Below are 144,179 nucleotides of genomic sequence, written 5' to 3' on the forward strand. Positions count from 1 at the left end.
TCAACGAGTGTCCACAATCAAGCGTACATACCACCATTGTACTTGTACATTAAATCTCTGTATACTGCACTTTGGAGACCTGTTCAGAAACTTGTGCGAACGAAGCGATTGCGAACGAAGGGATTGTGATGCTCTTGCTCTCTTAGCCTCTCTTGCCTGCACCAGGCTCTGATACCATGTAAAGAATGAGGATGCAAGAGAGCTACACAAGACAAGCACAAAGCACACAGAGATGGAAAGCTTCTTCTTCTTCTTCACAGAAAAGAGAGTACAAAATGACTAAGTGTTAAAGTTGAAAAGTAGCACATATGTACATGCGGTCACTAAGTGTGAACTCGCTAGAAGCGTACTAGGCTGGCACTATAAGTGTAGTCCAGCTGTAGAATCACTGGCAGAGATCCTCCGTGTCGGTCACCTAACGCGCCAGTGAGTAAATGCCGTAAGCGGCCAAGACCCGTAGTGGATGCCAGCTCAAGGTGTAGAGCTCGACATCTCAACAAACATAGCTCTAACAGGTTCATCAAACTTGACACCTTGAGCTGGCAACTGACTGTAGATTGTGTTGAATTCATTCAGATGATTGGACATAGGTGTCCCTTCTTTCATCTTCAAGTCAACAAGCTTCTTAAGCCAGTATACCTGTGAAGTTGCACTCTGCTTCTCATAAAGATCACTCAGCTTTAACCATGCTTGATAAGCCGACAGCTCGTCTGCTACATTGAAGTAAACGCTTTCTGCCAAAGTCAGCATAATGGTAGAAAGTGCCAATTCATCCATTTCGCTCCATTCATCTTCGTCCATATCTTCTGGTTTTATCCCCTTGAGCTTTATAGGTTTTATCTGCTTCTTTTGTACCAACACGTGCCAAATCTGCTTCTTCCACAATGGGAAATTGGTTCCATCCAGCTTCTTGATATTGTAAAGAGCAGTGTCCTGTGATCCAGCCATAGCTACGCTTCACAGTAGTTTACTTTTCTGGGAAAAATTCGACAGAGTTTCCCCTGTAAACTGACCTCTGAACCAATATCAACCTGTCAAATGAACCAAGAAAGCTTCAGATTCTGCAGAAATTTTGGCAGAGTCTCCTTTGTAAAATGGCTCTGGTGTACTAAAAACAGACCAAAAAACAGCTCAAAAAACACTGTCTCTCTGACACTGGAAGCTGCGGGTAAACCTGTCCTGTACCTATACTCTCTCTCACTGTCCTGTCACTGTCCTATAAGCATAGACTGCGACAATGCCTCAACGGCAGTAAAGCAAAGATGCAATCCCAACTGTCTAACTCACAGTCAATACATCCTAGCTGCCTATCTAAGGGTGCTCGAGGGATCGCTCCAAGACCTGTATCACCGAAAGGATCTCAACATTCGAGAATCCCCCAGCTCAATAAAACCTCACTCAACCCTCAACAAAGGCTGTAGTAAATCTGACAGTACATAGACTTCCCACAAAGTCATACATCCACAAATTTCCCACTGTATGTTGTAACCGCTGCGGCGGTTGTTTACTGCGTGACTCACAGCCAGCAAACCCTCAACAGACATACATCATCTCTGACAATACATCCCATGTGGAAGTACCTGCAATGTCAGGATGAAATCTGGAATATCAAGCAGCAAACACAAGCTACCTGATGAACTAGTGGATGTCGCCTACAGTCTGTGTGTAGATGCGCGCGTGTCGTATGTGACACGCCTCCAAGAACTGTGAGCCGTCCTTCGATGTGTAGACAGCCACAAATCAACACTCTGGGAGTGTCGATATCCTCAGCACCTGCAGTCGTAGGCCGAAAACCCCAAATTTGCAGAGTCGGATCTGCACCCGTCGAGACCATGTAGTCGAAAATGGCCTGCGCAGACCTTTGTCGAAGCCGAACGGTGGCCGAGATGACCTCAGAATGAAATTCTGACAACACGAGATTTGGGGCCGTGTCTTCGCCTGTCGAATTTCACTCCAATCTGAGCTGGTGACTCTAGCCTCCTGCAGTGCTGCCCCGAGCCTCGATCTGAGCTCTGATACCAGTTGAAGGAGTAGGAGCGGAAGTGCGACGAGGAGAGAGTGCGAGAAGAAGAGCACGACGATATGGTGAACTCGCTCTACTGTAATGTGTAGAGCATAGTGAGTTCTTATTAGGTTTTAACAAAAGAATATGTGTACATACCTGGCGGCCCGCCCACTTACCTGGGCGACCACATTGGGCTTTATACCCCAACACCTACGACGTTAAAAATCCTCTTCTTCTTCCTCTCTCTCTCTCTAAAGTTGCAAACAGTAAATTGTAATTAGCATCTAACAGTAAGCAAAACTGCATGAACGGTCCCATCCCCAAGAGTAGTAGGTTCTCTATACTCTATACACTATGTATTACCCAAAAGAAAAAAGAGAGCAAGGGTGGGCATGCTATGACATTTCATATCCATACTTGGAACAAAAGCCATTTTCTTGACCATAAAAATCAATAGAGATTATGCTAAAATTAATGGTATTTACATAAATCTAATTAAAAAAATCATTTTTTACCTTGAAAATTGAGGTTAATGAAATTTTAGCTCATAAAATGATAATGGGTAGAAGAATCTCTCTCTCTCTCTCTCTCTCTCTCTCTCTCTCTCTCTCTCTCTCTCTCTCTCTCTCTCTCTCTCTCTCTCTCTCTCTCTCTCTCTCTCTCTCTCTCTCTCTCTCTCTCTCTCTCTCTCTCTCAGCTACCTCTTTGCAGGCTATTTCTTTAGTCTCCCTATGACATATTACTCGCTACCTCACCAAGTAGGGAGGAGACACTCACCCGCTAATGAGATGTGAGGGGACAATGGACACTCAAAATGAATACAGGGGAAAGGAATCCCTGGTTAACACTCTGCCGAGAGAGAGAGAGAGAGAGAGAGAGAGAGAGAGAGAGAGAGAGAGAGAGAGAGAGAGAGAGAGAGAAGTTGGGCTCTATTTCTTATTAATTATATCAATGGTCACAAGTGAGGTAGGAAAAACATTGGACGTCAAAGAGTTGAGTGTATCCACCTCTTTGCTTACCAACCCATAGTTAACCCACATACTACAACTACTTGTCGTATATGACGGTGCTAGTCTATTTGCGCGTACATTGATTTTGGATATTTGCACCACTTACATCTTAAAATTTATAAAATCTCACCTTCCAAATGTAAATTTTAGAGAGGTTAATTAAAAACTTCAATGGTGGGCTTACACACTAAACCTTTTTTTCGAATCCTGCATGCAAATTTCAAAGACACAATTTATCTCTATCTTTTTCGGTCCAAACTTATGCAATTTTGCCTCATGTGGAGAGAGAGAGAGAGAGAGAGAGAGAGAGAGAGAGAGAGAGAGAGAGAGAGAGAGAGAGAGAGAGAGAGAGAGAGAGAGAGAGAGAGAGTTGAACCACGTTTTCATTTCCGTTTTAGTTCTACCTTGGTTCTTAATTGGTCCGTGTCACACATTGTCACTAGTTTGCAAGTTGGATCTTCATCAATTAGCCAAGGTATTCTTTAATGGCCCCTACTAATGTTCAATATGTAGCTCCTTTATTGTTATTTTAGAAAAGTTAGTGATATTTTTCCGTTTTTCTACTTCTAAGAGAGAGGTTGTTCCCTGAAGTTGAGATAGGCCAACATCATGCATGTTTGTGTATGCACATTGATTGTACCTCATTACTATTCACTTTCCTTGCAGTTGTCGCTGCATTGGTTTAACGGAGCTCTTTAACAGTTTGACTTGGGTGTTCGTCCATATAACAAAGGTTTCCTTTCGTGTAGGTAGAAGTTGAATTAGGTAGCCGATCTTCATATATCTCTAATGGCTATTTTACTAAGCAGCCATGTATATGCATTTCACATTATTTGTAGGTGACCTTTGTATAGTGCATAGCATTGGACCTTGGATAGTGCAGACACCAATTGATGCTTCTAGGAGCTTATATCATTGATGGTGATTTTCATTTATGTAAATTGACATACATTGAGTGTTGGAATGTATATAGTTGACGTACATCTTAGAATGTACACTTCTCTCCTTCTCCATCTCCTCTGTACAAAAATATTCCTTGATTGATATTAATCAAGTAGATGTTGTAGTGCAAGATGCTAAGTACATGAATTAGTTCAAATTGACTCCATTGAGTTCTATTTTTTGCAAGTGAATTTTGGTATACTCTTGATTTACCATGTCCACATTAGAGAGAGAGAAAGGGGGGTTGTGGAGTGGCTCAAATGTAACTCTCCCTCATACTCACCACCAAAGAGCTTATGTTATTTTGATCTTCCATAGTCTCTCTCTCTCTCTCTCTCTCTCTCTCTCTCTCTCTCTCTCTCTCTCTCTCTCTCTCTTCGAAGCCACCCCGCCCCACACACACACACACACACATACATATGTATATACATAGACACTTAGGCACAGACACACATACTCAAATGAGTGAGCTTGAGAAACTATACATAATTGGCCCATTGGTAAGAGCGAGCGAGACCCGCTGTGGGCAGGTCGCGCAAGCTCGTGATTGCAAAATGGGGCACTATTTTTACAACGCTCATGATCAGTCTGATGTGCCCAAGTTTACTTTATATGTCCAAGCTGACTTTGTCATGGGCAGTATATTTTATAACCAAGCAAAGTGGTTAGGGGAGCAACAAAATACACATGCCCACGTGGTTAGGGTGTTAAGGTGCTAACGGGGAGGTCATGGGTTACCTAAAAGGGAGGGAATTGTTCAATGTCGTCAAGTTTTTGACAATCGTTGGATCGCCTTAAGATTCCCACCCACTATCAATCCCACCTCTTGGGGTCCATTAAGGACCTTATGCTATGTAAACTAGTACTTGGAGACTTATGACCCAAGGAAACTCTCAAGCTATCATGTTTGATGGATTATGCACATCGCTACTACAGAAGTCACTTTCAAGAAAGAACATGGCTAAACAACTTGCAGTTGAATAGGCTTTTGTTGTTGTTCAAAGAAGAGGTGGTAATAGCAACGCATCCACTTCTTGTGGTTCTTCTGTTGTTGGGTTAAAGGCCTAAATAACTAATAAAAGTGGAAAAACCCAAATCCACTTATTGAGTTTTCCCCAAAAACGTGATCTCTCTCTCTCTCCCTCTTCGTTCTGCTAGCGCTTCCCTTCTGCAGCACAATGCCTCCGCTTCAAGCCTCAAGGCCTGCACATCTTCACGTGCTCTATCACTTGCACACACCGCCGCGCACTCAACAACTAGTAAACAGAGCCAGATTAGGGTTTCAGAAGCTTTGCGCAGGTGGCTGGTCAGTAGGCGATAGGCTTCTCTCGCGTCAAATTTCCGCTTTCATCGCGAAGCCCCTTGCTTCTGGTGTCACCTAGGGTGATTAGGGTTTCCAAAACAGCCTAAAACAGGCTGAAATTATGTCAAAATAGGTAAAAACCAGAAAATTACACGTCAAAACAGCAAAACGTAGGTGTTCTAAATCGATTCCCGTGAATGCCCCTTGCTTTTCCCACTCAAAACAGGTCCATTTGATGCAAATTGATGCGCCAAAACAGTAAATTTGCAGAAAATTCAGAATTGGATTGTTTTTATGTACACAAGTTGAGGTTTATGTACGCCTTTTGTGGGTTTATGCAAGTACGCATTGGGGATACTTGTTAATTGCTGAAATTTTCAGCACATTGTATGCAACGTGCGGTACATTGTGATCACTGGAAATTTTCAAATTTTGTGTAGACACTTTCTGCTGCATTTTTATCCGTGCAAATGACTCTACTTCCTCGTCGTCTGATGCCAAGAGCTTGATGGAAATCAAGCGATTTGACGGTACAGGTTTCGACCTATGGCAGGACAGGATGCAGGGGATTTTGTTCCTCAAGGATTGTGAGGACGCCCTTTTGGCTGTAAAGCCTGAGGATATGTTGGATGAGGATTGGGCCAAGCTCAACAAGAGGGCAAAGGCCTATATCAAAATGGATGTGAGACCAATGACATTCTGGTGGACATAAAGGGCTTGGACATTGCACATGCAATTTGGCATAAGTTGAAGGCCACTTATGAGAATGCCACCCCTGTGAATCGGGTGCATTTGATGCGCAAACTGGTGAACATGATGCTTAACGAAGCCAAGTCGGCTTCTGAGCACTTAAGTGCTTTCACCAGTGTTATGAGTCAGCTACAGGATACTGGGCTTTAACCTTTTGATGACAAGTTGAAAGCCATATTTTTGTTGATGACTTTGCCAGACTCTTGGGAAACGCTTGTGGTTTCTTTGAGTAATAGACCCAACCTCACATATGATGGAGTGCGAGGCTCCATCTTAAATGAGGAAATTAGACACAATTCTAGTGGTGGGGAAGGTGGCAGTTCCGCTTACAATGCGGGAGGCAGAGTCAGAAGCAAAATATAGGTACCAAGACTCAAAACAGGAGCAAAAGCAAGTCTAGGGATAAGGATGTGCCTTGTTACCAGTGTGGCAGAAAAGGCCATAAGAAGCCAGATTGCAGGTATTTGAAGAAAGAGCAGGAAAGAAAGAAGGAATCACAGGAGAAGAAGAAGACAGAGGATAAGAAAGGGGAAAAATCAGCAGGTACCTCCTCCAAGGATTTGGAGATTGTCAATGTATCCTCTAGTGTGGTTATCACAGAGTTATCCGACAGTGAGGAGATCCTGGTTGCAGCTTCATGCCCCTCAGATTTTGTTGTAGCAAATGCATAAGACATGCTTATCTCACGTAGAGATGTCATTGATGCATTGCTAAGTGCAAATGATGGCCTTACACAGTCTTGGATAGTAGACTCGGGTGCCTCATTTCATGTGACTCCATATGTGGAGTGTTTTGTTTCTTATCATGCAGGCAAGTATGGCAAGGTTTACCTTGGGGATAACCATGCTTGTGACATTGAAGGAATGGGCACTGTGCACTTGGCATTAAACAATGGCCAAGAGTTTATGCTTAAAGATGTAAGGTATGTACGAGGCATCAAGAAGAGTCTATTGTCTATTGGCCAGATGGATACACAGGGTTATACAACAATTTTTGTTGGGGGTTCATGGAAGTTGCTTAAGGGATCAATGCTCATTGTCAAGGGATGCAAGAGTGGTACATTGTACTATTTACATGGCAAAGCTTTGCCTGGCAAGTTTCTTGCAGTGGCCGAAGTTGCTTCTCATTTGGAGTTGTGGCACAAAAGACTTGGCCATATGAGCCAGAAGGGACTTGATGTGCTCTCCTCTTTGAAGAGGGTTGATGTAAAGGGCACCAAGTTAGATTTTTTTAATGACTGTTTGTATGGTAAACAAAAGAAGTCTTCATATTATTTTGGTGTCTCGCGCAAAGCTAATGCTCTTGATTTAATTCACTCCGATGTATGTTCAATGCCTGTTAAGTCTTTTGGTGGTGCATTATACTTTGTTACATTCATTGATGATTGCACTAGGAAAGGCTGGGCATATTTGTTAAAGAATAAGAGTGAGACATTTAATGCATTTAAGAGGTTTCATGCTTTTGTGAGCACGCAAAAGGGTAGTAAGCTTAAATGTCTGAGATCTGACAATGGGGGGAGTACACGTCTGCTGAATTTCAGCGTTATTGCGAAGAATATGGGATTAAAAGGGATTTGATAGCCCCTTATAATCCATCTTTTAACGGTGTGGCTGAGAGGTATAACCGTACTTTATGTGAGAGAGTGCGTTGCATGTTGTCCATGGCTAATCTCCCTCATGGGTTTTGGGGAGAGGCTTTGAAAACTGCAGTTCATGTATGCAATCGCTCTCCTAACAGTACGCTAAAAAATGACATTCCAGAGGAGGTTTGGTTTGGCAAACCTTCCTCTTATGCTCATTTGAGAGTGTTTGGCTGCGAGGCTTTTGTCCATGTTCGTAATGACTTGAGGAAAAAGCTAGATGCCAAGTCCATCCAAGGACTCTTCCTAGGTTATGGGGAAGAGGGTGAAATGGGCTACAGGATATGGTTGCCTCAATTTAAGAGGGTTGTACGCAGCTGAGATGCAGTGTTCAATGAGGCTAAATTGCTAAAAAATGCTACATCTTATGAAATTGACAAGAAATCGGTCAAATTTCAGCCTCTCTTGCCACCTATTGATGTTGAAAAAGAGCCTCAGGATGCATTACCGCAAGCTGAAATTGATAATCAACCGGTTAACCTTGAGCCAGAAGAAGTAGGACATGATTTAGATGTTCCAAAGGAGGATGGACAGCCACCTATCATGGCTGAAAATGATTTTCAGCAGCATGAGCATGCTGAAAATGAGTTGCCTCCTGATATAGAACCTGTGCCTGAGAATGTAGATCATTGGGTACGCAGGTCTACTCGTGTCAGAAGGTTGATACAGCGCTTTGACCCTTTGTTCATATTATGTTGACAAATGAGGGAGAGCCTCTTACATATAAAGAGGCAAAATCATGTGAGTTAAGCAGTAAGTGGGAGCTTGCGATGCAAGAGGAAATCAAATCTTTGCATGCAAACAATACTTGGGATCTTGTGCCATTTCCTAAAGGAAGAAAGGCTCTTCCTAACAAATGGGTTAACAAGGTCAAATGTGTTGATGGAAAGCCCAAGTATAAAGCAAGGTTAGTTGCCAAAGGGTATGCACACAAAGAGGGGATTGACTTTCAAGAGATCTTTTCTCCTGTTGTAAAGCTTACGACATTGCGTGTCCTTTTTGCTCTCGCTGCAGTGCTTGACTTAGAATTGAATCAAATGGATGTAAAAACAGCTTTTCTTCATGGTGACATTGATGAAGATATCTACATGAAGCAACCTGAGGGTTTTGTAGTTCCTGATAGCAAGGAACTTGTATGCAAACTAAGAAGGGCACTGTATGGTTTGAGGCACTCATCACGTCAGTGGTACAAAAAGTTTGATACTTTTATGCTGTCTCAAGGCTTTAAACGCAGCCATTCAAACCATTGTTTGTATACAAAGAAGGATAATGATGGAAGTCCTATAATCCTTGTGCTATATGTAGATGATATGTTGATTGCTGGGAAGCATAAGTCTACCATTGATGCTCTTAAACGTTAGCTGAATTCAGCTTTTGCAATGAAGGATTTAGGTGATGTTGAGCACATCTTGGGCATGAGAATCAAGAGAGATAGAAAGCTGAAATTGCTCTTCTTATCTCAAGAAAAGTACATTGCTAAATTACTTGACAGGTTTAACATGGCTGAAGCTAAGTCACTTGGAGTACCTTTACCTCCACACACAAAACTTAGCAAAGCCGATTGCCAAAAGGATGACGTGGCAGTGAATGGTATGAAGGGAATCCCTTATGCATCAGCTTGTGGTTCTCTTATGTATGCTATGGTTGCCACTCGTCCTGACATTGCCCATGCGGTGGGAGTTGTTAGTAGATACATGTCCAATCCCGGCAAAGCACATTGGGAAGCTATGAAATGCATTCTGAGATACTTGTCAGGTACACAATCTAGGTGTATATGCTATGGCAAATGTGACCTGAAGTTGTAGGGCTATTGTGATGCAGATATGGCAGGTGACTTGGATACCAGGAAGTCCACTAGTGGCTATGTGTTTGCTATTGCTGGTGGTGATGTCTCTTGGTGTTCACGATTGCAGAAAATTGTGGCATTGAGTACTATTGAGGCTGAATATATTTCAGCCACTGAGGCTTCTAAAGAGGCCATATGGTTGGGCAGACTTGTCAAACAGCTTGGTATGCCTGGTAGTACTCCTGTCTTGGGATGTGATAGCCAGAGTGCTGTCTATTTGGCCAAGAATGCCATGTTTCATGCACGGACCAGGCACATTGATGTGTGATACCACTTCATACGACAGGTATTGGAGGATGGTCTAGTCACCTTAACTAAGATTCACTCACAGGATAACCCTGCAAATGTTCTCACCAAGAGTCTTGATAAGGCTCAACATGAGCATTGCATACAGCTGGTGGGAGTTGGTTAACTTAAAGGCGTCATTTATGCCTCTAAGTGGGAGGTTGTTGGGTTAAAGGCCTAAATAACCCCTTTTTGTACATTTTTATACTTTGTCCAGGTTCATATTGAACCTGGACACATTTTTTAAAGGTCACTTATAATAAAAGTGGGAAAACCCAAAACTCACTTATTGAGTTTTCCCCAAAAATGTGAGCTCTCTCTCTCTCTCTCTCCCTCTTCGTTCTGCTAGCACTTCCCTTCTGTAGCACAGCGCCTCCGCTTCAAGCCTCAAGGCCTGCACATCTCCGCGTGCTCTATCACTTGCACACACCGCCGCGTGCTCAACATCTGTGAGTAGCAGATCACCTATTACTAATGCTTCTATGAGGTATATTATCACTATGTCAGAGAGAGGATCTCAGCAAGAGAGATCAGGTTGGCTTATGTCCCAATAACACAAGACAACCTTGCAAATTGCTCGGTTTAATGGCCATGTGGCTGATCTCCCATCACTAACTGCTACTAACCCTAAGTGTACAGCTATATACTTGTGTGAGCCACTAACACTAAGTACAATGTGTATTGTGCCTTAGTGCATAAGATAGAGAGGAAAAAAAGGGGGCACACAGTGTGTGTCGACTCTCCCCCTCCAACCTGTGTGTGTGGCTATGGTGGTGTGTGTGTGAGTGTGCGTATTTATTCCTCTTCCTCTTTCGCTATGCTCCCGGCTCCTCTCCTTCATCTGGTATCAGAGTGGTTTCATTCCCGAAATCGCTTCCACGCACGCGCACTTTCAAGAGTGAAAACAGGGTTTCGACTTCGGCATCGGCAAATTCAACATTCCGAGAGCCTTTCTAGTAGGTGTCCTGGAGTTTTACCCTTCTTTTGGAGCCATTCGTGCCATCAAAAACCTCATTCGAGCTACGGTTCAAAAGCTGCATTTTTCAGCCCTCTTTTGGTAGTTTGTGCTGCAGAGCTTCCATAGCCATTACAGGTACCATTGTGGTAGTCTATTCCATCTACAAGAGCCCACGGCTCATTCGGGAGTTTGTAGCCTCTTTTGGAGTGGCCTCATACATAGACATAGAGTGGGAGTTTGATGGCATTGTCTTCTTCTACTACTACAGGTATAGGTACATAGAGAGGCTTGGTTAGCTTTCTCTGTGCTTGTCGCCCTCAATCTCGGCTTCGGCATCGGCATCAACTCACAGGCTACATGTTTCAGTGATTGCGATATTCTGGTTCCAGTGGGAGCAATTTCTTATGCATACATGCATATGTTGGTACTTTTGATAGTGTTTGAGCTCTTTTGAGAGCAGTTTGACTCCCCGCAAGGATATTTCTTTGCATGCACATGCTTTTGCCTCATGTTTGAGCATCATGATAGACTTGTACGTCTTTGTGGATACTACCATTTTACGCTTTTGTGGAGCCATCTTTTGGCTAGTACGACAGTCCCGGCCATTCCTGAGACTTGGTCTAGATGATAGCCATTTCCGAGACTTGGCTATACATTTTGTTGCATAACCTACGTTGTTGAGGGTCGATAGCATGAGGTTTTCATTGAGCTGGGATGTTCTCAAATGTAGAGATACCTTCGGTGATATAGGTAGCTGGAGCATCCCTTACGAGGCCTCGCCATAGGACATGTATAGAGTGGTATAGGTGTTTTTGATGCCAAGTTGGCAGTCTATGGTCAGTTTGATCATTTATATGCCTCAGTTGGTCTCTATAAAGTGTTCTTTTGAGAGACATTGCCCTCTTTTATGCTTTGTGAGTGACATACTTGGTCATTTTGTCTCGTATTTTGGTTGACATAGTCCCAAATACAAAGGAGACACTACTGAAATTTTTCTAGAATCTTTTGGTAGTTTTGTCACCGTGTCTACTAGCAAAGACCGTGACATTTATGACATAAAGAAGTTTGATGGCACTAATTGCCTATTGTCTTTGTGGCTAGAGCTAAAGATATGCACAACTCAATTTCAATGGGAGGAGCTTGATGAGCTATGCAAGTCTACGATTAGACTTCACCTTGGTGAGTCGGTGTGCTTTTTCAGTGCTAGAATGCAAGACTTCTCATGCTTTATGGCAAAAATTATGCGATACTTACAAAAAGCACACGGCTAGCAATAAGGTTATCCTGATGCGAAAACTTTTCAACCTTCACATGAAGGAGTCAGCTAGTGTTGCTAGCCATATCAATGATTTTGATTCTCTTTTTGCTCAGATTTATGCACAATGCATGACCATTGATGATGAGATGAAAACAATCTTTTTTCTTTGTTCGTTGCCACCTCTTGAGATATCTTTTGCACATCTATTAGTAACTCTGCTCCTAATGGTACGCTAAAGTACGAGATGTTACTAGTGCACTTTTGTCAAAGGAGATGGGTCGGAAGACCATGACTAGCTCGCATCATGGCAAAGCTCATTATGTGCAAAGGGATGATAAGCATAGTAAGGGTCGTTCTTCGCAACGTGAGTCCAACAAAGAGGGCAATAGAGATGCATCAAAGGGTAGAACAAAGTCTCGTGGTCACCGCAATGTTCAATGCCATTATTGTGATAAGTTTGGTCACATAAAGAAGGATTGTTATGCTTGGAAGCGTAACAAAGAGAAGGAAAAAGGTAAAGGCAAAGATCATGATGATAATGAGGAGAAACCAAAGAGTTCGATTAAGATTGAAAAATTGAACATAGTCAGTGATGCGCAAGACATTAATATGTTGATTGAAAGTAATGATGTCTTTTATGATGCACAGAAAACTCTATCTTTGCAAATTGCAGAGTTCTATGCCAGTTGAACTCCTTGTTAGTGGTGAAGTATCCCATGCATGGATTCTTGATTCGGGTTCTTCGTTGCATGTCACACCGCATAGGCATTGGTTTACTACATACGAGAAAACCATTGGCTCTGTTACACTTGGTGACAATTACTCTTGTGACATTGTTGGCGTAGGTGATATTGTCATGGTTATGGCAAATGGAGTGAAATTTATCATCCATAATGTGCGGCATGTTCCAGCCTTGACATGCAATCTGATTTCGATTGGACATCTTGGTGACTTGGGTTACAAAGTCACTCTTCATCAGCAGTCCTGGCGTGTTGCGAAGGGTCATTTTATTATATCCCATGGTTCTAAAGTTGGTTTACTTTATCCTCTTTATGTATCTGATAAAACCAGTGTTCTTTCTGTAACCGAACTGCCAATCGTTGCTTTGTAGCATAGTCGGTTTGGACATATGTCAAAGAAGGGAATGGAGACACTCTCTCGTTTGGGCTACTTACCGTCTTTGTCATTTTTTTATTTTCCCTTTTGTGAGCCTTGTCAATATGGAAAGCAAACACGGACACATTGTACACATTCTTTTGACAAAGAAAGAAAACCCTTAGATCTTGTGCACAGTGATCTATGTGGGCCTATGCCTTTTAAATCCCATGCTGGTGTGTCCTACCATGTTACATTCATTGATGATGCAACACGGCATGTTTGGGTCTACGCCATGAAGTCTAAAGATGAGACCTTTTCTTGCTTCAAAAAGTTATTATCTAGTGTTAAAACTCAGTCTGAACATAAGTTGAAAGCTTTGTGCTCAGACAATGGTGGAGAATATGTCTCCAAAGAGTTTACAGACTTCTGTTCAAGTAGGGGAATTAAGCGTGAGTTTACAGCTCCTTATATCTGTGCACAAAATGGTGTTACAAACCAAATGAATAGGACCGTCCAAAGCGGATTATGTCTATGCTATCACACGCTAATTTATCGCAAGCGTTTTGGACTGAAGCATTATACATAGTTGTGTACTTGATCAATAGATCACCACATGCTTCATTACAGTTTTGTGTACCTTTGGAGTTATGGTCAGGACATAAATTGTCGTATGGAAAACTCTGCACATTTGGTTGTGAAGCTTATGCACATGTACCCAAGGAGTTGCGTGCTAAGCTAGATCCTAAGTCCAGAAAATGCATCTTCATTGGCTATGGTGTAGATGGTCAATTTGGCAATCGTTTATGGGATCCAAAAAGTCGATCAGTGATCCGTAGCAATGATGTTGTCTTTAATGAGACTAAGATGCATAGACAGCCAGTGAAAGGGATTGAATTCCGGAAAGTGACATGTATCACCTCCTGTCCAAACAGCTCCCAAGTCACTTACTACATAGGCTAGTACGAGTTTTGATCAACCGCGGAGATCTCAAAGAGTCTCACATCCGCCAGAACGTTTTGTTCCAAGTGTGGATTTCGTTTTGCTGAGAGATAGTCATGAGCTTTCTTCCTAGAAAGAGGCTATGCTAGCCAGTGATAAGGTTCAGTGAGAACATGCTATGAAGAGGGAGTTGTCCAGTATTGCAAAGAACAAAACATGGGAACTTGTTCCATTGCCAAAAGGTAGGAAAGCATTGCCTTGTAAATGGGTTTACAAGAAGAAGATTGACAATTACAAAGCTCGTTTAGTGGCTAAAGGTTTCAAGCAAGAATATGGTCGATTTTCAGGAAATATTTTCTCGACTTGTCAAGATGACCACACTGAGAATGTTGCTTGCTTTGGTTGCCATTGAAGATATGGAGCTTGATCAAATGGATGTCATTACAACTTTCTTACATGGTGATCTCGAGGAAGATATTTATAAGCAGCAACCTAAAGGGTTTGTGCTAAAGGGCAAGGAACATTTGGTATGTAAGCTTCTAAAAAGTCTCTATGGCTTGAAGCAATCATTCAGACAATAGTATCAAAAGTTTGATGCATTTATGTGTTCCCTAGGCTATAAGTGCAATAATGAGGATCCATGTCTTTACGTGATAAGACAACCCAATAGACAACTTATTATGCTTATCCTTTATGTAGATGACATGCTTATTGATGGTCATTCCAAGAAGGACATTGTTGACTTGAAAAACAAGCTGAAAAGTCAATTTGACATGAAAGATTTGGATGAATCCAATCACATTTTGGATATACGCATTAGTCGGTGATCGTAAGAAGAGGTTGTTGTACCTTTCTCAAAAAGATTATGTGCACAAGGTTCTTGATCGTTTCAACATGCAGAAGGGAAAGGCTTTGAGTACTCCATTGCCTGCATATTTCAAACTTAGCAAGAACGACTGTCCCAAACCTGCTGAGTAAAAAGTTGTGATGGCTAAGGTTCCTTATGCTTCAGCTTGTGGTAGTCTCATGTATGCCATGGTGGCTACAAGACCTGACATTGCACATGCAATGGGAGTTGTCAGCAGATTTATGGCTAACCTTGGTAAAAAGCATTGGGATGTTGTCAAGTCAATTCTCAGATACTTGAGTGGCGCTACAAATAGACAGTTATGCTATGTTCGTGGAGAGTCATCCATTCAGGGATTTGTAGACAATGATTATGCATGTTGTGTTGACATTCGTAAATCAACAACAGGCTGGATTTACACATTTGTTGGTTCTGCTATTTCTTGGAGATCCGTTCTTCAAGACTGTACATCCATTTCTACCACAGAGGGAGAGTATGTTGCATTGAGGGAAGCAGGCAAAGAAGCTATTTGACTTGGTCCCCTAGTGAAAGATCTTGGATTGGAGCAGTATACACCAGTTCTTCATTGTGAGAGTCAAAGTGCTATTGCCTTGGCTAACAATCCAGTGTTTCATTCCAAAACGAAACACATTGACGTGCGTTATTACTTCAGTCGTAAATGCCTGACAAACAAGAGCCTTGATTTAGTGAAGATTCCTACATCAGAGAGCACAGCGGATGCACTCACTAAAAGTCTCTCCAGCCACCATCACTTTCAGCACTGTCGGTGAGTTTATGAGCATTGGGTGAAGAGTGGTTCTCTTCCATTCTTATGGTCTCCCACATCGACCATCAAGTGGGAGAATGTTAGGTTTAATGGCCATGTAGCTGACCGCCCATCACTAACTGCTACTAACCCTAAGTGTATAGCTACACACTTGTGTGAGCCACTAACACTAAGTACAATGTGTATTGTGCCTTAAGATAGAGAGAAGGGGGCACAAAGTGTGTATCGGTTCTCCCCCTCCAACCTGTGTGTGTGGCTATGGTGGTGTGTGTGTGTGTGTGCATGCGTATTCCTCTTCCTCTTCCGCTGTGCTCCCGACTCCTCTCCTTCACAGATATGTTCACAAAGGCAATGCCTCGTGAGAAGTCCAAAGCTTTCCACAAAGGTTTGGGCTTGCTTCCCTTTGTGGATTGATCATTTCCTCAAGGCATGGCTATATATGTGCCAACTCTCATTCACTGTATCTCTCTCATGGGGGATTTGTTGCAACATATGTGGTAGTGATGTGTATGAACACACTTAGAACAGAAAGGGCGCCTTTTCCCTCACTAGAGGTTAATGCCCATGTGCATTGTATATACGCCCATCATTCTGGAGCTAACTTATCTTTCTATTTGCACATTAAGAAATACACTCTATTGTCTACCTTGAGCTTCTTCGTCCTTTCCAACTTGTGTGTGCATCCTTGCAACCCTAATTCCAACAAGATTCGTACATTATTTTAAGGACTTTTCACTTTTCTAGATATTTGTCCTGTATTAAAATTGTAGACGTATAAGTTGCATCATAGACAAACATTACAAGATTTTAAACCAAGATGTGTGTCCCTTGTGACATAGATTTCATTCTTGCCATTATGTTTCCATCATTGAAAAAACCTAAGTATTGTTCATGTAGAAACTGACGCACTTCTAGAGACGATGCCACTTGACAAAGAAGGATCCGATCTCAAGGGTGCACCTTCAACAATGTAGGTATAGCACATGAGTTAAAAATAAGGAGTTTTATTTTTGAAAATGTTTCATAATTCAAGACGCAGAACCCGAAAGTTTCCCAAGAAAAAGGCATCATTTTATTACCTCGTAGGATGTAAGTATATAATTTTGTTAGAATTTCTTTGAATGCACTTGTTATAAATTATTTTTTTATAAATGAATCCCCCAAGATGTGATTCTTACTTCTAAAGTTGTCATTAACTCGTTGCAAGAAGAAGAAAGGAGGTTTAAGAAAGACAACAAGAGCATTAAATCATCAAAGATTTCTAATACCAAAAATATTTATCTCTTTGTCTCTTGTGGAAACTTAGGATATTACCTAGTAAAGACTGCTTCAAGACCCAAAAAAAAGTGTCTCTTGTAGAAAATTAGGATATTACCTAGTAAAATTGCTTCAAGATCCATATACCACGTATCAAAGCAAAGTAGACAACCAAGGAAAAGCTAAATTACATCTTGCTGCTAAAGATAAAGAAGAAGAAGACAAAGAAGATAGAAATAACTCATTTTTCCGACTTTATTGATCGTGATAGTGATATTCATTGAGCCATCAGATGTCTTTATTTATGAACTCACTTCTTTGGGAGAATTGTTGCTCTTGATATGTATCCCTTCAAAGGGAAGCTTTGTGTATGGACATCATTCTTGCTCTTGATATGTATTCCTTCAAGGGGAAGCTTTGTCTATGAGCATCATCTCTAATAGATCGCCTTTTTTAGGGTTCTTTATAGTCTCTTTCTTTTATATCTATGGTTTGTTCCTGTAGGATGTTCTAAGCCAACCTAGGAGAGAGTTGTTGGGTACGGTGACTTATTCCACCCATGGACACCCTCTCTTGTAAAGGCTTAAAGCCACTATGGTCATTACTTTGTTAATATGGTCTAAAGCCAAGAGTCATGCGGAAAAGTGAAAAAGAAAAGGGACGATCCACTTGTAGGAAAAGAGTCCTATTTGCACTCATGACACCCTCTTTCTCTCTAGGTGCATCTTCTTATCTTTATCAGTAAATGCTTGCACATCTCTACCAAAGATGCTTATCTCTACTAAAAGCCCCACCTCTTCTTGATTTGTGATCCTTATCTAGCTCTATCATCAACCCATAAGTTTATGCTCGAACTATTAGGATGTGTTAATTGCTAGAATCTCCAAATAGCGAATGTCAAAGCTATACACTCATGTTTTCTGCATGTTTTGATGGTGTGTTGTCAATTAGTAGTCCTATCAGAGAATTGTCCAAATGGACGTCTTTTTATGTGTTTAATCTTATGCTTTATTGCATTTTGATTTTTCTCATGACAAGAGAAATAAATTAGGTGAATGTGCGTTCATAGTGTGAGTATACTTGCAAAGCACTATTACGCCCTTGATGTCAATATGATATTTACTTGGAAATTTTCTTGCATATGGTGCTAAATGTGTATTGTCATCCAATGGATTAATAATGTTTGCATCACTGGTATCTCCTTAGAGTCTTGTGGTATGTCATTATACAAGGTCATAGCTCTTCTAATCAGAGAACATTGTTGGCCACATCCAGAGTGGTCAATATTTGGGTCGTCTCGAAAGGTTTGGACAAGTGTTTTGGAAATAGTTCAAGATCATTTACCTCCTCTTCAGTCTCACATTGTAAGATCCTTCTATTCTAAACATTCGCCCTTTGAGACGACCCAAATTGATTAAGCATCTATACAAGATAGTGGATCTACCTCATTGGTCAAAATAGAGACAACCTAATCAATAGGGGTTTTGGGTACATCTCTAAAAGCTTGGGTAAACCACCCTAGAGGTCCCCAATTCCCAGGGTTAGACCACCTCAAATTCCAAAGTAGTCTTCATACTATACTAGTCAATCACCACCCGCCAAAGTAGTCTTCATACTATACTAGTCAATCATCACCCGATTGGAAACACCGGTAATGCAAGCACCTAGGAGTAAAGTTGGCAATGTAGGTCCCTCATAAGGGGAAGACAACAAGCTGTAGAAATTAAGAGTATAAAATTCACAAGTCAAAGCTATATAGAGGATTTGTGCAACAAGATGTGTCTCCCTCTAGCCTAATGCATTCCAAGACCACCTCAAATTCCAAAGTAATCTTCATACTATACTAGTCAATCATCACCCGATTGGGAACACTGGCAATGGAAGCACCTAGGAGTAAAGTTGGCAATAAATGCCCATCAGTCTAAGGGGAAGACAACGAGTTGTAGAAACTAGAGTATGAAATTCATTAGTCAAAGCTTAAGGGGAGATCTTGTTGGTAAGCTTTCACTTATGCAACAATGTGTCCCCTCTAGCCACGTCTGCATTCCAGCACCAAGAGTGAAATTGCAATCCACCTACACATGTGATACCGCACGTGATGTAACACATCGGATCGACCTGTATAGAAGAGGCACCTCATTCCAAAGTCAGAGAAGAATGTTCTTAGTTGATTTCAATAATTGAGCTCTCTCTCTCTCTCTCTCTCTCTCTCTCTCTCTCTCTCTCTCCAAAATAAATGTCGCTCTCCAAAAGCTCAAAAGCCATTCAGCTGGAGTACACAAAACATCCAATGTTCACATGGAGTCACTCAAAGTTTCCAACAAAACCTCAAAAGGCTGCCATTCCAAAAAGGTCGGGATAGATGACTAAACAAAAGACCAAGAGAATGTTACGCATAAAAACACCTAGTAACTCCATCACTGCACAGATTTGTAGAGATGCTTCGCTTCAGGGTACCTTTTTGGAATAGGGCCTATTTTAAAAATTAACCCCACTGACTACATGTTGACATAAAAAAATGGGTGGGAAATTAAATGCGTGGATACTTTTACATTTTTTAGCCATTTTTTTTATGTTTGCTTTAAGCTCAAATACAAGATTTCAGCTATTGCAAAATTTCCAGATTTTAATCAAGTTAGGGCAACTTCGAGAGCTCAAAATAAAAACTCCATCGAGTCCCCAAGTCCTGGGCCATGTAACAATCAAATGAAATCCTTTGGATGAGAAGTTTTTCTTATGCGAAAAGTGCCTAAGCAGTATATGCATACAGAGTATGCATAGAAAGTCTAGGAGCATGTGCATGGACCATGAGACCAAAACCAGTTGTACCTAAGATTTAGCCATGATATTCTACAAGTTCAACATGAGAAGCTCGAGGAAGGAGAGGCATCACGATGTGACAGTAATATGTTTTTGTCGAGAGCACTTCTCTGCTGATCTCAGACAGTCTTCAAAGAGATTAACCTCACCCCAACGCAGAAAAACCACATGCACGCACGCAATTTCGGTGAAGACATTGACAGAAACCAGACAACGATGTGATTAGCACAAAAGGTACCTAGAAACAACAGAATATATGCAGGCACTATTGCAAGTCACAGAACGACAATCAGCTTTATCAGCTATCTTGCAATTTTAGTAAACATGCGGCTTCTGCCTTGACAAATAAAAAATGTAGTAGGTTCTACAATCATATATGTTTGAAGGCTCTTTCCCAAACGAATGTAGCACAAGGACTATAGAAATTACTGGTTCAAAAAATTACTTTTACCTCATCACATTCATAAAGCTAAGCAGCAAATAATAGCACCTTTACAAGGGAGCTCCTGTATTAACTGTCCTATACCTTCAGGACCTTTTACCTTACAAACGTAGGAATAGATGTAAAGAAAATCAGCCCTGGTCCCATATACAATGATGGTAAAGCACACGGTGAGAATGATCCAACCCTATCAAATCAAGAGGGGATCATGAGAAAACAGAGAGAGCATACATGGATTGGCATATCATTTCTTGCTGTCTCCAGTAACAGCCCCTGATGTCTGCCCCTGCGGTCTCGAAGTCGCCATTGCCCGCAATTCTGCAGAGATCTCAAGAAAGGTAGGTCGATCTCCTGGGTCCGCTGCCCAGCACTTCTCCATCAAAGATTTCCAGGCAGGATCACACCAGCTTGGCACAGGTGGTCTCAATGTGTTATTCACAATGCCCCCTTATAATTGAAAAGCAAAAGCCAAACATGCCGTTTAAATACTGGTAAGGCCTCTCTGCATTGTGAACTTAAAGGAATATGTTTTACCTATGATAGCACCATAATGCATATTTGCATATGGTTCCTCATTAGTAAGCAGCTCCCACATGACAATTCCAAACGAAAATACATCAACCTGCAATTCCACCACCACAAAATCAAAGTTCTTGTAAACCGGTGCGCCTTTGTACACTCCAACATGAGCAATCAGCAAAGAAAAGATTACCTTGTCAGAAACAAGGCTGCTGCTCCCATTCAGCAATTCAGGTGCCATCCATGGCAATGTACCTCTCACACCACCAGACACCATAGTTTGATGCTTGACTTTTGATAGCCCTAAATCCCCTACCTGAAAAGAGAGAGAGAGAGAGAGAGAGAGAGAGAGAGAGAGAGGTACATCCACTTGGTTAGAAATAAGTTTTTTTAGTGATGTCTGTGTCTAAGCCCATGCCAAATCTACCTCTCATGTAAAAATGCTGGAAATAATTAAGGTTGAGAGAGAGAGAGAGAGAGAGAGAGAGAGAGAGGGGTGTCTTCATCAAACTAGAAAATGTACTATGAGCTGTCAGATGCTCTAGAAGAGATATTTACTTTCATGGGAGAGTTGTACGTAGTATCATAGACAATCCAATGCCAAACTTCCATACAGATGCAAGTGTTAAAATCAGCATCACAAACAAGTGAATGTCAAAGATGATTCTCCAAGCCCTTCATCCTTCCCTTACTCTCAAGCACCCACATTCTCCTCCATCTGCTCACAATTGTGTTCCGAACACACAAGCGACAGTCTTTGCAAGCACATAGAACATGAGAATGCGACACAAGAGTAGTTTGAACAAAGTCCTTGTGATGAAACCTCTTGGATGGTAGAAATCTTCAATTCCAATGGAAATCTTCCGTAGCGGACATAGGTTGATGAGAGAGCTTCCCCATGATATAGACCCAAGAATGGCTTGATATTGAGAGAAAAATGTTGGTAGCTAATGGACTGTTTTGATGAGAACAGTTTACATATAGTTAGAAAAGTGGCTTAATATGATGAAAAGAGACCCCCCAAGCTCAATTTGGCTATGGAGGGATCTCTTTTTTGGAAAAGATTCTGGTGCGGGCAAAGGCTTACCATAAAGAATCTCAAAGGATGCCTTTCCCGTGAACGAATGTACGGTATTGTTATACACGTACTCGACAAGGGGCAAGTACTTTTCCCAGTCAGACTGTCTGTCCACCGACAGATAGAGTTTCAACATGTCCAATACTATGGAATTAGCGATCCCACTCTACCCATCCGTTTGGGGATGGTATACAAAAGAAAAATTCAACTGCGTGCCAAGGTTGTCAAACAAGGCACGCCAAAAATTTCTTATCATGCGAGGAACTCAATCACTCACAATAGACTTTGACAACCCATGATGCTTGAAGATATGTACTAGAAAAACCCTAGCCATATGATCTGCCTTGATTGTTTTCCTGACTAGAATGAAGTGAGCTTGATTGCTAAATCTATCCACAATGGTCCACATCACATCATTTCCAACCTAAGTCTTTAATAGATCCATAATAAAATCCCAGCGATACTCCCCCAAGGTTGATCAAGCACAGGCAAAGGTTGGAGTAACCCAGGCATCTTATGCCGATTGTACTCGACTTTTTGGCAAACCAAGAATTCCCTGACATATTGATTGATGTCTGCTTAAAGGCTTAGCCAAAAGAAATATCTTTCCAATGCTAAGGTCGTAGGGAGAATACTTTGGTGATCTGCATAAGGCGAAGCATCCATGATTTACTTCCTCAATGGCACTGCCACACAAATTACTTGGTGGTAGTAGAGGTAACCATCCGAAATGGAATAGGGATATTCATTCTCTCCATTCCGTAACTTGCTCCAAATGGAGGAGAAATCTGGGTCGTTCGGATATAAATCTGGAAGTGATTCCAGTTCCTGGTGATATACAAAAGCAATTGCATTCACCCTTGGCAATACATCCACAACCACGTTCGTACTCCCAACTGTATGAAGGACCTAGCAGTGAAACATGGACAATAAGTTGGCCGTCTTATCTGCTTCTCAGAAAACCTCCATTGTGTGAGGAAATACCGTAGACTTTGGTGATCCGTTATGACCACAAAGATTGCTCCTAGAAGATAATGCTTCTATCACAAGACGGGCACCACGTGCCAATAGAAAAGAACAGACTGAACACGCTTTAAGCACTTCAATAACAGCTGAACTGAAAGAGACAGAGAGACGACATGGAGTGGCGGAATTCCACCCCAGAGAGTATTGGCCCCAAACCTTGGCGCCCCTTTCGGTATTTCGTTATATTGCATCAACATAGTACAAGCCGGTACTCAAGACTCTGCACCTTCTCCAAGAAGCATGCCAGAGAATGAGCCCTAACCTCATAGCTAAAGGCCCTTGGCCTAAAAAGCAATTACAGTGAAAAGCCTTCAAACTCAAAAGCATATGGTCCAAAAGCAAAGCCAAAAAGCTGCCAGCGTAAATCATGGAAATCTGTACAACCTACCACGTCATCAGCCAACGCAAAACATGGAAATCCGTATAGCCTGCCACGTCATCATGCCATTGCAATTTTTGAAAATCTGTCACGTCATCAGTTTTTGCGTGTGTGCGGGTCCTACTTTATTTTAATCCTTTATGTCACTTGGGGCCCCATCGAACAGAGTCCCCATAAGTTGGTAGGACTTCTTCTTCTTAGGGTCTAGGCCCCTCGGCCCGCATCTGCAAGTTGGCTCCATTCTTTAGGCTTTGACAGTAGCAGTTTGTTACATCTTCTCTTCTTGAAAGAGAGTAATCATCCACGATTACAATATATCTGCAAAACAACTCAAGTTAGCCCAAAAATTTCCGAGGGACATTCCGAGGGACAATCAGTTTGCTCTTTTTATTAAGGAGTTAGCTTCTCCTTTCTGCTCTTTTGATCAAGGAGTTAGCTTCTCTTTTCGGCTATTTTGATCAAGGAGGTAGCTTCTCCTTTCTTCCAAATCGGAACTCTTGATATTCCGGGGTAGTAAAATTAGCCATCACACCCAGACCGTACTGATCTTCTACGGGTGTCTTGATGCACTAAAAAATTACATACCCTGGCAATCTCATCCAATTAGGAATATTCAGTAGTTGGCACATCACAATGCAACACAAATGCTCACATATGCATGTTACAAGACATAGAAACATAAAGCCGCCGATGAACACTCCTCCCGCATAACCTAACAAGGCCCAAGCCGGGAGATATTCAACGACTCCCTCATCACTCCTCCCGCATAACCTAAAAAGGTCCGGGCCGGGAGATATAGAGGCCTTTTACAACCAAACGTCCCCCAGACTGTAGCCTGCGTCGTTTGGAGGTGTTGCTCAGACTTCTTGATACTCCTCTCGCATAACCATCCAGGTCCGGGCCGGGAGTCACAACAATAATACTCCCCCATAAATAACCACAAGGGTCGAGGCCATGAGTTTTTTTTTTTTTAAAGCAGCACTTGTCAATCATTCAATACTCCCCCCGCAAATAACCACAAGGGTCCAGGCCATGAGTATGAACAAGCATTCTCAAACATAATTTCTCACTTCTCCACCCGGGAGTAAAAGCACCAATCATTGAAACCAGTATCAAATAAGAGTCAAACAATTCAAATCGGCACCAAAACAGGTTCAAAACAGATACCATCCATTTCAAACAAATTCCAAACAGGATCATCAAACAAGAGCAAACAGAACTCAAACTTAAAAAGCAATCTCGACATCAGTCGCGCTCGAAAAGTCGACTAACTTTCCATCCTGAAACCTGCATCAAAAATTAGGGTTAGATTTCTTCCATAGGGTCGTGGCCGAGCACAGCATGGTCCATCAGCTCTTGGACAAACAGTGTTTACAATGGTGGCGATGGTAGTCCCAAGATATATCAGTCACATCGGACCTCCAAGGTCATCAGCTCGTGAAGAGACATCTACTGAGAGATGTCGAGAAATTTCAAGTTATAAACTGTTAGGGTTTCTATGGCAAGCATTTCAGGATACCCCACTCTGCCAGAAGTTAGCACTCTGAAGGAAGATGTCAGAAACCATACAACTTCGGACAAAATTCTTCTTGAAAGCTTGCCAAGTCCTTGGAGTGTGCTGCTTGGTAGTTGTAGACATCAACATCTGCATGGCACTGCTTCTGAGAAATACAGTGACTTGAAACAAATCGGGGATTCTTCTTTTGCAAGTGACCTTAATGGCTTATGCCCTATAAACATGAGCGGTGAAGACGGGAGCGCACCCGATGTGTGATGAAGTAAGGGTGGGAGTGGCTAATAAGTCCGGGTTGGAGGGCGAAGATACCTCAAATAAAATTCCATCAATAGCTCAGTCTGCTCTTTTGCAGGACCGGTATGCTTTCAGAAAAGCACATGCCGATGCTCTAATACCACTATCACAAGACGGGCACCACGTGCCAATAGAAAAGAACAGACTGAACACGCTTTTAGCACTTCAATAACAACTGAATTGAAAGAGAGAGAGACAACACGCGACATGGAGTGGCGGAATTTCACCCCAGAGAGTAATGGCCCCAAATCTTGGCGCCCCTTTCGGTATTTCTTTATATTGCATCAACATAGTACAAGCCGGTACTCCAGACTCTACACCTTCTCCACGAAGCATGCCAGAGAATGAGCCCTAACCTCATATTTAAAGGCCCTTGGCCTAAAAAGCAATTATAGTGAAAAGCCTTCAAACTCAAAAGCTTCGGTGCAAAAGCAAAGCCAAAAAGCTGTCAACGTAAATCATGGAAATCTGTACAGCCTGCCACGTCATCAACCAACGCAAAATGCAGAAATCTGCCATGTCATCAGTTTTTGCGTGTGCGGGTCCTGCTTTATTTTAATCCTTTACGTCACTTGGGGCCCCATCGGACGGGGTCCCCATAAGTTGGTAGGACTTCTTCTTCTTAGGGTTTAGGCCCTCGGCCAGCATCTGCAAGTTGGCTCCGTTCTTTAGGCTTTGACACGTCAGTAGTTCGTTACAACTTCCAGGTAGGCAAGGCATGAATCACAGCCATAAGTTCCTCCGCGTAGATCAAGGCATGAAGCCACATTCTTGCTCCTAGCTTTATGAATATTCTGGAAGTGAAACATGGGCAGAAGTTGACCCATCTCATTCGCTTCTCAGATAATTTCCGTTGTGTAAGAAAATACCGCACACTCTGATCGGTTTTGATCACAAAGTCTGTTCATAGAAGATAATGCTTCAAGGTAGACAAGGCATGAAACACAGCTATAAGTTCCTTCTCGTAGCTCGAGGCATGAAATTTGCAATCCTTAAGTTGTCTACCTTTATAAGCCACTGCATGGGCTTCTTGGTTAAGCAGTTCACCAATGCAATCACCTAAAGAATCGCAGTGAACCTCGAATCATTTCCAAGCTGTCCAAGCCTGTCAAGGGCTGAAATTGCAGGTTTTCAACACAATTTCGGTAGCATAACGATGCCAAAACTCTTACAGGTCAAAAGCACACATCTAGGACGGATTCTGTTGCATTTTAGAAGCTTTCCAGTGAGTTGTAGGTCAATTCCAGCATGCTGTAATTTCCTGTTTTGGTCACTATCACCTACCCAAACCCCTGTAAAACCACCCCAAGGCTTCCGCGAGGCTCCCTTTGTCACAGACTTGGGCACCCCAAGTAGAGGATTTGACACGACACACGAGAGAATTCCTTAAAAACACTTCACAACTTAAAATCACAGTTAAATTTACTCAACACGGCCCGGCGTAGTTCCGTGCGCAAAGGTATTGGCCCCAAAAGCTGGCGCCCCTTTAGGTTTTTATTTTTATATTAATGCTTGAGCAAAGTACAACTCCCAAGGGGTCCTCTGCTCTCATACTCTGCATCCAGATGCTCTATAGAGTGAGGCCCCTTGGGGCTTATTTATTCTTACAAGGGATGCCCCAAAAGCTTCTAAACTCGAAAGCAAGAAGTCCCAAAAGCAACTAGTTCCCAAAAGCTGCCAAAAGCCATCAGCGTAATTTGCAAAAATCCGTACAAGCTACCACGTCACCACCTGTCAACGCAAATCAGGAAAGTCCGTACTGTCTACCACGTCAGCCTGTAGTACATGCTATCCGTATTTTATGCCACGTTGGTGGGCGGGATGAAAACACACACAACGCCTCTATAATGACGCGACACACACTCTTGGAATGATACATACACACATTATGGGGCACCACTCGGCTTACACAACCATCCTGGCCGAGACAGGAAACACACAGACGGAGTGAGAAGAGAGAGATTTCCCACTTGCCCACTCAACACACACATACACACTCACACACACACTCTCAATTCAGCTCAAAGGAGGCAAATTGCTGTTGTTTAGACTCAATGAAGCTCAGCCTAGCACCAATGGGGCAAATAGTTTACACAGTATTGAGGAAATACACCAGATACAACCACAAAGTTAAGCAGAGGCTTCACTCACCGGAGACGATTACACAGAAAAACAGCAGAAAATTTGTGAGGAATTTGGCAAAATAGACAGTGCCATTGCGTCCGGAACGCCCAAAAACCCGAGTCTACAATGTCAAAGTGCTCAAATCCGACCTCGGATGAGCAGTTTAGGGCCAAAAAATGCTCCAAAAACAACAAATACACACTTGCGGCTGTTCCTCCTCTCTTCTCCACGTTTTTTCTGGTCTTCTCTCAGTTTTTTCAGTTCCTACACTTAGCTTTATTACTTGGGAACCCTTGGCCTTTTAGATGACCTCAAACGGACCCCGAACAGGCCAAAAATTGACCTCGCAGTACATAGTTGTCACCTTTTTGCATCATCCGCACACCTGGCACTCATTTCTTTTCAATAATGCGTCTCGCAACCACGTGAAGTGGCCCCAAAAAGTGGTCCTAATGATGACCTTTCTGCATAACGCTCATAAGAAAACACCCACATCGTGTCCGTACTTCTCCGCGTGCAAGTACTGACCCCATTCGCCCTCCTGACGCCACTAGATGCCATCTGACACACCAGCTTACCTGATGTCGTCGGGCCGCGGATAGCTTCCTCGAGAAGTTTTACGCGCTACTGACTCCTCATTATTATAGAAAAAACGCACTGGTACTCGTAACAGTGAAAATGGATGCACTATGTACACGCTGTCCTACCTGTACACATGTGGGCCCCACGTAACCACCTGGCTCTAGAAAATGGGCAATCCTTTATTCGATGCACCATGCATGTATATGTACATATGCGCAATCCCTTGCTCCAAAAAACTCCTAACATAATTTGCCCATCCCCTAGCCTGCTAGATCATTCATGATCAACAGCAGCAAAGAGAGATATGAGACTCGCCGCATCACAGGTCTCCTCATCCCTCACCAACACTGCTTGATCCACAGACAGCTCATCTTGCTCCACCATCATCAGTCTAGCATGATACAATTTAAGACGCAATCCATTTACCCTTGACTTATGTAGAACACCATCCAGGTTAACCAGCTGATATGTGCCATTTGGAAAACACTCCACTACCTTGAAAGGGCCTTCCCACTTAATTTGAAACTTCTTTTGGAAGGTGTTGTCCAGCTTACTGTTGTAGCGCAAAACCAAGTCATGTTTCTTGATACCCTTACTTTTGACCTTTTCATTTATCTTTGCCAAAGCCTTATCATGCATCTGCCCATAATGCTCCAATGCGCTCATCCTATCCAACTGCACCTCTTGTAACTGCAAGAGCCTCTCTTTGAATGCATCACTAGGCGGCCCAAGCAACTTCTCTGACATCTTGACCGCAGGCAACTCTACCTCTACAGGCAATAGTGCTTCCTTTCCATACACGAAATGAAATGGAGTAAACCCTGTACCTGTCTTCACCGAAGTACGGTAAGCCCATAATGCACTAGGCAATTCCAAATCCCAATTCTTTCCTTGGTGCTCTGTCACTTTAGAAAGAATTTGTACCAACTCACCATTGAATCTTTCATTTAAGCCTTACACTGCGGGTAATAAGGAGTGGTATGCTGGTGCCTAATCTTCATCTTTGTGCATAAGAAGTCTAGCAGTTTAGCTCTAAATCCTGGCCCCTTATATGAAAGTAGCTCTAATGGCACCCCAAACTTGCAACATATTTCATCATACACAAATTTTGCCACATCCTTTGCAGTGATCTGTTTTACTGCTATAGCCTCTGCCCATCTAGAGAGTTAGTCCACTGCCGTCAAGATATAGATTTTGCCCCTGCTTGTGATAGGTAACGGGCCTATTGCATCAATCCCCCACTTTTCAAACACATCAAACGCCATAATGGTTTTTCGTAGCTCTGGCTTCAACACTCTCTTCCCAAATGCTTGACACCTATTGCAAGACCTACACCAATGGTGAACATCCTTGTGCAAACTAGGCCATATATACCCCTATTGCAAAATCTTATGCAAGGTGATCTTTAGAGCAAAATGGCGACCACATGCGCCTTCATGATTCTCTTCCAACACTCTATAAAGCTCCTCTCGGCAAGGTACACGTCTCAACACGAGATCAGCCCCTTTCATGTATAAGACATCACCAATCAATTTGTACCTGTATGGCTCTACGCACAAAGCCATACTTCTTAGACTTCTGAATCTCCTTTGGAATGATTCCTGTTAGCAAAAACTCCTCTTCTTGAGCCAAACTTTCCCGACCATGGTAAAGAGGTAAGTTGGTCCTCAACACAAATAGCTCCCCAACCATGCTTTGAGCCGCTTCATGTGCCTCTCCATTTAGAGCACGTTCAATGTGTCTGATGCTCCATGCTTCGAACTTTTTGAACAGGCCTTTAATTCTGAAACACATTTCCTTCAATGAGTTGTTCTTGCTCTTCCACACACCCAGCACTTGCTTCACCAATAACAAGGCATCACCTTTTATGCTCAACCTTCGAACCCCATGCTTTAAACAAATGTGTAATCCGGCTTCCAGAGTAGCATATGTAGCCTCATTGTTACTATGAGAATCCAATTTGAACCCTCTCTTGCATACTAGCTTCCCCTTTGGATCATAAAGTGCTATACCCCCTGAAGCTGCATCATGGCTCTTTTTGTATGAACCATCAAAGAACAACACATGTGCATTGCTGATGTGTGGCACTTCTTCAACTACCTTTCTCACCACCTCTTCCTTAACAATAAGGGGATTCTCCTTGTAGGTCAACAAATCAGCTAGGGTAGCCCTTGTACTATCTTCCACTAGAAAAGAGAACTCAAACTCTTGTAGCTCAATTACCCATTTCTTCACCACATTTGACATGTTAGTGCCATTAATTAACTGTGGCAAAAAGGCATAACTCGTCAAGAAAACAAAAGGTCGTGGTAGCAAGTAATGACGAAATCGTCGACAAGCAAATATTACACTAGCCATCACTAGCTCTACTTCCGAGAACTATCTCTCCGCTACCAACTTCACTCGGCTTGCACAATACACTTGCCTCATATAATGGTTGCCCTTCCCCTTTTGCAATAACATGGCTCCAATGGCATCATCCCCTACTGAGGGATTTACATAAAAAACTTTCTCCCAATCAGGAGCCTGCATGGCTGACAACCCCCCTAACACCTCTTTCACCTCTTGAAACACTTCTTCACACTTGTCATCCCATTGCAATGGATCATGCTTTGCCACTTGTTGTAATGGATAAAGAATCTGAGAAGACAATGGAATAAACCTTGCCATGTCCTTCACTTTGTGTATAAAGGTTGCCAATTGCTTCGTACTCTTAGGTGATGGAAGAAGAATAATAGACTTAACCTTGTCTGGATCAGCCTCAATGCCATTTTCTGACACCATGTCGCCCAATAACTTCACCCTTGGCTATGCTAGATGACATTTCTTTGGATTTAGTTGTCCTCCACATTCATCATATCGAGCCAATACCATCTGCAGCTTCTCATGGTGTTCAGCCCTACTGCTATAAACACAGAAGTCATCCATAAAAGCTTTAACACAACTACTAATAAATGGTTCCAACACCCAATTTTCTCTCTCTTGATAGAAGGAAGGTCCATTTGACAACCCAAATGGCAATACTGTGTAGCAATAGCAGCCCCATGGCGTAATAAAAGTGGTCTTTGTGCGCTCTTTAAGAGCAATCTTCAATTGAAAATAGCCTGAAAAACCATCACACACACTGTACCTCTCATAACCTGCCACTGAATCCAAGATCTGATCGATGAATGGAAGAGGATATGGGTTCTTCTTAGTGGCTGCGTTTAAGGGTTTAAAATCTACACAAATTCTCCACTTCCCATCCTTCTTTGGACTGACTACAACTGGACTCACCCATTCTGTGGTCTCCACAGGGACTATGAACCCTGCCTTCAATAACTCGTCCACCTCTTCTCGCAAGGCTTCCATTTGCTCTTTACCCATCCTTCTTAGCCTTTGCCGCACTGGCTTAGCACCTTCTTTCAGCTCTATATGCATCTCTTCGCCCTTAACCCTCTGATCTCTTCATATGAAGTAATGAACAAATCAGGAAAACTAGCCAGCATGTGCAAATAAATATCCTTCTCCATAGCTGAGAGGTCTCCACTGATCATTTGTGTCATCAATTCCTGCTTCTTTGACAACTCAACTTTGGTTTGCATCAGCCCTTCAATCACTTCATAAGGCCCTTCACTTTCATCTTCAACCTCATTCGCAAATGCAACTAAACCAAACTCCTGGATTTCTTTGTCCATCAAAAGAAATGCAACATCAGCATCCTCATCACTGCTGGCAGTGCTATCACTGTCCTCATCTGTCACCGTGGAAGAGTCTTCATCACTAGACTCATCCTCATCTTCATAAAGCTCCTCTAATCGTTTCCTTGTGTCCATATTATAAAGCTTCTTGGTACCTGTCTTTCCATAGAGGCTAATCGTACCATGTCGCCAATCTTGAAAAACTCCCACTGCACGTAACCATGGTCTGCCCAGTATAATAGATTATGCTCCCAACCCTGCTGGCATCACATGAAAATCAACCACTGCCTTTGCATCATATGCCTCCACTTCTAAGCTCTTTACAACACCCAAGCATTTTACTTTTTGATGGTTTGCCAATCTGATCCGGAAACCTGACACCCCAGCCACTGTGAGACCCATCTTCTCAACGCATGAGTGTGTTATGACGCATATTTGGGCTCCGCCATCCACATAACCTTGTTCCAAATTTTTCCTTTTATGCCACACATCTACTATTGGACAAATGTCTGGTAGCTCATCCATTGCCAACACCTTTACTGAACCTCTCTCTGGCTCTTTCTCCATTGGGTTAACCATCCTCTTCCACTATCGCTTTAGCTTAAGCACCATCTCTATAAGCTGCCCAATAGTAACATCTGCCTTCCTGCTTGTCAGATCCTCCTTTAAGTCATAGCTTAATTGCCCATCTCCTATTGGAAAATCTGAAACATGAAACTTGCAACGAGCCCTCCTTTTCCTCTTGGCCTTGACATCCTCGCCTTCATGGCTCTTTCCCTTCTTCTTGCTAGGACTTGGGGCACTTCTTCCTTCCTTGTCTTCTGTAGTCCTCTTCCCAATAGGTATCACTAATGTATCTTCTAGCTTTGATGCCTTCTCCAAGGTGACTACACTTAGCACTTTTGTCTTTCCCTTTTCCTCCTGGGTTAATCCACTGGTTCCTTCCTCTCCCTTAATTTCGATGCCATAATCATTTGACCTAGTTAGCACCTGTCTTGGCAATGGATACATGTCTCCCCCCATCCTTGGTGGCTTATCACATTGCGGCTGATGTGACCCAACTCTCCACAATTGTAACATGTGGGCGTCTGCCTCCAAAACCTACCATTGCTTTGTCCAACACCATTCCTAGGCCTTTCTTCACCTCCTGGCTGATTTGCAAACCTCCCTCGACCTCGATTATTTCCGACTTGACCTAGCATGTTTAGGCTGAGATTCTTCAGCAAATCTACCACTTGCCTCATGTCTTGCCTTAGCCCATCATCTTGCACCGATGTAGTGACCACTGCTGGCATAACCTGAGTAGTAACAGGAACCACTCGTTCATAATGAACCCCTGACATGCGACCTTGTAAAGACTCTATAGGCTGAAATTCAGACCTCATGGGCAAAGACTCCACCCCTAACTGGCTCATTTTCCTCAACTTCCACTCTTTGTTCCTTGCTACCTCTAGTGCATCTTCATATGTCCTAGGCTTCTTTAGCTCCACTCTCCAACGTATATTCTCCCAAAGACCAGCCAAGAACCTGTCCTTCTTCATCATGTCAGGCGGGGATACCTATGGTGCTAAGGCCTTGCACATCCGCTCCCATGGCAATGAGAACTTACGTATGTACACATCTACTCGCTCACCTTCCTTTCGCACCAAACCTTGTACTTCTTGCCACACTTTGTCAGGATCTTCTATCTTCACAAACTCCACTTCCAACCCATGCCTTAGATTGTCCCAACTCAATCTTACAGGTGGATCCGCTGCACGCAACTCCTCTTCAAATGTTTTGGACCAGACTCGTGCATCACTCTTCAAACAAATTTGGAGAAGACGTAACATCTGCGCAGGGTCATGAATCTGGTTGCTAATGCAGGCAACCTCCATCTTTTCCAAAAAATCTTCCACATCTTCATCACTTCTTCCATGAAACTCCGGATAAGAGAAAGCCATGGCTACCCAAGTTACAATGCTTTGAGAACCCCTTTGAACACACGTGCAAGAACCCAAAACTTTTGACTACCCAATCCCCACAAACTTCAATGGAGCTCAACTTTAGATAAGGACAAACACATGCACATCAAATGAGTTTTCATAGTTGATCATCCGAATTACAACAAGCAAAGGACATTCCAAGATCTCTCGTAATCTTCTTGGCCCGAACATAAAGACTATGCGCTGTTGGAAAAAAATATTCCTGGACACATGAACATTAATCTGGATTCTTTGAGTTAAATGAAAAGGAGTGAATTGAGGGCCATTTTGATCATCCATTAAAGCCAACCATACAGCTCCCAAGAAAGCACACCTGTCTTATCCTCTAATTTTGCCAAAATTTCAGTAGCATAACAACATAAATGGCTCACAAGACCAAAAAACCAGCCATCATGACGTGGAAAAATTTTGGCAGAGTTTCCCCAGAAGTAGAGCAGTGAGAACTCAAAATATAGACTGTATATGTATGCATAAACTGTCAACAATAGAACCCGAGCCTCAAGTAGGAATCACTAGTACATAGCCTATGGCGAGGTCACGAAAAGGGTACTCCAGCTACCTGTATCACCGAAAGGATCTCCACATTTGAGAATCCCCCAGCTCAATAAAACCTCACGCTATCGACCCTCACACGAAGGCTTATGCAAATCGCGTATAGTCAAGTCTCAGAAATGACTATCTTCCAGACCAAGTCTAAGAAATGGCTGGGATTGCCAAATAAAACCATATATGGCTCCACAAAGGCGTACCATGGAAGTTTCCACAAGTAACGTACAATCCAACAGAAAATGCGCTCAAACAGGCGCCAAGTGATGCATACCCACAACAACTGCAAGTGACATCACTGCTAGTATATCATTTTACTCCAGCTACCTGTACCTGTGTGAATCACCTGTACCTATCCCTATAACCTGTAACCTGTAGTCTGCAACCTGCAGCCGGTAATCCCGAATATCGAAGCTTGAAGCTTGAAGCAAAAGGTACTCGAAGAAGATCCTCAGTGGGGGCACCAAAAGAATGGTGGGCGGGATGAAAACACACACAACGCCTCTATAATGACGCGACACACACTCTTGGAATGATACATACACACATTATGGGGCACCACTCGGCTTACACAACCAGCCTGGCCGAGACAGGAAACACACAGACGGAGTGAGAAGAGAGAGATTTCCCACTTGCCCACTCAACACACACATACACACTCACACACACACTCTCAATTCAGCTCAAAGGAGGCAAATTGCTGTTGTTTAGACTCAATGAAGCTCAGCCTAGCACCAATGGGGCAAATAGTTTACACAGTATTGAGGAAATACACCAGATACAACCACAAAGTTAAGCAGAGGCTTCACTCACCGGAGACGATTACACAGAAAAACAGCAGAAAATTTGTGAGAAATTTGGCAAAATAGACAGTGCCATTGCGTCCGGAACGCCCAAAAACCCCAGTCTACAATGTCAAAGTGCTCAAATCCGACCTCGGATGAGCAGTTTAGGACCAAAAAATGCTCCAAAAACAGCAAATACACACTTGCGGTTGTTCCTCCTCTCTTCTCCACGTTTTTTCTGGTCTTCTCTCAGTTTTTTCAGTTCCTACACTTAGCTTTATTACTTGGGAACCCTTGGCCTTTTAGATGACCTCAAACGGACCCCGAACAGGCCAAAAATTGACCTCGCAGTACATAGTTGTCACCTTTTTGCATCATCCGCACACCTGACACTCATTTCTTTTCAATAATGCGTCTCGCAACCACGTGAAGTGGCCCCAAAAAGTGGTCCTAATGATGACCTTTCTGCATAACGCTCATAAGAAAACACCCACATCGTGTCCGTACTTCTCCGCGTGCAAGTACTGACCCCATTCGCCCTCCTGACGCCACTAGATGCCATCTGACGCACTAGCTTACCTGATGTCGTCGGGCCGCGGATAGCTTCCTCGAGAAGTTTTACGCGCTACCGACTCCTCATTATTATAGAAAAAACACACTGGTACTGGTAATAGTGAAAATGGATGCACTATGTACACGCTGTCCTACCTGTACACATGTGGGCCCCACGTAACCACCTAGCTCTGGAAAATGGGCAATCCTTTATTCGATGCACCATGCATGTATATGTACATATGCGCAATCCCTTGCTCCAAAAAACTCCTAACAACGTCAGCATGCCATATCGTCCTGCCATGTCATCTGCTGTGTGTGTCCGGACAATATTGCCACGTCTATCATTTTGTGGCAGATCCCCCTCTCGAAAGAATTGTAATCGCCCTCAATTGCGCTTGTAAAATCAGACATAAGGCATAAACTAGTTCGGTAGACATTGACTCTTAAGTATCGACGCCCTAAAGAGTGAGGCCCCTTCGGCTTATTTATTCTTACAAGGGATGCCCTAAAAGCTTCTAAACTCAAAAGCAAGGAGTCCCAAAAGGAATTGGTTTCCAAAAGCTTCCAAAAGCCATCAGCACAATTTGGGGAAATCTGTACAGCTGCCACGTCACCACATGTACTATCTACCACGTCAGCTTGTAGTATAGTCTGTCCGTACTTTCTGCCAAGTCAGCATGCCGTACCGTCCTACCACATCATCTGCTCTGTGTATGTGTGTGTGTGTCTCCGGACAGTACTGCCACATCATCATTTTGTGACATACCCCCCTCTTGAAAGAAGTGTAATCACCCTCGACTACGCTTGCAAAATCAGACATAAGCCATAAACCAGTTTGGTAGACACTGAATCTATGTATCGACGCACTACACGATATAACTCCAGCACTTGTACAAAGACAACAATCACATCACATCACATCAGATTTAGATGACATTAAGATCATATCACATAGAATCTAGGACCGTGATTCCTAGTAACGTATTTAGCAATCGCATCAAAATCCGCAATATCACATAGAATCTAGGACCATGATTCCCGGTAACGTATTTAGCAATCGCATCTAAATCCGCACCGGACCTCACTGACGTCGATTCAACTAATCCCATATTGCGATCATATCCATAGATTTTGTTCTGATCGAGGACCATGATTCCAGGCAACGTATTTAGCAATCACATCTACATCTATCCAAATCTCACTGATGTCGGATTGACTAATCCCATATTGCGATCATGTCCATAGATTTCTCGAGACCGAAATGTTGCAGTCATTTGTTCAATCATCCATCCGCACTCGAGCACTGTCGTGTGCGAGCAATCATTTCCGGGGATCCCAATCCATCAATCACACACTGAGTTCATACTGAACAGAGTGGTTCAATCGTTTAGTTCTAGCTGTGTAGCAATCTCATCCGTAGGAACTCTTGATACGCTCACGACAGTTCCGTTGAATAATTCGTGATTCATTATCACGTTCATTCGAGAGCTATCATTGCTCCAAAATCTTCCATGTATCATTAGTTCCATACTTAAATCACAATCATCTTCAAAAAGTCATATTTCATTCATCGATTCATAAAGCAAAATAATGCTAGTTCATCCATAATTTTCTATCTAATATCTCTTTTGGAATGAGTATCTCCTCGCCCCATTCTATCTGTCGATCGTTCTCATTCTTGTGCCTTTTTCCTCACCCCGTTCTATATGTCGGAGATTCTTATTCTTGTGCATTTTTGGGGCACCGTGCAGAGATGTATCCCTCTTCTCCACATTCAAAACACTTTCCGGCTTTGAAATATTTCTCTCTCTGTTCTTCAATCGAGGTCGTGTATCTCTCTGTGGTCTGTTTCTGTTCTGGACTTGTTGAAGGTTGATTTGGTGGGTAAGTCAAGTTACCCGAATTATAGTAAATCCCCGCTTAGCATGTCCCATTAATTGTTGTATGGACTTGGACTTCTGCTCAAGACAGTAGTCTCCGATCTCTTTGGAAAGTCCACAGCAAAACCGCTTGATGTAATCACATCCCATTCGTATTCTTGAGTGAGCCATGAAGAAAAGAAGAGTTTCTTAAACTTCAACCACTTTGTCTGTGCTTCTTTTCTTAACAAAAGAGTGGACCTCCATGTCCATGCATTGCCTTTTAAAAAGGATGTTGCACGTCTAATCTTGGAGTCTTAAGAGTGCTCTTTATACCGGCCTCCAAAAATGCTATATCAAACTTGTCACGTGCACATCTAACCGTATTTGTACGTGGACAAGCTACTTCATGACATGGGTTCAGTTCAGTTCAGTTAGCTTAGAAAGTGTACTGGCACTATTGTGAGTCTATTCACAGCCGTGAATGTCCAGGCACTTAGAGTAGATGCATATCGTCTGGTCTGGTTGCACACAACATGACCATCAGATTTCAGTCAGAACCCATCAAGAGCATTTTTACAGTGCATAGACCTTTTTTTCCTATTTTAGCCAATTTTCACTTATTATTTTTAAGTGACTTTTGTTGGGAAACTGGGTAGGGCAATTTTGATAAGCAAGTCAATAAGAAACCTAGCACTAGCACTTTCTGGCAGAAGAGACAGTAGGGACCTAACATCCAGCAGTGCACCTTCTCAGCAAGACCCCCCCTCAGGAGACATAGCATTTTCAACCAAGAAACAAGCCAACGTTTTCAGCTTTGCAAGATCTCCTAGCATTTTGCAACTTGCAGCAGCCTGGCGACAGTAGAACAGCAGATAATCCCTAGCATTAGCAGAACAGCACTATCACGTGCACATCGAACCCTATGTGTACGTGGACAAGCTACTTCATGACATGGGTTCAGTTCAGTTTAGTCAGCCTAGTTTAGGAAGTGTACTGACACTTTTGTGAGTCTGTTCGCAGACCGTGCATGTCCAGACACTTAGAGTAGATGCATATCCTCTGGTTGCACACAGCATGACCATCAGATTTCAATCAGAACCCATCAGGAGCATTTTGACAATGCATAGACCTATTTTCCCTATTTTAGCCATTTTTCACTTATTATTATTAAGTGACTTTTGTTGGGAAACTGGGTAGGGCAATTTGACAAGCAAGTATATAAGAAAACCCAGCGCTAGCACTTTCTGGCAGAAGAGGCAACACGAACCACATGTTCGACAGTGCACCTTCTCAAGCAAGACACCCCCCCTCCCCCCCCCTCCCCACAGCGACAAAACCTAGCGTTTTCAGACAAGACGAAAGGCTAGCGTTTTCAGCATTTCAGGACAGCTAGCGTTTTTCACTTGCAGAGCCTTTGGCGACAACAGGACAGTAGTAGCCTAGGGTTTTGCATTTGCAAGCCAATCTGGCGACAGCGGGACAACATTCAGCCCTAGCATTTTTGCATCAGCATCACCTCCTAGCGTTTTGCAGATTCATCGCGACAAGACCCACAATAGCATCAACTTTTCAGCATCAAGATTCCGCAGTAGAACCCCCAAACCTCGTAGATCTCACCTTCCCTCAGCAGATCCTCACCGCACGCTCAGATGAATGAGCATTTACAGTTTCATCCCGGAAAACAAGATTTCAGCATCTGCGTTTTCAGCACGTCGTCGTTGCATCGTTGTCATCCCCGTCGTCACCGACATAGAGTCGGAATTCAGCAAATAAATGCAGATTTCAGCCCGTCCCGTCGTCGTCCTCATCGTCGTCGACATCGTCGGCAAGTCCATCGCATTGTAGAGATTTGTGCAATCAATAGTAGACCGCTCTCGCCATAGAGAGCGGGGCCTTCGGAGGAGGGTTTGACAACATTTTGGTGTCGTATTCTTCTCTCTCTATCTCCCAGTCTCAGCACCTTCATTCACAATGTTTATCCACTTTGTTTCTAATCATTTGCACTCTCTCACTAAAAGAACAGAAGGCTCTCCCTTCCGTAAGTGAAAGGAACCTTGAGCACAGTTCGGAGCACTCATCTTGAGCAAAGTTCAACATTCAATTCCGTTGCACCTTACATTGGTATCAAAGCTTTGGCAGTGTTCTGTATCTCTCAAGGAAAGAACCACAAGAACCACAGAATTGTTTTTTGCTTGTTGCGGTCGCACATAACCCAAGTTCTCTTGGGTGTGTCAATTCCTAATCGTGTTTTTGAAGAGTGATAGGAAACCCAAGAAAGAAGGGCTTGTCCAACCTCCCCTTGTTTCTCTTTTCACTCATTGAGAGCGGACCATGCACTTAGCAACCGGCCAACCGATGTGAGGTGGGAAAAAGCAATCTTGGTGTGAGCGCAAGGCCGCCAAGGGGTGCGCCTGCGGGAATGAGAAGAGCTCGGGTAAGAGAAGATCCTTCTCTAACACAGATTGCAAGCTAAAGAAGAACCTCAAGCCTCAGAACCTCAAGAACCCAAGTTCCTCGTGAACTTAAGAACCCAAGACTTCAGTGGATGGTTATCACCCGAAGCGGAATGGACACTTCGCATGGAGGTGATGAGCATGAAGAAGGTGAAGAAGAAGTTTCCCCACCAAGAGGTTTTTCTAACCCTCCCCCTTCCCCATCTACGCCACAGTTTGCACCAAATCTTATGGAGGCTTTGGTCAAGACGATGATGGACATGATGGCACAACAAGAAGCGACTGGCGTTGCCTTGGAACGCGAGCACGATGAACGAAAAGAAAGAAAAGCTGAAAGAAAGGCAGCTATTGAGCGTGAGCGTGAGCAAGCGCGCTTGGCGACCGAAGACAGACGAGCGGCTTTGGAGGCAGAGAAGAGGCAGCAAGGAGTCCCAGGGCTAGCAAAATACATTTTTCCTAACCGATCAAAATAAGGGGAAACTTGAAATTCTCCCCGTTTTCAAGTCAAAATTTGAAGCTTTTGCTGGTAATTACACTAAAACTTTTGTAAATTTGCCGGTTTTCTTAAAGGCAAGCTCAAAATCTAACCGGGATTTTATAATTTCAGCCGGTTAAAATACACTAGACCTTGGGTTTTTTTCTAACACTGGCATGGACCAGACATCCAACAGGCACCTTCTCAGCAAGACCCCCTCAGAATATCAACCTAGCGTTTTTGCAACAGCATGGCCTAGCGTTTTTCAGTCATCATCCCTTGCATTTTTGCATTGCAGATCAGCCCCGACATTAGCAGACACAGCAGATCCTTACGGTTTTGCATCGTGACGAAATTCAGCCCTAGCGTTTTTGGATCAGCAGGGAAAATCAGCGTTTTGCAAATTCACCGAGTCCGAATCTCGGCTTGCGCCGCTTGATGAACCACCAACCTCAGTACTAAAAAGTTGACTTTCAGTAAGTATGACGGTAAGATGGATGCTAGTGTTATTCATTCTTGGTTGCATCAATTTAATGCTTATTTTGCGACAACTAAGAAGACAAGAAATAGCAAGGTTTGGACGACAACCATGTATCTTGCCGGTGATGCCATTAATTGGTACCACACATGGCAAGAGGCACAGTTGGTTGCACACCTAGAAGAAGCCGACGAAGATGCGCCCCTTCCCTTCAATTGGGCCGACTTCCAAGACAAGCTCAAGGCGCGGCTTATTGCACCACAGTACCTGACGCTAGCACGGTTGAAAGAGGATTGGCGCAATCTCAAGCAAAATGGTATGCCAGTCATGTCTTTATCTAACCGTGTTTGGCACCTCGGCACCCAATTACGAAATCGGATGATGAGCACAAAGAGGCTTTCCTTTTTGGGTTGGACGAATATATCAAGTTTGATGTTGAAGTCTTCGACCCTACGGATCTCAACAAGGCGATAGCGATTGCTCTCTCCCAAGAGATGAAGCACAACATGGGAAAGCCGAAGGAGAATAAGTCGTCTCAAAGTACCTCTCAGAACCCTCAGAACGGTAAGAACGGTAAGAATGGTAACTCTTCTAGCCAATCTTCCTCTAATCCTTCGGAAAAGAACTCTCAAAATGAATCTAAGGATAAAGCTAAAACACCTCCAAAACCTAAAGCTAGCCCCGGATAAAAAAGCCGCACAAGGAATTATAGGAGGATACATAACGGCTGAAGAACAAGTGATTTATGCTAAGGAAGGTAGATGTTATCAATGTCACCACAAGGGTCACATTAACAAGGCTTGTCCTAAGACAGCCTCACCTAAAGAACCTAAGGCACCCACAGCAACCACAAGCACTTTAATGAACCAAACTGAATCTTCTCATGTCTCTGACACACACATTGATGAGTCTCTCATGAAGTGTTATGGTCATGTAAAGGGTCAGTGCTTTGTCATATTGTTTGATCCAAGCAGTATGCATGATGTGATTAGTGCCTCTCTTGTAGAGAGAGCCCGCCTATAGGTTAGTCCAACATCTCCTCTGGAGGTGTCTAGCTTTGCTCTTAGTATGGACTCCCTCACCACACAAGAGTGCCTTGATGTGTTGTTTACAGTTCAACAAGCTGCTTTCCGTAGAAAATTTGTCGTGTCTTCTCTCTCAGGATGTGATATGCTTTTGGGCATTAGATGGTTTCATAAGCATAACCCTCTCATTGATTGGGAGGACAACACTCTCACATTAAATGCCAAGAGTGACTCTCCCATGGTCATTCGACTCTGGATGGTCTGCATTCTTTGCCTCTCATTTCTCCTGTGCAGGTAAAGCATGAATTACGACAAGGAGCACAAGCGGCATTCATCTATGCTGCTCCAGTTACCCAGAGCATTCACGCTCTGGATAGGTATTCAGCTTTGTTTACCAAGTTTAAGCATCTCTTTTTGCACGATGGTCTTCCACCCCGTCTCCCACCCGAGCGGCCGGAGGACCCTCGCATCGAGCTTACGGAGGGGGCACAGCCTGTCAGTAAGGCTCCCTATCGTTTGAACAAGACACAGGAGGAAGAGTTAGAACGGCAACGCACGGAGTTGGTGATTAGAGGATTCATACGTCCTAGTGTAAGTCCTTTTGCTGCTCTTATTTTGTTTGTCAGCAAGAGGGATGGTTCGTCTCGTTTGTGCGTTGATTACAGGGCATTGAACAAGGTGACCGTCAAGAACAAGTTTCCGATACCTCGCATTGAGTATATCCTTGATAGGCTCAATGGAGCAAAGGTTTTCAGTAAAATCGATCTCAAAAGTGGATACCATCAAGTAAGGGTATTCAAAGGCGACATCTTCAAGACCACTTTTCGCACAGAGCGAGGGCAATGGAGTATGTGGTTATGCCTTTTGGATTGACAGGTGCCGTGGGTACATTTAACCATCTCATGGCAGGCCATTTCGGCCATATGGTTGGTGTATGTGTGTTCATCTTTCTTTATGATATTCTCATTTTTTCTGCATCGTGGGAACAACATGAAAGGGATGTGGAAAGGGTATTGACCCGTTTGGATGAATGTCAGTTGTACATTGCAACTAAGAAATCTGAGTTTTTTTTTCACTGAAGGGTTATATCATTTCTGCAGAAGGCGTCAAGCTAGACCCCGCGAAGGTGGAACAGGTACGTAATTGGGTTTTGCCCAAGACTGCATATGATGTGCGTTCTTTTCTTGGTTTATGTCAAGCATATAGTTCGCACATAGAGAATTTTGCACGCATTGCCGCACCTATGCCTGATGTTTTGAAAGGAGTAAAGACTCGCCGTCAGCACGTAGACTTGTCCGTAGCAGCCATTGAGGCTTTCGCAGCTCTCAGGTTGCGGTGACAGAGGCACCGTGTCTTATCCTTGCCTCTTGGGATGACCCCTTTGAGGTATGGACGGATGCGAGCAATGTCGCCATAGGTGCTGTACTTCAGCAGCATGGTCGTCCCGTAGCTTTCCTTAGTTGGAAGCTCAATAGTGTAGAAAAGAACTATTCAATTTATGATAACTTTTGTCTGTCATTCACTCTCTTAAGCATTGGAAGCATTTTCTGTACGGTAGAGAGTTTACAGTTCGCACAAATCACCAAGCCCTTAAGTGGCTCCAGTCTATGCCCAGTGCACATTGGAGTGATCGCCAAGCACAGTGGTCACAATTTTTTGAGCAATTTGGCGGTTTGATTGAGTATGTGCCTGGAAAAGCTAACCCTGTTGGCAGATGCGTTGAGTCGCAAAGGACAGATTTTGGCTCTTGAGTCACGATCCACAGTTTCTATTCAGGGTGTGTCTTTCAACAGCATAAAGAAACAGTGCTTCCGCATAAAACTTGTAGTCTCTCCTCTCTCAGGATGTGGTATGCTTTTAGGCATTTGATAGTTTCATGAGCATAACCCTCTCATTGATTAGGCAGCTAATATGCTAAAAGTGAGACTCCCATTGCCATTCGTGGGGAGCAAGTTGTTCATTCTTCATCTCTCATTTCTAATGTGTACCCAAAGATGGAAAGGATTCAGGAGAAAGAGACTCTTCAGTTTCAATTCTCCAAAGCATAACACACATGATTTGGATGATAAGGATAAGCATGATGATTTGCATGATCAAGATGTGATTATTCACGAGAATGATGATTTGCATGACAAAGATGTGATTGTTCACAAGGATGCTGGTTTAGTTGATACTTTTTCTAGTGAAGCTAACCTCATTGCAGATTCGATCAATCACACACAACAAATCTCAACTCTCGAGTCAAGGTCTAAAGAACCCTCACAGGAAGTATTATGTGTACGAATGATTAGTCCGCACGCATTATTCGAGTGTTTCATTCGTGATGCTTTCTTGTATTTTAATCACCGTCCTTATGTGATCCCTTTTCATAGGCATGACATATTGTACGTTGTATTGCTTTCTTGTATTTTAATCATCGTCCTTATGTGATCCCTTTTCATAGGCATGACATATTGTACGTTGAGCATGTTTCACTCATGAATGAGCACGGATGTATGCGGATTTCTCATGATTTACACCCAAGGAATTCACATCACATGTCTCTTCCTTGGCATGACACGGTATCCGAAAGAGCACAAGAAGAATTCAGAATCAAGCATCGGCATTTCCATTGTGATTTGCCACACTTGATTGATTTCGATCAAAAAGTCAAGATTCGGCCCCATTGTTTGCGTGTGTTTGATGAACGGTTTGGTAGTCCGTCACTTTGTTCATCTGCATTGCATGCAGAGTTTTTCCACAGGAATAGTATTTTTCGAGTCACTTTACATGGAATGGGTATGTTCATCTTTTTGTGTTGGAAGTGGTTTCAAGAATTTTTATCCTCGGAGATTCTTGAAGAAGGTAGACACATGACTATAGACGAAGTTGAAGCATTGAAGGAGCCACAGATGACTTTGTGCCGCTTTCAGCGCAGCCCAAAGAAGCAAGCATTGCAGACCTTTACGAAGTTCAAGTACCGCATGACCCACGCATCAGAGTGGATCGATGCACAGGATTCCAGACGTTGGCAGTCTCTCTCGACGCCATACAGTTCGGTACCAATACCTCACTTTGAAAAAAAGGGGATGTCACGTGCACATCTAACCCTATGTGTACGTGGACAAGCTACTTTATGACATGAGTTCAACTCAGTTCAGTCAGCCTAGTTTAGGAAGTGCACTGGCACTTTCGTGAGTCTGTTCGCAGACTATGCATGCCCAGAGTAGATGCATATCCTCTACTTGCACAAGGCATGACCATCAGATTTCAGTCAGAACCCATCAGGAGTATTTTTACAGTGCATAAGACCTATTTTCCCTATTTTAGCCATTTTTCACTTATTATCATTAAGTGACTTTTGTCGGGAAACTGGGTAGGGCAATTTGACAAGCAAGTATATAAGACAAGCACTTTCTGGCAGAAGAGGCAGTAGGAACCGCGTGTTTGACATTGCACCTAGCATTTTTGCATCAGCATGACCTCCTAGAGTTTTGCAGATTTGTAACAAACTGCTAATGTGTCAAAGCCTAGAGAATGGAGCCAACTTACAGATGTGGCCGAGGGGCCTAAACTGTCACAAAGCGATGACGTGGCTGCCCAAGAGCAAAAACCCTAACCCTAATTTCTGCCAAAAACCCTTACTGTTGAAACCCTAATTCTGGAAAGCCTAACCCTAAAACCTGCAAACCCTAATTCTGAAAACCCTAACCCTAAAACCTGCAAATCCTAATTCTAGGAACCCTAACCCTAAAACTGCAAAAACCCTAACCCTAACCCTAAGGGCAACAGGAAGATTTCTGAAAATTGCGCTAGCTAATGACGTGGCAGGTTGTACGGATTTCCGTGATTTACGCTGGCAGCTTTTTGGCTTTGCTTTTGGACCAGATGCTTTTAAGTTTGAAGGCTTTTTATTGTAAACTGCTTTTGGGGCCTAGGGCCTTTAAATATGAGGCTAGGGCTCATTCTCTGGCATGCTTCCTTGAGAAGGTCCAGAGTCTGGAGTACCGGCTTGTACTGTGTTGATGCAATATAAAGAAATACCGAAAGGGGTGCCAAGGTTTGGGGCCAATACTCTCTCGGGTGGAATTCCGCCACTCCATGTCGCGTGTCGTCTCTCTCTTTCAATTCAGTTGTTATTGAAGCGTTAAAAGTCAGTTCAGTCTGTTCTTTTCTATTGGCACGTGGTGCCTGTCTTGTGACAGTGGTATCAGAGCATCGGACGTGTGCTTTTCTGAAAGCATACCGGTCCTACAAAAGAGGAGACAAAGCAACCCTAAACCCTAAACCCTAAACCCGGACTTATTAGCCACTCCCACCCTTACTTCATCCCGATCGCGCATCGGGCGCGCTCCCGTCTTCACCGCTCATGTCTTATAGGGCATAAGCCAATTAAGATCACTTGCAAGAGAAGGATCCAGATTTGTTTCAAGTCACTGTTTTTCTCAAAAGCAGTGCCGTGCAGATGTTGATGTCTACAGCTACCAAGCAGCATACTCCAAGTACTTGGCAAGCTTTCAAGAAAAAAATTTGCCCGAAGTTATATGGTTTCTGACATCTTCCTTCGGAGTGCAACTTCTGGCAAAGTGGGGTAACTGAAATGCTTACCATGGAAACCCTAGCAGATTATAAGTTGAAGTTTCTCGACATCTCTCAGTAGATGTCTCTTCACGAGCAGATGACCTTGGCGGTCCAGTGCGATTGCTATCTTGGGACTACCATCGTCGCCAAAGAAACACTGTTTGTCCAAGAGCTGATGGACCATGCTATGATCGGCTACGACCCTATGGAATGAACCTAACCCGCATTTTTTTTGGTGCAGGTTACAGGATGGAAAGTCAGTTGACTTTTCGAGCTCGACTAATGTCGAGATTGCTTTTTAAGTTTGAGTTCTGTTTAATCTTGTTTGATGATCCTGTTTTGAATTTGTTTGAAATGGATGGTATCTGTTTTGAACCTTGTTTGGTGCCGATTTGAATTGTTTGACTCTGGTTTGATACTGGTTTCAATGTTTAGTGATTTTACTCTCGGGTGGAGAAGTGAGAAATATTATTTTGGTATTGTTTGAACCTCGGAACGACGCAAGCCGATGCTAGGGAGCGTTTCGTTGTATGTTTGAAAACCTCGGAACGACGCAGGCCACTGCCTAGGGAGCGTTCCGTTGTATGCTAGAAAACCTCCGAACGATGCAGGCCGATGCCTGGGGAACGTTTGGTTGTATGCTTGTAAAGTAAGTGTTGTTGTGACTCCCGGCCCGGACCTGGATGGTTATGTGAGAGGAGTATTAAGAAGTCTGAGCAATGGTTACTCTCAGCACCTCCAAACGACGCAGGCTGCGGTCAAGGGGACGTTTGGTTATAAAAGGCCTCTATATCTCCCGGCCCGGACCTTTTTAGGTTATCTGGGAGGAGTGATGAGGGAGTCGTTGAATATCTCCCGGCCCGGACCTTATTAGGTTATGCGGGAGGAGAGTTCATCGGCGGCTTTATGTTTCTATGTCTTGTAACATGCATATGTGAGCATTTGTGTTGCATTGTGATGTGCCAACCACTCAATATTCCTAATTGGATGAGATTGCCTGGGTATGTAATTTTAGTGCATCAAGACACCCGTGGAAGATCAGTACGGTCTGGGTGTGATGGCTAATTTTACTACGCCAGAATATCAAGAGTTCCGATCTGGACGAAAGGAGAAGCTAACTCCTTGGTCAAAAGAGCAAATAGGAGAAGCTAACTTCTTGATCAAAACAACCGAAAGGAGAAGCTAGCTCCTTGATCAAAAGAGCAGAAAGGAGCTAACTCCTTAATAAAAAGAGCAAATTGATTGTCCCTCGGAATGTCCCTCAGAATGACCCTCGGAAATTTTTTGAGCTAACTTGAGTTGTTTTGCAGATATGTTGTAATCGAGGACGATTACTCTCTTTCAAGAAGGGCAACAGAAAACCCTAACCCTAAAACCTGCAAACCCTAATTCTAGAAACCCTAACCCTAAAACTGTTGAAAACCTAACCCTAACCCTAAGGGCAACAGGAAGATTTCTGAAAATTGCGTTGGCTGATGACGTGGCAGGTTGTACGGATTTCCGTGATTTACGCGGCAGCTTTTTGGCTTTGCTTTTGGACCAGATGCTTTTAAGTTTGAAGGCTTTTTATTGTAAACTGCTTTTGGGGCCTAGGGCCTTTAAATATGAGGCTAGGGCTCATTCTCTGGCATGCTTCCTGGAGAAGGTGCAGAGTCTAGAGTACCGGCTTGTACTGTGTTGATGCAATATAAAGAAATACCGAAAGGGGTGCCAAGGTTAGGGGCCAATACTCTCTTGGGTGGAATTCCGCCACTCCGTGTCGTGTGTCGTCTCTCTCTTTCAGTTCAATTGTTATTGAAGTGTTAAAAGTCAGTTCAGTCTGTTCTTTTCTATTGGCACGTGGTGCCCATCTTGTGACAAGATTCATCGCGACAAGACCCAGAATAGCATCAGCATTTTCACCAACGAGATTTCGCAATAGAACCCCCGAACCTCGCAGATCTCACCTTCCCGCAACAGATCCTCGCCACACAGTCAGATCAACAAGCGTTTACAATTTCAGCATCTGCGTTTTCAGCGCGCCGTCATTGCATCGTCGTCTTCCCCGTCGTCTCCGACATAGAGTCAGAATTCAGCAGATAAATATTCTTAGATTTCAACCATTAGCGTTTTTAGATTTCAGCCCGTCTCATCCTCGTCGACATCGTCGGTGAGTCCATTGCATTGTAGAGATTTGTGCAATCAATAGTAGACCGCTCTCGCCATAGAGAGTGGGGCCCTCAAAGGACGGTTTGACAACATTCTAATGTCGTATTCTTCTCACTCTATCTCCCAGTCTCAGCACCTTCATTCACAGTGTTTATCCACTTTGTTTGTGATCATTTGCACTCTCTCACTATAGGAACGGAAGGCTCTCCCTTTCGTAAGTAAAAGGAACCTGAGCACTATTCGGAGCATTCATCTTGAGCAAAGTTCACCATTCACTACCGCTACACCTTACAAGCATAGATTCAGCCCTAGCATTTTTGGTTTGCAGATGAGCCTCGGCATTTTGCAGATTCATCGGGACAAAACCGGCATATGCATTAGCGTTTTCAGTATTCAGCATCAAGACACCGCAGTAAAAGTCCCAAACCTCGCAGATCTCGCCTTCCCGCAGTAGATCCTCATCGCACGGTCAGATGCCACGTAGTTTGCAGATTCAGCCCGGAAAACGCAGATTTCAACATCTACGTTGTGAACGCGTCGTCGTTGCATCGTCGTCATCGCCATAAATTCAGCAAATACAGATTTGAAGATTTCAGCCATTAGCGTTTTCAGATTTCAGTAGTCTCGTCATCGACATCATCGGCAAGTCCAAAGCATTGTAGAGGTTTGTGCAATCAATAGTAAACCGCTCTCGCCATACAGAGTGGGGCCTTCGGAAGAGGGTTTGACAACATTCTGGTGTCGTATTCTTCTCTCTCTATCTCTCAGACTCAGCACTTTCATGTACAGTGTTTACCCACTTGTTTGAGATCATTTACACTCTCTCACTAAAGGAACGGAAGGCTCTCCCTTCCATAAGTAAAAGGAACCCTTGAGCACAGTTCGGAGCACTCATCTTGAGCAAAGTTCAACATTCACTTCCATTGCACCTTACATTGGTATCAAAGCTTTGGAAGTGTTTTGTATCACTCAAGGAAAGAACCACATAATTTATTTTATTTTTTGCTTGTTGCGATCGCACGTAACCCAAGTCCTCTTGGGCGTGTCTATTCCTAATCGTGTTTTGGAGAGTGACAAGAATCCCAAGAAAGAAGGGCTTGTCCAGCCTCCCCTTGTTTCTCTTTTCACTCATTGAGAGCGGACCGTGCGCTTAGCGGCCGGGCAATCGACGTGAGGTGGGAAAAAGCAACCTTGGTGTGAGCGCAAGGCCGCCAAGGGGTGCACCCGCAGGAAAGAGTAGAGCTCGGGTAAGAGAAGATCCTTCTCTAACACAGATTGCAAGCGAAAGAAGAACCTCAAGACTCCAGATCCTCAAGAAACCAAGACCCACAAGAACCCAAGTCTTAACACTTAAGTGCACACACGGCTCGGAAGCTAGAATGCTCGGAACAGACGACGACACCCTGTAGGCCCCAAAATTGGCGCCCCTTTTGGTATTTCTTTATTCTTTAACAGAGGGAATATAACCTGTGATTTCCTACGAGCTGTCCCGCATAATCCGGGTTGAAATACACCTGTTCTGGCTCGATTTCGGTAGCATAACAATACTAGGACGCTTCACAATCAATATCCCCATGCAATAGATGACTTTCCCGACGCATACGGACACTCTGCAAAACCTGAGCGAGTATCTGCAGCACACTGAATTCTCTGTTTTCTGCCCCGAAAATGCGCCAGATCACCTCTACAACGGTCCCCTCGTGTCTGCGAACCTCCTGGGGGTATTAGGGAACGTTTAGGGCCCAAACCCTAAACCTGCAAAAATACACAGCAGGCTGTAATTCCCTGTTTTGGCCTCCGTTTCGCGTGCCAGTCACATCTGTAGCAAGTCCTCGAGCTCCCGCACCTGTAGGGCTACTTGCCCTTTGAATCAGACGAGTTTTCTCACGTGAAACCTCTCCGAATTCACCTGTACCTATGGGGGATTACCACTAGCTAATCCAGTACCTATGCAAGAGGCTCTTGCCTCGGCAATCGCGCATGAACCCACACAACTGTACATCAGTCAAATGGAAAGCCCTCTTGTGGGGCATCACATAACTGCACGTAGGGGAGAGAGAAAGAGAGCAGTGTGTAGCGTGCAGGGCATCAGTCCTGGCACCACACTGTACATAGAGGGAAAGGAAGCAGTCCATAGCTCTTACACCTGTGAGTGACAGGAAACTCAAAAATGAGCCTCCAAGTTATAAATTCAGCGCCACTTCTTGATGCATGAGGCAAGTGCACAGAAATGTGCCACTTGGCGCATTTACAAGCATTTTCCCGTTTCGGGTTTGTCGCCTAAAAATCTCCCGACTGGTTGCTCAATTGACTTCGCGGCAGAGTTGTAAAATGTTCCCCTAGTCATACCCGAGGTAATGACGCGAACACATTTCACGACCCAAAATAGCAGTTCCCTAAATTTTAGGAAATAATTCCGTTGGGCTCCCACTGGTCATCTGACCATCTATCCTCATTGGGACCGCATCCAAAAGTGCAATGTGGCCCAACTGTCGGATACTTTCTCTTGGTAGTCCCACCTTGACTTTATGCCTTTATTGAGTTCACTTCCTAGTATCCACCAACTTGGTAAGTGCGACGGGGGGACCTACATGATCTTGCTCTGAGCTTAGACATCCTCTTACTATACAAATTCCAGTGCCGACCACTTCCCGTCTGCGAGTGAACTACCATTCACATTGGCCATACAATGTCCGACCGTTTGCTACTTCAAAAGGAGGGTCACAAAATAAAACAAAAATCATTGGAAAGAAACCAACAACTAAGGTTAGCAGTTGCCACGTCCTCATGACATAGTTAACAGCTGCCACGTCCCCGTGACAAACCCCCCTCCAGGTGATAACAGTAATTCACGATGGAGACGATCAGCAACCTTTTTTTGTTTTGCCTAAGTCTTCTCCAAGGCAACTTTAATTTTCTTGTACATTTCATCCATGTTCTCAATATATCGATCTGCCTCAAAGATCTTGTCCTTTGTATGCAAAATGGGAGGAACCTTTTTGCCGCCTTCAACAATCCCGAAAGGTGCTTAGTTGACGAATGCACCGTATTATTGTACGCATACTCAAGCATAAGCAAATACTGTTCCCACTTGCCCTTATTATCTGACACATAACATTTCAGCAAGTCTAAGACAGTAGAATTATCCTCTTCTGATTGTCCATCAGTTTGTGGATGAAATGAAAACGAGAACTTGAGCGTAGTGCCCATGTTCTCAAACAATCCTCTCTAGAACAAACTGGTCATACGAGGATCACGATCACTGACAATCGATCGTGGCATACCATGGTACTAAAACACATTGTACATGCACAAGCGTGCCATCTGATCAGATTTTATCTTCTTCCTAACAGGGATAAAACAGGCCTGCTTGTTGAACCTGCAGATAATGATCCATATACCATCATTCCCTGTTGGCATTCTTGGAAGATCAAAGATAAAGTCCATAGCAATGCTTTCCCATGGCTTATCCGGAATCGGTAGTGGTTGTAACAACCCTAGTGCCTTTTGCCTGTCAAACTTGACCTTTTGGCAAATTATGCATGCTCGCACAAAGGCATCCACATCTCTCCTCAAGGTAGGCCACTAGGAGAATGTCTCTACCACTTTAACTAGCGCATCAATACCACAATGCCCTGCATACGGTTGGACATGACTCTCTTACATGACCTTATGTCGCAATGGCCTAGTGACACAAAGTCTGCCATGCATCATCATAAAACCATCTCTGAGGAGGTAGTGCTCATGATGTTGCCCCTCTTGCAACTGTTTAAAGATCTTCATCAGTAGCATATTGTTCCTTCATGTCATCTAACTCATGACGATAAGGAATTGACACAACTGAAATTTGTGGCTTCCTTGATAACGCATCAGCCACAACATTCTTCTTGCCTTCCACACGCATAATCTGAAAGTGGATGGAAAGAATGTTTGCCCATGGCATATGCTTTTCACATAACTTTGATTGTGTCAAGAAGTATCGCAAGGTCTGATGATCTGTTTGGAAAACAAAATCAGCACCTAAGAGGTAGTGCTTCCAGCTAGAAAGCGCATGAATCACGGCCAAGAGCTCTTTCTCATAGACTTGCATAGTCCTCTCTGGCCCTTGTAAAATTTGGCTTTCATAAGCTACTACCCGTCCATCTTGCATTAGCACTGCTCCGATGTTGCTGCCACACGCGTCACACTGGACCACAAATGACTTCCTGCAATCTGGCAAAACAATTACTAGATCTGAAGTCAACTTTTCCTTTAAGAGACTAAAAGCTGAAATCTCTTTTTGGGTCCATCTGAAAGTGACCTCTTTCTTTTGCAAAGCGTGAAGAGGCGATGCTATCTCTGCAAAATTTTTGATAAACCTTCTATAGTAGGAACACAATCCCAAGAAGCTTCTGACATCGTGCACAGTCTTCAAGTCTGGCCATGTCTTAATAGCTTCGACCTTGGCAAGATCCATTCTGACACCATCCTTTGAGACTATGTGGCAAAGAAAGTGGATCTCTTCCAAGAAGAATTCACTTTTCTTAGGATTGACAAGTAGCCTGTGGCTACGCAACTCTTCGAACACAATGGTCAAGTGACGCCTATGCTCCTCTTCATTCTTCGAATAGACTATCATGTAATCAAAGAATGTCCCAACAAACTGTTGATGCAAGCGGAAAATCCGGTCCATCATTCTGTTGAACGTGGCAGGAGCATTTGTTAGACCAAACGGCATCACTAGAAACTCATAAAGACCAAATGTCGTTCTAAATGCAGTCTTGTGCACATCCTCTAGCCTTATACGAATCTGATGGTACCCACTCTTAAGGTCTATCCTGCTGAAAATTGCAGCACCCTCTAAACGGTCAAAAATATCATCAATTCGAGGAAAAGGAAACCTTTTCTTGATGGTATTCTTATTCAACGCAAGGTAATCAATACACATGCGCCATGAGCCATCCTTCTTCTGCACTAGGAGCACTGGGGAGCAAAAGGGTGAAGAACTAGGCTGAATCAATCCCTTCTCTAATAACTCCTCAACCTGGCCCATAATCTCTTTCTGCTGCGCCGCACTAACCCTGTAGGAAGGTCTATTTGGTGGGCTACACCCTGGCACCAAATCTATATGATGGTCCTTAGGTCTCTCTGACAGCAATTGCGACGGTAATGAATCAGAAAAACAGTCCTAAACTTTTGCAAAAATGCTAAACTTTCTTTATCTAAAACGGATAAATTTGACTGATCACTATCTAAGACATCACGTGCAAAAATCAAGTGCACAGAAAGATAATTCTTTATTACAAAAGTGATAGCACAAGCGGATACAATAGGGATTGGCTCTCCTTTTAGCTTTACATCCAAGATGTGAGTTTTGCCCCTATGTTGTACAATGATCTTTTTGTTGTAGGCATCCAAGACTCCATGCACTCGGAACATCCACGGGATTCCCAACAAGGCATCACACCCTTCCAGCGGCATGATGTAGAACTCTTCTGTGTCCACATACAACTGATATGCAGATGCAGCTTTCCAATAATGGGAGTGTGGAAAGGTACGGAGTGTACGGTACGTAATCAGTACGTAAGGTACGTACTTCTGTACGGATCGGCCTTTAAGGTACGTGACCAATACGTAACATTTGTAACAAAAAGAATAGTGACTTTAGCCTTTTTCAGCCTATACATACTAGGAACTACATAGAGTCTAGACATAGATACTACTTCAAACATCCATTAGATACTGCTTCAAATGTTATCCGTACTTAACTCTAGAAAAAGACAAAAATGTTATCCGTCTTTTTGCTTCAAATGCTATCCGCAAAAAGATTTATCTGCTTCAAATGTTATCCGTACTTAACTCTACCATCAAAAAGACAGAAAAATGGGAATACACTATATGATACAATAAACTTTAGTCCATTGCCCAATGGCAAGGTGCCCCTAAAAAAACAAAAAAAAATGTGAAAGGGGAAAAAAAAAACACGTACACTACCTATCCGTACGTACGGAACCGTACCGTACGGCTGTACCGTACTATAAGGATCAGTACGTACGTACGGATGCAACCTTGACACACTCTGAGTGGCCAGGACATGCCAACCCTGCCTGTGTTGTGTACCCCATCTCTTCAGCTCTAATGCCCAGCTTCATAGCTAACTCTGGTGAGATAAAGTTGGCTTTGGCACCTAGATCAAAGAAGATAAGTGCCATCTTATCCCTAACTTTACCCCATGTCCTGCATAACTCGCTGGCATCTGTATTGGGCCTGTCACCCACCATGTCTGGCACCAAACCTACCGTGGGTTTAGACTTCTTGCCTTTCTAGTCTTCTTTATCATCTGAGTCACCTAGTCTTTCCCTTTGTGGACAATTGGTAGCAAAGTGACCGGGCTGCTCGCATATAAAGCATTTGTTTTCAGCCATTAGGACCTTCTTTTCCTCGAGCGACTTGCGCACAAAAGGCTTCCTTTTTTGTTTCTTTGCCTGCGCTCCAAAAGTCCCAGTTGAATCCTTGTCTTTGGTGGCCTTTCCCGACCCCGGTGACGCATCAGGAGCCGTTTTCACAAAGGGCTTCTTCGTTGAATTTTTCTTTTGCTGCCCTCCTTTCTCATTGCTCGGAAACCCACTATCCTCTCCTTTCAACAAGGCAAGACCAATGTTCGCAACTTCCATAAGCTGAGTGAGGGTAGCCGCTCTATTCTTGGCACAGTAATCACGAAGCCTTTTAGGCAGCCCACAACAGTACTTCTCTATCTGCTCTGTCAATGGCACAAATCTGTAGGAGGTCACTGAGAGTAACGCTTTACAAAACCTCCTATTGTACTCCACCAAGCTCTTGCATGTCAGCGAAGTAAGCTCATGCCAATCTGTCATGACGTCGGCTTCAAATTCATTTCACAGCCAAGAAGATGCAAACATTTGCTTAAAGTAAACCCAAGTGGCGGGTGCCTATCCTTGCATTAACAATGTCGTCCATCAAGTAAGCGAATTATCCTTTAAGAAAGTGGCAGCTTTCGTGACCTTCGAGCCCTATGTAAAATTCCCTCCTGCAGAAGCTGTATCAAACTGCTGGAGGAAGGTAAGAGCCTTTGCTTTATCCTCCAAGCCACTGAAAGTACTGAACTTTACAGCTGCATGTTAGGTGCAGCGGAATGAATGTTGTATTTTCTCAAGATTAGTGATCTTTACTGCTCAAGGTTCCTTTTAGTTCCTAGGGAAAGAGAGAGCCTTCCGTCTTATGATGAGTGCTATGATCACGAACAAAGTGAGTGGATATTGTGCGTGCAAGTGAATGAGACTGAGAGAACGAGAGAGAAGAGATACAACACCGAGAGGTTGTAAAACCCTCCTCCGAAGGCCCAACTCTCGTCGGCGAGAGTGGTCTATTCTTTGATTGCACAAAGGTGTTGTCACCAGGAGGTGTATTTTTCCTGTTGCCTTCCGTAAATAAGTATTAGATATATTTATTTTATTTTTACTTGTTTGTCCCAAAACCCTTGAAAAGGTGCAAGTGGACATTGCATGGCCAGTCTGAAACGGCTGCAACCAAATGGGTTTCTCACATCGGGGATCTAGGTCGGTCAGACAGGGACTGCCCGGGCCAGTTAGCACTGAATTCTGATGAGTATGGAAGCTTGTGTGCGCCAAACTGGAATTTGGGCCACTCGTCAAGTCACTGCAACTTTATAAGTTGAAAGGGGCCAGTAAATTAACCCACATTGTAGATGTTGGTCAAATGGTAGTCTTCAATGATGGTCAGGAGACCGATAGGGACGCCATGGCGGCATCTCCTAAAATTTAGGGAACTGCTATTTTTGACCGAAAAATGTGTTCGCGTCATTAGCTCTGGAATGACAAGGGCAACATTTTATTGCTCTGCTGCCAAGTCAACTGACGCACCAGTTGAGATATTTTTAGCAGGGAAAGCCCAAACTCGGAAACTGGGCGACGTGTCAGCCTGTGAGCGATTCTGCCACTCTGGGAGGCAAAAACGAGCTGCATATCAACAAAGGGGGCGCCATTTTCAGCCTCAGGTGGATTGTAGCAGGTACAGAAGCTATGGAATGCTTACCTTGCCCTCTATGCACAGTATGGTGACAAGAGTGATGCCCCGCACGCTACATACTGCTCTCTTTCTTCCCTACGTACAGTATGTTATGCCCCACTAGTGGGCTTCTCATTTGACCTATGTACAGCTGTGGGGAAATATGCTTTCATGCCGAGGCAAGAGCCTCTTTACACAGGAACCGGTGTAGCTAGCTACTGCACCAAAGCAGGTACACGAGAGGGTGATAACCTCTCGGTTGCGCAATAAATTCAGCACTGTTTGCTTGCTGTTTTGAGACTGTTTTGAGACTGTTTTGTGCCCGGAATGTTTCCAGAATCAAGGGGCACCAAGCCCAAGGTGCAGGGAACAGTGTAGAGACAGTCGTGTGCCCAAATCAGGTCAAAAACAGGGCTGAACCAGAAATTACAGCGACCTGCAATTTACTGTTTTGTGCTCCCGACTGAGGGAATATGTCCGTGGAACAGAGGGCCAACCTTAGAAACTGATTCGGATTGATTTCGGTACCGTTATGCTGCCGAAATTTTGCCGAATCTGGAGCGTACTAGTTGGATGCAGGTGTTGTCTTCCAGGGGCTCTTTTTGTAATTCTCTCTCTTTCTCTAAATTAAAGAAATACCGAAAGGGGCGCCAATCTTTGGGGCCTACATGGTGTCGGTCTCGTGTGCGTAGTGACATTCTAGTCGCTAGACGCAACTGTGTTCTCTTCCCTTCTCAGTGCTTTGTGTAAAGTTAACAGGTAATTGAAATAGTACCGCCCTCTACGTTGTATAGGCCGGTTATAGGTGTACAATGCGTATGCAATGGACTATGCAACTTGGTCTATGCCGATGACGACGACGATGACGATGACGATGACGATGACAACGATGGCTGAAAACTCAGATCTTCTAATTGCTGAATTTCGGGACTGTTTCGGTGGCTGAAAATGACTGTTTTGGCTGCATTTTCTTGGCTGAAAAATGAGGTTTCTTAGGGCTGAAAACTGATGGTCTTAACGGGCTGAATCTACTACACTTTAGGTGAATAATGCCGGTCTTAATTTTCTGCTGAAATCCAAAAACGCCAGCGGCTGAAATTGGTCCTTCTGTCGCCGGGGTTCTGCAAATGCAAAAACGCTAGGCTGATCTGCTGTGTCGTGATCACGCCGGGGCTGATCTGCTGTGCACAAATCGCCAAGGCTGATCTGATGCAAAAACGCTAGGTCTTCTGTGGAGAAAACGCAAGAGTAGTCGCGGGGGTTGGTCTTGCTGAGAAGTTGCCTGTTGAGCAAGGTGCTCCTGCTGCCTCTTCTGCCAGAAAGTGTGAACTTTGGTTTGCTTATATAGAAACTTAGCAAAATTGCCCTACCTACTTTTGTTGGAAAGTCGCTTAAAAATAATAAGTGAAAATCCCAATAAATAGGAAAATAGGCTAAATGCACTGGAAAATTTCCCTAACTGATACTAATGGATTCTGATGGGAATTCCGATAATCATGCTATGTGTAACCGGAGGATATGCATCTATGCTAAGTGACTGGGCATGCACGGTCTACGAATAGACTCACAAAAGTGCCAGATCACTACTATTCTAAACTGATTGGACTGACTGAACCCTGCTGTGGTGTAGCTTGTCCACAGACACATAGGGTTGGGATGTGTCACATGACACTGCACCACCTTCTTTGTAAGCTTTTGGCTTCTCCAACGCCCCCAAGTTGTCATACGGAATGATCTGCAACATGGGCATTGTAGCAGGCATAATCAGCACATCTTGGCCATTCACATTTTGCGTCAGAGGAGGTGCGATATCTAGCTGCTGTCCAAAAAAACCAGCCATGCCAAAATGACCCTGTGGCACCCCAAACTGGCCCTGGTTGCACTGAAAACCTTGTTGCATGCCGATACTACCATACATGAGGTTTGGCATCATGCCTTGCATACCCCCAAACATTGTTTCTAGCATGTATGGCTGACTTCCAGGCGCATAACGAGCCATACTTTGGAACACTGATCCACCCACGAAATACCAAGGATTTACCGTGGGTGGTGGAAAACTGGGTGCATAGCTTGGTATCGAGTTCCCTGTCCATTCAAGACAGCATGCGGGCTCTGAAGGTGGCGGGCTGAACTGGCATAACCTGTGGAATAGGCATTCTAGCCACCTGTTCAAGCACAGGAGGAACCTGTTTTGGAGCCCCTGACTCCGCAACATGCGAGTGTTCCCTTTCCTGTTGAGTCGCATGAAGTACTTGGGCTTGAGCCTCAACAAGCTCCGTATGCAGTGTAGGTTGCCTGCACTAGTGGCGCTTGCAAGAACTCCATAAACCGTGGATTTTGCACCAGTTGCGAAAAGACATTCACCACAACAACTAACTGAGTCCTAAACACATCATCCTCAAGTTGCCCAGTCATAAAGCCCTGTACTACTGGAGGGACATTCACATTAGCAGAAGGTACAGTCTGACGTGGCCGTGAGCTCTCGCCAATCTCGAAGACCATAGGAATTTCCTGCCTGTCCTTTCAAGAGGAACCCTCTTCCATAATGCCCTTCCCTTTGTCGGTCATAGTGTAATCCCGCATACCTATACTCTTTGTCTTTACCCAAAACAATGAGGCTCACTCTTTGAGGAAAAAGTGATTGATGTCCCGGCAACGGAACCTTGAAACCAACCCGTGGGGCGATAGGCATTGCCTTCGCCCGAAATTCTTTACTTTAGACACACACAGAGAGAACGTGCAAAGGAACCTGTGACGGGAATTAACACTTAAGTACACGCACGGCTCGGAAGCTAGAATGCTCAGAACAGACGCGGACACCCTGTAGGCCCCAGAATTGGCGCCCCTTTCGGTATTTCTTTATTCTTTAACAGAGGGAATATGACCTGTGATTTCTATGGGCTGTCCTGCATAATCGGGGCTGAAATACACTGTTCTGGCCCGATTTCGGTAACATAACTGTACTAGGATGCTTCAAAGTCAATATCCCCATGCAATAGATGACTTTCCCGACGCATACGGACACTTTGCAAAACCTGGCGAGAATCTGCAGCACGCTGAATTCTCTGTTTTCTGCCCCGAAAATGCGCCAGATCACCTCTACAGCAGTCCCCTCGCGTCCCTGGACCTCCTGGGGGTATTAGGGACCGTTTAGGGCCGAAACCCTAAACCTGCAAAAATACACAGCAGGCTGTAATTCCCTGTTTTGGGCTCCGTTTCGCATGCCAATCGCATTTGTAGCAAGTCCTCGAGCTCCTGCACATGTAGGGCTACTTGCCCTTTGAATCGGACGAGATTTCTCACGTGAAACCTCTCCGAATTCACCTGTACCTACGGGGGATAGCCACTAGCTAATCCAGTACCTGTGCAAGAGGCTCTTGCCTCGGCAATCGCGCATGACCCCACACAACTGTACATCAGTCAAATGAAAAGCCCTCTTGTGGGGCATCACATTGCTGCACGTAGGGGAGAGAGAGTGCAGTGTGTAGCGTGCAGGGCATCACTCTTGGCACCACACTGTACATAGAGGGAAAGGAAGCACTCCATAGCTCTTAACCTGTGATGACAGCAAACTCAAAAATGAGCCTCCCAGCTATAAATTCAGCGCCACTTCTTGATGCATGAGGCAAGTGCACAAAAATGTGCCACGTGGCGCATTTACAAGCATTTTCCCGTCGTTTCGGGTTTGCCGCCTAAAAATATCCCGACTGGTTGCTCAGTTGACTTCGCGGCAGAGTTGTAAATGTTTCCCCTAGTCATACCGGAGGGAATGACGCAAACACATTTCACGGCCCAAAATAGCAGTTCCCTAAATTTTAGGAAATGATTCTATTGGGCTCCCACTGGTCCTCTGACCATCTATCCTCATTGGGACCGCATCCAAAAGTGCAATGTGGCCCAACTATCGAATACTTTCTGTTGGTAGTCCCACCTTGACTTTATGTCTTTATTGAGTTCACTTCTAGTATCCACCAACTTGCTAAGTGCGACGGGGGGACCTACATGATCTTGCTCTGAGCCTAAACATCCTCTTACTATACCAATTCCAGTGCCAACCACTTCCCGTCTACGGGTGAAACTATCGTTCACATTGGCCATACAATGTCTGACCGTTTGCTACTTCAAAAAGAGGGTCTCAAAAATAAAACAAAAATCATTGGAAAGAAACCAACAACTAAGGTTAGCAGTTGCCACGTCCACATGACATAGTTAACAACTGCCACATCCCCGTGACAACTGGGTAGGGCAATTTTGATAAGCAAACATAGTACATAAGAAACCTAGCCCTAGCCCTTTCTGGCAGAAGAGGCAGCAGGGACTTGACATCCAACAGCGCACCTTCTCAGCAAGACACCCCCCCCCCCGGGACAGGAGACCTAGCGTCTTCAGCCAAGGAACAAGCCAGCGTTTTCAACTTTGCAAGATCTCCTAGCGTTTTGCAACTTGCAGCAGCCTGGCGATAGTAGAACAGCAGATCGGCACCAGCGTTAGCAGAACAACACAAATTCAGCCCTGGCATTTTTGGTTTGCAGATCAACCTCGGCATTTTGCAGATTCATCGCGACAGAACCGGCATATGCATTAGCGTTTTCAGTACTCAGCATCAAGACACCGCAGTAAAAGTCCCAAACGTCACAGATCTCGCCTTCTAGCAACAAATCCTCGCCGCACGGTCAGATCCAACGTAGTTTGCAGATTCAGCCCGGAAAAGGAAGATTTCAGCATCTGCATTTTCAGCGCGTCGTCGTTATATCGTCATCATTTCCGTCGTCATCGACATAGAGTCAGAATTCAGCAGATAAAGATTTGCAGATTTCAGCCATTAGCGTTTTCAGATTTCAGCCCGTCTCATCGTCGTCCTCATCGTCGTCGACATCATCGGCAAGTCCAAAGCATTGTAGAAATTTGTGCAATCAATAGTAGACCGCTCTCGCTATAAAGAGTGGGGCCTTCGGAGGAGGGTTTGACAACATTCTGGTGTCGTATTCTTCTCTCTCGATCTCTCAGTCTCAGCACTTTCATGCACAATGTTTACCCACTTGTTTGAGATCATTTTGCACTCTCTCACTAAAGGGACGGAAGGCTCTCCCTTTTGTAAGTAAAAGGAACCCTTGAGCACAATTCGGAGCACTCATCTTGAGCAAAGTTCAACATTCACTTCCTTTGCACCTTACAAAACTGTTTAATAGAGGCTAATGCCTTGGGAGCATCTCGAAACCCTGAAAAGTACTCAAACTTTACATTCCTTGGCCTTTTTGCCCTTGTCGTCAAGAAAATCATACTAATTAGCTCTATAAAAGTGCTTCCTTTTTTAAAAAAACTTATGGTCCTTTCGTCGTTTCTTGCCCTATCTATCCTCATCAACTCTTAGAAGAAGATGAGGACGAACTGGACAATCCTTCAAAACGTAAATGCTTCTTTTGTTTTCTTGCATTCTCAAAAGAGGATTTTTGACCCAAGTAACAAGGGAAGTCAGTTCCCTTGTTGCGTTTCTTCAATTGCTTTGCCTTTGTCCCCAATAGTTGGTTGATTCGTTTTTCCACAACGTCCTTGAGTTCATCTTCAGTAAGTTTGACTCTAGCTTTAATACTAGTTTCAATGATTGGTGATTTGCTCCGAAGAGGAGCACTCAAGAGAAACGATGTTTGAGAATGCTTGCACATACACATGGCCCGGACCTTTGTGGTTATTTGTGGGGAGAGTAGTGAATATTTGAAAAGTGTGGTTTTTACTCATGGCCCGAACCCTTCTGATTATTTACGTGGAGGTTATTGTTGTTGTTACTCATGGCCTGGACCCTTGTGGTTATTTACGGGGAAAGTATTGTTGTTGTTACTTATGGCCTGGACCTGGATGGTTATTTACAGGGGGAGTATTGAGAAGTCTGAGTAGTGGTTATTCTCAGTGTAACAAACTTGGACACTCCAAGTCAAGAATCAACCGCGACAGCACCAAATAACCACTTCAAAACAATTCACAGATCACAAGAGATTTGCACTGGCCCGGCGGAGTTCAGTGCCTAGAGATATTGGCCCCAAAGACTGGCGCCCCTTTCGGTATTTCTTTTTGTATTAATCAATCATCAAAGTACAAGAGAGCGGTTAGGATTTCACTCTCAAACTCTGCGTCCAGATCCTCTGAGAAGTGAGGCCCTCACCACTAATTTAAAGGTTACAAGGGATGCCCAAAAGCAGAGCCCCAAAAGCTTTTAAAATCAAAAGCATCAGTTCTCTCTCTCTCTTAGAGAGTCTTTTCTTTTTTTTTATAAAAAAAAAGCAAAAGCAAAATTCGTGTCGCTCATCATTTTCCAAAACAAAATAATAATAATAATCCGCCTCCGCGATTTCCGGAATTTAGGTATTTTTGGCAAAAATTAGGGTTTGCAGGAATTTTAGGGTTTCTGGCAGAAATTAGGGTTTCTGGCAGTCCGCCACGTCATCACTTTGTGACATACCCCCCTCTTGAAAGCATTGTAATCAACCGTGATTACGCCAGCAAAACCGACAAAAGCCATAAACCGTCTTAGCAGACACTTACTGTTAGTAACTACGTACTAGGAACACACATCTAGCACATGTACAAAATCGACAGTCACATCACACGACATCACAGGACATCACCAGACATCACAGGACATCACATGACATTCAACATTCATTCGGATCTTAGACCATGATTTATCGGCAATGTAGCTAGCAATCACATCTAGGTCCAATCGGGACCTCATCGATGTCCGATTGACTAACCCCTATTGCAACCATGTCTATTCGAGATCAAGTAGACCAAAATGCTGCAGTCATTTCGTCTATCAGTTCCTGCACTCACAAGAAGTCAAGAACAAATCAGTATCATAATCAGGAATTCCATTTCATAAAGTCATCCAGCAGAATACTGTCAGCTCTCAGTATCCCTGAAGCTCAAAGAGACATCAGTGACTTCAGTATCAAAATCGAGGCATCTGTTGACAAAGGAGTGGAGTAACTCCCCTCTTGTGCATCCCACTGCACCAGATCTTAGGCCAAGCTGAATTCTGGGTTCCATTTGGAGTAGACTATGCTAAACCAAAAGCATCGAGGTAAAGTTTCACAATCTGAGGAGTATCTGCTAGGTCCTCCTCCTCCATCCACTTCGCATCAAGTGCAGGATAATTCTTGAACTTAACCAAGAACCGCCTTCGGACTTTACCCTTATTCTTCGTATCCTTATGTGCCAAAATCTGTTCAGGAACAAGGATCTCCTCGTTTTCTTCCACTTCGGGTTGCTCATCAGGCTCCCAATCATCAGGCACATCACCTTTAAAAGGTTTCAAGAGATTCACATGAAATGCATTGTGAATCCTCCAAGTATCTAGCAGTTTCAGTCGGAAGGAGACTTCATTTATCTTTTCAGTAATCTGGAAAGGGCCGTAGTATCGCATACTAAGCTTTGGAAAAAGCCTCTCCTTTCCCTTGTTCTTTCGTAGGCGTGCCTTCTCAAAACGTAAGAGCACCCAATCATCCTCCTTCAATTTCATGTCGCGACGATGGCGATCCGCTGCCTTTTTCTGTCGTTCTTGAGACTTCTGCAAAGTCTCGCGAACCTTGGCAAAAGCCGTATCCAGATCTCGCGTATATTCATCCGCTTCAAAGATCTTATCTTTCGTGCTCAGGAAGGGTGGAACCTTTGCAGCACCTTCAACAATCTCAAATGGCGCCTTCCCTGTCGACGAGTGTATCGTGTTATTGTAGGCAAATTCCACCAAAGGTAAATATCTTTCCCATTGAGTCTTCTGATCTAAGATATAAGACTTCAATAAATCTAGAACCACTGAATTGGCAATCTCGGATTGCCCATGAGTCTGCGGGTGGAACGATGACGAGAACTGCAACCGCGTGCCAATGTTCTCCCAAATTGCCTTCCAAAACAAACTCGTAAATCTGGGGTCTCTGTCGGAGACAATTGTCTCAGGCATGCCATGTAATCTGAAAATCTGGGCCACAAACAGTCTCGCTAAGTGATCCGGCTTGACTGTTTTCTTCACTGGAATGAAATGAGCCTGTTTGCTAAATCTGTCAATAACAGTCCAGATACCATCGTGACCACTCTGTGTTCTCGAGAGATCAAAAATGAAATCCATCGCTATACTTTCCCAAGGGCGGGTGAGTATGGGTAAAGGCTGTAACAATCCCTGTGCTTTATGCCTGTCAAACTTGACCTTCTGGCATACCAAGCAACTGCGCACAAACTCTTCCACATCTTTCTTGAGTCTCGGCCAAAAGAAATCTCTCTCTACCCCTTTCATGGTGGTAGCAATGCCGCGGTGACCCGTAAAAGGTGGACAGTGGCATTCAGTCATAACCTTTTCCCTCAACGGCTGTGTAACGCACAACATAGTCTTTTTCATCAAGTAGCCTTCCCGAAGGGAGTATCCCGCTACTGTCTCCCCATCCCGTATCCGTGTAAAAATATCTGCAAAATCTATATCTGTGGCATACTGATCGACCATATCCTCGAAGCTCCTATGATGTATCGCGGAAATAGCCAGAACCAACGGTTTCCAAGACAAAGCATCTGCCACCACATTCTTTTGTCCCTGCACATGGACAATCTGGAAGTGAAACTGTGACAAGATGTTCGCCCACCGCATCTGCTTTTCCGAAAGCTGCTTCTATGACAAGAAGTAGCGCAAACTCTGATGGTCTGTAAAGACAGTAAAATCCGCTCCGAGTAGGTAATGCCGCCACTGAGTAAGAGCATGGATAACCGCCAAAAGCTCTTTCTCATAAATCTGTGCTGTCATCTCCGGCCTAGAGAACAAACGGCTCTCGTAAGCTATGACATGGCCTTCTTGCATCAAGACCGCACCCAGACTACGACCACAAGCATCACAATATACTTCGAAGGACTTCTGCAAGTCCGGCAAAGTCAAAATAGGTCCCGTAGTCAATTTCTCTTTCAATGTCTGAAAGGCAGTCACCTCTGTGGGTCCCCACGAAAAAGGTACTCCTTTCTGTGTCAAGATATGCAAAGGGGAAGCAACCTCTGCAAACTTTCGTATGAACCGCCTGTAGTACGAACATAGTCCTAAGAAGCTTCTAACTTCATGGACATTCCTCAAGTCGGGCCAATCACGGATAGTCTCTATCTTGGCCGGATCCATTTGCACTCCTGCTGCTGACACAATGTGTCCCAAAAAGTGTATCTCTGGTAGGAAAAATTCACTTTTCTTTGCATTAATTACTAACTTGTGATCTCGTAATGCCTGAAAGACTTGGAGCAGATGATCTCTGTGTTCTGCCTCATTCTTGGAGAAAACAATGATGTCGTCAAAGAAAGTGCCAACAAATAGCCTGTACTCTCGAAAAATCCTATCCATCGTCCGGTTAAATGTCGCAGGAGCATTGGTTAAACCAAAAGGCATCACCAAAAACTCAAATAACCCAAAAGTCGTCGGAAAAGCTGTCTTGTAGACGTCTCCCGGCGCTATTCTGATCTGATGATATCCACTCTTGAAGTCAATCCTGCTAAAGCACGAGGACCACAGTAACCTGTCGAGTATATCATCGATCCTAGGAATCGGAAATCTGTTCTTGATGGTGATTTTGTTGAGAGCTCTATAATCGATGCACATTCTCCAAGATCCGTCTTTCTTCAAAACCAACAACACTGGAGAGCAATACGGTGAAGTACTAGGCTGGACAAGACCCTTTTCCAAGAGGTCTTTCACTTGGTTCATAATCTCTTCATTCTGTGCTCGGCTGACACGGTAGGGTGGCCGGTTCGGTGGTGTACTACCAGGTATCAGATCAATGGTATGATCTTCAGGACGAGCAGGTGGTAACTCTCCTAGCAGGCCTTCTGAGAAGCAATCGGCGTGAGAGTGTAGAAAATCTTGGCGTTCTTTATAAAGTTTAGACATATTTGTCCTATCATCACCACTCAATTCTTTCATATAGATCGAGTAAACAAACAGACTGGATTTCATTAATTTTGAAATGGCCGAAGCCGATACAATAGGGACAGACTCGCCCTTCAGTTTAATATCAAGTACAATTGTTCTGCCCTTTTCTGTAGTCAAAGTCGCTTTTCTCGCCCAATAATCGACCACGGCGTTGTTCTTGTGGTACCAGGGAATCCCTAAGAGAACATCACAACCCTCCAAAGGCATTATGAAGAAGTCCTCGTGCCCCAAATACCCCTGACAATGCAACCAAAGTTTGCCAATGACAGGTGTAACGGCTACGTCCCTGCCGGGTGCCGCTAGAACTGCCTCTGCAAGTGGTCCCATCCGATCGGGAGTAATCTCGAGCCGCGCCGCCAATTCCGGTGAAATGAAGTTGGCCTTGGCTCCTCCATCAAAGAAAATCAGGGCCTCTTGATCTTTCACTTTGCCCCAAGCTCGGCAAAGTTCTGTACTCTCATCCATGGTGTCGGGATCAGTACCCACACAATCTGGAACCAGTCCTGTTTTCATCTTGCCTTTTCGTACACGGTCCTCAGCTGCTCTCGAACTCTCAGGCCTTTCGTCGTCCTTGTCATTCTGTTCTTTCTGTGCCTTTTTAGGGCACTTCGCGGAGATATGCCCAGTTTCCCCGCATCCAAAGCACTTCCCCTCCCTGATGTAGCGAGTCCGCTCCTGAGGAGTAAGTCTGGGTCGTGCATCCTTTTTCTCTGGGTTGCTCTTTCTTTTTCTACTTTCATTCTCAGAAGTCTGTCCGGTTTGTTGTGTTGTGACCTCATCTGTGGGGTAAGTCAGACTGCCAGAGTGAATTGCAAAGCCCCGCTTCGCATGACTCATCAACTCCTGAATAGAAGCTGACTTCTGTTCCAAGCAGTGGTCTCGGATCTCTGTAGGTAGACCCAATGTAAACCGCTCAATCTGTTCTCTGAACGAGATCTTCTTGAATGAAGAGGCAGGTAGAAAAGAGTTCCAGAATCTTTCACAGTAAGAATTCACTGTATCGCTCTTGGTCATCCGGAGATGGTTCCAAGCAGCTCGTATATCTCGCTCAAACTCTTGAGTCAACCAAGAAGAAATAAAAAGCCTCTTGAATTTCAGCCATGTAACTGGCACAGTCTTGCTTAATAGAAGCGTGGACCACCAAGTGCGAGCATTGCCCTTAAAATAAGAGGCAGCTCTCCGAATCTTGGAGTGCTCTGAATAGCGTCCTCCCGCGAAAGCGATGTCAAACTGCTGTATAAAAGACAAAGCCTTCGAAGCATCGGAGTATCCCGAAAAAGTATCAAACTTAAGTGCTTGGCCACCTTCCTTAAACTCTCGAACTTTCTTGCTTTTATCTTCGAGAAAGTCATACTGGTTGGCTTTGTAAAAATTCCTCTTGTTCGCATAAAAGTTTCTGTTGTCAGAGTCTGAACTGTCCGTAGACGAGTCCTCTGTAGAAGTGTCAGTCTCTGGGCGAGATTTAGCCTTCTTTGCCTTTATCTTGCCCTTTCCAAAGGGTTGCTTCTTGCTTCGCTTTTTACCTTTTCTGTCTTCTTCGCTCGAATCTGAGCTGCTAGAAGAACTGTCAGAAGAAGAAGAAGAAGAAGAAGAAGAAGAACTGGGTAGGTCTTTAAACTTGACGCGCTTCTTCAATTTCTTTGCCTTGTCGAATGTTGACTGACGACCCAAATATCCCGGGAAGTCAGTACCTTTGTTCTGCTTTTTGCCGTGCTTTTTGCCTTTCTTTTGCACGTCGAAAAGCTTAGCAATCCGTGTATCAACCACGTTCTCCAGTTCCTTCTCCGTATATTTCTTGGAGGCAGAAGGTTTCTTGAGAGCGGGTTTCGGGAGTGGTGTGGTGGTTCTCTGCAACTCCATCTGTACCTCTTTCAAAGAGGTCTAGTTCATATATTTTGCCATCTTCGGGTCCTTGGCAAAATTGAGCATCATCTTTATTGCATCGCCAATCAATTGACAACGCTCCATCTCTGTTTGCTCCGCCCGAGTAGGCCGAGGCGGGCCATACTCTCTGTCTGAATCTTGGTTGTGATCCCAGCCCGCATCTCCAGATGCAGAGGGAGTCGACTGATCATTGCCGGAAGCCATAGGTGCCGCGGAAAAAAAATTCGGGGATCGGATTTCCCGTAGAAGAGAAATCGGCTGTGCTCTGATACCACTATAACAAACTTGGACACTCCAAGTCAAGAATCAACCACGACAGCACCAAATAACCACTTCAAAACAATTCACAGATCACAAGAGATTTGCACTGGCCCGGCGGAGTTCCGTGCCTAGAGATATTGGCCCCAAAGACTGGCGCCCCTTTCGGTATTTCTTTTTGTATTAATCAATCATCAAAGTACAAGAGAGCGGTTAGGGTTTCACTCTCAGACTCTGCGTCCAGATCCTCTGAGAAGTGAGGCCCTCACCACTAATTTAAAGGTTACAAGGGATGCCCAAAAGCAGAGCCCCAAAAGCTTTTAAAATCAAAAGCATCAGTTCTCTCTCTCTCTTAGAGAGTCTTTTCTTTTTTTTTATAAAAAAAAGCAAAAGCAAAATTCGCATCGCTCATCATTTTCCAAAAAAAAAAAAAATTAATAATCCGCCTCTGCGATTTCCGGAATTTAGGGTTTTTGGCAAAAATTAGGGTTTGCATGAATTTTAGGGTTTCTGGCAGAAATTAGGGTTTCTGTTGTCCGCCACGTCATCACTTTGTGACACTCAGCACCTCCAAATGACGGAGGATAGATTATTTGCGGGAGGAGTGATGAGGAAGTCGTTGAATAACGAACCAAGATGGTTATTTGCAAGGGAAGTGTTCATCGACAGCTATATGTTTCTATGTGAGCATCTGTGTTGCATTGTGATGTGCCAACCACAGAATATTCCTCATTGGGTGAGATTGCCTGGGAATGTAATTTTGGTACATCAAGACACCTGTTATTACAGATCAGCGCGGTCTAGGTGTGATGGCTAATTTTGCTACACCAAAATATAAAGACCTCTAATCTGGAATGAGAATATACTTTTTATTGGATGAGATTTTCTAAGAAGTCAACAACCCAAGATATCAAGAGCTCCGATTTGAATGAGAAAACTAAGTGTCCCTCGGAAAGACCCTCGAAAACCTTTGACCTAACTGAGTTATTTTGCAGATATACGGTAATTGCGGAAGATACTCTTCTTTCAAGAAGGGGGGGCTGTCACAAACTGCTGACGTGTCAAGCCACTGAAGAACAGAACCAATCTGCAGATCCTGGCCGAGGGGCCTAAACCCTAAGAGAAGAGGCAGAAGCAGCAGAAGAAGTCTAACCAACCTATTGAACCTCGCCGAGTGAGGTAGTTTTTAAAAGAACTTCCCACCAACTTACGGAACCTCGTCCAATGGGGCCCAAGAAACCTGAAGACCATAAATAAAGCAACACCCACTTACTCTCACACACATGCGTAAATTGTTGATGACATGGCAGCTATATGGACTTCCGCAAATTGCGTTGGCCGGTGATGATGTGACAGGTTGTACAAACAGCCTTCTGCGCAAGCTTTTGAGCACCAGATGCTTTTAGAACCGGTAGCTTCTCATGTAGCTGCTTTTGAAAGGCCAAGGGCCTTTAAATATGAGGCATGGGCTCTTACTTTGCCATTCTACCCGGTGGGAGAAGCAGAGTAGAGCAGAGCCGCAAAAAGGGGTGGTAGGGTTTGGGGCCAGTGCTCTCTCTTGGAGTGGAACTCAACCACTCCCTATCTCCTGTGTCGTGCATATCTTTCAGTTCAGTTGTTTTGAAGCGTCTAAAGTCCGGTCAGTCTGTTCTTTTCCGTTGACATGTGGTGCCCATCCCGCTCCACAAATGGAAGAGAGAGATGCACGAGAGAAAATCATCACACTACATGAGACAAGGGAAGAAGACCAGTTTTCACTTAAAGCTTCAAACCTGAAAATTCACTCACAAAACTGAAAATCAGCCGCCACTCTCATATTTCGGCGCCCCAAGCTGGAAAGAGACGTTCTGGAGGTGTGCGTTGACCAGCAGGTAGCTCTCCTACTAACCAATGTCTAGTTTGCCCCATTTGGTTTAATTCCTAACCCCCTACAACTTATAAAGTCTTGCCACAGGACCTTAAAGACTTTAACTTAGCCTTGCCACTTTTCTACTAGTAAGATTTCAATGCCGATCGGCCGTGGTTGCCTGGCCTTGACTCCTACAAGTGAAACTCTCGGCCAACGGCTGTTTCACATTGGCCATGCAATGTCCGAGCATTTGTCATTAGAAAAGAGAGTCATGCAATGTCCGGGCATTTGTGATTAGAAAAGCACGTCCCAAAAAATTAAATAAAAATCAAGAGAAGGAAACAAACAAATAAAGTTAGTGTTTGTCATAATCTCGTGACACTTGGAGAGGTTTGGATCCCAAGGACTAGGCATTGATGATGTACCCTCCTTCCAATATGACCCGCGCAACGAGGGGAATAGGGTACTCTGGTAGCTATACATCTGAGAGACATGGTTTGCACCTCCACAGCTTATTCCCACGAAGAGGAAAGACTACCAAGACCAGTTCCTCCCCATTCTAGAGGACAGCTTGCCACGTGCACATCTAACCTATGTGCATGTGGACAAGCTAGGGTTTAGGACAACCTACAAAGTATTTTGGCACCCTTGTGAGTTTGTACGTAGAACAATTATGTCCATGCGCTTTAGAGTAATTGCACATGAGCACAACGAGTGACTGCTAGGGTAGGCACTGGGGAGTGTTTCCATACAAAACCATTAGTAGCAAGCCTTGGTAATAACTACATATGAAGCACCTCTTATAAATAAACCTTGACTTATATTAAGTGACATCTACATTAATTTTAAAGCAAGTCGTACGGTTCTTCAGGCATCTTGCTCGAACCAGCTTTAATTGTCTATTTAGGGTCATCTCTTTAACATAAGTCAGTACCCTCAGAACACCATGGGCAGGCAGCCCATCGGTACCCTCCACCTTTGGCGTTTTCCAATCATCAGCCCTAGCGTTTCCAGAACCACAAATCAGCCCAGCAATTTTGCACCTCTCAATAGCCCATCAGCAGTACCAGCCTAGCGACAACATCCCCAGCCCTCAAGAACAGCAGATGGGGCCCCCAGATCCATCAGCAGCACCAACATTTTCAGATTTCAGCCCTTCCTCTTCTTCATCATAAGCACCCTCGTCGTCGGTATTAGCTGATCAGCCCATAGCCTCGTCATTACTTGTCAGTTCCACTAGTGTTTTCTATTTCAGCCCTTAGCCTCACAGATCCAAGCACCTACAGCAAGATCCCATCAGCATCTAGGACCATTGTAACAACCTTTGTGCAATCTAGAGCAAATACCTCTCTAGCGATAGAGAGGGGGGCTTTTGGGGGGGGGGGGGGGGGGGGGGGGGGGGTTGGGACCCCATCCGGTATTATTTTCTCTCTATTACTCACAGAACCTTCACTCACAATGTCTCTCTCTCTAGTATATTGCACATCTCTCCCATGAAGTAAAAGGAACCTTGAGTACGCACTGAGCACTCATCCTGAGTTATCATCATAAATCACTTCCGCTGCACATTACACAACTTCATCCAGCAACCGAAATACATGGGTATCTACATGTCACATAGAGCAGGGGCAGCCATTGCCCAACTCAGGGCTCTTCCCATCAGCTAGAGATCGAAACGACGAGAGCCACACATGTAGAAGCACCAGGAGGCACTATCACCCTCCCCCCCCCCCCCCGCCCCTCCCCCCCACAATGCATCACCCACCACATCCCCTAACGCCCTGGCAGTATTTTGTTTATTTTGTACCTTTGTCCTTTTATGGATACATGGAGGACATCCTCACCATGTAATTTGATTGGTCTCAAACGTCAAATTTGGCCTCTGGCTACTTACGGATGGAGGTCCACCTCGGAGACTTCGCTATGTAAACAAACCCTGAAAGTGTATCCAGCAAAAGTTGTAAATGTATATGTGGAGCGAACCATCATTGTATTTTACAGTGTAACAACTAGATCTTATTGTTCTCTTATCGCTGACTCCACACAGTTTGCTGTTTAGTTTGTCTATTGCAACATGTATACACATTATATATACCTAACCATATCTTTAAAAATCCCATATGTTGCCTATAAAAGAATTTATGGTCATTCACAAGACAACATAAACATTGGTGGGAAACTCGCACAGCCTCCTGATATCACTAAGCAACCTTCAACTGTAGGGTTAAACCACAAAAGTTGTATTTACAGAGCAGCCTTTATCTCAAAACTGTGCTTAAGATGCACAGCTATATTAGTTATTTAAAAGAAGCAAAGCCGGCTGCATAAACAATGGTGTGGCATAGGGACTGCAAGGAAAATAGAGAAAGAAATGGGGATAGCCATGCAAGCTCAATCTCATATGTCAAAACCTAAAGCATGAGGTTTGAGAGCTAGCAGGCAGCCTAAGTGTTTACATAGAGTAGGGAAACAAATAGGACCGTCTTATTAAAGTGCAAATATGAGCACATAGAGTAGGGAAACACTCTCATTAAGTGCAAGTATTAACAGCTAAAACACACCACCACATCCAGACAGGTTAAGTCAAGCAACCTTGCAGATTGGCCGTTGAGGATCTTTCATGTTGACAAGCAGATTCTCGCACTTTAAATCAAAATGTACAATATTCTTCCCATGTAGATACTCCATGCCGAAAGCAGCATCCATTATAATCAGGAGCCGCTTCCGGCGGTCGATTGTTCTGAGATACCAAAATTCAAATGTAAGAGAAACATTAACACTTTTAGTCTATCCAATGACAAGAAAAACAAGCTTTCACAAATCTCACCTATCTTTCCTCTGCAAAACCTGCTTAAGAGATCCATTGACCATGTACTCAGTCACGGTTGCCAAAGTCCCACCAGGACCATCTGGAACAACTCCATAGAAAGCCACCACATTTGGGTGATGCAGCTGCCCAAGAATGTATGCTTCTTTCCAAAAATCTGCTATCTACATAAGCATGCTGAGTCACTATCGATCTGCAAAAGTCACTACTTTGTTCTAAAAAAAAGAAGGCATGCCAGAAGTGCACCAGACGATCTCTTTCCGAAGGTCGCCCTGAGAAGCAGCTTGACTTGATGCGCTTAATTGCTACGTCTGTCCCCCGCCACTTTCCATGGAAAACTGTGCCAAAAGTTCCAGTACCCACTTCACGAAGCTCCTCTAAATCTGCATTTTTAATTGTCTGCAATATAGCAAACCTCAACATAACAATGTTTTGACAATGACATTAACACACAGTAAAGAATATAACCTTAAATAGCTTACTGAAACCTCAACAAAGTTCCAGCTGACAAAGACAAAGCATGCAAATTGCATCAAACAACTTTGGAGGCTTCAGTTTACATAGACGAATGAGTAACAGGAAATTCACAAATGAAATATGGCTCCTAAACCACATCTTTGTCACTAGATAGTTATTTACTTCATAATTTCTTGTTGTTCAATCGAAGCTGTTGGATCACCCTATGGTGGTTCCTTCTTTCAACCTTCAATATTACTGACACGGGTTTGCAAGCCCCCCAAATTTAATTTTTTTCCAGGAAAGAGAAAGAGATCCTTCTATTAGTTACTGAAACTGCCCATAGGGCTACAACCACCTCTACTAGAGAGGGCTACAACAATCATACAGGGAGACTCTCCCAATGAAGAAACAGCATATGTACAATGAGGGCTAAATCAGGAGATGGGAGGAGGGAAAAGCCACACAGGTAGACCGTAGTGCCACCTGAGCACACCATGGGCCATGGGCGAAGAAAGGCCCAGGGCGCCAAAGTCGAAGGAACGCCTCTCTACGCTCCCGCATGCAGTCGGAGCTGCCTTGAAGTCTCTCGAACTGTCCCCTGAGAGTATGGATCAGCTCTAGCCAAAAATCTCGAACAGTCTCCACTGGTGGCACAAGGCAAGCCTCAAAGATGCGGAGGCAGCAAGCCTGCCAGGCCACATACTAGCTCCCAACACACCTCTCTCTCACTGCACCACTCCTGTGGAGTAAGCTCTGCAGCACGCTGGAGTGTAGGTAGACTCCTCTGTAGCACTATCATCTTGTTAGTGGAGGATAGCTCAAACTGTAGTGCAGGGTCCGTGAGAGTGGACCAAGCAGCTACCCCTAGGTGTATTGTCGTGCTGTGGAAAGAGCTGGTATCAGCCGAAGGACCCGAAGCCACACCTGCTGTGCCAGAGGGCAATCCCAAAGACAGTGACGCTGACTCTCCAAAGGATGGGCACAAGCTGCACATGCTACCGAGAGGCCACTATGTACAAGCTAGCTCCCCACTGCTGTAGCTCTATGTGCAACCATCCACTGGAACAACAGGACTTACCGCGGTTGTCTGGCGGCCCACCACCTCGCCCAAAAAGTTGACAAGAACTCAGCTGTGAGACCCTCCTCCTGCCAATGAGGTGCTACAGCACTACGAGCCTCTCTCCGTGCTGCCAGTATGTGACATCCCAGTCGAACAGTGTACTGAAAGAAAGGGACCCCTGGGTGGTCGGCTAAGGAGAAAGGGTCCCACCAAAACCACTCTCCAAGATCCTACTGCACTCGTGCCAGTGGACAGCTCTCCCAAGCCCACAGCCTTGAATGGCCTGTCTCAAGAGCTGCTCGGTCAAGATCTATGACACAAGTCCTCTCATAGATGCCCACAACTCGGATCCTTTGAAAACAATACTCTGCAACCTGTGGACCTCTACTGAGACACTGTGTAATCGACCCTCGCCATGTAGCTCGAAAAACATGGAGAGTGCAATCTCTGAGCAAGCCCGAACTGCGATGAGGACCTCCAATCATGTGAAGGCCCCCATCCATATGGGCGCTACTGACTCAAGAGGTGTAAGCCACTCAACTGGTACTGCCTCTGTGATGTCCTAACACATGCTCTGCACCCCTCTCATGCCCTGTAACTGGATACTCTGAAGCTCCTCTGACAAACCAGAGAATTGTAGTCAGTCACCTAGAGTGCATGTTGGACCCTCAGCCATGGGACCGCAAGAAACATGAGGCCTACTATCAACCAAGTGGCCTCTCTGAGTGCTGACCATGGGGTTCCAAACAAGGGGCTGTCTCAGGCGCTCCTTCGTGCAAGAGGGTTGGTGCTGCTCCAGGCCTCTCCGCAGCTGCTCCCAGGAGCGAAGCAGACTCGCAGCAAAACGATCTTTCAATCTCCTGCTCAAGCCAACTCTACCCCTACTGTGCTGCCCCAGCCCACGCGAAAGCCACTGCTTTGTTGTTCCAGCCCTAGCATGCCATTGTTGTGCTGCTCTAAATTTCACTAGCCAAGCTGAGGGTGCCAAGTTGTTTATCAGTTCATCTGCGTGCCTGTTGCCGCTGCATAGGCGGCCGCTAGTTGTTCTTGCCAATTTTTCCTACCATGGAAACCATCTTCCCTGCTCCACCTTCACAGGACACGAAAGCAATGAATGTTTCACCTACTTGCAAGCCGCAAGTAAAGGCCACCTTCATGCTCATGAACAAGCGGATGACGCAAATGGAAAGGGAAATGAATAAATGGAAAACAGAGATGGAAGGATGGTGGAAAGAGAAGGCCAACCTCCTTCAGATGGTCTTTAACGAAGGCGCACAATGGAAAAAGGAGAAAGAGAACCTAAACCTAGAGATACAAGCACTTGAGGCGGACTCACAGACACTCAAAGAAGAAGTCCAAGCCCTCAAACGGAATCTTGTTGACAGAGCAAGAAGTGGACTAGAGGAAGGTGAATTTCAGCCCTCTGTGATAGAGGAAATCAAGGTAATCAAGGAACAGGTAAAAATGATGAAAGAGGAAGAGAAACTGAATGTGGAGAAGACGTCCTCATGGGCGGATATGATAACAAAGACATTGAAGAAGGCAGACGAGGCCAAAAAATGAATTGAGGTCGCCAAGAAAGGGAAAGGTAAGGAAGCTCCTTGTACACCGAGGCTTATCGACATGACCCTCGAAGAGGAACAAAGAAGGCGGATGTGGACTCTACATGTGAGAGTGACCGACTGTCATGTGCGCACTTCACTTGCGTCACGTGGACACGCTTCTGCCATAGTCTAGCATGAGTCTTAGCTTAGGACTGAGCCTGGCACCTTTGTGAGCCTCTGGCAGGACGTGCATGTCCAAGCCAGTCACACTTGCATACCCTCTCTTGCACAAGAACAGTCATTTCATCATGCAGACATTTTACCGCCCGAACCACCTCTTACAGTTCATTTTATTAAAAGTGACTTTTGGAATTCTTTTTGTAAGTTTGTTGGTAAAGTAGGTAGGGCAAATTGCTAAAGATCTATAAAAGAAACCCATTGGGCACTCGGTAGAAGTAGAAGAAGCAAGGACACAAGGAGGCAGGCACCCAACAGCCAGGCAGCCCAGATCAGCCTGGCGTTTTCAGTTTTCAGCAGACAGCCCAGCATTTTAGTTTTCAGCCTTGACACCGTCATCGTCGACACCATCGTGGTCATCGACATCGTTATTGTCATCGCAGTCCCTATCTTGACGACGACACCTTCTACATCGTCATCGCAGATCCCTATCTTGACGATGACACCTTCGTCATCGTCATCACAGTCCCGGACTTGACAACACCATCGTCGTCATTGTCAGTCACCGTCGTCGTCGTCGTCGTCATCGACATAGACCAGCAGTGCCCGTCGTCGACATCATCGTCTTCGACATAGACCCCGTCGTTGACTTCACCGTCTTCGACACAGAACCGTCGTCCACTTCATCGTCATCGACAAAGACCCTTAGTACCTCGTCGTCGACTTCATCATCTTCGACATAGACCTCGTCGTCGACCTCCCCCTCTTCAACATAGAACCCGCAGTACCCGTCGTCGATATCATCGTCTTCGACATAGAACCTCAGTACCTTCGTACCCAGTACCGAGCATGAGTAGTGTCAGTACCCATTAGCATCAACATCTCAGCATTTAGTCATTGTAGCAGCATTGTGCAAGAATAAAGAAAGTACTTTCTCTGGCAACAGAGCAAGCAGACCCTTGAGGGTTGGGATCCGACATCCCCATGTCGTCTCTTTTCTCTCTCTCGTCGTCTCTCTTTCTTTCAGTTCAGTTCAATTCTTTCAAGTGAAGTAAAGTGTCCCTTGTGTTTGTGTACGGAGTACAAGATCCGAGCAAAATCCTTATTCTCTTCCGCTACACCAGACATTGGTATTAGAGCTCTGTGCGTGCTTCAGCTTCGCGAACTCAAGGGAAGAACCATCAAGAACCTCAAGAACCAAGAACCCCAAGGAACCCAAGAAGAACCATCGAGCCCAAGAACCCAAGGAACCTCTCCCAAATTCTTTTCCCTGAAGAATCTGAGTCCTGACCATGGATTTACCAGATTCCATCTTCATTGCCATGTCTTTGAAAGACGATCGACATCGAATACACGACAACCCAAATCTTGAGTAACAAGATCTGCTAGCTTTGTTGGAAGATATGGAAGGAGTTGGAGACAAGGTTCCTAACCTCTTCTGCATTCGCATTCGCATTCGCATGTAGCGTGCATCTATTTCCCTCGTCATTGAACCTTTGGAAAGGACTCCAAAACCACACTTCAGTCCATCAGCACCGGTAATGTTTTCACCACAGTCAGTGTTCGGGGAAACAGCTCTTGCTACAGCAGGCAGAGTCAGCACTATCTGGTATAGAGCCCAGGCTGATATTCGGCAATCGTAGTAAGGATGGACATTGACTGTCACCAGCGTGTGACTACTATCTATCCTTTTTGTTGATTTCTTTCTTATTATCTATTTACTTTCACTTTTTGGAAACACCCCTCGGGAAATCTAACTGCCCTGCATTGCATAGCTAGTGTGGAACTGTCCAGAGGGAGTCCGGGCCTGAGGGCAAGAGAGAAGGGATGTGGATGCCTTTGTGCGAGAATGCCTAATATGCCAAAAGGTCAAGTTTGACAGGCAAAAGGCACCAGGGTTATTGCAACCACTACCTATTCCAGATAAACCATGGGAAAGTATTGCTATGGATTTTATCTTTGATCTTCCGAGAACGCAGACAGGAAATGATGGTATTTGGACCATTATTTGCAGATTCAGCAAACAGGCTCATTTTATTCCTGTCAGGAAGAAGATAAAGCCAGATCAGATGGCACGCTTGTTTATGAGCAATATTTTCAAGTATCATGGCATGCCACAGTCGATTATTAGCGACCGTGATCCACGCATGACTAGTTTGTTCTGGACAGGCTTGTTTGAGAATATGGGTACCACGCTCAAATTCTCTTCGTCATTTCATCCTCAAACAGATGGGCAGTCAGAAGAGGCAAATTCTACTGTCCTAGATCTGCTGAAGTGTTATGTGTCAGAGCATAAAGGAAAGTGGGAGCAGTATTTGCCATTGGTGGAGTATGCATACAATAATACAGTGCATTCATCAACTGGCAAGGCACCTTTTGAGATAGTTGAAGGTGGCAAGAAAGTTCCTCCCATACTGCATACAAAGGACAAGATATTTGAAGCAGATAAGTATGTTCAGGACATGGATGAAATGTACAAGAAGGTCAAAGTGGCCTTAGAAAGGACTCAGGCAAAGCAAAAGAAAGCAGCTGATCGTCACCGTCGTGAAGTGGTATATTCACTTGGTGATTGGGTGCTTCTACGGTTTGAAAAGGCAAGGTTAAAGAAGATGAAGGGCAAGGAAAGACTGTTTCCAAAGCTCAGCATGCGTTACTATGGGCCTTTTCAAGTATGCGACATAATCAGTGATGTTGCATATAGGCTGAAATTGCCTGACAGTTGGAAGATTCACAATGCGTTTCATGTGAGTCTTCTCAGACCCTATGTGGGTGATGTGCCAGAAGATATGCCAGCTGAAGATCAGCCGGAAGTCGAGGAACTTGACGAAATCTTGGTCCCTGAACAGATTTTGGCACACAAAGAAAGGAAAGTGAAAGGCAAGGTTGCTAGGCGTTACTTGGTAAAGTTCAGAAACTATCCACCAATGGATGCTAAGTGGATGGAAGAAGGTGAACTTGCAGAGTCACCAACTGTGTTATCACTTTACCTGGAAGCCTTCGATTTGCAACCTACCTTGACCCCTTGAGTTTCAAAGCTACATGGATTGTCAGTGTGACAATGGCTTCTGAAACAAATGATGTACATGGTATTTAAAGTGAGCTCAAATGAAATACCTGTTACATGAATGTTAGAGCTGTACAGATTGTCAGTTTGGCAATTGCTCTTATGGAATGTCCAAAAGTTTGGTTAGTGCTATAGAAGTGAGTATTTCTTGTCAGTTTGTCAAGGATACAATGGTTGCTTCTATTCAGGAGTACATGTGTAACTGCATTCTTAAACTGTCGGTTTGGGTATGCTCGAAAGTGTTACGGGATCCAACGTGTACTATAAGACAGTGGCAAAATGTGCAGCTACCATTTTGTCATTGGAAAGTTCGTGACTCAAAGCAATGGCAGAGTGCGAAGCTACCACTATGTCATTGGGACAGGGTTCACACGCAGGCAATACATGAGTCGACGAGGTGTTGAATACACCAGGGTTGACAATGAGCATGTATGTGTCGTATATGTGTCGACAGGTGTTGAATACATCAGTGTTGACAGTAAGCATGTACGACATAGATGCAAACGAGGACGTTTGAGATTTCAAGAGGGGGGTATGTCACCAGCGTGTGACTACTATCTATCCTTTTTGTTGATTTCTTTCTTATTATCTATTTACTTTCACTTTTTGGAAACACCCCTCGGGAAATCTAACTGCCCTGCATTGCATAGCTAGTGTGGAACTGTCCAGAGGGAGTCCAGGCCTGAGGGCAAGAGAGCACTAAGGTTGGACAAGGACTATGGTTAGCCAAGTGGGGTCATTGACTAGCCAAAGTGGAATCCTTTGCTACAGAGGCTACATTTCAGTTTTGGATGTGGCCACAGTGTACAAAGAGGGTCGGATGACCTAGAAAGATATAATGGCAGCATCTCCTAAAATTTAGGGAACTGCTATTTTGGGACCTGAAAATGTCTTCGCGTCATTACGTGCAGTTTGACATGGGGATCATTTTGTTACTCTGTGGCCAAGTCAACAGAGGCTGCAGGTGAGATATTTTTAGACCCGAGGGTCTAAAGCGGGAAAATGCACAAATGAGTGACACTTGGCACTCTGAGGCCAGTTTACTACTTATAGAGAAGGCAAAAACGTGATTTATAGTTTGGAGGCTCATTTTGCAAGTCTCTGTCACAGGTTAAGAGCTATGGAGTGCTTGCTTTCCCTCTTATGCACAGTGCGGTGCCAGGAGTGATGCCCTGCACGCTACGCACTGCCCTCTCTCTCCCCTTTGGCAGTATGTTATGCCCCTCTAGTGGGCTTTTCATTTGACCAATGTACAGTTGTGTGGGTTCATGCGCGATTGCCGAGGCAAGAGCCTCTTGCACAGGTACTGGATTAGCTAGCGGCTAATCCCCCCGCAGGTACAGGTGAATTCGGAGAGGTTTCACGCCAGAAATCTCGTCCGATTCAAAGGGCAAGTAGCCCTACAGGTGCGGGAGCTCGAGGACTTGCTAGGGATGCGACCGGCACGCGAAACGGAGCCCGAAACAGTGAATTACAGCCTGCTGTGTATTTTTGCAGGTTTAGGGTTTTGGCCCTAAACGGACCCTAATACCCCCAGGAGGTTCGGGGACGCAAGGGGACCGCTGTACAGGCGATCTGGCGCATTTTCAGGGCTGAAAACAGAGAATTCAGCGTGCTGCAGATTCTCGCCAGGTTTTGCAAAGTGCCCGTATGCGTCGGGAAAGTCAGTCAATGCGTGGGAATACTGACCGTGAAGGGTTCTAGTACAGTTATGCTGCCGAAATCAGGCTGGAACAGTGGAAATTCAGCCGAGTTTGTGCGGGGCAGCTTGTAGGGAACCACAGCGTTTATTCCCTCTTTTGAACAATAAAGAAATACCGAAAGGGGCGCCTAAGTTAGGGGCCAATCTGGTGTCTGTCTACTCATACAGGTGCAATCTAGCAGCCTGTATCCCTCTCCCCTTTGTTGTGTCTTGAAAGTACAGGTAAAATAGACGACTAATAATGGGTGAAAGCTAAATCAAGGTTTAAAGTAAAGTCTACCGCCCTTTTTGGATTGAACAGGCCGGTTTCATTGACCCTCACACGGTGTTTGCATCGCCAGCAGTACCCACAACACCCATCACACCCGCAGTACCATCACACCCTGGTTTCGGAGGAATCTGCATTGGTTTGTGCATCCACGGCATCAAAAGCATTCATCAGTCAGCATCAGAAGTACAGAAAGAAGTTCGGCAGCTATGCCTCACTTTTAACAGGGGGGATGTCACGTGCGCGCTTCACTTGCGTCACGTGGACACGCTTCTGCCTTAGTCTAGCATGAGTCTTAGCTTAGGACTGAGCCTGGCACCTTTGTGAGCCTCTAGCAAGACATGCATGTCCAGGCCAGTCACACTTGCATACCCTCTCTTGCACAAGAACAGTCATTTCATCATGCAAGCATTTTACCGCGCGAACCGCCTCTTATAAGTCATTTTATTAAAAGTGACTTTTGGAAAAAAAATTGTAAGTTTGTTGGAAAAGTAGGCAGGGCAAATTGCTAAAGATCTATAAGGAAACCCATTGGGCACTCAGTAGAAGCAGAAGAAGCAGGGACACAAGGAGGCACGCACCCAACAGTCAGGCAGCACCTCAGCAGGAGCCCTAGCGTTTTCTCAAGAAGAAGAAGAAGGCCCAAATCAGCCTGGCGTTTTCAGTTTTCAGCCTTGACGCCGTCATCATCGACACCATCATGGTCATCGCCATCGTCATTGTCATCGCAGTCCCTATCTTAACGACGACACCTTCGTCATCGTCATCGCAGATCCCTATCTTGACGACGACACCTTCGTCATCGTCATCGTCATCGCAATCCCAGACTTGACGACCACACCATCGTCGTCATGGTCACAGTCACCATCGTCGTCGTCGACATAGACGAGCAGTACCCGTCGTCGACATCATCGTCTTCGACATAGACCCCGTTGTCGACATCACCGTCTTCGACACAAAACCGTCGTTGACTTCACCGTCTTCGACAGAAAACCGTCATCGACTTCATCGTCATCAACAAAGACCCTTAGTACCTCGTCATCGACTTCATCATCTTCGACATAGACCTCGTCGTCTACCTCCCCATCTTCGACATAGAACCCGCAGTACCCGTCGTCGACATCATCGTCTTCGACATAGAACCTCAGTACCCCTTCAGTACCTTCGCACCCAGTACCCAGCATCAGTAGTGTCAGTACCCATTAGCATCAGCATTTAGTCATTGTAGCAGCATTGTGCAAGAATAAAGAAAGTACTTGATCTGGCAACAGAGCAAGGGGGCCCTTGAGGGTTGGGACCCGACATCCCCGTGTCGTCTCTTTTCTCTCTCTCGTCGTCTCTCTTTCTTTCAGTTTAGTTCAGTTCTTTCAAGTGAAGTAAAGTGTCCCTTGTGTTCGTGTGCGGAGTACTAGATCCGAGCAAAATCCTTACTCTTCCGTTGCACCTGACACTAGCCTCAAGGGCATAAACAATGTGGAGAAAGAGGTCACAAGCCTCACATCCATGATGGGGGTGGAGAAGCCTTTACACACAAAGGCATGGAGAGTAGGCAAGAAAAGTGATGGTTCCGGAGAGTCTTCAAAGGAGAGAGCTCTCATACTGCACTTGGAAGACAAGAAGGAATTCTTGAGGAAGAGGCCTCCTCTCAAGAAGACACGTAATTTTCTCGACGATGACCTTACTCTCTCACATCTCGCACGTATGAGAGAGGTAATGCCAGAGATTACAACGGCAAGGGACTTTTATAGAGATGGTCGGGTGGTAATTGTAGAGCGACGCATTGCACGACGGTACGAGACCTATGGGACCACACTGAAGATTGCTACTTGGAATTGTAATGGGTCTATGAGGTTGGACGTTGGTGCATTTGAGGACAGTTTTAGAGACAGGGACATTGTATTCTTCTCAGAGACTCACCAGGCCCCTGGAAAGGTGATGCCACATGTGGTGGGATATAGATGGGAGACAGCCCACAAGACAGCTACGAGATCTAAGCATGGGAGTAAAGGTTCAAGAGGAGTAGCAGTGCTATTTAGAGAGGAGGTACAGCCACTACTACATATTGTACGGAGAGATGAGCATGCTAGATACATGTGGATGAGACTGAGAGCTCTCACAGGTCGATTTCTATACATTGCCATATGTTACTTTCCTCCCAGTACGTCAGTATATGCTGCATCCAAAGGGAAATCGCCTTTCTCTATACTAGACGATGACATATGGGAGTTTTCTAGGGATGGTGATATCATTCTCCTAGGGGACTTCAATTCCCGAACGGGCAACTCTCAAACAGTCTTCTACGACACTTAGATGAGATGCTTAGAGAGCTGGATGTGGATGACTTGGGGCCTGACAGACGCTCACATGACAGAGAGCGGACGGAGTATGGGAGACACCTCATGGAGATGAGGACCACACATGGTTTAGCCATACTTAATGGCTTACAGTGATTTCCTGGAGCAACCAGTTTCACATGCTTTCCACACAGACATGGGGCCAGTACAATGGACTATGTTATGGCACAGTCGAGAGCTGTCCCTCGCATTCAAGATTTCACAATGCGAGCCACGCCAGTGGACGTAGCAGTGGATCATGCTTTCTTGACACTGTCCGTTTCATTTCAGTATAGTACAACCCAGACATCAGGAGGCAGGTCACACACCCGTTATACATTTACACCAGAGACTGATTCCGTTTATACAGAGGAGATCTGGGATCGTCTATGGGAAGGCACAACTGGCACAACTGATACAGGCCTCTCAATGGAGAAGTGCACCACTCTACTGACTGAGACACTGCATGGTGCTGTATCAGTGGCATACCCACACACTTAGCCGAGCAGGAGACGACATTTGTGTTGTTATCAGACTCACCAGAGGGTATGCACTGACATTTGGATGCAATACACAGTTTTGCAGAGGAAGTGGATTGTGTGTAGACCTTGGTAAAACCAAGATTATGGTGTTAACACCATACCACAGTTGATCAGGAGATCAGCGCCTACTTTCACATATGGTCAGAAGATTGTGGAGTGTACAGATGCATACACTTACTATGGGGTAGTCTTTAGTGGGCCGAGATTTTCTTTGAGAAGAGCAGCAGAGACTAGACTGACTAGAGTTTATGCGGCTTTGGGAGAATTGGAGAGGATGTGTTCGCAAGTTCAGTTCCATGAACCTAGGATAAAGTTATGGCTCTTTGATACTTTGGTTGCCTCTACTATGCTATATGGGGCGCAGGTTTGGGGACCTTCTGTAGGCCAGGATGGTTTGAGACGTATGGAGAGGCCCTTGGTATCTATGATCTCTCCGCTGATTAGAGCCAAGGCCTCCGTATCGCATGATATCATTCGAGCGGAGTTAGCTGCCCCTCCTATGGAGATTGAGGCGCTTACCAGGTCAGTCTCCTTTGTACACAGCCTATGGGATACTACCAGAGATACATATGGCAGGTTGGCCCTAGAGTCCTCTAGACAATTAGCTCTACAGGGGGATACATCATGCTGGTATGCACATATGACATCATGGTTTCAGACACATGGTTTCACATGGACAGGCTGCCTCCTTTTCAATACTCTCTCCTTTTCAGTACTCTACAGGCACCCTTGATGTCTCTGACACGAGAAGAGATTACTAGACTCATTCGTCAGGGTCTCATCCAGCTGGACACGAGGAGGACATGAATAGAGCTGGTACAGGAATTGGGCAGGAAGATGGCTTTCTATAGAGAGCATCTTCTCCACCTCACAAGGGATGGGTTTGTGATTCGACCTAACTATACGGACACACATCTTTCTCATGGTTTGCGTTGTGCCATTGGCCAGATATGCACATCCTCACATCAGCTTGAGATACGAGGCCGTATTCATTGTCTATTCAGAGAGGGTTTGGGGCCTCTATCTAGGGTCAAGAGTTATGAGGATCAGAGATATCTTAGACTGTATCTACTTGAGTTACACAGGCATAGAGATACTTTACTGAGGAGAGCTGGAGAGAGACAGTCCCAAAGACAGATTACAGATTTCTTACACTAGATATTGGACACCCAAAGGAGTAGCCACCATTGCAGACTCTGCCCGCACTCATACTACCACTACTAGCATTCTCATAGACCGAGCATTGGAGCTAGGGCGATCTAGACGACCGCGATTGAGGAGAAGAGCTACACAGTATCGACGGAGACTACAGCAGAGGATTCGAGCCATACTTTCTCGAAGTCCAGAGTGCAGATGAGGATGGATCTCTACCAGATCTCCCCCCCCCCCCCCCCCCCCCCACCCCCACCCACCCCTTCTCTCATTGTATTACACATTGTACTGGGCACCTTTTGTATTAGCTGGCACATCCATACAGTCCAACTTGTGGTAGTTGTATTTTTTGTTTCAGTTCTCTTTTTGATTCCGGACATGGCATCAGATTCACTATGTTGTAACAACTTGGTCTCATAGGTCATTTTGGCCTTTTGAAGACGTTAATATAACATTTCGTTTCATTTCCTCTCTCTCTCTCTCTCTCTCTCTCTCTCTCTCTCTCTCTCTCTCTCTCTCTCTCTCTCTCTCTCTCTCTCTCTCTCTCTCTCTCTCTCTCTCTCTCACACACACACACAGAGCATGATAGACGAATTCAGATTTCATAGGAGATCCACCATCGATCGCTGGCGGATCTCACCAATCTCCTCACATGGTCAGTAGTCTGACTGGGCGTCATGCATGTCGGGTCAAAGTGATCCGAATCCTCTAATGCAGCCTCCGTCAATGCTCTATAGTCCTCCACAAGTTGTGAGCGTTTGGATCTCCCCAGCTCGGTCGTTCGGTCGATCAGTGTGCCTCTCGTGCGAGTGTGGGCTTTGCTGCTATAGTAGCTCCTCAGTGTGTCCAGCTACTCTAAAGAAGGATGTGAACCGTCTCTGAGACTCGCTAGCCTCTCCTCTCATCAGGCTCTCTCTGTGTCTCTGCAGCTCGAGCAAAAACAAGCCCATGCATCTCTGGTCCTTATACCCCAAAGCCCTCTCTGACAAACAATGGAAGCGGCCTGGTATCTCATAGTAGATTGGGCAGTGGCATGTGTAGTGCAACTCTGTTCACATCTAGCAACTTAGGATTCCATAGTATTTTTATTTTGTTATTCAGCCCATAGTTACCGGAACGGGAAATTGGAACGGGGAACAGGGAACGGCAACATGCATGAAATGCCATTCCCTGTTTCGGATACTCGCGTTTGAAACACAGAACGGGAAATTGGGATTCAAAACGGGAAATTGGGATGGGAACGGCGAAAGGGGACTTGAAAATGGACATTCCCTGTTACTATAATTCAGACTTTGTATCAGATCCTCCACATTGTAACTTTCTAGTCTCATAGACACTATGGCCTTTTGAAGACGCAGCTAGTTGTTTAGCTGCTTAGTTCACACCTAGCAGTTTAGGATTCCATAGTATTATATTTTGTCATTCTGTCATTTTTTGTCATCTTGTTACTCTGACTTTGTATCAGATCCACCACATTGTAACTTTCTGGTCTCTGAGGTCACTTTGGCCTGTTGAAGACGTTGATATAACATTTCATTTTCATCTCTCTCTCTCTCTCTCTCTCTCTCTCTCTCTCTCTCTCTCTCTCTCTCTCTCTCTCTCTCTCTCTCTCTCTCTCTCTCTCTCTCACATCACAAACTTCTTTGGAGAAGACACTGGACACCCGGAGGAGCTACTACCATAGCAGATCTTGTCGCCTCACACCAGAGACACACCGATTGACCGAACGACTGAGCTGGGAAGATCCAGACGGAGGACTACACAGCATCGACGGAGGCTACACCAGAGGATTCGGACCACTTTGGCCCAACATGCACGACGCCCGTCAAACTACTGAACATGGAGGAGGTTGATGAGATCCGCCAACAACCGATGCTGGATCTCTTGTGACGTGATTTAGCTATCCCAGCTAGCTGCTTAGTTCACACCTACCAGTGTAGGATTCCACAGTATTTTTGTTTTATCATTTTGTCATTTCATTTTGTTACTCTAACTTTGTATCAGATCCACCACATTGTAACGCTCTGGGTCATAGGTCATTTTGGCCTTTTGAAGACGTTAATATAACATTTCATTTCATTTCAACTCTCTCTCTCTCTCTCTCTCTCTCTCTCTCTCTCTCTCTCTCTCTCTCTCTCTCTCTCTCTCTCTCTCTCTCTCTCTCTCTCTCTCTCTCTCTCTCAAAGGGATTTCCAAAGAGCTGGACTATGCATACTATTGTGCCTTTACATAAGGCTGGAGACCGCATGGATCCAGCCAACTACAGGACTATCATGATTGGTCATATGATGGCCAAGATTTATGGAGCAATTTTAGAGTCAGAGTTGAGAAGATATGCAGAGACCGAGGGGCTATGCGCCTCCGGACAGGCAGGCTTCAGACGCACATTCTCTACTGTGGACCACATCTTCACTCTCAGATGCTTGATAGAGCAGTCACGGAGCCGAGGGAGACGCCTCTACTGTTGCCTTGTGGACTTCCGCAAAGCCTTTGACACAGTCCTCAGAGAGAGACTACTACAGCGACTCATATCTCTTGGGATACCCCCGGACATGATATGGGCCATATATCCTTTGTATGAGAGAGTGTCAAGCAGGGTCAGATGCCCAGGAGGACTATCAGATAGCATCACTAGCACCATCGGGGTGACATGGGTGTCCACTCTCCCCTACTCTATGTGGTATGTACATAGATGAGATGGAGGCCTACATCCGCCAGAGAGGAGGAGCAAGCACCGACCTATCAGGCACTCACGTACATATTATGCTATATGCTGATGACATTATTTTACTCGCAAAGTCACAGGAGGATCTCCAGCTCCACATACAGGCTCTAGACTTATTTTGTACACAAAGGAGTGACAGTGAACCTTGGCAAGACCAAGGTTTTGATATTCCACACATTAGGCATTGTTCGAAGGAAATCAGTTTTTCCTTTTGAGGGCAGCCAGATTGAGGTAGTAGAGTCATATGTATACTTGGGCATCACCTTTACAGCCAGGACTGGCCGCTTCTCTATGGCACAGGCAGCCCCAGATCGCACCACACGAGCGTATGCAACTCTAGCCATACTTGAGAGGGGATGCCATAAGACACATTTCAAGGAGCCCCGCACGAAGAGCTGGCTATTTGACACTTTGGTGACACTAGCTCTTCTATACGCTGCCCCAGTGTGGACCCCAGGATTATTAGAGAAGGCTTGGAGCAGACTCGAGAGGCCACGGACATTGTTGCTTGCTCCGGATCACTCCCACATGATATTGTGAGAGCAGAGTTTGGTGCCCCACCCATGGTAGTGGAGGCGCTATTTCAGACAGTGGGATACCTCCACAGGCTATGAGACATGAGGGCAGATAGACTACCTCGCCTTGCTCTTGAGGCCTCCCGCAGGCTAGCAGACTCTTAAGGATGAGAGATCATGGTACGCGAGTGTGACTAGATGGCTTCAGACATACGGCTACTCTATGGACAGATTGCCTCCCTCACAGTATGATCCAGATGCACCACGCCAAGCCCTCTCACACACTGAGAGGAACACAGTTGTCAGATATGAGCTCATACAGAGGCATGTATAGCAGACTTGGCTCACACCTTCGCGGCCATTGGCCACGAAGATGGCATATTACAGAGATCATTTCCTTATGCTCACAGAGGACAGGTTCATACAGAGGCCCCACTACATGGATATATATCTACCACATGGCATGAGGGTAGCCACCGGACAGCTTAGAGTATCATCCCACCAGCTTGAGATTGAGAGTAGTAGAGCAGCACGGGTCCCACGCGAGGCCAGGATATGCAAATTATGCAGGCAGGAGGTAGTGTGGGAGCCACTTCTTATGCAGATGCCCTCACTATGCGGAGATCAAATCACGGTACCCCACTCTATTTGACAGGCTAGAGGTCTCATTACAGACAATGATGACATCATTAGATCAGAGACTACTTGGGAGACTCTCAGTGGAGATGCACCAGCATATAGAGAGAGCCCTCCAGACGGGGGAAGGTGGAGGATCGAACATGCAGACACACCTTACAGACTACCTCCAGGCTAGAGTACCCATGCAGCCAACCACAGCCATCCAGACATCAAGGGATGACTTTGATACGAGCTGAGGAGGCCAGAGCTAGGCGGCGACCACAACTACCACGATATCGCTCCTGGGCCTCTCAGAGACACAGACGAGAGGTCCAGGCCATCAGGGATCAACATACAAAATATATTCAGAGGAGGGCAGAGCAGACACTAGACATGACGGGCATAGCCAAGAGTCCTCACATCAGGCTCACGGATGTACCAAATACTACACCCTGCCATCACTACTGGATGGAGCTGATGTACCACACCACCCCCCTCCCTCCTCCCCTCACTCTTAACTACACACATACATGCCTCTTTATGTACACCGGGTCACCCCCACATCTGCACACCGGATGCTTTGTTCTTACCGGGTCACTTACCACACTACACTTTGTACACCGGCTGCTATTATTGCTATTATTACCCGATCATTTTGCACATACCAGATATCCAGAGGATATTCACATTTTTGTACATGGATCTGTCTCATAGGCCAGTTTTCTTTGGCCTTTTGAAGACGTAAATAAAATCTTTCTTTCTTTCTTTCTCTCCCCCCTCCCCCCCCCCCCGGTTGGCTCTTCACCTCACGTGCACAATCGCGCAGCATCTCCTAACGCACTTCTTCACTTGGAGCATCCGCCAATTAGTGAGTCTAAAAAGAGCTCACCATTATAGAGTAGAATAGATGCCCAAATTTTATAGCTAATGTCTCTCCAAATAAGAAGGGAAATTTCTCCTATGCAAAGCTTCTTAAAATGAAGCTTGTTAAGAAATTAGTTTGCATAGACAGCAATATAACATGATGCAGCTCGAAAGTACGAGTTGCATCATGTAATACTTGTGTAGTAGGATAATATGCATCAAACTTGAGTAACAAAACCCACCCAACTTGACATAATTTAACATATATAGATAGATGAATCCAGGATAAGCCCATATTCAACTTTCAAAGGAAACTGCATGGGTATAGACTCATGGTAGTCATCCACAAGACAATATAACCATCAGCTCCATCATGCAAAAAAAAAAACAAAAAAAAAAAATCTCTGCCACATACTCTATCAAATGAAATTTATCCAAAGAGTACAGCCCCAGTAAAAACTAGTAATCCATATTTTTATATAAACAAAAAAATAAATCTGCGACACATTCTCTATCAAATGAATTTATTTAAAGAGTATAGTCCAGTAAAAAAGAAAAACCTATAGTTTTCTCCTAGGAATCACTAATTTTTCCTAAGCTTATGGTACTTCTTTATTAAAAAACGGGGATGCAATTTTATGAGAGGGTACTTTATGGGTCCAATTCTTTACCATTGGAAGCTCAAAAGCCTCAAAAGGCATTGTTTAAAGACACTTTGATCTATCTGTAAAAGGTTCTCAAAGCAGTTATGTGGGTTATTTTTCAATGTACACAACATTTTCAAAACCTTCGGAAAGAAGATATTTAAGACTCTTTGGGTACAAAACAAGTTTAAATAGTTGTGGGATGGAGCTAGACACAATTCCCAGTTGGCTGTGCCAAAATTCTCTCTGAACTGCTCAAAAAAGTAAAACGTTCTACAGGGCTTCTTAACACCATTGTTAACTGTCACGGGGATTAAGGTACCCTTCACATTGCAGCTCACACTCATAGAACCAACCAACTGACCTGCCTTTTTTCTGGCAATGTATACAAGAACATAAAGAGAACTGAGAGGTGCTATGAAAAGGTCAAGCCATCACACACCTGTAGCCCCCGAGATACAGCCTCCGCTTCAGCAACCACTGCGGGATTTAGGCTCACATTCATGCCCTCTAGATTATTTAAAACGCCCTCAACCTTAACTTCCTGAAAGAATAGCTCACTATTAAATAGTTGTTACCCATGTTTCTCTATATAAGAGAAACCTTGCATTAATGAAAATCTTACCAAAGTCTCCCTTTTTACGACAGACTCAACATTGTCTGGTGTTTCGATACTTAATGACCGCTTCTCTGTGACAAGATCCTCTAATTTTACAGTCGACAGGTTCTCTTCCCAATTTTGCATAGATAGGGTTGGAACACTGTAAAGAGAGGTTGGCAGTAACGAAATATCTGCATTAGCTGAAGCCTTACTGCTTTGAGTATGTCTAATTTCATCCTCCTCCACCGAACCTGAATCAAATATAGGGAGGTCAGCCTTTGCTTCCACAGCCTTTGAGAAGCGAGGGGAGGATACTAAACTCGCATCTTGCGCATACGTAAGCCTGTCATGATCAGATCGCAAAAATTCCTGTTCCTCCACTTGAATGCATGAGGCAAAATTTCCACACTCATAGTCTTTAATCACCTCTGCTAAACAGCTAGAATGTGTTAATGGTTCCACCTTAATAGAGAGGGAGGGACTATCAAGTGCTGAACTGTCCACCGAGTTACGAGGTGACAATGGTGAGGCATGTGAATTTATTGCAGCACCAGAATTATGGTTGCCATGTGATGGTCGCAACTGCAAATTGGAATGGAGAGAATCATTTGAATTACTTTGAATGTTGGCAATAAATGCATCATTCGACCTGTTCCTGTTGCCTTTCAGGTATCCACTTTCAATGACAGACAATCTATTTTGCTGATCTTGGGAGCACATATCTTTGTCACTTGTTTGCCTACTCAGTCCACCACCAAAATACAAACTGTCATTAGAGCTATTCTCAAGCCTTCGGGAATCTTCTGAAAGTTTTGCATTATCTCGGATTCCTTTGACCCACTGACCTTCCTCCAAATCAGCAACAAATAAAGAATTTGGATTTGCTCTCTTTGGTGACATACACGGAGCAGGTATCGGAGCTGCCCTCAATAAATGATTTTCTGAAACTGCACCCAACAGATCAGGATCTTTGTCTGGTGTTTCATTGAAAGTTGGAAAGAGTGTTGATGAGCTGGATACTCTGACCCTATCAAAGATCGGTTGAGGGCCGGCAACAGCAGATGGTGTAAAACTCGTCGTTGAAAAACCGCAAGACTCGAAAGTTGCAGCATCAATAGACAACGGATTGGCAAAGGACGAACCCAACATATTATAAGCAGGACCACTCTCAGGAACTTCGAAATTAGCAAAGCTCGAGCTTGCTTCACCCCTCAAATTTTCTTGCCCCAGCCCAGTCCATCTCATTGTTGCCTTTTCACTTTCAGGTCTCCCCATAGTCCAATCAATCCCTTCTTGATTGTGTGTGTATGCCGCAAAGCCACCACCATAATGTACCTGCTCTTGCACCTGCTCATTTTTTCTTGAAAGCCTGTGGTCTCCAAGTTGTGACAAATGCTCACGGTGGTAAGGGCTGCCTCCAGGATAAGGAGGTGTCTTCGGCTCTATCAACCCTTCTGAATAGAAACTATGTACATTGTCCCCTTCTAGCTGCCTGAATCCACTCCTAATGTCTTGAGGCTTTGATAAAGGTGATGAAAGCTGCTGCCTTCCAGCCTGCTCATCGCCAACCTCTCGTGGGTCAACACGTACATTAAGTGGTTTCAAACCTCGAAGAACTGGCTCAATCTGAGGCTGCTGCTCAACACCTCCAGCAAGGCCCCAACGGCCTACCAGACCTGGATGGATTCCTGTTGGATTAAAGTTCATGTCTTGAAACTTCACACGAGGTGAAGATGGAGCTGATCCTGGGTGTAATGCTGAAGCAGTTGCGTAACCTGCCCCAGGATGGAGAACATTAGGCGGAGAATGGACGCTTGTTTGGACAGTGAGTGGCTTTTGTTGTGGTATGGTACTCACAGTACCACTATATTGATTAAGCTGGTTGTAAGTTGCCACTTCAACGCTTGAAACGACAACAGGAGATAAAATCTGAGGAGCATGCAGCTGATGGGACAACATAGGCAAGGGCTGCATGCTGTCCGATGCTGCTAATCGAACTTGATCCAGCCTTTGTGAATCCTCTCTTCTTGTTTCTCTATTATAATGCCAGGCTGCTTGAGGAAGATAACCCGGGTCCTGCAGAGCAGGGTTTTGAATATCCAAGGGCGTTGGCACCTGATCAGACAAATGACAGTCTGTTAATTTATCTACTATCGGCCCCAAAATTTCTGGTTGCTGCTGTTGAAGAGCCAATAAACTTCTATTAGAGCCCACTCGAGACAATCTTCCGTATGAGTCAACCTGAGGCACGACACTGGCGGATGACATCTTGGGCAACATAGAATCTGCTACAAGCATTTGATCTCGACAGTGAGGATGACCCACGATCACCTCATGCTGAGACTTTGGTGGGGAATCGGTTGATCTCATTGCATCAAATTGCCTATAAGCTCCATCATGCTGAGAATTGAAAGATGAGGTTCCTGACCCCACACCTTCAACATCCTGATATAATGCATCCGCCCGCTGTAATTCATGAAAATGAGCAACAGGTCCTTTCAACAATTGATCACTGTACAAATGGGAAACATCTGGGAGCCCTGCCTGCCTTAATGCAGAAAGTTGTGCTGCAGTTGTAGGAGAAGGGGGAGTAGAAGTAGATGCTGAAAGAACTCTTGACATCAGCTGCTTACTGGACTGAATCAAAACAGGTTGCATGAAAGATGGTGCTAGCTGAGGGTTTGGAACAACTGGCACTACATATGTCATATTGTTAGGAACTCGACTAGCACCCAAGGTATCAGGTACTTGTCCTGTCAAAATGCTCGAGTTGCTGAGAGGCACCATACTCATTGGTCGTGAATCAGGCATACCATTAATTGCATCCATGTAAATCTGATCTGTATTTCTTATGTCCACTGGGCTGGTTGCATGAACTAATTCAAAATCTGCTGGAGAGAACAGAAAGATTCGTAACCTGTTGGATCCCTCGATTGCTTGCAACCTGTCATACTCGTCCATCATGTTCTCCACATCCTCATCACATGAGATTGAAATAAGCGCATCCAGATCCTCATTAGGAAGCTGATACTTCAGCACAACAGGCTGTCCATAGAGCCTTGCCATCTTCTGCATAAGATCACTGTACTTGGTATGACCGTAAACTGAAATTATCCGTGTATCACCACCAGCATACCGGAGCGTTCCATCACCAGGTCTTGGCAAGATTTTACCCCCAAAACTGCACATTAATTTAACCCTTGTTCCATGATGTTCTCCTGATGAGCTATACCCAGAATATACCTAAAAAATGGGCATAAGATAAAATTGACATCAAAATATAAAAAAGAGTGAATGAGCTATACCCAGAATATACCTAAAAGATGGGCATAAAATAAAATTGACATTGTGACAACATGTCGTGTATCTAACCTTTTCTGAAGTTGACGCTGAGACATCTGACATACTTCCTGACGCTATCCTTTCGCCTAAAATACCTGCAAAATCTTCATATTGATAGCAACCTGATGGATCAACAGTACCAACACCACCATAGGCCTGCTGAGTTGGTTGTGCAATGTTCTGACAAAGAAACCTTGGAGAGTTCTCATTCGTGAGGACCCCATCTCTCAATGAAGAGTCTCCTAGCCGATGTCGAAGAGGACGCAGATTGTGATGTTGTTCCATAAATGGTTGAGAAGCAGGCACATCCAACACGAGGTTTTGAGGCGAAGGAACCACACTTGTAGTAACTTCAGGCACTAGCCCAAAGTTCTGCTGCCGAGCTGCCATTAGCAGGCAGTACCTCACCTTTCAAATTCAGCCTTCAAGCACTGCAGCTGGAAGATTAAAAACTAATTTTCAGCCATTAGGATCTTGCTCTAATAACAACTACGACCTTTCAATCTACAAGAATGACAACTCTTCTGGTCATGAATGGTCATGAAAAGTAGGTGCTACTGTCCATTCGCCGCACAAATACAACAATGCACGATGGTGAAGTAAAACCGGATTGATCTCATCATACCCTTATGCACAAAAAGCCCTTACCTGATCTGCATGAGCCTCCATCCCATTCTTCCTTCTAAGAGAGGACTGGGCATCTACAAAATGAAGAAAGTACATTGTTTTGCGATCCAAAAACAATAGGTAAATTCTGTCCATGCTCTAGTTTCAGTATCGCAAGCTCTGGCGCAAAGAATATGATGATGCTCGATAGAAAAGCAATAAGTTGCTGCAGCCAGAAAAAATCAAAGCTCCATCCGCTGGGAAAGAAGCTTCACGGGAATGACGGAAACTCTGCAAAGCAGCCTTCTTCTTGGTCGACAAATCGGGACGATGAGTTCGCTTCGCTCTAAATTGTAATGGTGGTATTCCTGCATATGTGCTATGCCTATGCGAAAGACTCAAACCGCCACTACAAACACACGTCCATTCTCCAGCTATTTGTCCTCGTACTTCCATGTGTCAAAACCCTTGCCTATAGAGGTCCCATTTCACACCCAGTCTTGTCTGGCTATATACTCCTCTCGTTGTGTGCTCCCAAAAGATAATTTCATGCATGGATGTGAAGATTCTTTTAAAGAGCACTTAAAACAAAACAACTATATATGATTCTCTTTTCTCTTAGTCACACATAATGACAATATAAACATTGTATTGTATAGAAGTGCCTCATAAAGGAACCAAGCCAACAAAATAAATCACACCCATAGACACTCACATGGAAGGCACTCCCATCTATCTATCTATACTCTTTATACTATCTATCTATCTACTCTCTATACTCTTTATACTAGAGCTTGAGAAGATGGTAAGAGCTTAGGCTTCCACCTGTCACACACACCGATTCACTTCACAAAAGTAGAAAAGCCGTTATGACACCGAAAAGTCAAAAGATTTTATCCTCTATTTGTGGTATTAAAAAAATGAGTCCTTGCTTTCAGAGCCCTGTCCTAGGCTTATTTCTCTTCTTTCTATTTTATTGTTTTTAATTGCCACTTGGTCCTTCTTGCTTTTGGATGCAACAATAAGCATACATGATGTTTCAAAGAAAAATTTGTTCACACTACACTCCATTTTCAATACGAACCTTACTTCAATTTAATTTCTTTTACAACAACAATGTGCAATGATTGATATCAAAAGAAAAAATTACATCGGGTTGAGTCATACAAGAGAACCTATTAAAAAGTAGAAAATCCATTCAGCAATATACGTAGGGGCAAAAATAAATGATATTAGAATGCAAAAATCATTAGAGATGAGTTATAGTGGGGAGCCTCTTTATATGAAGTATATGCTCTCTATTAAAGAGACTGAAAAAAAATGAATGCTCAAGCATGCATCAGTCCATGGCTCTCCCTCTCGATCATGCACGGTGTCACCAAAAGATTTTTAAAAATTTCTCAAAAGGTAGACTCATCCACATGTTGGCAAGTGGAGTGCTTTTTAGATGTTTGCACGTCCTTGACATGGATGGGCTATAGATACGTGCAAGCTATGTATGGGTAGCATTCTCATAAGAGAGCCATTGCAGAGGCCCATCTCGCTGAGAGAGAGAGAGAGAGAGAGAGAGAGAGAGAGAGAGAGAGCTTAAAGAAGATCGTTGTGCTCTACCCTTAGTGTTGTGAAGGCTTGGCATTGCCCCTCTTGCCTACCTTGGTGTAGCAGCTTCTTAAACCTACATTCCCTAGAGAGCCCCTACTCTTGATCATGGCTACCCCTATGTGGAGCTACCAAGTTACCACCTACAACCCTTGTGTGTGCCAATAGCGGCCTTTGCACATCACCTATCCATGAGGCGCCCCCTCGTGCTTCTCTTCCATGGTGCCTTCAATGGGATAAGGCCAACACCTGAAGCAACCACAATTCCTATACATTTTTGTTAGCATATTTATTTCCTTCCTATGAAAAAACCATAAATTTGAGCTATTTTTCACAATTTTACAATTTCAATTGAATTTCCAAGTGGCAGAAAAGCCTCACTGAGAGAAAGAGAGAGAGAGAGAGAGAGAGAGAGAGAGAGAGAGAGAGAGGGGGGGGGGGGGGGGGGGGGGGGGGGGGGGGGGGGGGGGGGGGGGGGGGGGGGGGGGGGAAGAAGAAGAAAAGTTTTAATCGACGTAGGAAAAATCTCAAAAGAGTCTCTAAAAGATTTATCCAACAAGTGTTAAACTCAAGAACTTTCAAAAAAAAAGTTTCAATGGCGTACGAACAATCCTAGAAGGGTCCCTCAAAGATTTATGAGGAGTGTCTAACTCAACATCAAAGGAGGCATTAAAATAGTAGTATGCAAAGGTTGCACCAAGAGAACCCTACATGCTTTTGATTCCAAAGTAGCTATCCTCTCTGTTAAGGTTTTTTAGAGAGTAAAGGTTTGGCCAAGATAATGGAGGCACTGTTGAAGCTAGATGGTGGGAGGCTTCATTTGAGGTACCAACCTCTGTACATCCCTTGCACTCAACCCTACAACTCTCATTTGGGAAGACTATTGTGATCAACGAAGGGATTATTACAACATCTATCAATGTTGTCAAGCTCTCTTTTGTGTATCAATGCCATTAGTGGATACACTCCTTGTTTCTCCTATCTCTATGTCTTTCTCTATAGAACCAGCGCTATCCTCCATGCAACAAGATGTGCTTAACGATACACACAGCTTGTGACAGTATAGAAGATTAATTCGAGTGACTGCAACATAACACTTCTTCATAAATGAGAATAAATGAGAGAGAGAGAGAGAGAGAGAGAGAAGACAGGTGATAGCATCATAACAAAAATTCCAAGAGAACTCAACAATCTATAAGATAAATTTATATATACATATATATATATATATATATATATATAAACACAATGACAATATAAACATTGTATTGTGTAGAAGTGCCTTATAAAGGAACCAAGCCAACAAAATAAATAGTACCCATAGACACTCAGTTGCAAGGCACTCCCCATCTATCTATCTATCTATACTCTATACTCTTTATACTAGAGCTTCAGAAGATGGTGAGAGCTTAGGCTTCCACTTGTCTCACACACCGGTTCACTTCGAAAAAGTAGATAAGCCTTGTGACAACAAAAAGTCAAAATATTTTCTCCTATATTTGTGGTAAAAAATAATGAGTCCTTGCTTTAAGAGCCTTGCTCTAGGCTTATTTCACTTCTTTCCATTTTATTGTTTTTAAATGCCACTTGATCCTTCTTGCTTTTGGATAGAACAATATACATATATGATGTTTCAAAGAAAAATTGTTCACACTACACTCCATTTTCAATAAGAACCTTACTTCAATTAAATTTATTTTATAACAACAATGTGCAATGATTGTTGGAATTAGGGTTGCAAAGAGACACACACAGCTTGGAGAAGACGAAGGAAGCTCAAGGCACACAATAGAGAGTGTATTACTTAGTGTGCAATGGAAAGATAGATAGCCCTAGAGTGATGGGCGTATATACAATGCACGGGGGAAAGAACCTCCTAAAGAGGGAAAAAATGTCTGGGCGGTCCTAGTGTGTTCACACACATCACTACCACATGTATATGGTAACAAACCCCCCCTGGAGTGATGCGGTGAACGAGAGCTGGCACATGAGTAAAGGGAAGTGCCATGCCCTAAGGACATGATCAGTCCACAAAGGGGAGTAAGCCCAAAGCTTTGCGGAAAGCTTCAAGCTTCTCGTGAGACAATGCCTTTGTGAAAAGATCTGCAAGGTTGTCCTGTGTTGGCACATAAGCCAAGCTAATCTCTCCTGCTGAGAGCCTCTCCCTGACATAGTGGTAATGCACCTCAATGTGCTTTGTGTGAGCATGAAAAACTGGGTTCCTCGCAACTACCAATGTGCTCTGACTGTCAGTGTAGATAGTGTTGGCAGTGTCCTGTCCAACACCCAAATCATCCATAAGGCGTATGATCCATACACACTCAATCGTAGCTGTGAAGACTGCCCTGTACTCAGCCTCACAACTCGAAGTGGCCACAGTAGGCTGCTTCTTGCTCGACCATGATATACATGAACTGCCAAGCATGAAACAAAAACCACTTGTGGACACTCGCGTGTCAAAACAACCAGCCCAATCTGAGTCCAAAAAAGCATGTAAGTCTAGCGGCAATGATCCCTCCTTGGGATAAAACAAGCCAAGATGTAAAGTGCCACTAAGGTAGCGGAAAATCCTCTTGACAGCCTGCCAATGCATAGACCCTAGGCTATGCATAAATCTGCTAACTTGTGAGACTGCAAACTGAATATCCGGCCTCGTGTTGCATACATAAATGAGGTAGCCAACAGCAGTTTGGTAAAGAGTGACATCAACAGGATCGCCAGCATCATGTAGACTCAACTTCAAACCTGTTTCCATGGGAGTGGCAATAGGTTTGCAATCCTCAAGTCCAAACTTACATAGCAATGTCTCTATGTAACTTTTCTGACACAAGGCAATACCACCATCACATTGCTTAAACTGTATACCCAAGTAATGATGCAACAGCCCCAAATCTTTCATCTTGAAAGTAGCATTCAAATCAGCCTTAAATTCAGCAATATGTCTCTCATTTGGTCCAGTGATCAGCAAATCATCAACATAAAGAACCACAATGAGAAGTACATCATCCTCACGCTTTACATACAATGTGCTTTCTGTTGGACTGTTACGAAAGCCTTGTTTAACCAAATGAGTGTCAGCTTTCTCATACCAAGCACAAGGAGATTGCTTCAACCCATACAAAGCCTTCTTACATCTACACACTTTGTCCTCTTATCCTTTTATGACAAAACCGCGAGGCTGCGTTACATAAACTTCCTCAAATATGTCACCATTCAAGAAAGCAGTAACAATGTTTGATTGATGTACATCCCAACCAAAATGAGCTGCCAATGCACATAGAAAACGCACAGTAGTCATACAACAAGTGGGAGCAAAAGTCTCTTCATAATCAATGCCTTTTTGCTGTGCATAACCCTTTGCAACAAGTCGAGCCTTATGGCGATCGATCTCACTATCCGGCTTGCGTTTCAACTTGTAAACTCACTTCGTACCAATGGCCTTTTTGCAAGGAGGCAAATCACATAAAGTCCATGTGTCATTTTCTATAAGTGCATCATATTCTGATTGCATGGCAGCCATCCAATTTTTTGAATTTTGTGCTTCATCAAAAGACAGAGGCTCCTCAACATCATGTAAACTAGACACAGCCAAAGCATAACAATCTGATGCATAAGATGCATGGCGAGAGCCTGAACGAGTACGACTAGACAAAGGTGCATCCAATTTACTGTCACGCAAAGTATGCACCAGCCATTTTGGCATACCTCTAGCATGCTCATTTTCAACCCTTTCCTCATCAAGTACATCATGTACATGTGCATCAGTAATAAGCTGATCTAAAACATTTTCAGAAACCCCCATAGGCTGTACATTTTCCTCATTGGAACTTACATTCGTATTTCCACCACTGAAAAGAGGCAACAGAGTGTCATAAATGTCATGTGAGCTTACATTACTGTCTCTAGTACATGATAGCAAGGGTTGAACAGAATCTTCCACAAACACTACATCCCGTGAAACCAGAATCCGTTTTGTTTGCGAATGATACAACCTGTAACATTTGCTTTCAGCACTATAACCAACAAAAATACATTTGACAGCCTTCTCATCCAATTTTATGCGCTGCACTTGTGGCATCAAAGCATATGCCAAACATCCAAAAACACGCATGTGCTCAATAGAAGGCTTTCTATCATGCCATGCTTCATATGGAGTAATAGACTGCAAAGCTTTCGTAGGACACCTGTTAAGTACATAAGTGGCACACATGATGGCCTCAAGCCAAAAAGAATGCGGCAAAGCTGAATTTTGACCATACATCGTGCCATTTCCGTAAGTGACCTGTTTTTCCTCTCAGCAACACCATTTTGTTGAGGTGTATAAGGCACTGTACATTGGTGTTTTATCCCACGACTAGCCAGAAATGCATTAAATTCATGAGACATATACTCCCCCCCTCGATCGGAATGGAGGGTGCCCATAGTACATTTCGAGACATTTTCAGCCATAGCCAGAAATTGTTTGAAGCACATAAAAACTTTGGACTTCGCTTTAAGCGGGAATAACCATGCATTCCTGGAGTAATCATCAATGAAAGTCACGAAGTACAGGTAATTGCCCAAGGACGGAGTTTGCATGGGCCCACAAACATCACTATGCACAAGCTGCAACCTGCATGTGGCCCGAACTGAACCATCCTTTGGAAACTTAGAACGCTGCATCTTACCCAAAATAGAGCCTTCACAAACATGTTTGACAGGTGCTTCAAGAGGCGGCAAAGAAGCAACCATATCAGATTTCTGCAAACGCAGCAAACTGGCAAAATTCAGATGACCAAAACGTGCATGCCAAAGTTTTGCATCTGAAATAGCCCTTGAATCTGCAACAAAATTTGCAAAATTTTATCCACACTTGTCATACAAAGTGAGCTTATACAGCCCACGGCACAAAAGGCCAGATGCAACAATTTCATCACCAAAATTGAGATCATGAACTGTACATCTGTCATCCACAAATTTGACTACAAGTCCAAGTCTAGCAAGTGCGGATATAGACAAGAGATTCTTCTTGATCCCAGGTACATAAAGTGCATCAACAAGTGTGAAGGAATCTCCATTTGCACTAGTAAGCACAATCTTACCAACTCCCTGAACTGGATAAGAGGCATTGTTGGCACAAGTGACATAATTCCCATGAGGGACAGACTCGAGAGAGGTAAACAATTCACGATGTGAGGTAATGTGCTTTGTAGCACCACTGTCAAAATACCACACATGTGAATCTGCAGCAAACTGACAAGCATGCATCATGGACAGCAGGATTGTAAGTGCACTCTGCACTAAAAGCCCATTCTGCATCAACATCAGCATCACAGTCTCCTTTCACAGAAGACTCAACAATGGTTGCATTTGTAGTGGAACCACGCTCTTTTTTCTTAGCCTCTCTGGCCTTCAACTTAGGACACGACTTGATCAAGTGATCATTAGCTTTACAATAATGGCAACGCATCTTCTTTTTACCCTTATCACCAGAATTACCAGACGAAGTGCTGCCAGCGGAAGCATTAGGAACATAATTTTTGCCACTTGCAGCAGAACCATAAGAAGTGGCTGCATTATTGTTACCACCCTTTCTTTGAGAAGCAATAAAATCCTGTTCAACTGCACCTTGCCTAGTCCTGCTTTTTCTAGAAAGTGACTCTTGCAACAGCAATGTGCATAATGCATCAAACTTGACAACTTCAGGATTTCCTTTGGGTCATTAGTCTCCAAGTACTAGCAAACGTCTGGTAGGAATTTGGTAAGGCATCAAGAATAGTCTGCACAAGGGAACTGTCTGAAATGACTTCACCTGCAGAAATAAGTTGCTCATTGATATCCTTGACACTAGCAAGGAAAGTGTCCATATCATCTTCCTCATGCATAATCTTCGACTCCAACTCTTTACGCAGCAAAGCAATTTTAGCCTCATTGCGACTTGCATAAAGACCAGCCAAAATATCTCAAGCCTGCTTTGCATATTTTGCTGAACGAATGTGAGGAACAATGGTGCGCTTCACAGACAACGCAATCAATGCGTGAGCCTGCGCATCCTTTACATCCCAATGAGCTTGTTCTGCCGTAGGCAAAACAACTCTAACAACATCAATCCTTGCAGCAAGACCTGCAACATCCTCAACATCACCTACATCTTCAGAACCAGGACGTACATCAATGCCCTGCACAATGTTCCAAACGCCTTTTGACACAAGAACATGTTGCATCATATAAGCCCACATAGGGTAGTTGTCCCCATCCAACCTATCCTCAGCCGCAAACATCTTGAACACATCTGTGTTGTTGTTGTCAGCCATGGTAAATGCTGCACCTGATGTGAAAATTGTCGGAAAATAGGAGAAACGGAGCGGGAACAACACGTGCTATATAGCACAAACCATAGAAGACTGTAAGGCACCTATTATGCAGAAAATGGCACTGACAGAAATTCTGCACAAAATGACAAAATAGCCTGTGCAGTATTGCCTGTAGTGGAAACGGAGGCTGAAATGAGCCCAAATCAAAAATCTGAGCGAACGCTCGCCAAACATTTGTCGACATGCGAACGCTCGCCAAAGCTCACTGAAATCGGAGAAAGTGAGCAGGCGTGTACTGGAGCAGCTGGCGACTAAGCGGGGAGGACGCAACCTGCTCTGATACCAATTGTTGGAATTAGGGTTGCAGAGAGACACACACAACTTGGAGAAGACGAAGGAAGCTCAAGGCACACAATAGAGAGTGTATTACTTAGCGTGCAATGGAAAGATAGATAGCCTTAGAGTGATGGGCGTATATACAATGCACGGGGGAAAAAACCTCCTAAAGAGGGAAAAAAAGCCCCAACGGTCCTAGTGTGTTCACACACATCACTACCACATGTATATGGTAACAATGATTGATATCAAAAAGAAAAATTACATCAGGTTGAGTCATAGAGGAGAACCTATTAAAAAGAAAGAAAATCCATTCAACAATTTACATAGGGACAAAAATAAATGATATTAGAATGTAAAAATAATTAGAGGATGAGGTATAGTGGGGAGCCTCTTTATATGAAGTCTATCAATCTATGCTCTTTATTAAAGAGACTAGAGAAAAACACAAATGCTCAAGCATGCATCAATCATTGGCTCTCTCTCTCTCTCTCTCTCGATCATGCAAGGTGTTGTCAATATCTTTTTAAGAAATTCTCGAAAGGTACACTTATCCACATGTCAGCAAGTGGAGTGCTTTTTCAATGTTGGCACTCCCTTCACATGGATGGCCTATAGATATGTGCAAGCTATGTATGGGTAGCATTCTCAAAGAGAGCCATTGCAGAGGCCCATTGTACACACACACACACACACAGAGAGAGAGAGAGAGAGAGAGAGAGAGAGAGAGAGAGAGAGAGAGAGAGAGAGAGAGAGCTTAAAGATATTGGTGTGCTCTACCCTTAGTGTTGTGAAGGCTTTGCCTTGCCCCTCTTGCCTACCTTGGTGCAGTAGCTTCTTAAACCTACAGTCCCTAGAGCTCCTCTACTCTTAATCATGGCTACCCCTACGTGGAGCTACCAAGCCACCACCTACAAGCCCTATGTGTGCCAATAGTGGCCTTTGCACATCACCTATCCATGAAGTGCCCCCTCGTGCTTCTCTTCCATGGTGCCTTCACTGGGATAAGGCCACCACCTATAGCAGCCACAATTCTTGATCATTTTCATTAGCATACTTATTTGCTTCCTTTGCAACAACCATAGACTTGAGCTACTGTCCACAGTTTTACAAAAATTTTCCGGAATTTTATCATAATATTTTGTTTTTCAATTGAATTTCCAAGCGGCATAAAGCCTGAGAGAGAGAGAGAGAGAGAGAGAGAGAGAGAGAGAGAGAGAGAGAGAGAGAGAGAGAGAGAGAGAGAGAGAGAGAGAGAGAGAGAGAGAGAGAGAGAGAGAGGAAAATAAGAAGAAGAAAAGTTTTAATTGACATAGGAACAATCTCAAAAGAGTCTCTCAAAGATCTATCGCGGACAAGTGTTGAACTCAAGAGCTTTGAAAAAAAAGTTTCAATGCGTATGGACAATCCTAGAAGGGTCCCTCAAAGCTATAACGAGGAGTGTTCAGCTCAAGACCTTCTACTCAAGAGGAAATTGGGACAACTAGCCTACCCTTATTGGGTGATAAAGATAGTGCAAACCGCTCTATGAACAAAGTGATGATGATGACCATCAAATGAGGCATTAACATAGTAGTATGCAAGGATGCACCAAGAGAACCCTACATGCTTTTGATTCCAAAGTAGATATCCTCTCTGTTGAGGTTTTGTAGAGAGTAATGGTTTGGCCAAGATAATTGAGGCACGGTTGAAGTTAAATGGTGGGGGGCTGCCTTTGAGGTACCAACCTTCGTACGTCCCTTGCACTCAACTCTACAACTCTCATTTGGGAGACTATTGTGATCAACAAAGGGATTATCACAACATCTAACAAATGTTGTCAAGCTCTCTTTTTTGTATCAATACCATTAGCAAATACACTCCTTGTTTCTCCCATCTCTATTTCTTTCTCTACAGAACCAACGTTATCCTTCATGCAACAAGATGTGCTTAACGATACACACAACTTGTGATACTATAGAAGATTAATTCGAGTGACTGCTACATAACACGTCTTCATAAATGTGAGAGGTGGAGAGAGAGAGAGAGAGAGAGAGAGAGAGAGAGAGAGAGAGAGAGGGGGAGAGAGAGAGAGAGAGAGAGAGAGAGAGAGAGAGAGAGAGAGAGAGAGAGAGAAGACAAGTGATAGCATCATATTAACGATCCCAAGAGACCTCAACAATCTATAAGATATATATAGGAGAATTTTAAAAAACCGCCAAGATAAGGGTATAGAGGCCATGTAGCTCTTGAAGAGGAGGATGGCCAAGCAGTGGAGGCTTTACATAATGTAGAATGTGGTGCTAGTGGATACTACCCGGGTCCCATCACAGTATCTGCATAAATTGCATCATTAGGACTACTCATCACGTATAGATGTGTCATTGCCGACACTTGATGGCTACCTCCCTCTCATCCATAGGTGGAACTATGTGTCTTGGCATCAATGCATTAGCCATGGATGAGCATATCAAAGAAATCCGTGCTCATCATCTCTACCGGTGTCTTTAGAAGGGAGTAGACCTACTCTAGCTCTGTTTGCGACGAAGACACATGTTGTGCCTCACTAGAGCATTGTTGCTCTACCTTCGTCTCTATAAATTTTTTTAACATGTCCTCCATTGATACAAGCTTTGTCTTGTGAGCACGTCCATTTTCCAGCTATTTCTCAAGGTACTTCCATGTGTCAAAACCCTTGTATCTAGAGGTCCCATTTTACACCCAGTCTTGTCTGGCTATTACTCCTCTCGTTGTGTGCCTACCAACAAATAATTTCATGCATGGGTGTGAAGATTCATTTAAAAAGCACTTTTTAGACAAAACAACTATATATGATTTTCTTTTCTTCGCCACACACAATTACAATACGATCATTGTATTGTGTAGAAGTGCCTCATAAAGGAACCAAGCCAACAAAATAAATCACAATAGACACTCAGTTGCAAGGCACTCCCCATCTATCTATCTTTACTCTATACTCTTTATAGTAGAGCTTCAGAAGATGGTCCTTGTCACACATACCGGTTCACTTCCAAAAAGTAGAAAAGCCTTCTGACACCAAAAAGTCAAAAGATTTTCTCCTATATTTGTGGTAAAAAATAATGAGTCATTGCTTTAAGAGCCCTGCTCTAGGTTTACTTCACTTCTTTCCATTTTATTGTTTTTAAACGCCACTTTCTCCTTCTTGCTTTTGGATGGAACAATATACATACATGATGTTTCAAAGAAAAATTTGTTCACACTACACTCAATTTTAAAAAAGAACCTTACTTGAATTAAATCTCTTTTATAACAACAATGTGCAATGATTGATATCAAAAAGCAAAATTACATCGGGTTGAGTCATAGAGGAGAACTTATTACAAAGAAAGCAAATCCATTCAACAATATACGTAGGGGCAAAAATAAATGATATTAGAATGCAAAAATCATTAGAGGACGAGTTATAGTGGAGAGCTTCTTTATATGAAGTCTATGCTCTTTATTAAAGAGATTGAAAAGAAAAAAGAATGCTCAAGCATGCATTACTCCATGGCTCTCACTCTCAATCATGCACGGTGTCACCAAAAGCTTTTAAAAAATTCTCGAAAGGTAAACTCATCCAGATGTTGGCAAGTGGAGTGCTTTTTCAAAATTGGCATGCCCTTCACATGGATGGCCTATAGATATGTGCGAGCTATGTATGGGTAGCATTCTCAAAGAGAGCCATTGTAGAGGCCCATCCCGCGGTGTGTGTGTGTGTGTGTGTGTGTGTGTGTGTGTGTGTGAGAGAGAGAGAGAGAGAGAGAGAGAGAGAGAGAGAGTCATAAAATATAATATCTAAGTTTACCAAATGATTTTTTCATATTAAACTGATCATTTAATTTGAGAAGATAAAAGGGGAACAAGAGTTAGGATATAGATATGTGCTTCTAGACCTATCTCAACAGGGGACCAAAAGGAGAAATAGTTGCATCTCAATAGGGGTCCAAAAGGAGACGGTCTACCAAAGAACAATGTGCAATAAGTTAGATTTACCTCAGTAAGGGATCAAGAGGAGAGATGGTTACATCTCAATAGCCAAAAGGAGGTAATCTATCAAAGAGCAACGTGCATTTAATGGAGCTTAAAAGACCTTAGGGTTAGCTTCATTAAAGACCTCCATAAGTTAGTGTTAAAAAGTCCCTTGACCTTAGGCAAGCTAGGACTGACCTTGAGGTGGGAATCCAACCCAAGCATGAGGTGCTTGTCAACTTGCTAACCAAAGTGCTTAAAGTGTTTGTGGGAACCTTGCCCAAGCTTGAGGTGATTCTCATGCTTAAAATGACTAAGGTTCTTGAAGTGTTGAATTCAAAGATAAACTCTCAAGAGTCATAAACAATTTCATGCTTAATTGACTAAGTACTTGAAGTGTTCAATTCAAACCAAACGATTTAAAAAGCATAAAAGACACATGTCAAAATCCTCCACATGTGGCCCTCATGATGTGCTTGAATCCTATTGTATAGGCTTTAAAGGGGTCCAATGAAAATTTAGATACATAAAAATAAATAATTAAGTTCTTTCTCTCAAAGAGGAAAAAGAGGACACATGTCCAAATGTTATAATTGAATAATAAGAGAGAGAGAGAGAGAGAGAGAGAGAGAGAGAGAGAGAGAGAGAGAGAGAGAGAGGTGGACCAAGCATGAGAGGGGGTATACTCTCCCACACACACACACACACAAATTCTCTCATTGTGTGGAGTGCAAAGTGCAAGAGCTCCATCTCCTTCTCCAAGCTTGTTGAGAAGTGGAGAGCCTACACCAATACTCTTGGCTATGGAGTGCAAGTCCAACCAAGAGCCATGCTTCAATGCTTAAGCTTTCCAGCTTTTTATCTTCATGACTATGCTATTATGCTATGCTAAGCAAGAAGAGTGACGATAAGTGAGGAACTATTTCTTTCTCATATGAATGATTCTTCTTCCTCTTCCCTACCCTCATTCCCCGCTAGCTCTCTCCACCTTTGAAGGTGTTTTAGGCCTTGGGATTGAGGCTTGGGATAGTTAATGCTTTTTGCAAATTTTATGTTATGCTCGTGATGCATGAATCTTTCCATCTTCATAGCATCACCAAGGTCACAAGGAACACAAATATTGTATTGTACCAAGTCTCTCTTGATGGGAGAATCTATAATACAAACACCTTTTGAAGGGGGGACCCGGCTCCAAATAAATCCGGTCCTCAACTAATGTCATGTTCTCTAATACTCTCTCTCTTGCAAAAGTATTGTTCATGCCAAGTTAATTAAGTACTATGTTTATGTTGCTACCATCAATTAAGTTCATCCTCTATGTTCTCAAAGTAACCTCACAAAAATGCTCACTTTAATTCTCTTAATTCCGCGATTTTTAAAGTTCATAGGCCATTTCCATTACAGAGCTTAAAGAATATCGTTGTGCTCTACCCTTAGTGTTGTGAAGGCTTTGCCTTGCCCCTCTTGCCTACCTTGCTGCAACAACTTCTTAAACCCAAGGTCCCTAGAGATCCCCTACTCTTGATCATGGCTACCCCTACATGGAGCTACCAAGTAGCCACCTACAGCCCTTGTCTGTCAATCACTTATCCATGAGGCGCCCCCTCATGCTTCTCTTCCATGGTGCCTTCACTGGGATAAGGCCACTACCTACTGTTAGCAAACTTATTTCCTTCCTATGAAACAACCATAAATTTGAGCTATTTTTCACAGTTTTACAATTTCAATTGAATTACCAAGCAGCAAAAAGCCGCAGAGAGAGAGAGAGAGAGAGAGAGAGAGAGAGAGAGAGAGAGAGAGAGAGAGGAAAAGAAGAAGAAAAAAAGTTTAAATGACCTAGGAACAATCTCAAAAGAGTCTCTCAAAGATCTATCTGACAAGTGTTGAACTCAAGGCCTTTCAAAAAAAAAGTTTCAATGGCGTACGGAATATCCTAAAAGGGTCCCTCAAAGATATATGAGGAGTGTTCAACTCAAGACCTTCTACTCATCAAGAGGGAATTGGGATAACCAACCTACCCTAATTGGGTGATAAAGAAGAAAAGTTTTATTTGATGTAGGAACAATCTCAAAAGAGTCTCTCAAAGATCTATCTCCACAAGTGTTGAACTGAAGATCTTTGAAAAAAAAAGTTTCAATGGCGTACGAACAATCCTAGAAGGGTCCTTCAAAGATATACGAGGAGTTTCAAGACCTTCTGCTCAAGAGGAAATTGGGATAACCAACTTACCCTAATTGGATGATAAAGATAGTGCAAACCACTCTACAAACAAAGTGACGATGATGAACATCAAAGGAGGCATTAACATAGTAGTATGCAAGGTTGCACCAAGAGAACCCTACATGCTTTTGATTCCAAAGTAGATATCCTCTCTGTTAAGGTTTTATAGAGAGTAAAGGTTTGGCCAAGATAATGGAGGCATGGTTGAAGCTAGATGGTGGGGGGCTGCCTTTGAGGTACCAACCTTCGTACGTCCCTTGCACTCAAATCTACAACTCTCATTTGGGAAGAGTATTGTGATCAATGAGGGGATTATCACAACATCTATCAAATGTTGTCAAGCTCTCTTTTTTGTATCAATGCCATTAGTGGATACACTTCTTGTTTCTCCTATCTCTATGTCTTTCTCTACTGAAGCAGTGCTATGTTCTATGCAACAAGATGTGCTTAAGGATACACACAGCTTGTGATAGTATAGAAGATTAATTTGAGTGACTGCAACATAACACTTCTTCATAAATGCGAGAGAGAGAGAGAGAGAGAGAGAGAGAGAGAGAGAGAGAGAGAGAGAGAGAGAGAGAGAGAGAGAGAGAGAGAGAGAGAGAGAGAGAGAGAGAGAGAGAGAGAGAGAGAGAGAGAGAGAGAGAGAGAGAGAGAAGACAAGTGATAGCATCATAATAACAATCCCAAGAGACCTCAACAATCTATAAGATATATATAGAAGAGTTCAAAAAACTGCCAAGTAAGGGTATAGAGGCCGTGTAGCTCTTGAAGAGGAGGATGGCCAAAGCAGTGGAGGCTTTAATAAACATCATGGAGAATGTGGTGCTGGTGGATACTACCCGGGTCCAATCACAATATCTGCATAAATTGCATCATCAGGACTACTCATCACGTATAGATGTGTCATTGTCAACACTGGGATGGCTACATCCCTCTCATCCATAGGTGAAACTATGTGTCTTGGCATCAAAGCATCAGCCATGCATGAGCATATCAAAGAACTCCATGCCCATCATCTCTACCTATGCCTCTAGTAGGGAGTAGACCTGCTCTACCTCTGTCCACGACCATGACACATGTTGTGTCTCACTAGAGCAGTATCGCTCTACCTTTGTCTCTATAGAGTTTACTTACATGTCCTGCATTGATTCAAGTTTTGTTTTGTGAGCATGGTGGAGTTCACTAGCGAAGGAGACACGTCTCGTCTCTCGCTCATCACATGCTAGCAATAAAATTGAGACTATGATGTCTCGTACCTCAAATACTTGCATAGGGTATACCAAGCCACTTTGGGCTTCCTTTGCAATAGTTAGTGATTGGCAATGCATCTGGAAAGATTGCTCCCTAAGAAGTATCTAACACCCACAATCAATTAACTGTCTCACTGAAATCAAACTCTATCTCAACTAAGAAACATAGTGCACATCTCTAAGTGTAATGATGCACCACTAGGAAATAACAAGCATAAATCTCATGCTCCTGCAATGTCGAACCATTGGCCAAGTGTACACAACTAAAGCTCCCATCAAAGAAAGCGCTAAACCACTCATGATGTGGAAAACTGCATTAGACGAATTCTAATCAGACTTTCAAAATTTAGCATCATAGTCGCGTTTGGAACGTGCCACACCAACCAAAACTTTTGGATCATATCTATCAGACTCTAAATGACAGAGATATGCAACAAACGATGTTTCGAAGTCCAAAAATGGCAAAAAACGAGGTGCAAAATGTTTTGTTCTTTTTTTTTTTGCTCTGTTCTCCATATTCATCTTAAGATTTAGTGAGAGAGAATACCAAGTAGCAGTAGTAGAGGCTTTTGAAGTAGTTAGAGAGGATTTGATTTTTACACTAAATTTCTCCTATCCTCAAAGTTTTTCCTACTTGCTGAATTTTTCTTTCCTCTTCAAAAGTAGCCCGCGTCCACGCTCCCTCGCTAGTACCCACCAAATGGCTTGCCACAACGGTTGCCACAACGGCAGTCTTGTAAAGCATGTCATCTATCTTGTCACAAATAGTGAGTTTTCAGACTCAAATTTTGGTTAACTTGTTAGGTCTAGCTCTGGGCTCGACTCTCTCTTCTCTCTTCCCATGTGGTTCAATGTCAAGGTTGCCGTCCCCACGCCCATTGCACTCTGATATGAGTTGAAGAGCATGCCATTGTGGAAGCTGTGAGGTGCCGGTGAGTGTAGAGTGATAGATTGTGTGTGGGTGGAATACTTACTTCTGAATGATTGAGACCCATTATTCTTTTATGTAGAAAGAATAAGGTTAGTGGTCAATGAATTCAGTGGGCGGGCGGCTAGACAACGATGTTTGTTCTTGAGGCGAGGTACATGCTACCTTTACCCCAATAGAAGCTAGCTCTAAGCTACTATGTTGGATACATCACCCAGATATTATTCCATATATATTTTTCGGTTAAATACAAAGGCTAATTGAGCATGAATGCTCTCTCTCTCTCTCTCTCTCTCTCTCTCTCTCTCGGATGCAAGAGAGCTAATGATCATCTAATTTTTGTCTTGCTTTTTAACAAGGAAAAATACTTGGTAGTATTCAAAAAGGCTATCAGCTGTGCTTCTCAATTATCATTGGCTAAGCTTTGCAAGGTCCAATGGGGTGCCAGTATGAGTAAAATCCAAGAGGGGTCGACCAAGAGAGAGAGAGGGGGCTAATTTTGGCAACGCATTATCACACACACACACACACTCACACAATCTCATGTGTGAAGGACGAAGACTCTCTCTCCCTTCTCAAGCTTTAATGGAAAGCTCATCATCTACTCCAAGCTTTATGAGGAACATTATTTCCATCAGATGACCTCTTGGGATCTGAATTAATCACCACATGTCCCCCATGAAGTCCAATATTAGACAATACCCTCTCAATACTTTTTATGGCAGTTTCTCTTGCTATGCTTATTAAGAATCTATTCTAATAAAATGCTCACTATGTTTATGCTATTTTTTGCTACACACAAGTTGTTGGAATTAGGGTTGCAGAGAAACACACACAGCTTGGAGAAGACGAAGGAAGCTCAAGGCACACAATAGAGAGTATGTTACTTAGTGTGCAATGGAAAGATAGATAGCCCTAGAGTGATGGGCGTATATACAATGCACAGGGGAAAAAACCTCCTAAAGAGGGAAAAAATGCCCCGACGGTCCTAGTGTGTTCACACACATCACTACCACATGTATATGGTAACAAATCCCCCCTGGAGTGATGCGGTGAATGAGAGCTGGCACATGAGTAAAGGGAAGTGCCATGCCCTGAGGACAGGATCAGTCCACAAAGGGGAGTAAGCCCAAAGCTTTGCGGAAAGCTTCAAGCTTCTCACGAGACAATGCCTTTGTGAAAAGATCTGCAAGGTTGTCCTGTGTTGGCACATAAGCCAAGCTGATCTCTCCTGCTGAGAGCCTCTCCCTGACATAGTGGTAATGCACCTCAATGTGCTTTGTGCGAGCATGAAAAACTGGGTTCCTCGCAACTGCCAATGCGCTCTGACTGTCAGTGTAGATAGTGTTGGCAGTGTCCTGTCCAACACCCAAGTCAGCCATAAGGCGTATGACCCATACACACTCAACCGTAGTAGTGAAGACTGCCCTGTACTCAGCCTCACAACTCGAAGTGGCCACAGTAGGTTGCTTCTTGCTCAACCATGATATACATGAACTGCCAAGCATGAAACAAAAACCACTTGTGGACACTCGCGTGTCAAAACAACTAGCCCGATCTGAGTCCGAAAAAGCATGTAAGTCTGGCGGCAATGATCCCCCCTTGGGATAAAACAAGCCAAGATGTAAAGTGCCACTAAGGTAGCGGAAAATCCTCTTGACAGCCTGCCAATGCTTAGACCCTGGGCTATGCATAAATCTGCTGACCTGCGAGACTGCAAACTGAATATCTGGCCTCGTGTTGCATACATAAATGAGGCAGCCAACAGCAGTTTGGTAAAGAGTGACATCAGCAGGATCGCCAGCATCATGTAGACTCAACTTCAAACGTGTTTCCATGGGAGTGGCAATAGGTTTGCAATCCTCAAGTCCAAACTTACATAGCAATGTCTCTATGTAACTTTTCTGACACAAGGCAATACCACCATCACATTGCTTAAACTGTATACCCAAGTAATGATGCAACAGCCCCAAATCTTTCATCTTGAAAGTAGCATTCAAATCAGCCTTAAATTCAGCAATATGTCTCTCATTTGGTCCAGTGATCAGCAAATCATCAACATGAAGAACCACAATGAGAAATACATCATCCTCACGCTTTACATACAATGTGCTTTCTGTTTGACTGTTACGAAAGCCTCGTTTAACCAAATGAGTGTCAACTTTCTCATACCAAGCACGAGGAGATTGCTTCAACCCATACAAAGCCTTCTTACATTTGCACACTTTGTCCTCTTGTCCTTTTATGACAAAACCGCGAGGCTGCGTTACATAAACTTCCTCAAATATGTCACCATTCAAGAAAGCAGTAACAATGTCTGATTGATGTACATCCCAACCAAAATGAGCTGCCAATGCACATAGAAAACGCACAGTAGTCATACGACAAGTGGGAGCAAAAGTCTCTTCATAATCTATGCCTTTTTGTTGTGCATAACCCTTTGCAACAAGTCGAGCCTTATGGCGATCGATCTCACCATCCGGCTTGCGTTTCAACTTGTAAACCCACTTCGTACCAATGGCCTTTTTGCCAGGAGGCAAATCACATAAAGTCCATGTGTTATTCTCTATAGGTGCATCATATTCTGATTTCATGGCAGCAATCCAATTTTCTGAATTCTGTGCTTCATCAAAAGACAGAGGCTCCTCAACATCATGTAAACTAGACACAGCCAAAGCATAACAATCTGATGCATAAGATGCATGGCGAGAGCCTGAACGAGTACGACTAGACAAAGGTGCATCCAATTTACTGTCACGCAAAGTGTGCACCAGCCATTTTGGCATACCTCTAGCCTGCTCATTTTCAGCCCTTTCCTCATCAAGTACATCATGTACATCTGCATCAGTAATAGGCTGTTCTAAAACATTTTCAGAAACCCCCATAGGCTGTACATTTGCCTCATTGGAACTTACATTCGTATTTCCCCCACTGAAAAGAGGCAACAAAGTGTCATAAATGTCCTGTGAGCTTACATTACTGTCTCTAGTACATGACAGCAAGGGCTGAACAGAATCTTCCACAAACACTACATCCCGTGAAACCAGAATACGTTTTGTTTGCGGATGATACAACCTGTAACCTTTGCTTTCAGCACTATAACCAACAAAAATACATTTGACAGCCTTATCATCCAATTTTCTACGCTGCACTTGTGGCACCAAAGCATATGCCAAACAGCCAAAAACATGCATGTGCTCAATAGAAGGTTTTCTATCATGCCATGCTTCATATGGAGTAATAGACTGCAAAGCTTTCGTAGGACACCTGTTAAGTACATAAGTGGCACTCATGATGGCCTCAAGCCAAAAAGAATGCGGCAAAGCATGACTTTTGACCATACATCGTGCCATTTCCGTTAGTGACCTGTTTTTCGTCTCAGCAACACCATTTTGCTGAGGTGTATAAGGCACTGTACATTGGTGTTTTATCCCACGACTAGCCAAAAATGCATTAAATTCATGAGACATATACTCCCCCCCTCGATCGGAACGGAGGGTGCCCATAGTACATTTTGAGACATTTTCAGCCATAGCCAAAAATTGTTTGAAGCACATAAAAACTTCGGACTTCGCTTTAAGCGGAAATACCCACGCATGCCTGGAGTAATCATCAATGAAAGTCACGAAGTACAGGTAATTGCCCAAGGACGGAGTTTGCATGGGCCCACAAACATCACTATGCACAAGTTGCAACCTGCATGTGGCGCTAACTGAACCATCCTTTGGAAACTTAGAACGCTGCATTTTACCCAGAATACAGCCTTCACAAACATGTTTGATAGGTGCTTCAAGAGGCGGCAAAGAAGCAACGATATCAGATTTCTGCAAACGCAGCAAACTGGCAAAATTCAGATGACCAAAACGTGCATTTCAAAGTTTTGCATCTGAAATAGCCCTTGAATCTGCAACAGCATTTGCAAAATTTTGTCCACACTTGTCATACAAAGTGAGCTTATACAGCCCACGGCACAAAAGCCCAGATGCAACAATTTCATCACCAAAACTGAGATCATGAACTGTACATCTGTCAGCCACAAATTTGACTACAAGTCCAAGTCTAGCAAGTGCGGATACAGACAAGAGATTCTTCTTGATCCCAGGTACATAAAGTGCATCAACAAGTGTGAAGGAACTGCCATTAGCAGCAGTGAGCACAATCTTTCCAACTCCCTGAACTGGATAAGAGGCGTTGTTGGCACAAGTGAGTGAATTCCCATGAGGGACAGACTCGAGAGAGGTAAACAATTCACGATGTGAGGTAATGTGCTTTGTAGCACCACTGTCGAAATACCACACATGTGAATCTACAGCAACTGACAAGCATGCATCATGGACAACAGGATTGTAAGTGGACTCTGCGCTAAAAGCCCATTCTGCATCAACATCAGCATCACAATCTCCTTTCACAGAAGACTCAACAATGGCTGCATTTGTAGTGGAACCAGCATTTGCAGTGGAACCACCCTCTTTCTTCTTAGCCTCTTTGGCCTTCAACTTAGGACACGACTTGATCAAGTGATCATTGGCTTTATAATAATGGCAACGCATCTTCTTTTTGCCCTTATCACCAGAATTGCCAGACGAAGTGCTGCCAGCAGAAGCATTAGGAACAGAATTTTTGCCACTCGCAGCAAAACCATAAGAAGTGGCTGCATTACTGTTACCACCCTTTCTTTGAGAAGCAATAAAAGCCTGTTCAACTGCACGCTGCCTAGTCCTGTTTTTCCTAGAAAGTGACTCTTGCAACAGCAGTGTGCATAATGCATCAAACTTGACAACTTGAGGATTTCCTTGGGTCATGAGTCTCCAAGTACTAGCAAAAGTCTGGTAGGAATCTGGTAAGGCATCAAGAATAGTCTGCACAAGGGAACTGTCCGAAATGACTTCACCTGCAGAAATGAGTTGCTCATTGATATCCTTGACACTAGCAAGGAAAGTGTCCATATCATCTTCCTCATGCATAATCTTCGACTCTAGCTCTTTACGCAGCAAAGCAATTTTAGCCTCATTGCGGCTTGCATAAAGACCTGCTAGAATATCCCAAGCCTGTTTTGCAGATTTTGGTGAACGGATGTGAGGAATAATGGTGCGCTTCACAGACAACGCAATCAATGCATGAGCCTGCGCATCCTTAACATCCCAACGAGCTTGTTCTGCCGTAGTCAAAACAACTCTAACAGCTGCAATCCTTGCAGCAAGACCTGCAACATCCTCAACATCGCCTACATCTTCAGAACCAGGACGTACATCAATGCCCTGCACAATGTTCTAGACACCTTTTGACACAAGAACATGTTGCATCATATAAGCCCACATAGGGTAGTTGTCCCCATCCAACCTGTCCTCAGCAGCAAACATCTTGAACACATCTTTGTTGTTGTTGTCAGCCATGGTAAATGCTGCACCTGATGTGAAAACTGCCCAAAAATAGGAGAAATGGAGCGAGAACAACTTGTGCTATATAGCACAAACCGTAGAAGACTATAAGGCACATGTTATGCAGAAAACGGCACTGACAGAAAATCTGCACAAAATGACGAAATAGCCTGTGCAGTACTGCCCGTAGTGGAAACGGAGGCCGAAATGAGCCCAAATCAAAATTCTGAGCAGACCAAGCTCTTTGAGCTTACCCAAAATATTTGTCGACCTACGAACGCTCGCCAAAGCTCACTGAAATCAGAGAAAGTGAGCAGGCGTGTGCTGGAGCAGCTGGCGACTAAGCCCGGGAGGACGTGACCTGCTCTAATACCAATTGTTGGAATTAGGGTTGCAGAGAAACACACACAGCTTGGAGAAGATGAAGGAAGCTCAAGGCACACAATAGAGAGTATGTTACTTAGTGTGCAATGGAAAGATAGATAGCCCTAGAGTGATGGGCGTATATACAATGCACGGGGGAAAAAACCTCCTAAAGAGGGAAAAAATGCCCCAGCGGTCCTAGTGTGTTCACACACATCACTACCACATGTATATGGTAACACAAGTTACTAGGCCATTAAATGTTTATAGGACTACTAACTTCTATTTTGGGAGAGTGGGTAGAGCATGATAAAGGCTTTGTGGACTACAACACACCATGCCCATTGTCATTGCTTGATACAAAATCTAAAAAATTCATTGATCAGTCCCATGCTGGAGAGCATGTACTAAATGTTGTTCAAAGATATGAAGAGCAAGGGTTTCCACCAGAGGAGGAGTTCCTAAAAATTCAAAAAAGATAGAAAATTGAACACACGGGCAAAGAAATTCCAATAGAGAGCAAAGAGAATAAACCTAGCTTTTCCATTGACCTTTGGAAAGAGGACATTTTTGAAGATAATGAAAAGCCTAAGGTAAAATAGTATTTTTTTCAAGCACATAGGTTAGGCCAGTGAAACTTTATATTATTTAATAGACTTGAGGTGTTTTTCTTGCACAGATTGATATTGTGGACTCTGACAAGTTTCTAGGGAGAGGAAAGGGATCCAAACCTTTGGATCTGAAGAGGGATCAAAGATTGGGACATTACATTGGGAACATCGATAAAGAGACAATAGCTATCTACCATAGAAAGATTTCCCAATCAGCCATTCTCCTCATACTTGCACTACTGGCTTTGTCAAGGATGGTAGGTTCACATCCAAATTGACATGGAGTGGAGAAAATTATACTTCTTGAAAAGCAAGAAGCAATTAGAGTTTTTGGACTTGCTCCCGGTTTTATGGGCTCAAGAAGTGCATACTTTAGCAATATGGCTAGTTATGTTCTTGCCTCTTCTCGTGATATAGGCAAGCAGTTTTAGGGTTACAAGAAGCACGAGTACTTGAAGTGGAGCGGGAAAAATGAAAAGCCTGATGTTGGCTCAAGTAGCTAGAACTCATCCTTGTATTATCTCCCATTTGCTGCCTTGCCTCTCTCTAGTGGAAAGCCATTGTAAAAATCTTTCACTTGCAGATGACCTACTGTATGCATCTCTCTTTTTTTGTTTACTCCACTGTATAGCTATAGAAATATCATAATTGTCTAGTAATGTTTTAGCCTCTTGTGATCTTGTTTTGTGCCACACTTGTCTGTAAAACCACTAGAATACTTCAAGCAAGCTATTAGCTTTTTGAGCTCCTCCACCATGTCTAGTGTGTTTGAAAAACTTGTTTCTTGCCTGATAGTGGGACATGTCCATACCTTGAGTAGACCAGATTGACAACTGCCATATTTCTTTACAAACCAAGGAGTGTGATTGTAGATAATGTGCTACAAAAAAGAATCTAGCAACTTATGCAAGTATTGAAGCAAATTAGTAGAATCAAAATTCATAATTAATGTGTGAAGTTCTCTAAGCTCCAAGCACTTGTCATAGCTTTCTTGAACCTTTTCAACTCTTTCTTAAAGTTGGAGAGGTCATTCTTTTCCCAATGACTTTTATCATAGTAAGAGAAAACTACATCCAAGGCTTCCCACACTTCTGCCTTCTCATTTCTTGCTCTGACATCAACTCCATGGTCCTTCACATCATTATGTAGAGCCTTTCATTGATTTTAATGGACTTTAGATGAGTCCCTACCCAATTTTTCATGGAATCCTAAGACTGTTTTGGCCTTCATCCCACCAATAGAAGGTTTATGAGGAACATTATTTCCATCAGATGACCTCTTGGGATCTGAATTAATCACCACATGTCCCCCATGAAGTCCAATATTAGACAATACCCTCTCAATACTTTTTATGGCAGTTTCTCTTGCTATGCTTATTAAGAATCTATTCTAATAAAATGCTCACTATGTTTATGCTATTTTTTGCTACACACAAGTTACTAGGCCATTAAATGTTTATAGGACTACTAACTTCTATTTTGGGAGAGTGGGTAGAGCATGATAAAGGCTTTGTGGACTACAACACACCATGCCCATTGTCATTGCTTGATACAAAATCTAAAAAGTTCATTGATCAGTCCCATGCTGGAGAGCATGTACTAAATGTTGTTCAAAAATATGAAGAGCAAGGGTTTCCACCAGAGGAGGAGTTCATAAAAATTCAAAAAAGATAGAAAATTGAACACATGGGCAAAGAAATTCCAATAGAGAGCAAAGAGAATAAACCTAGCTTTTCCATTGACCTTTGGAAAGAGGACATTTTTGAAGATAATGAAAAGCCTAAGGTAAAATAGTATTTTTTTCAAGCACATAGGTTAGGCCAGTGAAACTTTATATTATTTAATAGACTTGAGGTTTTTTTTTTGCACAGATTGATATTGTGGACTCTGACAAGTTTCTAGGGAGAGGAAAGGGATCCAAACCTTTGGATCTGAAGAGGGATCAAAGATTGGGACATTACATTGGGAACATCGATAAAGAGACAATAGCTATCTACCATAGAAAGATTTCCCAATCACCCATTCTCCTCATACTTGCACTACTGGCTTTGTCAAGGATGGTAGGTTCACATCCAAATTGACATGGAGTGGAGAAAATTATACTTCTTGAAAAGCAAGAAGCAATTAGAGTTTTTGGATTTGCTCCCGGTTTTATGGGCTCAAGAAGTGCATACTTTAGCACTATGGCTAGTTATGTTCTTGCCTCTTCTGGTGATATAGGCAAGCAGTTTTAGGGTTACAAGAAGCACGAGTACTTGAAGTGGAGCGGGAAAAATGAAAAGCCTGATGTTGGCTCAAGTAGCTAGAACTCATCCTTGTATTATCTCCCATTTGCTGCCTTGCCTCTCTCTAGTGGAAAGCCACTATAAAAATCTTTCACTTGCAGATGACCTAATGTATGCATCTTTCTTTTTTTGTTTACTCCACTGTATAGCTATAGAAATATCATAATTGTCTAATAATGTTTTAGCCTCTTGTGATCTTGTTTTGTGCCACACTTGTCTGTAAAACCACTAGAATACTTCAAGCAAGCTATTATCTTTTTGAGCTCCTCCACCATGTCTAGTGTGTTTGAAAAACTTGTTTCTTGCCTGATAGTGGGACATGTCCATACCCTAAGTAGACCAGATTGACAACTGCCATATTTCTTTACAAACCAAGGAGTGTGATTGTAGATAATGTGCTACAAAAAAGAGATTCTTTCTTTAGCAACTTATGCAAGTATTGAAGCAAATTAGTAGAATCAAAATTCATAATTAATGTGTGAAGTTCTCTAAGCTCCAAGCACTTGTCATAGCTTTCTTGAACCTTTTCAACTCTTTCTTAAAGTTGGAGAGGTCATTCTTTTCCCAATGACTGTTATCATAGTAAGAGAAAACTACATCCAAGGCTTCCCACACTTCTGCCTTCTCATTTCTTGCTCTGACATCAACTCCATGGTCCTTCACATCATTATGTAGAGCCTTTAATTGATTTTAATGGACTTTAGATGAATCCCTACCCAATTTTTCATGGAATCCTAAGACTGTTTTGGCCTTCATACCACCAATAGAAGCTTTATGAGGAACATTATTTCCATCAGATGACCTCTTGGGGTCTGAATTAATCACCACATGTCCCCAATGAAGTCCAATATTAGACAATACCCTCTCAATACTTTTTATGGCAGTTTGTCTAGCTGCTGATAAAGATTGTGGTTTCCATGTAAACCCTATGCAGAGGTGCACAATCTTCTCAATGATTTTACAAAGTGTATGCAAATTGAAGAGTGGACATTTGACAGGAGAATAAATAGCTTGAAAGTTTGGATCTTTAGAGTGTCTATCCGGGGCTTTGTTCCAATTAGCAGGATTTAGCTCCTTATATACACCCATGTAGTAGATACAAGGGTTTTTTGCATTAGCATCCTTTGAAACTTTGTACATACACTTTATTGTCTTTAGGTTTCCCCCTATTGTGCCATTCCACCTTTACCTACCAAACCCCTCAACATCTAGCTCCTCCCCACCCTATTGAGCTTTGATTATTACAAGGAAACTAGTGTGGTGCAATACCCAATTCAACACATTTTAATCGTCACTATCAACATCAAAAGCACCCAACAACCAAATGTTCTTCTCTAACTGCACACTAAAAAATTTAGGGTTTTTTCCCCTCTGTGGTATGAAGAGCTCTATTCTTGAGGGTTATTGATATTCTATCAATATTTCTACCGTTCACAATTTCTCTCTCGTCTAATACAAATGGCTTGCCCATTCACCTTAGTATGTTGAAGATCATAGAATTTGATCATTATCCTTTGCAATTATCTCAAGTCAAAGAATAGATTGTTGAAAGAGTTAGACTTGAGATATTTCTTCTCACCAGGATATATGTCATTGATGTGGAAAAGCTCTCCAAGTATCTCCATGACCTTGGAATTATTTTTGAGCATGCCTGTTGAACAACTAATGGCTTTGGTAGCAAGGACCCCTTCAATCTTGCCTGCTTTAGGGTTTTATTGATGAGCCGGAATAGATTTTCGTAACCTGCCCTAATGATTCCAAGTTTGTCCATAGTGCGTTGAACTTCATCATTGTCCAAAGTAACTTTGCAAAAATCATTGATGCATTTCCACCTAGCAACCCTAAATATTATTTTATCCAATAGGTTTCCAACAATGACAAGTGGAATCACTTTACAAAATGATTGTGATGCACCTCTCATTTTTCCTTGTGAACAATTTGGCTGAACTAAGGACCTGAGGTAAACACAAACAAAAGATATCGACTGGCAAGACAAAGATAACATTAAAAAAAAAACAATTCTACCTTACTGCTTTGATTCTTCAGCAATGATTGAAGGTTCTTCACCTTCTCCTTGCTTTCTTGAAGCTGAGGATTAAGAGAATCCTTCAAATGTAGCAGCAAATGGTTTTCCAACTTAAGAATGTCCCTCTCTACTACTGTAAGGTTTTGTGTATAGCCTAATAGCTCTTTCATACCATCTCCTTCAAATCTCAACAAAAAAGAACAATTGGAAAATGGTGGGGTGAATTTGGGGAAGGGGTCTATGTGATACAATCTACCATCCATCCATAGGTCAATGTGCTTCTTTTCTTCTAATCTCAATGCTTCTATGGCAGAAGGAGGAGTTTCACGAAGCCTACTCCCTTTTTGGAGAGGGGAATATTCATCTCCCAAATCAACACGGAGATGATAGATACCTCTCTTAGCAAGATTTATGGTCAAAGCTTGGATATGGGGAAATGATGAGTTGGATATGGTCCAAAGAAAGCTGCAGAGAAAGGTGTAGAGAAAGGACAGATTGAGGAGGGAAAATTTTGAAATTTGGACCAAAAGAGAAAAATGGTGCATTAAAAGGGAGATTTTTTGGGAAAGGGACACATCCCAAGAGATTTGAAAACGACACTACATGTGGGGCCCCAAAAAGTGACTTCTTGTGCAACCAATAAAAAGGTGGAGTTTTCCTCCCAATTTTGGGTTTAAAAATTCCTTGTTCACATTTTTAAAAATGAAAAGTATTTTTCTCTCTACCATTTCTTACAGGGTCAATTTGAGACCTTAAACTTCCGCTAATGCTTTGATTTATCGACCTGGCATGTGGTGTATGATCCTTACATCCACGACCATGAAGGATAGAGAAATTCCTCTCTTTGATTGCTCCTATCCTTGCTTCTTTGAGAATAAAGAAAGGCCAACTATCAAGTTGCCCCAATCTCTAGGTTGGGGACCTTATAATTGGTATCAAATCCTTAGGTTAAAGGTTTAAATTCTTGACATTGTGCTTTATTCTTGGGGATTGAATGCACGAATGCATAGCTTGATATTGTTCTCTTGTTTTCTTTGTAGCACAAATTTATGGACAACAATTGTTTAGCTGTCTTTCAAACAATGTACCACACTGTTCGCCAATCACCAAGCTTTGAATTTTGAGAGGAAATGTTCCTCATTCTTGACAAACTTTTTACACCTCATGTAAATTTTGACCTAGCTATTACCTGGTTATATACAAATCGTTGGGTTTGTGGATCAACTTTTTTCATCTGAGCATGTCACATTGAACACTTGGAGATTATCCTACACTAAATAAAGTGGGCTAAAGACTTGAAGCTGACTTGACACTTCATATTTTAAGAAGCCCTACCAACCATCATGGCCATGATTGAGTCACAATGTGTAATCAATGGATTTATGATAAGGTGACATCAATAATCTTTACAAATCAAGTGTTTATATGTAATTACACTTCATCGATCTCTAAGAAATGAGTTTTGATTGGCTACCCCAAGATTCCTCATGTGTATCATTTTCTACACCCATGGCCCAACCCACTAGAATATTACAACATGCCAGCTAATGTGTATAATCATAGTTATGGTTGAGATCTCTAATATATTTTCTCATGGAGAGATCATTGTGAACCACCCTACATGAATTTTTGATGATTATACAAGTATGAGATCAAGTTGTTTTTTAAAATTTTTGTTTAGTTAAGTCATGTGATTACGCTTTTAGTGGAATGGATAAGTTTAACTCTGAAAAATAGCTTAGTGATTTGAGTTATTATAAACATTCAAAGTTCTTATAATATGTTAATATATGCAAGTGCTCCAAGGGAACTCTCAAATTACTCCTACATTGGAAAATCCTCAAAACAATGCCATATACATGGAAATTCAAGAGAAGAAGTTGTTACTCAAGCAAATGCAACCACCCTCTTTTAAGGGTGAGGGCGCTGATATCAAGAAGGATGCAGAAGTATGGATTGAAGCTATGGATGATTACTTCTCTCATGTAAAGACTACACCTGCAAACCAAGAGATGCTAGAAATGTTTCACCTCTCAGGGGAAGCAAAATTATGGCGGAAACAACATTGCCGTGACATGGGAGTATTGGAAAACTCATAGAGTTGGAGATTAAATAGGCAATAAAGATGAATGAACTCTTTACTTTGGAACAATACAACTTATCTTGGAAGAGTACTACTCAAAGTTTGTAAGGCTTAGATGTTACAAGCCACCAATGACCATAGAAAAAGAGTTAGCTCCCTTCTATAAAGGCCAATTAGCTCACAACTAGAAGCCATAAAACCTACCACTGTACAAGATGCCTCACTATGAGCTAAGCCCTTAATGAGGGAGCAAGGGATTAGAAGGAGAGTTAAACATACTCAGATCTTTAATGGTGCTAGGAAACTAAGAAGATTTCCCAATGATAGACAACCACTTAGACCTTATGTCGCTAATGACCAAAATCCTCCATGCTTGGCTATTTGATGCTTTGAATGTGAGGAGTTGGGGCATTATTGGAATGGATGTCCACGTCTAACTAAAAGATCATCGATGGCAACCGAGGCATACCAAAGACACCAGCCTCCTGGATGTAACGATGGACAAAATGGTGGATGAGGTAGAAGGTGAGAAAGAGTAGCTAGGGCCTTTGGAAGAGGTCAAGGTAGGAATGCCCATGCACATGTAGCTATTAGATAGCCTACTCTCAATGAAGAAGAAGAGAGAACAGCTCAAGGACAATTTGTTGTTATTCAAACTCCAGTCACCCATCAAGGTAAATAGTTTAATCTCCTCGTCAAACTGTGGTAGTACTCATTCCTTTCTATACATGCTTGCATAAGTTCATCCCAAATTAAAAAAAAGTTAGACCTATGACAATAGAACTGGCTAATAGGAAAAGCATGGTATCTCAAAATTCTGTGGGAACCCTTCAATTGTCTAATAGGAAAAGTATGGCTAGTAGGAAAAGCATGGTATCTCAACATTCTGTGGGAACCCTTGATTTTGAACTAGGGGGACACACCACCTTAGCTTTCTTTAGAACCCTCTTAATTGGGATGTATGATGGGATTCTTGGGATGGATTGATTATCTGGAAATCAGGTTAGCATCCATTGTGGCCAAGGTAGTTTGTGCTTTAGAGATAATCAAGGAAGGCAAGTCAAAGTGCAGGGGAAGAAAGGAATTCGAAGGATCTATTTGGTTAAAGCAAACCATCTACTCAAGGGTATGAGAGCTGGGTAACATATATTTGTGGTCAAGCTAAATAAGGTTGATTCAAAATCAAGCAATACAAAACCCTCATGGCTTCATGAATATTGAGATGTCTTTCCTAAAGACCTCAGTACTCTTCCTCCTAATCGAGGAATTTCCACTAAGATAGAGATTCTTCCATGTAGTGAACGTATATCAAAGAGACCAGTTGGAAAGCAGCAGTACTCTTCCAAACGAAGAAAGATGTAACTCTTTGACTCTACGTTGACTATAAAGGACTAAACTGGGTAACCGTTAGGAACAACTATCCTATACCATGAATCGATGAATTGTTGGACAATCTACATAGATGCAAAGCCTTCTCAAAGATAGATCTAATATCTTGTTACTACCAAATGAGAATAAAGGAATCAGATGTCTGAAAGAAAACCTTCAATACTTGATATGTCCATTTTGAATTTATTGTAATGTCATTTGGTCTAACCAATGCACTGGCTACATTCAATAGATTGATGCACGATATCTTTAGGCCCTACCTAGATAATTTTTTCCTTGTCTTCTTTGATGATATTCTAATTTACTCAAGGAATGAGGAATAACACAAAGCCCACTTGAAAAAGGTGCTAGATATTCTTTAACTACACGAGTTATATGCAAAGATGAGCAAGTGTTAATTCTTCTCTCTAACGATTGAGTACTTGGGGTTTATTTTTTTGCAAGAAGGAATCTTAGTGGACCCTGCTAAAGTTCAAGACATTGTTGAATGGCCCCAGCCATCTAATGTAAGCAAGCTTAGAGGAATCTTGGGAATCACATGCTGGTATAGAATCTTTATAAAAGACTATGTGGTGATCAATTCACCCTTGTGCAACCTTCTGAAGAAAGGGGTGAAGATAAACTGGGAAACAAAACCCCAAGAAAGGTTTGAAAAAATTAATCAATATGTCACTAATGCACCTTGCTTGAAGCTACCAGATTTCAACCAGACCTTTGATCTCGTCCATGATGCTAGTGGTATAGTAGTTGGAGGAGTATTAGTTCAAGAAGGTAGAACAATAGATTTCACCTCCCATAAGCTTAAGGTTCATGAAAAGAACTACCCAACCCCCAACCTTGAACTATTGGAAGCCATTCATGTTGTGAAACTATGGAGACATTACTTATTGGGGAGGAAGTTTTGATTTAACTGACCATAAGAGCTTAAAGTGGATCTTCACAAAAGCAACCTTGAATAAGCAACACAGGTGCTGGGTAGAACTTCTGCAAGAATATGACTATCTCCAAGAATATAGCTTCAATGCAACACTTCTCATATGATGACTATTGTCTCTATTATAGAGATAGGTTATGTGTACCAAAAGGATCCTAACTTAAAAAAGGCTATCTTGGTCGAGGCCCATGACAGTCCTACGTCAGGGCAAAGACCCTCAACGCGGTGTGCAAAAGATTCTATTGGATGGGGTAAAAGGCAAATGTGATATGCTATGTTCGCCAATGCTTGCCATGCCAAAGGATTAAGGCAAAGAGGCTTAAGCTCCCTGGTAAACGACAACCACTTGACATTCCCCAAATGAAGTGGGAGTGTATAAGTATGGACTTTGTCATTCATTGCTTATGGTACAAGGAGGATATAATTCACTTTTGGTGGTCATTGACCTACTCACTAAGTTTCCACTGGTTAAGACAACCTTTACCACCTTTGACATTGCACAACACTTTGTTGAAGAGGTTTTTTAGATTGCATGAGTTGCCAAAACGGATTGTAAAGGATTGGGATGTGCAGTTCACTTCAAATTTCTAGAGCTCTTTCTAGAGTTCACTTTAATACTTTGTACCATCCCCAATTAGATGGCTAAACAAAATGAGTCAACCAAGTCATTGAAGATATTCTTAGAGCTTAAGCCTAAGCAATGGATTTAATTTTTACCTCTAATGGGGTATGTTTAAAATTCTCTGCACCATCAAAGCATTGGTATGACCCCATTTTTGTGCCTTGTACAATCAAGAATGTGTCTTTTCAGATCCTACCACCATAAGGATTGAAGCATCTAATAGGATGCTCGAAGACATGGAAAACCAAATGAAGGGGCCATCCAAAAGAAATTAAAGCAGCTCAAGGTTGCCAAATGTAGTATGTTGATGGTAAGAGATCTGAATGAAGATGCAAGGAAGGAGAAATTTTTTTTATTTGAATTCACCCAAAGAGAAGTATCTTATCACTTGGGAAGTACAAGAAGCTTAGCCCACGATGTATATGTACCCAAGCTTACAAGTTGGAGTTGCCATATCACATCAAAAGTCCACAATGTGATCCGAATCTAAGCTTATTGAAACCTATAAGTCCTTTAAAATAGAATTCTCAGAGAACACTTTGTTTAGTGGCACAACTATTCTGAAGAAGATGCAACATGGGAAGATGAAGCCACCTTAGAGAAGGACTACCCTCACTTGTTCTCAGATGAGGACATCTCAAATTCCTAAGTTGGGGAGTTTATAATGTACCTGAATTTTTATCAATAAATTTTGATTCCACTCAAGGACCTTATTCTCTAGTTTTGGAGCATTTTTAAGTGTATTAATAATTAGATTTTTTTTCAAGCTTATCGGTTTTGAAATCAGACATTCTATGGACAAGTTATGTTAACTCTATGTTTTATGTGTTAAGGAATATAGAGGCCTTACTTTTAAGAAAGTGGGTGTGGAATATTTTGTGGCTCCCAGATAACTGAGAGAAACGGACTCCAAAAAGAGAGATAGATGTGAACTCATAGCTAAAAGCAAAGGTCGCTCATAGTTGACTATGCAAAAAGTAGTGACGTGAGAGACTTGCAGTAAAAAATAGTGATACACGAGGCAAGGAACCAAAAAGCATGCACTAGGAATAATGCACCTGGAAGCCTATAAAAGGAGGCAAGGGATGAGCACAGAACGGACAGAGAGTAGGAGCAATGTAACTTTGTAGCAGAAATTTTACATTGCAATGAGAGCATGCCATCCCAACACTACCCCCTTCACCTCTCCTCCTCCTCGACTCCGAAGGTGGTGACTAAGACAACAACCAACACATAGTCATTGGCAATGAGTGTACAAAGGCTTTGTTGGCACCGTTGGCTACTTGGAAGGACAACCATTTACCAGGACTCACAACTTCTTGGGAGGTCACCCATCCCATTATTGTTTCGATCGAAATTACTTAACTGTCAAAAGTTAATTAACCATTGAGTTAAACCTCCTTGTTGTCTATATCCTCAAAAGAATATGGAGTCAAGCTTGTCTACCTAAGGTGTATGTGGGTGTGTTATGGTTGCATGCTGAATAATTAGGGAGTAGAATCCATTGTTTTTGTGTGATTCTTTACCTCAATCACCCTCCTTGTTGTTATTATTCATCTTTAAATACCCTCTTTCTGATCACTTGGATGTGAGTGTGAAGCATGATTTACTTTCTACATAAGATTATGTAGGTGGTGTTCCTAGATAAATGGATCCATAAAACTCGCACTAGAGTCATATTCTTATGTAATTTACGAATGGTTTCTATATATATCTCCTTGTTGCAACTAACATCCATATGGTTCTAATTGATTCTAGTATTAAACCCTTTATCTTCTTTATGTACTACATGAGAGATGGCCCCACCAAGGAAGAGAATGCAAAGCTCCAATGCTGTGCTTGGACCTCCAGTAAGCCCTTAACTTGTAGTGCTGAAGAATGAGATTGTTTGAGGCCATCCTCAATCGTAGGTTGTTGTTGCATCTGCTCCTAATTTGGTAAGCCAGTTTTGAATTTTTGCATTGTTTATACATAAGTTGATCTTAGTATGAGAAGGCTAGGATGTCCGTAATTGACAAAGAATGTGATTATAATCACAAGAGACAAGAATGTGTTTTCATAAAATAAGTTGAAAGATTTGTTTGACAAAAGAACTGCTTGATCTAAGGTAAACTTTTTTGATCACTATGGACAACTTTCCCAAGAAAAAGAAGTTACTAATAGGGCATGCTCTTGCCAGATGAAGCTTGCCATTAGCAATGAAAAACCACAATTAGCGGAGAATAAGCTGTGGTTAACAGTTCTTGTCTCTTGCAATAAGCAAGTATCCCTAACATTTAGCAACATGAAAAGTTTTGATTCTCGGTTTGCGGTTAGTGAAGAAGAAAACCTTTGCAAAGACTCTGGTGGTTAGACAAAGAAAGTCTAGGGATAGTGACAAACTCATAAAATTGCATAATCTTTTTGTTAAAATAGAGGACTGTCTTCATTACACCCTATTTGAGAAAGGATTGTTTGGGTGATGTTTGAAGGGTTGTATGAAAGAACCCCTACCTGAAATTAATGAAAGAACCTTTATTGTACACGTAAAACAATGTGGTAGTAATAAAAAACTACGAGGAATGGGTGAGTGCGGTGTGAAAAGTGAAAGACTAGTATCCAAATGAAATATGTCTACAAATGGGCAGACTCAATTAGTCGGGTACTTTTCACAATCTACTTGTATATTAAGGATAAGTCTCCTATCACATCTAGGACTTTATGAATGGCAGCAATGTCTCTTAAACATGGGAAAAAAGGCGTTGTTTATAGATCCTAGGTATGTCAATGATGTTTTATTTTTGGATATATGATCTAACTCCCATTATAACCTTTGATTTATCAACCTGGCTTATGGTGTATGACCCTCACATCCACGATTGTGAAGGATAGAGTACTTTCTCTCTTCTATTGCTCGTATCCTTGCTTCTTTGAATTGGAGTAAGGTGTCATCAATGGAACTTGAGAATAAAGGAAGGCCAATTATTAAGTCGTCCCAATGTCTAGGTTGGGGGGACCTTACATGCCTCCTCACCTTCAGATAAAATATATAGCAGTCGACACTTTCTACATTTCAATATTTCAATTAATAGACAAATGAATGCTACATGATGGGCACAATGTAACAAATTGTGAGAACTTACTCCTCATTGGATACGTTGGTAAATGCAAAGTTTTTGATGCCAAGTGTGGTGCCACACAGTGATTTGGCTACAGGGAGGTATAGTGCAGAAGGCTAGAGCAGGTATGGGGGACATGAGCAAGCAAAGGACGGTGGGAATGTATGTCCAATGTGGGTTTTTAGGCCAAGAGGGATCCAGAAAGTGCCAATTGGGATGCCAAGTCAAAGTGTTCAAGGTATAGGGATAATGCCCTGGAATGTAGTGCTCAAAATACTCTAGAAGCCCATCCAGATGGCTTATCAAACGGAGCCATGGTGTGAAAGTTAGAGCTCTTCAAAGTTAGAAGGCTTTGCAAATCCCCACCGACAAGGGCAGGTATAGACATGTAGTCAGAGTTGGTACAAGTGGATAGCGCTGTAGAGCTCAAGTTGTGGAGCATGTTGGTCTTCTCAAATTGTCAATCAAAGCTCTAGAAAGCCAGTTATGGCACAATGAAAAATTATTGGGGGTCAAGTCTGTGCCCACTTGGCTGCATTGGAGATTGTGCCATTTGGCATTGTTCTAGGTTTTGGGTTCGACCAGGTTCTAGAAGGAATTGACGACACGTCGATCGGAGTCCCAATTGTTGAGTTATGCCGGTTGGAAGTTTCATGGCAGTTGCCGACAGTGTGGTGTCGGATGTTTTTCCTTGTTCTTACGACCATGCATTGCAAGCTCAAGAGAGTACGAGTGCGGTGAAACATGCATGGATTGGAGGGCGACAAAGTGAAGTCTCAGATGATCTTTGCGACTTAGAGGCCTGATCAATGAGCAAAAAATGGCACCATTTTCAAGGGTATGGGAGAAAAAAGAGGGTTTTAAAGTTTTTTGGGACTCAAAGGAAGCCCAAGGAGGCTAGGGCGCTCAGAGGCTGCCATGTGGCTCGTCAATAATCCCACATGCATAGAGATGGTGGACCGAAGGCAAAGGCTTTATAGTCTGGGAGTGTACACTAGAGGGACATCAAAAGGAGAAGGAGAGTCTCCTTGAGCTCGTGGCCATGACCGCTTGCCTGTGGGTACTGCGTGGGTTGTACGCGACAACACGCTCGGGCGGAGCTGTCTCAACAATTATGGCCTACAAGGGTAGTGCGAAGGCGATGGCAGATTGTAGGCAATGCCCACGAGGTGGCATACATAGGTGATGATATGGTAGTAGTGTGCACAAGGGGTGGCCTCACACATATGGTTGACCCCCAGACAAAACTTTTGAAGGCTAATGGGCAAGGAGCACTAGCGCTAGTGCCCCATTACCCCTCCCCCCCGCCCCCGAGACCGGGAAAGTGGAGTGAGAGGGCTTGAAAGAGTGTGGCAAAGTGAAGTGTGAGAGAGGGTGAAGGGGATGCTAGTCCGAGACTTCTCAAGCATTACAAAAGGTAATCAAATGGAGTCTCCCAAGAGGTCCAATCACATGAAACTTGTTAAAAAAGGGCGGGGATCCCCTCTAAACCCCCTTTTTTTGTGATTATTGAGGGCTTTTTGGCCTTGTTTTGGAACAATTGAGTGGAAGAGAGCCAAGCGTGAGTTTGTAAAGCAGTTTTTAGTACAATCTCGCCATCTCTGGTGCTTGGGTGGTTATACATGCCCCAACTAAGCAATTGAAAGCCATTGTCCCTTATTTTGGGTGTTGCTTCTCCCTTCCCCTCTCTTTTCTCTTGCTCATTGCGTGTGTCGGCGTCGGTAGAATTGTGTGCCCGTGGCCCGTTTTGTGCTGCAAAGGGAGTGAAGATTTGAGTGGTGGTGTGTGTAGGGTGCATTGAAGCGAGCATTGGTGGTGCGGGAGTTAAATGGCATTCTTGTTAGAATGCTTGGGTTGAAAGGTGTGCAGCTAATGGTCTATGAGTGTGAATCTATCTTTTGAAGGTGTTTTTGAGAGGATAGGGGTGCCCTAAGCTATAGCGAGGATGTAAGGTCTCTGACCCGATCACAAGAGCACCCTTGTACCACGAAATGAATACAATGGAATAAGTTACTATTTTTAGCAGTTTTCCAGATTTTGTCAGTGCCATGATGTTTAGAATGTTATAAAGCTTAAAAATGTGAATTAAAATAATTTTTGTGAAAAATTTCCAAAAATAGTAAGTTTTTGGTCACCCGAACCGTCCAGTCTCGACCGTCTCGAAAAACTGCACCCGTACCCCAAATTTGAAAAAAATGCATTTTCGGACCCGGGGGGCTGCTGTATATGGCTGGTACTCGGGCCAGTACGCCTTAGTTAGAGCTTCGTATGGCAATTTACTGCATCAAAATCCGATTCGTATGACCCGTTTTAGCCTAGAACCAAATTTCCTAAAAATTGTCCGGGGAGGTACCGTGGGCCCGGGACTGTGTGGGAACAGGTCCCAGGCCACTCCAGATCAGCTTTAGCAGCTAGGGGGTGCCCTCTTGCTTTGTGGGAGTCTTGGGAAAGCTGCCAAGCCTGCAACTCAGTCTCAGAACCAATTAACCAAGCCAACCTGACACTTGGTGGGCAGAGAACTGGACTTGCCATGCTTAACTGGAGAAGCTCCCAGATGCATTTAGCAACCCAGATCGATTTTCAGCCTGTAGGAGCCTATTTAAAGACCTGCATACACACACACACACACACACACACACACTTATGATCACACACACACACAGTGCATACACACACACCCACATACATTGGGGAGGTGCTGCCGAATCACACACCTATTGAAGAAGAAGCAAGGAGGGAGGTGCTGCCGAATTTTCATCTCAAGAAGTTCGATTAGATAAGAGAATTGAGAAGATTACCAGCCCCTAATCACGGTAATGACAGTTTAATTAATGCTATCTGTAAATTCCTTTCTCTACCATCAAAATTTCTCGTACATTATGCCTATTCCTAGCCGAAAATCTCTATGACTACTCTCTAAATTCTCCTTATTCGTACTCTATTATGTAATCATCATTCCATAGCTGAATTATCAGCCATTCTTCACTCTTGATTAATGATTAGAGCATAATTATCAGAATCTTCTCTCTCTAGATAGCATAGTAATTAATCGGTAAGCTAGTATTTGTGCAGATTGAAGAGAATGACTATTGTAATCACTCATTAACATTGCAGCTTAATTGAATTCATTTTTCTTATGCATTAATACGTAATTAAGGAGAAATTAATCCGTCATTAAGTCTCTAAGAATTGGTTTTTCCTCACACATATGCATAGGGTAAATCTGCATCATCTAATTGCTAGGAAATAGTTTAATCATACTTAATCCAATTCTCTGGTAATTCTAATAGTGAAATCTTAATTATTCTTGATCATGCAAGCCGAATAATTATCTTAGAGCCGGTTCCCATAGGATTATGTGCCATCCTTAATGATTGCTTATGAAAGAAATCTAGACTCTCATATGGGAGGGATTAATTGATGTCACTAATCTACCCATTGGACTGTTATGATGCTTGTGAACCTTAGCTCTTTCTCCAAGCTAATCATTTAAAGTAGTGAGAAATGGCCCCGGTTAAGAGGACGCGCTTCGGTGGTGCCCATGATCGCGAAGCAGGAATGAGTAATGTCAACGGAAAGGGGAAGGCTCCCATGGACGAGCAAATACCGGCCATCTCACGGGCCATCGATGAAGAAGTGGAAGAGGTAGATCATAATTTTTTGCAAGTTGTTTAAATTAACATTGCATACGCTAGTTAGGAATGCTCATATCCCCAAACATGTTGGAGAAATCCGACGGAAACCTCGGCATTGAATGCATAGTACATTTAAGTATAAAGTAGGAAAGAAATGATTGATGGGTATGCTGTTTGCAAGAGGAAAGAATGTTTGCTAGGGAAAATTTAGCTCGACATGTTCATTTTATTTCCAATGTTGAATCAGTCCTGACCCCCCCTACTGATCACAGGGGGTAGAGTTCCTCGTTAAGGGCTCTTGAATCCACACCTTGCTTTCTATGCGGTGGATACCCACGACTTGCTTTCTATGCGGTGGGAACCCACGTCTTGCTTTCTATGCGGTGGGAGTGTCCATGACGTGCTTTCTATGCGGTGGACATACCTAGTTGTATGGGCAGCTAGGCGACAACGGGAGGAGTGAACTCTCGCTGGAGGGGGGATGTTGCACCTCCAGAACATTGGAATTTTTATGAATAAGTTTGAGTAGAAATTTTACTAGAATTCTGTCTTGGTGTTGTTTGCAATACTGGTTGAAGGGCTGTTTTAACGAACCATGTGATTCGGAATTAAACAAGGAACATTTATGTTGAACAACCTTTGTGGTAGTAATTAGGTCACACGATGAAGTGTGAGTGTGGGGGTGGAAAGTGGGGGCTTGGCTCAGGTTGCCAATGCCTATGAGAAGGGTGGTCCCGATTGGTCGGGAACTCTCTATCCCCATAGTGCTTACTCGATATTAGTAACGCTCATTGCCCCTAGAGCGGGGAATTCTCGAGAGTACGTGCCTCTGAAACATGGGGAAAAAGGCACTCGAGGCTTCTCTCCTCTTGGAAGGTGGGTCATAGGATCGCTAGATAATTTAAGTACGCTTCCCCTGCGAGGTGGAGCTAGATCTCCTTGCTAGTAGGCTCGAACTCGACTCACTTTGTGATGAGAGATCGTCCGCTAGTCGAACCCTGAACCATTTTGTTTGCTTCCGCTATAGATCTAGTGGCCACCAGGTTTACCATCAGATCCGTTTTTTGATACGACGGGGTGGGGACCTCACAGAGGAAATCTATTTGTGTTTCAATGTGTTCCCCATTCACCCTCTCCATCTTCTGGTGCCCCCATTGAGGAGCGTTTTGAAGTGTGTGGGGCAGAGTCAGCTGTAGCCATGCAATTGGCTAATGGCCACTACTTCAAGCTGGATAAATTCATGGTGTGCCTACATCCCAAAGTGAGGAAGAACGTGGATTTTAAGAGACCAGAAAACTATAATGGTGCAGTGGCCATTGCAAAGGCAAAAAGCAAGAAAATAAAAAGAAGATCGAGTAGGGCGTATCAGGCTACGAAGCGGTGATTCCTACCCAACCCCAGGGTCCGAGGGACGTTGTTCATGACGAGAACCATGGGAATCGAGGTGTAGCTGTTGTGCCACAAAATTGGGTACTAACCGTGCAAGATTTGTTTGAGAAAATGCAGGAATTGCGACTAAGCGTGATGGATAGAGGTGAGCCAAAAGGAGCAAGGGGTACGGCAAGGCCACTGCCCAACAAGTGTTACAATTGCGGTGAAGAAGGACACTATACACTTGATTTCCCTCATCCGTCGAGAGAAAGAGGTGGTATTTATCCATTGTTTGGTAGAGGTAGAGGCCAAGCACAACTCACTGGCTTGAGAGAGCAGGTAGCCTAGAATCAAGTGCAGCTAGCTCCTCCGGATGGTGGTGAAGTCCCTAGGGTGAACATTATTGGAGTGGATAAGCAGGATGTTGAAGTTTTGGCCAACAAAAGAGCAAGGATGGAAAGGGAGACAGAAACTGAATAGGGCTTGTAAAGGTAAAGAGAAAGTGTACAAAGGCAAAGAGCAATAAAAAAATAGTAAAAAGAGGAGGCATCACAAAATCAAGCAAGTAGACTTTCAGCTGGGATGCACCTACCACGAATATGACCTAGTAGGCGACGTTCAAAATCAAAAGGCTAACATTATTGTTGGTTAGTTGTTGGCTTTGAATCCTAAGTTGCGAAGACAATGGTCTACGAGCATCGTCACAAGGCTGTCAAAGCCTAAGGGCAATGTGCATGCAATGCAAAACATGGCATTGAGATTGGGTAGCCCGGGTGAATGTCCTTCCTTTGGTAAATGCGGTCATTGAAAAGAGGATGCAGGTACATGCCTATATAGACGGTGGAGCATAGGTTTGTGTCATGATGGAGGCTGCTATGAAGGAAACATGTGTTAAAGTAGTAGCTAAATCAAATGTACGCATGAGGATGGCTAACCATGCCAAGGCTAGATGTTTGGGCATGGCTCAAGATGTACAAGTGAAGGTGATGGGCATTGAGTGCCTAATCGATTTCTTTGTGATGAAAGCAGGTGATAATGCATACCCTATTATCTTGGGTAGGCCATGGTTGCTTGGATAGGTGCTAAGTAGGATTGGGAGAGCAGGCTTTCACTTACCTGACAAAGAGAGAGCAAGACAAGTGGTGCTTGATTTGAAGACCAAAGAGAGCTGTTTCCACTCTATGGCAACAAAAAAAAAAGATGATACAAGAAGCTACGAGTACGAGATCGAGATAGCCTATGATGAAGGCTATACAGATACCGAGATAGATGCCGATTTGTTTGGCATCACTATTGAAGGCTCCCATGCAAAAGGAGAGGTGCAACCACAGGTTCATTTCATAGGTGCGGAGGAGGTAACCTCTATGCTGAGTGAAGATTTGACCAAGCAAGAGAGAGAAGGCTATGTCGAGTTGTGTGCCTCTTTTCCAAATCTGTTTACGATGAAGTACAAGGATCTACAAGGAGCAAGGGGTGTAGAGAATAAGATAGTCCTCAAAGAAGGGTACAAACCAAAGGCACAAAAGCTAAGGACGTTAGGGGAGATTCAAAAGGAAGCCCTTTGACAGGAAATTAGTCAGCTGTTGGATGCAGATATCGATTACCCTGTGAAGGAGTCTGAGTGGCTTTCTCCGGTGGTTATCATCCCTAAGAAGAATGGGAGATGGAGTGTGTGCCTTGACTACAAGCCAATGAATGCGGCAACCAAGAGAAACTACTACCTGTTTCCGTCTCAAGATGAAATTTTAAATCAGGTGGTAGGTCATGAGTGATACTCTATTATGGATGGATTTTCACGGTACTTTCAAACAGGGATTGCTCTTGGAGAAAAATGAAGACGACATTTATTTCTCCATGGGGATGCTTTGCCTATTGTATGATGACGTTTGGTTTGGTGGACATCTATGCCACCTTCCAGGACTAGATGAATAGGGTGTTTGGTCCCTATTTGGGTAGGTTTATTAGGCTTTTCATGGATGACATTGGGTGCTATAGCCTAAGAGCAGATCATTTGTAAAAGCTGCGGCTATGCTTTCAGAGGCTTGATGAAGAAGGAGGTCAATTGAACCCTAAGAAGTGCAAGCTAGCACAACCTTGAGCATAGTTGCTGGGCCATGTAGTGTCGCAAAACGGAATTGAAGCAGATAGGAAGAAGGTCAAGGCTCTAGTCCTGATGGAGCCTGCCGCTAGTGCTCAAGGTTTGGCCTCCTTTGTGCATAAGCTAAAGTATTTGTCACACTGAAGTGGTGTTGCACTTAAAGCCAGGGAAGCGGATCATAAAGTGGGTAATAAAGCTGTAGGAGCTTGAGGTCAAGTTATTCAAGATCGACCAAACTAGTCGATCTCATTTGGAACACATTTTGGTGAGCAAGGTCGTCAATTTTCCTGTTTATCCAAGGGTAGTATGAGATGAAGCCAAGGAGGAGCCAGACTTAGTGGGAGCTTTTACCTTGTGGTTTGATGGTGCCCACAGGAGGGTGATGCAGAAAGCAAGTAGAGGTGTAGTGATACACGAACCACATGGCAAGGTAATCTTTTCAAATGCCTATGATGTCCACACCAACAATGAAGGAGAATATCTCGCCCTCCATTTAGGTTTGAAGTAATGGGTTGATTTTGGTATTCCAGATTGGTGGTCAAGGGTGACGCGTTATTGGTCATCAAGAAAATGTTAGGCCAATGGTAGGTAAAGCGTGATTCCTTAAAGAGTTGGTTATTTGCTATCAAGAAGCTGCTGAAGTTCTTCAAGGAGATCCAATTTAAGCATGTGAAGAGAGAGTAGAACCAAGAGGCGGACCAGCTAGCAAGTAGCAAAGTGCAGGTACATGTTGTAGATATATATGTGGCCCGGACCACTTACACAGGTAGAAAATCACTAAAAGAGGTAGAAGATTTTTTGGGTACATGGCAGTGTCTCGAAGGCTTGTCAAATCTGCAGAGGAAGAGGATAGCACAAAAGGCTCGCAAGTTTACACTAGTAGGGGAAGACCTAATGACCCTATGGACGGGACAAAATGCTACCGAGAGTGCTCTATAAAGAAGAAGTCAGCTTGGTGCTAGAGCAATGTCATGAGGAGAGAGGACATCAAGGAAAATATCAGGTGCTGTTTTGAGTGTTGAAAGCAGGTTTTTGGTGGCCTTCATTAGTGAAGGATGTTCACTATTAGTGCAAGACCTGCCATGAATGTCAGACTATGGGAGAGGCGGCGTTTGGTAGTAGAGTCACAAGGAGCCATTGTCACTCAAAATGCTTTTGAGAAGTGGAGTTTGGACACCATGGACCCACTCCCTAAGTCTAAAAGCGGTAAGAAGTATGTGGTGGTAGCCATTGACTATCTCACCAGGTGGGTTGAGGCCAAAGCTGTGAAGGAGGTGAATGCACATTTGAGGTCCCCACTCCGCCATATCTACCAGCGGATTTGAGAGAGCACTATGGGGACAGAGAGTTCCCGACCAATTGGGACCACCCATCTCATAGGCATTGGCAACCTGAGCCAAGCCCCCACTTTCCACCCCCACACTCACACTTCCTTGTGTGTCCTAATGACTACCACAATGATTGTTCAACATAAACATTCCTTGATTAGATTCCAAATCACAATGTTCGTTAAGACAGCTCTTTAATCAGTATTGCAAACAGCACCAATACAGTATTCTAGTAAAAATTCTACTCAAACTTATTCATTAAAATTCCAATGTTCTGGAGGAACAACATCCCCCCTCTAGCGAGAGTTTACTCCTCCCGTTGTCGCCTAGCTGCCCATACAATTAGGTATGTCCACCGCATAGAAAGCACGTCATGGACACTCCCACTGCATAGAAAGCAAGACGTGGGTTCCCACCGCATAAAAAACAAGTCGTGGGTATCCACCGCATAAAAAGAAAGTCGTAGATTCATGAGCCCTTAACGAGGAACTCTGCCCCCCTGTGATCAGTAGGGGGGTCAGGACTGATTCAACATTGGAAATAGAATGAACATGTCGAGCTAAATTTCTCCTAGCAGACATTCTTTCCTATTGCAAACAACATACCCATCAATTATTTCTTTCTTACTTTAGACTTTAATGTACAAATGAATTCAATGCCGAGGTTTCCGTCGGATTTCTCCAACATGTTTGGGGATATGTTCATTCCTAGCTAAACATGTGCAATGTTAATTTAAACGACTTGAATAAAATTATGAACTGCCTCTTCCGTTTCTTCGTCAATGGCCCGTGAGATGGCCGGTATTTGTTCGTCCATATGAGCTTTTCCCTTTCCATTGACATTGCTCGTTCCCACCTTGCGGTCGTGGGCACCACCGAAACGAGTTCTCTTAACCGGGGCCATTTTACTCACTACTTTAAATGATAAACTTGAAGAAAAGAGCTAAAGTTGGAGAGCATCATAACAAACCAATTGGCATATTAGAACCATTAAAGAATCCTCCTTATGCAAGAGATTAGATTTTTCCTTCGAGACCTAGCAATTTTATGGGTAATTCTTTACTTACCCTATGGGAACTGGCTCTAAAGTTAATCACTTGGCTTAGATGATTAAGAAATTCAGAATTTTACTAATTGATTTACAAAAGAGATGAAGTAAGCAAGCTCAATCATTTTCCTAGAGCAATTGAAGATGCAGAATTACCACAGGTACATTAGGAAAAATATGAACCCTCTAGGGGCCCTTTGGGATTAAGGTTAATTAGAGGCCAGCCAATAGGAAGAGGGTGGTGGACATAGTTTATACCCTCAAAAAAGTAGGGGGACAAGGTAGCCTTACACTTCTTAATGGCCTCTTACCTAGTGAGAAGGTAAGGGAGGTGGCTAGGGGAAAGGGAGGGGGGGGGGAACCACCTTGACCTTTTTTCCCCCACTTTTTGGCCCGGATTTAAAAATACACTAAAAGTTTCAAATTTTCAAAAAATTTCAAATTTCAAGTTTTCCCTTCTTAAAAGGTCCCCTAACTTATTTCATGGTCAAAAAAGTATTTTTGACCTCCAAAAGTAAAAAACGTACACTAAAAAATTCCAAAAAATTAAATTTTTTCAAAAATATTCAAAACATCATTTTCCACCTTCCAAAGTCTTTCCAAACCTATTCTATAGCTAAAAGTGATTTTCTCTCTCTACAAACCCTTTTCCAAGCTCTCCATGGCTGCAATAACCACATGCACCCCCTATAGTCCAACATTATCTCTCTACTAGCTTTCTCCCATCTCCATTGTAGCACCAAGCAAGCTTCTCCCCCATCTCTTCCCCTTGCCCACCACATAGTTCCACACCAAGCTAGCTCCTCTCCCTTCTTTCACCTCCATTACATCATGAAACAAGATTCTCCTCCTTCTACTTTCATTCACTCGCACTACATGGAAACCTCTACTCCCGAAGGTGGAAAAAGCATCAACTCACATGACTTGCATACCACAAGAACAGGAGGTGTGAATAGTGCATGGGCATTGCAAGGATTCATCTCCAACATAAAGATAGAATGGTGAGAAAACTACCCTTGTAGCTTACATTCAGAGCTTAAGATCATCTCCATCTCTAAGTTTATCATGCTGGAGGGAATTAACTTCTTTATGGCTTTCAATGTTTAGGCTTCACACCTCATAACATTGGGTGGTGCTATTTTGTTGATGGCTTTGGTGCGCCATCTATAGTTTTGTAGCATGTGATTGAGTCTCACAATGTAAGTAAGTTGTGTTATCTATGGAGAGTCATCAAAGATTTTTCTTATAATTTATTCTTTGTATAGTTGTCATTAGATTATTAAAATCATTTTGTACTTTATAAATTTGTGCTCACATAATCTGTTGTTTACTTACAGAGTCAACTTGTTTTGAGAGGACATGAGCAAGCAACCATGTGCAGAGATGGAAATCACCCTATTTTTGTTCCGTGAGGAACCTTTCACTACCGTGTTAAAAGATTTTGAATAGTAGGATTTTTGTAGAATCTTGAACCAATAGGTACTCTCTAGGAGCTCTTAGAAAAGTAATCCCTATAGTACTACTATCTTCCCTAGTGTCATAGACACACAAATACTTCTGTATATGAATCTCTAGATGAGAAAGACAAATACTTGTAAGAGAAGCCTGACATCAACAACATTGTCTCCATTTGTAATTATTTTTATGAGGTTGGATTCCTCTATAAATGCAATATAAATATTTCTTTTTGTTAAATGGTGTCGCACTGAGTGAGAGTATTTTATTTAGATTACTGGAGTTTCATACAGATTTGAGAAATATTGTTGATTTTTTTGGATATTCTGATTTGCCTGTAAGATGTTTGAAGTTTCAAGTCTTAATCATTCCACCATGAAGAAATTCATGCAATATTTTGATTTCAGTTTAATCACTAATGGTTATTCTTATTAAGTGGATCATAACCTTTGTCAAGATGTCCTCATTTGGGGATGTTGAATATATATCAATAGCAACATTTCAAAAGTTGAGAAAGCTAAATTCTTGCTTTCCAAAATGTTATTGTTTCCATACTATGCCTATGCCAAGCTTGACTTAGAGAAATGACAACTTGAGATGGAGGTGTAGATATATAGGGGTGACTTATTATTGATTCTTGTTTCATCATATATATTATAAAGCCTTTGAGTTTCCACCTTTTTGAGTAGTGTTGACAAGTTTTTGGTATCAAACCTTCTTAAATATCCCTATTCATTCGCTATTGGTAGCTATTTATTTGGTATTGCTAAAGATAATACCAATAGCTATCACCTTGTGAACTTAATTGTTGAATTGCGGATTTGATTTTTACTATGTAGCTCATTTGGATATAGAAAGTGTAAACATAAATTATAGATACATGCATTGTTAACATAGAAGATATGTATCACTCGAACCTATATAACTGCTAATCAAGAAACCTTTGGTCGGATACTATAACAATAGGGGTCACATGTGGTTTTAAATACCAAAGAAATGGCTTAACCAAAACATTCCCAAGAACACGAGGTGAACACAAGGAAGTAAAAATTGGCTCCTTGTTTGGTTGATTTCTAGTGCTAAATGTTCTGAGTGCACAAAATTTGTGAGGCCTTTGACCTTGGGAGTTCACTAAAGTATATGTAACATAGCACATGTGTTCAACATAAGGGAATTTATATTCTTGAAAAGTTACAGAAACATGTGTAGGTAAGGCCTATAAGGGCTACTTTCAATCCATTGTGGTGAACGCACATGATATAGGAAAATTTGACATAGTGAATACTCCGGACATCAAACACTACAACTCTATCTCATTGCCATACATTAAAACAAAGCTCCTATTTGTCATTTTGAAGCCCTAGGGACCCTCAACAAGAGGGACCACAACGGTGCGTAGAATGCCCATCCAGGCACAAATAGGGACCAAGATATTTCCAAGAATAGGGGATGGACACAAGGAAGTAAAAAATGGTTGATAAGCATGATACAAGGTTTAGGTATCTGCCATTTGGGGGGGGGGGGGGGGAGGGGTTGCTATGAACAAATTAAACTGCCTAGTTCTATCTCATGGCCATGCATTAAAAAAAGCTTGTACTTGTCATTTTAGGGGCCCAGGGACCCTCAACAAGAGGGGCCACAAGGGCGCGCAAACTTGAAAACAGCCTAAGAGCTTCTAGTGTTCAATTGGCTCCGAATCTGTATGGGCTTGTCTCACATAAATTTGTTCATCTCGTCGCGCTCTTCGACCATCGTGTGATGCCAAAAAAATCATATCGTACTCGGATTTTCCAAAAATCAACGTGCAAGTTGGCAATTTCTTAAAAAATGATGTAAAACAGACATTTCTTACTTTTTCCTTAATCTACGGGCTCGAACGGACGTTAAAACCATGGAATTTGAAAATACTCAGAGAACCAATGTTTTTTATTATGTTAAGGACTGCATTTCCCACAAACAAAACTTTTTCAAAATCTCACCCTAACACCTTCAAAAGTGGCTTCCAAGGAGTGCCCTCGATCAAAAATTGAAACTGAAGGAAAACAATCAGAATGAACTCCTCGACTGTGTACAAACTTTAAAATAACCAAAATTTCCTTTAAAAAAAAGTTATTGCTAAAAATTTGAAAATAGACCACCCTTAGACTTCCCACAATGATAGAAATCAAAAGGTTCAAGGAGAGGTCTGGTGTCACAAGTGCATGGTAGGAATCTAATTGAGGCTTATTCCGTCAAGATCTCTTATACTTTATTATGTCTTCTCATGTACAATCTTACCAAACAAAAACAAACTTACACTTTAAATGACTACAAATTTTATTTAACTTATCAAACAATCTAAAATATGGTAGACCTGGAGTGCTCTTACACATCAACAAACAAAAAAGGTCCAAATTTCTTCTCATTAACTTTGATAAACATACATCTGTGAACACTTTCCAAGGAGTAGTGCGGTCATAGTTCTTACATCCATTCCATGACATGGTATGCTCCTGGGGTGACCTATCACATAAAAATATCTTTGGTAGGAGTGCCCTCATGTTAGGAAAGAGTGCCCTCATGTTAGGAAAGAGTGTGTTGCTGCTGATGAAAAGTTTTTGC

The 144,179-nt window shown here is 43.3% G+C and overlaps 1 protein-coding gene across 1 annotated transcript; it reads right to left on the reverse strand.

The window, feature by feature from the left end:
• Positions 1 to 20,173: 20,173 nt before the first annotated feature.
• LOC147435528 (RAF-like serine/threonine-protein kinase PRAF) lies at positions 20,174 to 95,744 on the reverse strand. Its single transcript, XM_086488576.1, has 10 exons — positions 95,298 to 95,744; positions 94,680 to 95,086; positions 91,332 to 94,550; positions 91,149 to 91,250; positions 73,286 to 73,438; positions 73,040 to 73,203; positions 72,805 to 72,952; positions 20,899 to 21,021; positions 20,721 to 20,808; positions 20,174 to 20,633 (listed from the first exon to the last, which is right to left on the reverse strand). Exons 2-10 carry the CDS (start codon positions 95,037 to 95,039, stop codon positions 20,431 to 20,433), a joined length of 4,560 nt encoding a protein of 1,519 aa, XP_086344702.1. The 5' UTR covers positions 95,040 to 95,086; positions 95,298 to 95,744; the 3' UTR covers positions 20,174 to 20,430.
• Between the last annotated feature and the right edge of the window lie 48,435 nt (positions 95,745 to 144,179).

The sequence above is a fragment of the Adiantum capillus-veneris genome, chromosome 18 (genome assembly GCF_014529385.1).
Source record: "Adiantum capillus-veneris isolate H3 chromosome 18, ASM1452938v2, whole genome shotgun sequence".
Lineage (NCBI taxonomy): Eukaryota > Viridiplantae > Streptophyta > Polypodiopsida > Polypodiales > Pteridaceae > Adiantum > Adiantum capillus-veneris.

Excerpts from the sequence above, each read along its gene's own strand:
- LOC147435528 (XM_086488576.1), bottom strand. The coding sequence starts at position 95,039 with ATGGCAGCTCGGCAGCAGAACTTTGGGCTAGTGCCTGAAGTTACTACA. Across the intron at positions 91,251-91,331 it reads TCGTAAAAAGGGAGACTTTG|GAAGTTAAGGTTGAGGGCGT; the intron begins GTAAGATTTTCA and ends CTATTCTTTCAG. Across the intron at positions 21,022-72,804 it reads CTCAACGGCCAATCTGCAAG|GTAGGGGATTTAGGGCTATC; the intron begins GTTGCTTGACTT and ends CTCTCTTTTCAG.